This window comes from Chiloscyllium punctatum, chromosome 2 (genome assembly GCF_047496795.1).
Source record: "Chiloscyllium punctatum isolate Juve2018m chromosome 2, sChiPun1.3, whole genome shotgun sequence".
Lineage (NCBI taxonomy): Eukaryota > Metazoa > Chordata > Chondrichthyes > Orectolobiformes > Hemiscylliidae > Chiloscyllium > Chiloscyllium punctatum.
Genome location: NC_092740.1, coordinates 119,353,326 through 119,497,504, shown reverse-complemented (window position 1 = coordinate 119,497,504; position 144,179 = coordinate 119,353,326). Strand labels below are relative to the sequence as shown.

Below are 144,179 nucleotides of genomic sequence, written 5' to 3'. Positions count from 1 at the left end.
CAATGGGCTGAGAAGTGGCAGATGGAGTTTAATTCAGATAAATGCGAGGTGCTGCATTTTGGGAAAGCAAATCTTAGCAGGACTTATACACTTAATGGTAAGGTCTTACGGAGTGTTGCTGAACAAAGACACCTTGGAGTGCAGGTTCATAGCTCCTTGAAATTGGAGTTGCAGGTAGATAGGATAGTGAAGAAGGCGTTTGGTATGCTTTCTTTTATTGGTCAGAGTATTGAGTACAGGAGTTGGAAGGTCATGTTGCACCTGTACAGGACATTGGTTAGGCCACTGTTGGAATACTGCATGCAATTCTGGTCTCCTTCCTATCAGAAAGAAGTTGTGAAAATTGAAAAGGTTCAGAAAAGATTTACAAGGATGTTGCCAAGGTTGGAGGATTTGAGCTATAGGGAGAGGCTGAACAGGCTGGGGCTGTTTTCCCTGGAGCGTCGGAAGCTGAGGGGTGACGTTATAGAGGTTTACAAAATTATGAGGGGCATGGATAGAATAAATAGACAAAGTCTTTGCCATGGGGCAGGGAGTCCAGAACTAGAGGGCATAGGTTTAGGATGAGAGGGGAAAGATATAAAAGAGACTTAAGGGCAACTTTTTCAGGCAGAAGGTGGTACGTGTATGGAATGAGCTGCCAGAGGATGTGGTGGAGGCTGGTACAATTGCAACATATAAGAGGCATTTGGATAGGTATATGAATAGGAGGGATATGGACTGGATGCTGACAGGTGGGACTAGATTGGGTTGGGCTATCTGGTCGGCATGGACGGGTTGGACTGAAGGGTCTGTTTCCATGCTGTACATCTCTATGACTCTATGACTCTATCTGATTGCAGAATAGGAAGGCACATGGAACTGCAAAAGACAGGGATGGGGGGAGTATTGCCAGTCACCATAACCCAGCTTCAATGGGGTTTGCAGGGGAGGAAACAGATGGGAAACAATGGATCATTTTACTGGGTATGGTAATGTGTTATGACCAGTGCTGAGAAGAAATAATAGCTGTCAAATAAAATGATTGAATGGAAACACGGAAATCCCGAAAACCCAGGAGATCAATAGATATAGCAATACAAAAATGAAACATGAAAGGATAGGCACATGGGAGGTAATCATCACTAACAGGCAGAGCCCATGCATCCATCACAGAACCTTGAACTGGGTCAAATGTCGTCTTTGATCTCGACCTCAACTGCTCAACAAGGATGAAAACTGTCTGTCTGCACCCCTGACAGTAGATGGAATAAGGTAAAAACAATGACTGCAGATGCTGAAAACCAAATACTGGATTAGTGGAATATAAGTTTGTTTTGTTTTGTCTGCAGGAGCAGGATAGAAAATTTTTTGTAATGTGAGACCTTCAGGGGGCCATTGCATTCATCAGGCATCCTTCGTATAAGTGACACATCTGTCATCAAATTAGTCTGCGTGTGCAGCTCAATCAATGACAACAAATGCATGTTCCAAATCTTGGCCGAGAGCAATCATTACCATTCCATTGGTCATGACAGTTGGAGGTTGTAAGCTCTTCATAGACAGAAGTGATCACAAGGCAACTTAAAAATAAAAAGATAAATTCTCAAACACTTTCCAAAGGTCTAATTTCTGCCTTGAAGTTGCTATCCCCTCACACTGAATGATAAGTATGTGAGGATGTGGCTCTTATGTTTCATGTTGTTTTTCTTCAGAATGCAGGTAAGGAGCAATGATGAAGGAGACTTGGAACAGTTACAATTTCCAAATGTTGTTGTCCACATGGCCTGTGCTGCATATATCTGCATAAGGTGAAATAAGTCAGGAGTCCATGTGGAAGCATTATAATCTGGGAAGCCTCCATGCTGTGGTGCTCCATGTTATAATACATCACAACCTTTGTTCAACCTTCATATGGCATGATTGCTCAGAAGTGACATCACTGACAAGCTGTTCTATTTGTAATCTTTGCCATATAGGATCAGGAGAAAGTGAGGACTGCAAATGCTGGAGATCAGAGACAAAGAGTGTGATGCTGAAAACACTGGTCAGGAAGCATCCAAGGAGCAGGAGAATTGACATTTTGGGCATAAGCCCTTCATCAGGAATGAGGCTTGTGGGCCATGGGGGCTGAGAGATAAATGGGGGGTAGGGGTTATGGGGCTGGGGGAGAAGATATTTGGGAATGTGGTAGACAGATGAAGGTGGGGTGAAAGTGATAGGTCAGAGAGCAGGGTGGAGCGGATAGGTGGGAAGGAAGATGGACAGGTAGGACCATTCAAGAGGGCAGTGGCGGGTTGGAGGGTTGAGATAAGGGGGGGAGGAGGGATATTTAGGAAACTGGTGAAATCCACATTGATCTTGGATGGTTAGTGGGTCCCAAGGCCTAAGATGAGGCATTTTTCCTTCAGGCATCGTGTGGTTAGAGTTTGGCAATGGAGGAGGCCCAGGACCTGCATGTCCTTGGCAAAGTGGGAGGGGGAGTTCAAGCATTCAGCTACAGGGCGATGAGGTTGGTTAGTGCATGTGACCCAGAGATGTTCTCTGAAATGATTCACAAGTTGGCATCCTGTCTCCCCGATGTAGAGGAGACTACATCGTGTACAATGGACGCAGTATTTGACGTGTGTGGAAGTACAGGTAAATTTTTGATGAATATGGAAGGATCCTTTGGAGCCTTGGACAGAGTTGACGGGGGAGTTGTGGGCACAGGTTTTGCACTTCTTGCAATGGCAGAGGAAGGTGCAGGGAGTGGACGGTGGGTTGGGAGGGGTGTGGACCTAACAAGGGAGTCACAGAGGGAATGTTCTCTCCGAAATGCAGATAGGGGTGGGAAGGGAAATATATCTCTGGTGTTAGGGTCTGTTTGTAGGTGGTGGAAATGGCAGAGGATGATGCGGTGTATCCGGAGGTTGGTGGAGTGCAAGGTGAGGGCCAATGGGTTCTGTCCTTGTAGCAATTAGAGGGATGGGGTTCAAGGACGGATGAGCAAGAAGTGGCGGAAATGAGCTGGAGGGCATCGTCGACCACATGGGAGGGGAAATTGTGGTCTTTGAAGAAGGAGATCATCTGGGTTATTCCATGGTGGACTTGGTCCTCCTGGGAGCAGAATCTGTGGAGGCAGACGAATTGGGAATAAAGGATTGCATTTTTCCAGGAGGCACAGTGGGAGGAGGTGTAGTCCAGGTAGCTGTGGGACCATTGGGTTGGTAGTGGATGTCCATGTTGAATCTGTTGCCAGAAAAGGAGATGGAGAGATCCAGGAAGGGGACGGAGGTGTCTGAGATGGTCCAGGTGAACTTAAGGTTGGGGTGGAAGGTGTCTGTGAAGTTGATGATCTGTTCAACCTCCTCGTGGGAGCACGAGGTAGCGCCAATACAGTCATTGATGTAGTGGAGAAAAAAGATGGGGAATGGTGCTGGTGTAGCTGCGGAAGATGGACTATTCCACGTACCCGACAAAGAGGCAGGCATAGCTGGGGCCCATGCAGGTGCCCATGGCTCTGCCTTTGGTCTGGGGGAAGTGGGAAGATTGGAAGGAGAGGTTGTTGAGGGTGAGGACCAATTCAGCCAGTTCAATGAGAGTGTCAGTGGAAGGGTATTGGTTGAGTCGGCATGAGAGAAAGAAATGGAGGGCTTGGAGTCTTTCGTCATGGCGGATAGATGTGTAAGGCACTGGATATCCATGATGAAGATAAGACATTGGGCACTGGGAACCGAAAGTCATGGAGGAGGTGCAGGGCTTGGGTGGTGCGAGGAGTTCCTGGACTCAGGGGGGCAGGACTGTGTCAGGGTATGCAGAGATAAGTTCGGTGGGGCAGGAGCAGGCTGAGATAATGGGTCGACCGGGCAGTCAGGTTTGTGGATTTTTGGTAGGAGAATCAGGCAGTGCAGGGTTCCTGAACTATGAGGTCGGAAGCTGTGGATGGGAGCTCCCCAGAGGTGGTGAGGTTGTGGATGGCCTGGAAGATGATGGTTTGGTGACGAGAGGTGAGGTCGTGGTTGAGGGCAGAGTAGGAAGAGGTGTCCATGAGTTGGTGCCTGGCTTCAGCAGTATAGATGTTGGTATGCCAAACTACCACAACACTCCCCTTCTTTGCTAGTTTGATGATGATGTTGGGGTTGGAGTGGAGGGAGTGGAGGACTGTGCGATGGATCAGTACATCCATCCTTAAGGATCTAACAATAGCAGGTGCTATCATTGTTGTACCAGCCATGTACAAACATTGCAAGGGAAGATAGTAGTCCCAAAGGTGTCAGAAAGATCAGGAACAACAGCACACAGACTCCACAGAGAGAGACCATAGCACAAGGTCTCCTCGGAATGCAGAAGAAAATGTGGAGAGGTAGAATCTGCCATCATCATTGTCATATCCTCCAGATGACTGAAGGTCAGCAAAGGCACAGGCTGGTGATGTCCCAGGACACCGCAGCAGAACTGCGTCTTCTCCTGCAGCAGGGCTTTCACTCTGAAGGGGTCACTGGCCATCCCATTCCTACAGCCTTCAAGGTGACAGCAGCACTTAATTTCTATGTGACTGATTTGTCACATAGGATCCACGGAAGACCAGTGTGAGATCTCACAATCCTCAAACCTCAGAAGTATCAAGGATGTTACAATTGCAATTTGTGCAAAATCACACCATTCTATCTCTTTTTTCCATGACAAGGTCAGGGCTACAGCATGGTCAATGGTCAATACAGCATGAAATTCTCCAATATTGCTAACTTCTCCGAGGTGGTGGCTGCTATAGACTATACACGCGTCATCTTGAGAGCATCATCTTATAATGCACTGAATTAATTAAAAAGATTGTTCCATTTTATCAATGTCGAACCCCTTTATGGAACCTACTGACTGCGGCAGAACACAGATACAGTACAGCCCCTTCTTCCATCAGGACCATCATAGAACAAATGACAGACTCCACAGGATGAGTTTCAGTTGCTTGGATCACCATAGCAGGGCCCTGCAGAACACTCCAAATAGAATGTGTGCATAATTCTGGCACACAAACTTCTGCACAACTGAAGCAGGCAAAGAGACAATTGTATGTAGGCTGAGGTGCTGAGTGAATGACAGCACTCTTCCAATGAAAATGAGGACAGTGACTAGGACACCAACACTTTGAACAGGAGCCATGCATCGTAAGGCCCAGGAATCCATAGAGAAAGTAATTGCGATGCATTTTCAAGATGTATGAAACACATAAAAACAGAAATTGCTGAGGAACCTCAGCAGATCTGGCAACCCCTGTGCAGAAACAGCAGAGTGAACATTTCTTCTTCCCACCTAACTTGTAACATCTGGAAACTTGGATTACTATGTTTTCTAATAAAGCTTACTAATCTTTATAAGGTAAAAACAATGACTGCAGATGCTGAAAACCAAATACTGGATTAGTGGTGCTGGAAGAGCACAGCAGTTCAGGCAGCATCCAACGAGCAGCGAAATCAATGTTTCGGGCAAAAGCCCTTCATCAGGATTCCTGATGAAGGGCTTTTGCCCGAAACGTTGATTTCGCTGCTCGTTGGATGCTGCCTGAACTGCTGTGCTCTTCCAGCACCACTAATCCAGTATTTACTAATCTTTATAGTTGAGTCCACATTTCAGGCTGTAAGAGTAGGATTGTGAAATGAGCTCATGGATAGAATATTCTGAGTCTTGTGATGCAAGGCTTAATGATAGTAGAGGGAGGTGGGATGAGAGGGATTAATTTGGAGTCGGTGGAGCTGGGAAAATAGCAGGGAGCTGCATTAGCATAGCTTCCTGATACACTTACATCCACCAGAATTTTCCCACCAGTGAATAGAGACCTGAATTGTTTACCTACAGCTCTGAAGTGGGCTGGATTATTAATGACAAATACAGGAGCAACTATTTACGAGTCTTTCTCTGGGAAGATTGCACCATTAGATGTCCTCCTGGTAGGTGTAAACTTGGGAGCCTCAAGATCAAGATTGCAAATCCAGTGAAAAATTCATTGCATTACTCCATAAGACCCAGGGAATCAATGAACCAGGTTTCTCTAAATTGTATACAGTCATCTGAATATTCATGTTGTCCTCTTCTTCAATTATATAAATCTCTATAGCTTAACAGTATAAGTGTCAGATTTTTGTAAAGTGCACTTATATATTCATTTCTATTCAAGATTTAGTGCAGCATTGAGACATAGCTCCTGTTCCTTACAAGTGCATCACTGTCTGACAGTTTCAGACTACAGATAAGTATTGAATGGATGGTCATTCAGCTCATCCTAGACATCCTTCCCACAAGACTGTAAAATATAATGGGCACCCAATTGTTTCTTTAATGACTCCAGGCGTTTTGCTTCAAAGTAAAGCTTTCATTGATTAATCACTCATACAGAATGCTACTGGCTTTATTAGGCAACTACTTTTCAGAACTGAGCTGAGGAAGAGCAGTGGGCAGTTCTGATAGCTGAACCATTTTGTGTGCACTTTGGGGGATGTGATAAATTTCTTTATGATGGTTAAAAAAGGGCATGCTATACGAATGACATGGAATTTGTCATATTTGTTTGAAGCATGAAACACTTTATGAACAGTGTAACTATTGGCGTTACATAAAACCCCTCAGCACAATGTTTGAAGTTTGCCTCCACCCTTGTCCATTGTTAGAACATTGATTAATACTTGCACTAATTTCCCACCTGATCCATTTAAACAAAAATATATTAATTGTTGTATTCAAATTGTGCACAATAGGATTAAGTATAAGATTCCCTCATGGTGTCTCAAGGTTCTGCCCAGATACCAATGACATACAACAACCTGGGCATGATTCCACTTAATTTGCTACACCTTGATTAAAATACTGAGCAATAATGCTCATGGCACTTCTTGGTTAGAAATCCTGTGGACCAGTGTTGGTTTCAGGTGGTCAATGTTGACACACCATCTGGAGCAGTTGACCAATCTTTCCCAAACTGTCTGTAGCAGTGAGTTGTGAACCAAGTCTTTTCTTTATACTCATTCCCTACTGTGTTGGTGCCCAACAACGTAATGCCTGGTATCAGTCCACCTAATTGATTTAAGCCATCACCAGATGAATTTTCTCTGGATCCCTTCTTCAAGACCATGCTTGACTAAACATAGAAACCTATCTAAGATGTTGTCTCCAAATTTCCTTTCTCCTTTAATGTCAGAGTCAAGAGGACTTATTTAAAGGAACAATCAGCCGGCAATATTCTCACAACTCCAGCATATTCGTTAAAAGTTACTTTGCAGACTTAGTCAAAAATCTGTGCCTTGATTAATATTTTCCCATTTTGCTTTGATTCTCATGTCCTTTATGCGGTTCTTCAGTCAAGGCACTAATTTCTTCTTCCAGGCCCATTCCACCACAATGAAATAAATCTAGTACACAGAACCTCATCTCAACCAGTTTGCATTCTTTAAAGGAGAAGAAATAAAAATATGGGTGCATGATTTCAAGTGGTTAATACAAGAGTAAACAGTACCTTCACCAATGGACGGGGGAGTGGGGGGTGGGGGTGGAGCATGGTAGTGGTGGATATATGTGTTTGTCATAATTTCCATCATTTATATAATTAAATTTCTGTAGCTCACATTCAGTGATATCGTTTCCAGTTCTTTCATGGACCCAGCTTTTTAAAATTCATCTAGGAATCCTTTCTCAGTACTCACACTGACTAACTTACACCACTTCAACAAATTGAGTCATTGTAATTCTCTGTATTAACCGCATTAGGCAAGGATTATTGGTTTGAATCAGTATGGAGACCAACCATGATCTTATTGAATGATGACCAGATTCAAGGCACTGTGTGGCCTCCTCTTGTACATATGTACAAAAAGGAAATGGTTCTATCTGATCCTTCAGTGTGACAGGAACTAATTTTCAAAGACGTGGATTGTGGCAGAATGCAATAAACATCAACCTCGTACATTCAACAGTACATTTGTAAATACAAAATCTTAACTTTGAATGCATTTCTTGTAATTTATTTTTACCTTGTAATTCCTAAATCTACTTTTATAATAGAAACCATACTTGAACTTTTCAAACTGCAACATACACCATCTCTGGTCTTATAGTGCCACCAATGGCAAATGACATAATTACATACATAGACATGAAATTTGAAAGTAGAATGGAAAAATATAGGCAGATGAATGGTTGTAAAATAGGCAGTGAAACAAGGTTACATATTATATTTAATTATTCATGCTTTCCAATGCTATTTAAAGGACAAAATCCATTATGTGCATTAAATATTACATTTGATTTGTAGATTACATGCTTCATGTTTTGGCTTTTTGGTAATGTTCCATTTATTCTTCAGTTAAGCTCAAACTAGACCTCAAGGTGTTTGTTCAAACAGTAATTGTTAACAATACATACATGATAATATTTACATTTCTGTCTAGAGCTGCTCTAGTTCCAACCCTCTAGCAGAGTCCATATCAATGCTACTGAGGTCACAATTACATCATGGCATATTTCTGAGGTCCATGTGTATGTTAATTAAACCCTATGTCCACATTGAGGAACATCACTTTGAATAGATTGCATCATGGAGTGAAATGGGAATTAGATGAGAGCAATTTTCTTAAGGTGGGACTTTGGTTCAAGCAGGAGTTAATGATGAATTCAGGCAAATATTTCATGACCTACTGAGATATACATTCCTTCATAATTGATTATTGACACTTATATAGTGGAGTATGAATTGGTCGTTATTCCTTAACTGGGTATCAATTAATCTGCTTGACCCTTAATTGGCATTTTGTGTTAAATTCTAATGTCCACAATTTAGAAAGAATGTGAAGGCAAAAGGAAAGGTGCCGAAAAGATTTATGAGAATTGAGTTCAGAGTTTGAGGGGTGTTGGTTACATGAGGTGTCCTTCCAAGAGAAGAGAATGGTGAGAGGAGATTTGTTAGAGATCTTCCAAATCATGAGGGAATTGAAAAGAGTAGATAAGGAGAAACTGTATACATTGGCAGAAAAATCAAGATTGGATCTAGACTAAAAGCAGATAGGGGTTCCTCTCGAGAACAGACCAGGTTTCTTCACATGCTGGGATTCTTCTTAACTCATTACATGTGCAGGCACAGTTAAAAAATCAGATTTTGTGGCAAGAAGTTCTAAAACCTGTCAGGACCTTTGTGTCCGATTTAAAAGGCACCTGGACAGCACTTCACTTTTTTGTATCCTAGGAGCATTTTCAACCTCTGCTCATCGCCCGACCCACCCCAGAGATGTCAGAGATGGCAAAAAGTGGTGTTATACTTCAGTAATGCTTCCTGAGAGGTTCTCCCGAAAACTGTGCATGAGAGAAGAGAAGTCCTTTTACCCTAGGCGTGGCTACAGTAGGCCATCCCGATTGACAAAGTCAGGCCAGATAGAAGACGCAGAGCAATGTCCATGGGCAGTTGAAGAGAGCCTGACCCCAGTGCCACAAGAGCATAAATAATTGGTTGTGCTTTTCCAGGATGTGTACTACTGTCCAATCATTGCATCATTGTCCTATGATTATGAATTATCATTGTAAGGTTGCCATGCACAGGACATTCAGAAAGGAGTTAGGGTGCTGGGAATTGTGATCAAGTGGCTTATCTGCAATCAAAATCTGTCACTCCATTGCAGCTACCAGTGTAGCATGTTTGGCACACTGTGATACTGACTCTCACACATCTGCCAGAGTTCACACTTAAAAGCTTAAAATGAGCTACAACGCTCAGCTGATTGACCTTTCAGTACAATGAGGAGAACATACAACTCAGATAACAAAGGCTTCCATGTGAAAACAAAACAACCGCAAAGGATGGCCTTTTCAGTTGAGCTCATTTTTGAGTTCAGTCCCACTTTCCCGCCCCAGTTATGTTTGTTGGTGTCAGCCAGTGTGACTGCCTTTCTTGGCTTAATACTGCAAGTGTTTAACTGCAGCGATGCAACTTCCCATGAGCTGATCAACATGCAGAAGCTTCACCCCTAACACTGTATGCATTTGCTCAAAGTTATAGAGTCCTAGTGATGCACAGTATGGAAACAGACCCTTCGGTCCAACCCGTCCATGCCAACCAGATATCCCAACCCAATCTAGTCCCACCAGCCAGCACCCGGCCCATATCCCTCCAAACCCTTCCTATTCATATACCCATCCAAATGCCTTTTAAATGTTGCAATTGTACCAGCGTCCACCACTTCCTCTGGCAGCTCATTCCATACACGTACCACCCTCTGTATGAAAAAGTTGCCACTTAGGTCTCTTTTATATCTTTCCCCTCTCACCCTAAACCTATGCCTTCTAGTTCTGGACTGCCCCCCCATCCCAGGGAAAAACACTTTGTCTATTAATCTGATTCATGCCCCTCATAATTTTGTAAACCTCTATAATGTCTCCCCTCAGTCCCCGATGCTTCAGGGAAAACAGCCCCAGCCTGTTCAGCCCCACCCTATAGCTCAAATCCTCCAACCCTGGCAACATCCTTGTAAATCTTTCAAGTTTCACAACATCTTTCCAATAGGAAGGAGACCAGAATTGCATGCAGTATTCCAACAGTGGCCTAACCAATGTCCTGTACAAGTGCAACATGACCTCCCAACTCCTGTACTCAATACTCTGACCAATAAAGGAAACCATACCAAACACCTTCTGCACTATCCTATCGACCTGTGATTTCACTTTCAAGGAGCTATGAATCTGCACTCCAAGGTCTCTGTTTTCAGTAACACTCCCCAGGACCTTACCATTAACTGTATAAGTTCTGCTAAGATTTGCTTTCCCAAAATTCAGCACCTTGCATTTATCTGAATTAAACTCCATCTGCCACTTTTCAGCCCATTGGCCCATCTGATCAAAATCCTGTTGTAATCTGAGGTAACCTTCTTTACAGTCACCAATTTTGGTGTCATCTGCAAACTTACTAAATCTGAATCTTATGCTCACATTCAAATCATTTACATAAATGACGAAAAGTAGTGGACCCAGCATCAATCCTTATGGCATTCCAATGGTCGGAGGCCTCCAGTCTGAAAAACAACCCTCCATTACCACACTCTTTCTTCTGCCTTTGAGCCAGTTCTGTATCCAAATGGTGAGTTCTCCCTGTATCCATGAGATCTAACCTTGCTAATCAGTCTTCCATGAGGAAACTTGTCGAATGCCTTACTGAAGTCCAAATAGATCATGTCTACCATTCTGCCCTCATCAATTCTCCTTGTTATTTCTTCAAAAAACTCAATAAAGTTTGTGAATCGTGATTTCCCACACACAAAGCCATGTTGACTATCCCTAATCAGTCCTTGCCTTTCCAAATACATGTACATCCTGTCCCTCAGGATTCTGTCCAACAATTTACTCACCATTCACATCAGGCTCACTTGTCTATAGTTCCCTGGCTTGTCCTTACCACCCTTCTTAAACAGGGGCAACACGTTAGCCAGTCTCCAGTCTTCCGGCACCTACCCTGTGACTATCAATGATACAAATATCTCAGCAAGAGGCCCAATCACTTCTCTAGCTTCCCACAGAGTTTTAGGTACACTTGATCAGGTCCTGGGGATTTATCCAGTTTTATGTGTTTCCTCCTCTGTAATATGGACATTTTTCAAGATGTCACCATCTATTTCCCTACAATCTATATCTTCCACATCCTTTTCCACAGTAAATACTGGTGTAAAATACTCATTGAGTATCTCCCCATTTTCTGCAGCTCCACACAAAGGCTGCCTTGCTGATCTTTGAGGGGACCTATTCTCTCCCTAGTTAACCTTTTGTCCTTAAAGTATTTGTAAAAACCCTTTGGATTCTCCTTAATTCTACTTTCCAAAGCTTTCTCATGTCTCCTTTTTGCCCTCCTGATTTCCCTCTTAAGTATACACCTACTGCCTTCATACTCTTCGAAGATTCACTCGATCTATCCTGTCCATACCTGAGATATGCCTCCTTCTTTTTCTTAACCAAACACTCAATTTCTTTAGTCATCCAGCATTCCCTACCACCCACCAACTTTTCCTTTCACCCTAACAGGAATATACTTTCTCTGGATTCTCGTTATCTCATTTTTTAAGGCGTCCCATTTTCCAGCCGTCCCTTTACCTGCGAACATCTGCCCCCAATCAGCTTTTGAAAGTTCTTGCCTAATACTATCAAAATTGGCCTTTCTCCAATTTAGAAATTCAACTTTTAGATCTGGTCTATCCTTTTCCATCACTATTTCAAATCTAATAGAATTATGGTCACTGGCCCCAAAGTGCTCCCCCACTGACACCTCAGTCACCTGCCCTGCCTTATTTCCCAAGATTAGGTCATGTTCTGCACCTTCTCTAGTAGGTACATCCACATACTGAATCAGAAAGTTTCTTGTACACACTTAACAAATTCCTCTCCATCTAAACTCTTAACACTATGGCAGTTCCATTCTATGTTTGGAAAGTTAAAGTCCCCTACCATAACCACCCTATTATTCTTACAGATAGCTGAGATCTCCCTACAAGTTTGTTTTTCAATTTCCTGCTGACTATTAGGGGGTCTATAATACAATCCCAATAAGGTGATCATCCCTTTCTTATTTCTCAGTTCCACCCAAATAACTTCCCTGGATGTATTTCCAGGAATATCCTCCCGCAGTACAGCTGTAATGCTATCCCTTATCAAAAACGCCACTCCGCCTCCTCTCTTGCCTGCCTTTCTATCTTTCCAGTAGCATTTGTATCCTGGAACATTCAGCTGCCAGTCCTGTCCATCCCTGAGCCATGCTTCTGTAATTGCTATGATATCCCAGTCCGATGTTCCTAGCCATGCCCTGAGTTCATTGGCCTTCCCTGTTCGGCCCCTTGCATTGAAACAAATGCAGTTTAATTTATCAGCCCTACTCGTTCTATGCTTTGTCCCTGCCTCCCCTGACTATTGGACAGATGATGGAGCCAAATAACTGAAGAAGTTTGTGCTCACAGGATCTTGGAACAAGAATTCTATGCGACAGATAAATACCTCATGCATATGCTTGAGGAAGCAGGAAGTGGGAATCATGGACAACATGAGCTCAGAGAGGGCATAGAGGAAACAGGAGAAAAGTAGATAAAAATGAAAATGCAAGACTGGAGCAGGTGAATTCTTTTGGAAGGATTTGGCCCTGCAGACAAGGGGAAGGAAGAAAGTGAGGCAGCTGCTTGGATGGCCTCAATTTTTGTGGAAAGGAATCTGTGCAATTGTTGGAAATGAAGAAATGGGGATTGGGATTTTCAAATGATTTTCAATAAACAAATAGAGTTGGAGTTTTCTTTGAATTCCAGGAGGATGCCAGAATTGTGAGTATTCATGGAAGATGGTACCAGAATCTGGGGTGCTTTTTGTAGTCTATCCACATCTGACAGTGAATGTTTAAACCTGCTCTCTGTAACATCTATTCAAGTCTACTTTCCTTTGAGTTGAGAGTCATATTGGTAAATGGCTGATGTTTGAACTGATTGGGAGCCAAATGTCCTGAATTTCATGATGGCCAAAAGCACAAGAGTTGTAACTTTGAAAGTTTGGCAGTAAGTGAACTGTTCGGATGGCTTTTTTCATCCCTGTCCAGATAGAGGTCAGATTGGGGAGGAGTGGGAGTTGGTGCAGGAAGAATGTGGGAGGTGAGTGTTTGGACCAAATAAAAAGTGTTGGCCTTATCTGTGACCATTGCAATGCGTGGCTGGGTCATGAGAGATGGCAACATTCAGGGAGTGGTTGTGGATATGGGTTGGGGAATTTAAATGGTCAAAAAGATGTAAAATGGATAAAAGTGAAATAAGCTTAGATCAGAGAGAATATAATGTGTTGAGATGGAAGCTGACCACACCATGCATGTCTGAAGCATGTTTAGTGAACTATGAATTTATTTTAGCTTATCTCTTCCTTTTTAGTTACGATTGAGTGCTCTAATGTAATAATAACCAATAGCAAAGCTTTAGCCTAAAGCATAATCTAAAGTTCGTCTCTTAAATTTCCATGACTAAAAAATGCAAACTAAAAATTACTGTACAATCATTAGGTAAAATACAGAAACAAAGATTAAAAGTAGATATGGATAAAAGTAGATAATGAGCTAAAAGTAAAATCAGCCCTTTTTTATTGAAGGCCTATTACTTGTTTCTAGATTCTCTTTCTGATGATGAAGAGATTACACGCATGCAGTTAGAATTCAACAACGTCGAATCCCTTCTGTATTTAATAATAGGGGCCATGGAGTGAGGATGGTGGGCAGAATTGTTTGTACAGGTAGAGCCAGCTTTTTGAAAGTGTGACATTTTCTTGTTCCTCAGAGGTTCTGCAGTTATGGCATTTGTAGACAGCCTGGACTCTTTTCACAGAACCATAGTTAAATTCTGAAAGCCTTTCTCTCTTGAGCTAAGAACAGTCTCTCCGACTTTGTTTCACAGACCTTGCTGTACTCCTTTAAAAGGAAGTACCATTCAGTCTTATGCAAAATGAACATAATATGGCTGCTATGTTAACTTTTGATGCATTATGGTTCCATAAAACAATGTCAATTATGCTGGAATTCCCTTTGCCAATTCTTCTAGTCCCTGTTCATATTTTAGCCTCAAAATCTTTAAATTTGCAGACCTTTAAAAAGGGTTCATTATGTTATCCAAGGATTACTTGAATTATAAATGGCTCCCTTTATGTTGGATGTTGAGACAATATACAGCCGCTTGCCTTTTTTGGCTGTGGGAAATCAACACGTGACGCCTTGCAACTATTTTTAGGTACAGTGTCTATTTTCAGAAAGTCTGATTAGCCTTATTATGTAATATATACAATTGTAACTACACAGTCAAAACACTGATGCTGTGTTTTATGTTCCTGTCCAACTTTAACTTTTCGCAACCTTTCAGGATTACCCCTACCCTTCTTTTCTTCATTGATTTCACAGTTTATATCATTCCGAATTTGCCAGGCTGAATGACCTGTTTCCGTTCAACTAACAATAACAGCTCATATTTAAGAATGTACACATGTGCTTCACATAGACACAATCAGTTAAACATGTCTCGAGATGATCTTGTCATCAAGTGAGAATCAAATTCACAGAAATGCCCTCTTTTCAAAGAGGTTGCAAATATAAACTCCAAATGAAACAAAAAAAAGTATCAAATGGCAATGTTATTCTGGCTGGTAACAATGTGCTCAGTTGCTCTAGCCACAGAATGTATTCAGCCTACTGAAGGATACTGTATGCATGGTCTGCCTGTCTGCTGCCAATTCTATAGTATACAAGCCACTATTGCTTTAATTGAATAGTGAACGTTTTTGGAACTCTATTGCCCTCTGCTGGATATTTCATTGAGAGATATTTGGATCAGGCTGGCCTATTGTTTGTTGGATACATATTAAAATAGCTATGTGAGGGAGCCACAAGAAGGATGAGGAACTGTTTGTTTCCTTGAAAGGTTGAGGAAATGCCTTCAGTGAATGCAATGACAAAAAAAAAGTGAGCGAATGAATTTGTTGGACAAGTAAATTAAAATGGAAAGTTACAACAGGAGTTAAAAATTCTCCAATAGCTTCCAGTTTACATGTTTTCTTTTCCCCAAAGCTTTGGATATTTTATGTGTTAATAGTTGCAAAAAATGTGGACTGAAGAGCAAATAACATTGAGATTTTACATCTAGAAAGGGAGAGCAGTTAATCTCACCACAATCTTGGCTGAAAAATGATAACATATCTTGCCATTAATATTGTGGAGGAGAAATCATTGAAGTATTATGCACGGTCATCCTGTGCATAAAATGATACATTGGCTCTAAGTGACATTTGGACAATCTTATTAGTCCAACTGTGCTAGCTTTTAGGATCTAATCTGACTGGTGCTATCTTTAATCTCTGTCGGAATGGTGGCTGATTGCAGACTCAGTCAGCAAATTAACTATCATAGAAAACTGGAGAAAAATCAGAGTCTGAAAAGAAATAAAAAGGCTGTGACGGAGGGGATAGTGGGATGACAAAATGTTTCATGGTGCAAGACCACAATGAATGTTCATGAGAAAAGTAGTGAAGCAGAAAATCTGCAGAGGAAGGTAGGAATATCAGGATACTGAATAACTGGCATTCAAAAGCTAAGAAAAGGTAAATAAAAAGGGGAAAATAAATAAAGGAAAAGAAAACCAAGAGGTGATAGAGGTTACAATCTAAGTTTATTGAGCAAACTATTGAGTCCAAAAGACTGTGAAGGGCCTTATGTATCCCTTGTCTTTTATTTAGATGTTTGACATCACGGAATATAACAGCAGGAAAGATAAAACAACCACATGTAAACATCTGGAACAACAGTCAGTAGCTTCAACAATATAACTGTTTTACAGACTTCCTGCAATGATATATTTTGGAGAGATGTCTTTATCAACATAACAGTTCTGCAGACACATACAAAGATATAAGCTTCATTTGGAGGCTCACTGATGATGTTAACCTAGTATAGTGCCGAAACATCTGAAAATGAATCTTCCAGCTCTGTGAGCAAACCTACATCCAGAACCTCAACCTGTGTTACAAATCTTCTCAAAACTCAATAAGTTTGAACAATTTAATAGTCTCTTAATTGCCTTATAAAGGAAATTAGTCCCATCCATATACTGGAGCTGTGGGATCAGAGACTGTCAGAATTAGATAGCTTCCCACACCTAGAGATACAAAAGGCAGACTCAGAGAATCAGACACAGACACTCCAGTTATTGCTGATGAACAAACAGAGGATTTTTCGGCCCCTTGAAATTGTAATCTTTTTGATATGGGCAGTTGATGGCCCTCTGCCAATAGAATCTTTGTAACACAACAAACTATGGTGTGTCACCATCTTGGGATCCTGAGTCTCAGATTTTGTGAGAATCATGGTATATCAGCATAGAAGCACTATTTAAAAGGCTGCTTTGCAGGTAAATCCTCACATATTGAGATTTCATCTCTCAGTTTATGCCAATTCAACTAGCTAACAAAATCAAAATCAGTAGAAACATTTATTAAAAAGCATACAAAACAAACTGCAAGACCCTATAACCTGTTTCAGGTCAACACAGCATTTGTAGCTTTGCAACAGTGACTGATGACTTCCCAGAACTTTTATAAAAAAAATCTTCAACAGACTGGGGTTAGGTGTGGGCATTGCTAGCAAGGTCAGCCCTTATTGCCCATCCCCACTGGCCCTTGAGAAAGAAAATGGTGGTAAGCCACTTTCTTGCACCACTGCAGACAATTTACTGATTGACCAATGGTGTTGTTGGGATGGGAGTTCCAGGATTTCAGTCCTGGAGTGACGGTATGGTTTAAGTCAGAATGGCGAGTGGCTGTGAGGGGAAGCTACAGGTGGTGATGGTCCCCTGTATCTCATGCCATCTAGATGGGGAAAGTGGTGTTGAGGGAGGCTTGACCCATTGTTGCATCATCTTTTGTAGACACTATACCCCTGTGTGAGAGTAGTGGCACATGTTGGACGTAATATGCGTCTTTGAGGAACATGCGTGGTTAGTGCCCATGCAGCATGTCCTGAGGTGTTGGTACCCAGTGTCCTTTGGAGCAAGAGATGAGCTGAAATTGTCACAGACCTGCTCTGACTTCAAGAGTTCTTGATGTCTAGTTTTTTTTTAATGGCAGATGGTACAATAGAAAGCAACATATTAATGAGAGGAGTTGTGGAGTTAATAGAGTCAGAATGCAATAAGGGCTTTTAACCAGTAATTCACCACTGCTTCACATAAATCATGCCTCAATGCCCAGAATGTAATTAAAAGATACAGTGGGTAGTTAAAAGATTCAACGAGTTTTTCCCCAACTTCAAGATAAGCCTCGTTGGACTTTTCACATGATTCTGCTACGTTTCTCACCATAGCCCATGTTGTTTAGACCTCTATAAAATTCCATCCAAAGAGTCTATTTGCTTTCTAATTGACATGCATAGATGTTGTGCTTGGGACTGCACATTTCTGGTGACTAGTTGTGGGAATATGTTGGCTAGGTGTTTGGAGGCAAGAGATCATTGCTGGAATATCCAGAAACATTTTTAACTTGAATTGACAACCTCAGCCCAAGATAAGTATAGTGTACTGCCATTGCTGTCTGAACTTCTGAATTCACAAATCTCCCTTGTGGATAGTCAGTCATTCACCATGCTAAATTTTATTTAATTGTAGGGCAGTTCACTTCTTAAAAAGAAGTAAAATTATGTAAATGGAATCGACAATGGAAACTTTGTGGGTGCAGAAATGTCTACTATTCACAACATCATACAACAGCTCATTTGTTCCTTGTCAATGAGCTGTTGTTTTCATGCATGTATCATTTCTTTGATTGTGTTTGGTGCCAGTTAAGATGTCATTGCTGGACAATGGTATTTCAGCCAGTGCCCAGAGTTAAACACACTGCAGCTATAAGTGCATACAGTGCCTGCTTCAACACCAGCGAAGAACTTCATGATCCAACAACTTGCAAGATAAGGAAATCTCTCATAACCTCTCTCCTTGCTCTCTAGAGGAGTTGTGATGTATGCTTGCCATCAGATTAGCTTTATTACCTAGTGTCATAATCCTTTTATTAACCCTTTTAACATATGAAGTTACAATATGTATAACATGGTATTGAAAGAGCCAACACATGTTTGTTACAGCTCACTAATATTTTATTCAGAGATACTTCGCTGTTTGGGATAACATTAGGCTATTCAGTTTCAATGAATACCATGCTTCCAGCTGAGCAGCATGCTCCGAGCAACCCTGTTAAGATGGAGTCTGAGATTTTCATATCCTCAGGTTACATTCTATGATTCAGTGATGATATCATGAACATGCCTCTTAAATGTGCACTGATATATTAACTGAGAGACATAACACACGAATGCCAAAAAATATCACCCCTAAACTGCTTTAAATGGTTGTGTACATGCAAGTGTTACCATAGACTCATAGAGATTTACAGCATGGAAACTGACCCTTCGGTCCAACTCGTCCATGCTGACCAAATATCCTAAATTAATCTAGTCCCATTTGCTAGCATTTGGCCCATATTCCTCTAAACCTTTCCTATTCATGTACCCATCATGATGCCTTTTAAATAATGCAATTGTACCAGCCTCCACCACTTCCTCTGGCAGCTCATTCCATACACGTGCCACACTCTGTGTGAGAACATTGCCCCTTAGGTCCCTTTTAAATCTTTCCCCTCTCACCGTAAACCTATTGTGATGAAGCTGCTTCTTTAACATGGTTAAGTTGTCCTTTTTTTTTTCAGAGAGGTCATAAAAGACTCAGACTCCGAAAGATCTAAGTTGAAGGGTTTTAGGGCCAGTTTGCCCTCTAGTTCTGGACACCCCCATCCCAGGGAAAAGACTTTGTCTAGTTATCTTATCCATGCCCTTCATGATTTTATAAACCTCTATAAGGTCAACCCTTCAGGGCAAACCGCCCCAGCCTATTCAACCTCTTCCTATAGCTCAAACCCTCCAACCTTGGCAACATCCTTATTACACAAACAGATGAAACACAGTTTATAGGGTTAACAATTCAAATTTTAATGGAATATTTTGGAAGTTTGGGAACTTGTCCTGATCTGGTGATCATATGTCTCTCTGGAGAAGTATGTCTTTTATTCTCCTCGAAATTTGAAGGAGAATGACCAATGTTATGAAATCCATAGGCAATTGTTAATGAACAAGGTCATTCACACTTGTCTTCTGAACATATTGTTGTGCTGGGGATAGTCAGCACTGTGGTAGTTTTTTTTAAACAAAGTTATCTGTATGCTCCCACTGGTCACCTAATGTCTCCGCGCAACTTCACCATATTTTGCTCCTCAGGCCCAACTCCTGCATCAGTCATCACAGCTTCTATTAAATCCTTGATTGCAATCATCAGCTTTTATTTTCATATCTTTATTCATTATTTCATTCAGATGAAGTCCTTTTAAATATTTGGAGTGCAGTAACATCTTAGATGTGATAATTAATACCCAACATTTCAATTTATTTTAAGGATCCCTTATGAATGGTGCTTAAGCACAAATGTCTTAATTATCTAATCAAATAAACTTGACAGATTCCTCAGTTCTCCCTTTACCTGTATCACTTTTTTTTCATGGTTTTAAAACCAGTTTCTTCATAGAGTATGTGTCAGTGCCTCATCATTGAAACTTGCTCTTCAGATCAAAAAATTGAAAATTGAGAGCATCTGCACCCTCCCCACTTGATCCTAATGTTTGGGTGGTGGTCAAATCATCCAATCGCATTCTCTTAAAATTTCTTGACCAAGGTTACACAAGTCTCGAAGAGAAAGCTGTGAATTAATTTGCTCTATCTACACAAGCTTCCTTTGAAATATTCCATTGAGCTATTCCAAGGTGGTTTATTCACGTTCAAAGTTCATTTTCCTGTCACTATCTTGCTAAATTATTCTCACAATATTCTAAAAGGAAATCAAACATTTCTACTTAATCACAAACACTAACCATCTTTGTTAACTTTTTTTTTGCAATTGAGTATCTCAGGTTTCCTAAAGTAAAAGTAAATAGCTAAATTTCTTTGCACATTTCACTTCTCAAAATATTCCAGATTCACATAATATGTTCCCTATTGAACTTGTCACCTTTCTCAGACTACTAATGTGTATATTCATTCTTGTGGCTGACATATACTGCTTAAAGAACTATAACTAATGCAACACCTTTAGCTCAACCTCCTTTTGTCAATTCTTATTGGGGTGCAGTGATTTAACAAAGTTCTACACAAATGGTCCTACAATAACTAAATAATCCCACTGATCTGTTCACAGACCTTGACAGTTTTAATGTGTCTTTAGACTGCAGGAAATTTCCCTTTTACTTGGGCTGACTTTTAAATTCAGTTGCTCAAGGATATTCAGTAAAGCCCTATGTATTGCTTAATGGCTTCGAAGGCAATCAAAAGATTATTCATATATTAGATCACTTACTGCTTCATACGATTCATACGATTTTTCCAGCTGTGCTTGAAATAGTAAATTGCATAAAATGAGTTATCAATCCTATTTTCGGAAATGGTTATCAATTAACCCTATCTATTAACCCTATCTATACCCCTCATGATTTTACGTCACCTCTTAACCTCTTGTGAAAAACATCCTTGACTACCCTGCTGTTGTTTATAACTCAAACCTTGCAACATTTTGACAAATCAAAACCAAAGAAACCTTCTGATAATTTTTAAACTGACTTTTTAAATTTTCATAGGCCGTTCTTGGATTTTTCAATTTGTTTCCTATTGTCTCAAAACCCTTTCAGTATTTCCGAGATAACCTTCACAATAGAAGCATATATCTTGTACCTTTACATTTTCCATATTTTCTTTTTGACGTTTTTCAAAATGGAGTTCAATTAAATGTTTACCAAACTAGTTAATCCATGTTTTGAGAACAAACCAACAACAGCACTTTTATATATTTAGAATATTTCTTATCCCAAATTTTAAATTTAAATTAATTGTCTTCCAAAATGAAATTATCTCTTTGAGATAATGACTTGAGCTTGTACAACATAAAAACTTATTTTCCAGTTAAAATTGAAAAATATAGTTCATACCATTTCCAGAAATTTGAACAGATGTTTTGTGAACAATATCCTAATTTTTGTTGACTTCTTTCTAACTATAGGGTATGTTACCACCTTCTTGTACTATGGTGCAGTGGGCAGTTAATATTCATTATAAGGAGGGTGAATGTCTTCTCTCCATTTTTCAACGATTGTTACCTTATCCTCACTGACACTAGCTGCAGCCACTAACTTGCAATTTCATGATATATTAACTCTCTTCTGCATTATGGAAAGCTAAAATAATGATATTTTTATTCTCTTTTGCTTTTAGTTGTATCCCATTTCCTGGAACTACTAGTGTTACTAGTTATTATACAAGGACCATAGGGTTAATGACTCCAAATGTAGGGTGATTGTGGGTGGCATTTTACCATATTGGGTGGCTCCCCCACTCTGTGCTCAATATATTTGCTACAAGCTGTAGCCATCTGCCATTCCCTTCCCAAGCATTTATCTAACTAGTTGTAAATATTGATTAGTGACTATATTATTCAATTCTGCTCTCAGTCCTTGTGTTAACCCATCAACCAGCTTTTCTGCTCAGCATTTTCATAACTAATTTTGCTTGTCATTCTGTTATGAATATTGTGATGGAGCTCCCGGCTCAATTTTCAAAGTCATAATCTTTTCCTTTTTCTTTCCACCAAGCATTCTCCAGCCTGGCCATATGCAATTAATTCTCAAATCTTCACAGCTCTTATAGCTTGTATAAGAAATGTTCCCTTGCCTGTGCCTGCATAGCTTTCCAGAACTTTCCCCAGCCCCAGTAGAGTTACTCCAGTGTGGATATGGACTACTCTTGTTCCTCGCCTCACAACGGTTAGTGCTGTGCTAGTCTGAGCCAGTCCCAGTGCAGCTTGTCCCAAGCAGATTTCATTCCCTTAGACCCATTTTGGATTGTACAGTCTGTATTTTGCATAGCCCTCATGGGCTTCCCTTGGCACTTCCTGTCCCAAGTACTCCTTCAGATTCTTATAATACTCAACCAGATTGTTGCCAGCCTTACTGCAATAATTACTGGTGGTAAATAAAATATGCTCACCCTCTTTCTAGAGTCTTTCTGATGATCCAGTACAATACCCTACATATGATGCAAATTGCTGTAGTAGATTATTTTACAAAATATTTTCAGGAACCTCAAGGTACAATTCAATGATTGCTTATTGAGCCAAGGTTGGGAGAGTTCACTCCAGAAAGGATTCCAAGGTATCACTTTAACTCAATGAGGCTTTATCAGAAAGCTGAGTCGAGATTAGAATGGTGCTGGAAAAGCACAGCAGGTCAGGCAGCATCCAAGGAGCAGGAAAATCTACGTTTCAGGAATCTCTCCACTCTGCAGGCACTCTGCCTCTATTCCTGATGAAGGGCTTTTGCCCGAAACATCGATTTTCCTGCTCCTCGGATGCTGCCTGACCTGCTGTGCTTTTCCAGCACCACTTTAATCTAGACTCTGGTTTCCAGCATCTGCAGTCATTGTTTTTACCTTTATCAGAAAGTTGTATATTGTAAGAGATGAAGGCAGCACATCACTCGAATTACGAAAATGTTTATTTTTGACAAATACCTTTTTTCACATTCCAAATCTGGCAAGGCACCTGTTACCGTAGTCTCACCATTTCCTATCTTCCGAGATGCTATCCAACCTCTTCTCTGAGGCCTGTGCTTCCTTCCCATTCTTGATGAAATCTCATTGCTTTGTCTTTCTGGGCATGGCATGCGGTCCTCCCGTCACTCCGTTCCCAAATAAGATCTCAGGGGTAATGCTGGATTAACACATGGCACTGTTACAGAAACTCTGCTGAGTGCACTTACACAGTTCAACTAATTTTTCTTTGAACCTGATTACTCTATTGACTCAAATAAATGAGGATTAATTTTAAATGACTTCTATGATTATTGTTTATGAAGTTAATTAACTCTCTACCTCATTCTATTCGAGGCTGAAGCTTCATGTGGATTTACAGGTAAACTCATGTCATTCCCAAAATTCCTCCTAACATAGCACATTGTCCATTCGTGTTACATGAAAATTTAGTAAGGCAGTGCAAAAATCTTAGTTTGTTGCTCGAGACATGATGATTACTAATTTAATAGTGTGCAGTATATGTTCAGCTAGATCATTTAAGCCTGGATAATGGGATTATGATGTGATATGGGTCATTCCTGAGTTAGTACAAGTATCTTTAAATCGCTGCCAGTGAACTGTTGTCATACACCATCAGTTCTGAAACAGTGAACTGACTGAAAACAGCAGTCATTGTGTCAAAGATGGTTACCCTCATTGTGCTGCTAAGTTGTCAAGCAATGAAACGTTTAGAGAAATAATCTCTCACAACAATGTAATGTAACCAATACATTGTGAATAGGTCTGTTGCTAACCTTCACCCACTGAGTGCAATCAACATCATTTGGATGGAAAGGTCCCTCCCCTGCTGAAATTGGTACTTTTGATATAATGTACAAGTTGTTGAATATCCTGATTTATCCTGGTTAATATGAAGATTTAAGTCTAGTCACTGATGTGTTTGACACCTATATAATCCTTGGTTTTGCCGAGGCATGATATCCCAGAGTAATGTTTTCAGTGTCAGGAATTGCTTGCCCTTGAAAATGCCTCGTTGTGATATATCAAATTTATCTCTGTATAGTAATGATGAAAGAATCTTCTCAAGTATTTCTTTACTACCATCAGTCCATCCTTAATAATAGTCTTTGCATTTTTGGAGTTGCTCATCTTTGGCAGTTGCCGATTTTAACTGTTTATACTGGCTCAGGCCAAAGTATAACAGTTTAATCTTGTCAGAATCTTCAATTTCAACTAATTTCATTGCAACACATGTGGTCTCTTCCACACAGTGAATGCACTTTAAATCTCATGAATTATGACCAAGCAACAATATGTGCCTACTCATTATTATGCCTGCTGGATAACTGATCTCTATCAGATGGAAGATTTTGAGATATAAAATGTGAATCTGCCAATGCATAGAATTGTTGATCCATTATACATTGTGCGATGGTCTCTCTTAGATTGTAACCATGAAGTACCACTATCTTAGGTTCCTTTTATGAGTTGGAACAGCCTCTCCCTATTAAGTCTGCTCATGATTTTGAAAACCTCTATAAATCCTCCTCCAAGCCTTCTTCTCTCCATGGAAAACAGTCCTTTCTTTAATTCATCCTTGTAACTAAAGTTTCTCATTCCTGAAACCATTCTTGTAAATTTCTTCTGCACCATCTACAATGCATTCACATCTTTCCTATATGTGGTGTCCACAACAATACACAGTTTCAGCTGAGGTCTACTAAATATTTTCAAAAAATACAAGTTCACTTCCTTGATCTTCTACTTTATGCCCCTGTATGCTTAATTAACAGCCAACTGTCCTGCCACTTTCAATGGCCTGTGAACATATACTCTGCGATCCCTCTGCTCCCGTACCTCCATTAAAATTGTACCCCCTATTTTATAATGCCTTTCGATGTTCTTCCTCCCAAAGTGCATCACCTTACATTTCTCTGCATTGAACCTTATCTGCCATCTTTCCACACACTTCACCAACTTGTCAATATCCTTTTGGATTTTCATATTATCTTCCTTGCAGTTTACAAAGCTTCCAAGTTTCATGTCATCAATAAATTATGGAATTGTCGATTGCACATCAAAATCTGCATTATTAATATTTATCAAGTAAAACAGGTGTCTCAATACCAACCTCTGGCGAACTCTACTCTCAACTTCCTCTAACTCAGAAAATATCTATTGACCACTACTTTGTTTCCAATTATTCAGCTAATTTTGCACATATATTGCTACAGTCCCGTTTATACCCTGACCTATAATTTTCCTCACAAGCCTATTGAGTGGCGTGCCTTCTGGAAATCCATGTACATTACATCAACAACAGATCTCCCGTTGACCTTTTCCGCTACTTCGTTAAACGAATTCAGCAGTTATTTAGACATGATTTAGAAATTCATGCTGACTCTTCCTAATTAACCCACTTTTTTCTGAGTTACTGCTAATTCTATCTATAAATCCGTGTTAACTCTCCTTGACTGTCAAATAAGACTTTTACACATTCTGATCTGGAGTTTTGTAACTAAGACGGGTTCTGTGAACAGGGAAAATTCTTACCTTTGTGCACACAGCATGAGAAAAAGAGGCTGCAAAAGTGAGATCTTCATTGGCAGGGTCTGCGTCTGGGCCACAGTTGAGCCCAATAACCCAAGAAGGAAATTGAGGTCAGCAACAGAGGCTCTCAAGAGCGGTGGTGCACTATTTCAAAGATCGATCTTGATGCTGTGGGACTTTGCCCCAATTTAAGAAAAAAAGGCAAAAGCAATCTTCATCCCACATCTCTCAATCACCAAACATCCTACAGTCCCTTTTGTTGCCTACCTTTGCTGCAATGTCAGCTGCTCCTGGCTCATCTCTCGCCCATGGTCCTCCAAACTTAATTTAGTATTCTTAGCTGAGAGCCAGCATCCAATACTCCTTTGAAACTACTGAGCCCCTGCTTGGTTGTAACATCAATGGTTCTCTGAGCTCCACTATCAACTTCACAATGTTTACTTGCACCAAGTTAAAAGAGTTCAATTCCTTATAGTTTCTCCTACTGATACTTTAGATGATCTGGACGTTTGACAGTTTAATTGACTGGTAGTTAAAAAGAAGTTGTTTATCATAGTAGAAAGTAATGAATGATGATTTTCTTTTAGGCTTTTCATATTACGTAACTATTGTCACAGCAAGAAAGTTTGGCCAATGATCATGGAAAGGCCATGAGATGCTCCAGGGAGTGGAAGTGAAAATCCAGGCGCCTGAGAACATCCAATGTCAATAATTGAGTGAGTTCTGAAACTGTTGCCCAGCCATTACTCCCTCCTACCCACAACACTCATTGCTTACTGACCTCCTGATAATGGCAGAATTTATCATTCGGTTTACTGTATTTCTACAAGTTATATTCAGAATAAAAAATCTGATAAAAAATCTTCATGAAATAATTTTTTGGGCAAATGAAATCTACAATGGTAACCCTATAAGAGATAGATGAAAACTAATGGATGAGTTTGGCATATTTTATTGTAATTTGAGAATGCCTAAAAACAAGAAGCAGTTTGATTGTGTTTTGAAGTTAGAATTATAGAAAATCTTCCATAATTGGTGTTTTAATTGCCCATTACAATACTAGAACCAAATAAAAGCCAAGACATTAAAAGGTACGAGGCACATTCTGTTTTAAATATGATGAGGAGGCTCTCGAGAAGCAGAATGATTGGTGTATGATTTCAATGGCTCCTGGTTGCTATCATATTCATTTATATCTGCATGGGTGTACACATCTGCCATTTCCACTCATTTTATTTGCTTCTTAGTGATGTCAGTTTATTTAATTTCTCCAGAGTCTGACTGCCTCTATTGCTCTCTCCATTTATTTTCCTTCTTCTCTACATTGTTTAATCAAAATGTACACTCATCGAGTTGCCAGAATAATATTAATGAGAACAGCTTTGGTGTATTGAAAATGAAGGGATTATCGAATTTATTGGCTGGAGAGGTTAAACTGTTTCCTTTTGCAGGGGAGTAATGTGCGAAGGGACATAGCCTTAAAATTTGAATGAGGCCATTCATGAATGATGGTAGAAAATATTTATTTAAGCAAAGGAATGTGGCAGTATAATCTTAAATGTACCATCCCAAAATTTATTGAAGCTGTGCATCAAATGTAAATTTTAAAGCTGAAGCTAATAGGTTTTAGTTACGGGTAAGATTATATATGTTTTAGGGTATACTTACCCAAATCGCAGTATTAATGTGTTCACCTGAGACCTTAAAGAAAAAGAGAACAAGAGACAATCTAGTGTAGCAATGCAGGAAACATTACTGAGGTCATAAGCAATATCTACTCAAACAGGGCAGTGGCTTTAAGGGCATACTACAGCTCTTGATTTCTAACTCAGTTTAGGCTGCAGGTTAACACTCACTTTCTCAACATCTCTCCAATGCATAAAGGCACGGTTAGTCCCAATTAGAACATAGACCAGTACAGCACAGTACAGGCCCTTTGGCCCACAATGTTGTGACGAGCATTTATTTAAATCTAAGATTAAAATAAATCTTAGATTTACCTAACCCACACACACCTCAATTTACTGCTGTCCATGTGCTTGTCCAGAAGTCACTTAAATGTCCCTAATGTCTCTGAATCTACTACCACCGCTGGCAGTGCATTCCAGGCACCCATCACTCTCTGTAAAGAACTTATCTCTGACATCTCCCCTATAACTTCCTTCAATCACTTTAAAATTATGATCCCTCTTGACAGCCATTCCTTGCTTGGTGAAAACTCTCTGATTATCTACTCTATGCCTCTCATTATCTTGTACACCTCTATCAAATCACCTCTCTACCTTCTTCTCTCTAGTGTGAAAAGCCCTAGCTTACTCAATCTTTCTTCATAAGACAAACCCTCCAATCCAGGCAGCATCCTGGTAAATCTCCTCTGCACCCTCTCTAACACATGTACATCCTTCCTATAATAAGGTGATCAGAACTGGATAAGTTAAAATTTTCTCATGTGCGCAATGAGCACTAAAAGTTGTCGCTTATTAATTCTTTCCAAGCTACAACTCACAAAATGGTCAATTAAACAATTACATACTGGTCTAGTCTAGGCAAAGCATCATTAATTGGTTTAAGGGACACATGAACAATCATTAATTGGCTATTAAAGGTGATAGACATTGACTGGCATCATCTCCCAGTGTAGATCTCGACCCCTGGGAGGGGTCTCTCAGTTCCGTGATCGGTCAAATAATCAACAGGAATGCGGTCTGCTTCACCAAGTTTCACACTTTATTTTGACACCGGGCACAGATTTGTCCAGCAACACAGAGGTTAACAGCTTCTGTGTTCCTTGAAGAAACTGTGCGCTTTCACTTAGAACAAAGGCAATTTTTTTTATATGTTTCTTAACAAATAGTACAGCCTTAATTACAGAATAAATCCAATAAAATGTAATAAATGACATGATGATAATTTCTGGAGAACAAAGTTGTTTACTACACATTTATCTCTTCCCATCTGTATTCAAAGGTTAACTAAAATAGTTTGCAATGTCCTATCTAGCTTAGTTAATTCCATGCTGTGAAGGATCCCATGTTCTGCTATATCTCCAATTCAGTAAGCTCAGCAATGCAGGAATGCAGCCTGAAGCCATTTTGTTATGTTACGTTGTATTAAGAAGCCATTTGGTGGTTAATAAAAGCATGCATTAAATGGTTGCTCCTGACAACAGCATAAATCCAGATTTTAGATCCTTACCAGTATCCCCTGACTGATTGCTTAAGTAATCAATGATCAATGGGTCTATCTTCTTCATTAAGTTTTATATATAATACTTTACTAAGGTAAGGGCATAGTTTGAAAGATTTGCCTTTTTATTAGAGAAAACAAAAGGCATATGCATTTTGAACCAAATGATTGATATCCTTCAGCTTGTGATTCAATGCCACCTAATTTGGCCAAGTTTCAATTAAATCAGACACTTAGTTATTTCCATTTATTTTTGGTTTCTTTTTCTTTTGTCCATTTGTTTCATTCGATCTTTTGTATATTTTTCTCCCTGCGAGTCTTTTGTTCTAATTGCTTTTGTTGTTGAATGCTTAGAAACAGTTTGTTACCTTAAAGAAAAAAATTAATACAGAAGATACTATATATTAAGGACAAAAGGGTAACTATAAAGAGAATAGGACCCCTCAAAGGTCAGCAAGGCAACCTTTGTGTGGAGCCCCAGATAATGGGGGAGATAATAAATGAATATTTTGCATCAGTATTTACTGTGGAAAAGGATATGGAAGATATAGAGTGTAGGGAAATAAATGGTGACATCTTGCAAAATGGCCAGAGGAGGAAGTGCTGGATGTCTTGAAATGGTTAAAGGTGGATAAATCCCCAGGACCTGATCAGGTGTACCCGAGATCTCTGTGGGAAGCTAGAGAAGTGATTGCTGGGCCTCTTGCTGAGATATTTGTATCTTCAATAGTCACAGGTGAGGTGCCGGAAGACTGGAGGTTGGCAAACGTGGTGCCACTGTTTAAGAAGGGTGGTAAGGACAAGCCAGGGAACTATAGACCGGTGAGCCTGATCACGGTGGTGGGCAATATGTTGGAGTGAATCCTGAGGGACAGGATGTACATGTATTTGGAAAGGCAAGGACTGATTATGGATAGTCAACATGGCTTTGTGCGTGGGAAATCATGTCTCACAAACTTTATTGAGTTTTTTAAAGAAGTAACAAAGAAGATTGATGAGGGCAGAACAGTAGATGTGATCTGTATGGACTTCAGTAAGGCGTTTGACTAGGTTCCCCAAGGGAGACTGATTAGCAAGGTTAGATCTCATGGAATACAGGGAGAACTAGCCATTTGGATAGAGAACTGGCTCAAAGGTAGAAGACAGAGGGTGGTTGTGGAGGGTTGTTTTTCAGACTGGAGGCCTGTGACCAGTGGAGTGCCACAAGGATCGGTGCTGGGTCCTCTACTTTTTGTCATTTACATAAATGATTTGGATGCGAGCATAAGAGGTACAGTTAGTAAGTTTACAGATGACACCAAAATTGCAAGTGTGGTGGACAGTGAAGAGGGTTACCTCAGATTACAACAGGATCTGGACCAGATGGGCCAATGGGCTGAGAAGTGGCAGATGGAGTTTAATTCAGATAAATGCAAGGTGCTGAATTTTGGGAAAGCAAATCTTAGCAGGACTTATACACTTAATGGTAAGGTCCTTGGGAGTGTTGCTGAACAAAGAGACCTTGGAGTGCAGGTTCATAGCTTCTTGAAAGTGGAGTCGCAGGTAGATAGGATAATGAAGAAAGCATTTGGTATGCTTTCCTTTATTGGTCAGAGTACTGAGTACAGGAGTTGGGAGGTCATGTTGCGGCTGTACAGGACATTGGTTAGGCCACTGTTGGAATATTGCATGCAATTCCTGTCTCCTTCCTTTCGGAAACATGTTGTGAAACTTAAAAAGGTTCAGAAAAGATTTACAAGGATTTTGCCAGGGTTGGAGGATCTGAGCTACAGGGAGAGGCTGAACAGGCTGGGGCTGTTTTCCCTGGAGCATCGGAGGCTGAGGTGTGACCTTATAGAGGTTTACAAAATTATGAGGGACATGGATAGGATAAATAGACAAAGTCTTTTTCCTGGGGTCAGGGAGTCCAGAACTAGAGGGTATAGGTTTAGGGTGAGAGGGGAAAGACATAAAAGAGACCTAAGGGGCAGAGGGTGGTCCGTGTATGGAATGATCTGCCAGAGGATGTGGTGGAGGCTGGTACAATTGCAACATTTAAGAGACATTTGCATGGATTTATGATTAGGAAGGATTTGGAGGGATATGGACCGGGTGCTGGCAGGTGGGACTAGGTTGGGTTGGGATATCTGGTCAGCATGGACGGGTTGGACCGAAAGGTCTGCTTCCATGCTGTACATCTCTATGACTCTAATCTCCACAATAGTTTTAAAGCGTAACATATTCTACAATTAGTAATTTAAACACATTGTTCCAATGATAGCTCTAATTTCAAGTTTGATTCAGTCAATTGCTCCACTTCTAACACACCAATGCATGGGCACAACTGTGCATGATTTCCCTTGAGCTAGGGGCTTACCATTTCTGTGAATGACTGTTGTGGTGCAGTGGTAATAACCCTAATTCTGAGCAGGGAGGCCTAGGTTTTAATCCCAACTGCTCCAGATGTATGTAATAACATCTCTGAACATGTTGATTGGAAAATTTCTATACCATCTCTGTCTTTTTAAACTTACAAGTCTGGTTCTGAAAATAAGTTGATGTCTGAAAGCTATAAGTTTTAACACTAGTTTATTGTCTTTACCATTTTCACAATCCCATGGTGCATTTTGTTGTCAAATGAAGGTAAAGCAGAATTATGTATGTATTATGTATATATAAGTTAGCTCGCCGAGCCAGAAGGTTTGTTTTCAGATGTTTCATCACCATGACTAGGTAACCTGCCAGCTTAGCGAGCTAATTTACACACTTATCATCAACCTGAGCTATAAATCTTCTCAAAAATTGCTAAAATTACATGATGCCACAGTATGAAGATCTGCATTGGCTACACTTAAGCAGAATATAATGTAAATCAATGGATATAACCATATGATTATAACTAAATTAAATTAATCATAAAGTATTAGTTTCACTATTAATCCTACAGTTTCTAAGAGTTACAGTCACAATCTAATTGAATGACAGAAGAGATGAGGGAATAAATGTCTCCTGCTATTCCTGTGAAAGTAAGCATATCCATTGTGAATACATTTCTACTCCAAGGATTGATAATTAGAAATATTGTTTTTATGGAAGTAAAACTGAATGATACTCTGGGCATGATACAGAAGCATTTAAAATTCCAATTTAAGATCCACAGCATCCCATAAACAGAATCTGAAAATGGTATCAGGTAATTAACTGTCCTATTCACTGATACTGCAGCTGCCATCATCTTAGACACCCCAAAGCATTTTACATATAGCCAAGGGTATATTTCTATAAAGTGTGTAGATACATTTTTAATGTAGGAACTGAGACACCCAATTTGTTCACTACAAGGTCCTACAAACATTAATGTGGTAATGATCAAATAATTTGTATTTCTTAGATGTTGATTGAGGGAATAATATTGGCCAAGATACTCTGGAAGAAATTTCCTGTTCCTCTTTTAATAGTACTGTACAAGCAGATCCAATTATTTGTGAAGACAGAGCTTTCGTTTAATGAGTCCTGAGCACTCCTTTAGTCCTGGCACAAGAGTGTCAGCCTAGATTTTGTGCTCTTATCTCTGGGCTTATGAATTTTTCCTTGATTGTGTCCATCTTGGACAGGATCTTAATGTGGGTGGCTGAACCATTTGCCTGTTTTTGGAGGGAGACCACTTTTAACATTATGTTCACAGAATCCTAGTCATGAATTTAAGATTCACGGAGTTATCACCAAATAGACTTCACTCCTTTGCAATGGCGTGGAATGCTCTTACCAGCTCAACAAGACAATTTAGAAGATGGCCAGACTTTCTTTTCAACTTCTTTGGGATTGCCACCCCACCCCAAGTTTCTGCAATCCACCTGGTGTTGTTTTCCAAATTTCCAATTAAGAAACTGACCAATGATGGCGCAATAGGCTGTAGGGCCACTAACCTTCCAGGATAGTCCTATGTTAGTGTGAGCACCAATCATCCATTGTAACTGCAAAATCTGGACCATGCTTGAAACATGAACATTTATGTCACACTTTCTGACCCTGAACTAGAAGTGTATGAAAGCAAATGTTTGAGAGGCAGAAGGAGAGACAATAGCTGCATGAGGTCTTCCATGGCAGTGATAACAGGGATTACTGAAGAAGAGTGAGAACAGACTCACGTAAGCACTAGCACAGTTCAGTTAAGCTGAAGGTTTATGTGGTATATTGTCCATGAGCAAGATTATCCTCTCTCTTGAGGGAGAATGAAGTGAAAAGAATGGGACAAGTTAGCTCTGGAAAGAAACTTATTCTCTTCACATAATGTCACTAATTAAGTTCTAGACCTGAAAGTCCATGGCTACCCTCTCAAACCAGCACCAATTGAGGTGCTCAAGTAGTCAATTAGTGGATACTTAAAAAAGCTTCAACTCACTACTTCCCTATTACCTGCCTTCGTGGTGGGAAAAAAATGTGGCTAATTTACCAACTGAGAAACCAGGATGGTGCCAATCTGGGAGCAAAGAGCTAGTTCTGAAGATACCAATTAGGCCTTGCCTCCAATTTTACCCATCATTCACCCCATGATAGGAATGTTAAGAAGTTCTTGTCATCTTGTGTATGGATTCTTCCAAGGCATAGGCCTCAATTGATATCTTTAGCATCTAGAACATTGTGGGAATTTGGTTGGCTGGCAGATACTGGGGATGGCCTAAGAAAACAATATTGATGCCTGTGAATCACTGAACAACTCACACATTTGCCTGCCAGCTCTTAATGAGTTGATTGGTAGGCAATATTGTGAGCCTTCTCGTTAATGGGGTGGAATGTTACTGGCCACCTAACACACTTGCACTGATAATGAAAGAGAATGGGGATACTTTGCCCTATGTAGATGTGTCAAAAATGAAATGATACAAGTAAATTCAAATGACTTAAAGTGATTGATTAATGTGTGAGAGCATGTGACACTTATTGTTGCTTACAAAACAATAGCCAATGAATTTGAAAGCAATTTATTGCATCTGCTACTTTGGATTGTTACAGTTGAACAGTAATTTCCTTGTTTTTTCTGATAATAAATACAAAAATCATCAATGAAGAAGACAATAACATTCATCGACTGCTGTCTTTATAAGAATTATTGCTGTGTGAAAATTGTCCTCTCCATCATTTATCTGTGCCATACTTATCTGCACAATATTTCAGTCAAGCTGAAGCAATCAACAATCTAAACAAACCCCATTAACAGCCTAAGCATTATTTATTGAGAAACACATTTCTACAAATTTGCAAAATTATTTCAACTGCTAACATACTGCAGTGGAATATATTATATTCCATTCCAAAAGGCTTCAGTTTCCAGGCACTACTGAGCAAGAGACATTTCCATCACATCCAATTTTGCCTTCTCTCTTTCAAACTGCAGACTGAACTCCACCACATTATGATCGCTGCCTCCTAAGTATCCCCTGACTAAGATCTTTTATGAAGTCGGGCTCATTACATAGCACTCAGTCCAGAATAGTCTGCTCCCTTGTGGCCTCCATCACAAGCTGTTCCAAAAAGCCAACCTGTAAGCATTCCATGAATTCCTTTTCTTTGGATCCACCGGCAACATTATTCACCCAGTCCATTTGCATATTGAAGTCTCCAATGATCACCGGGACCTTGCCTTGCTGACATACCCTATCTATTTCCAAGACGTACCTGGTCCTGACCACTGCTGGGAGGTCTGTACATAACTCCCATTATGGTTTTTTTTGCCTTAGTGTTACCTCAGCTCCACCCACACAGACTCCACATCATCTGACCCTATGTCATTCAGTGCCATAGATTTACTTTCATTCTGAACTAACAAGGCAACACCGCCCCCTCTGCCCACTTCCCTGTCTTTTTGATAAATTGTAATTCCTAGATGCTTAACTGCCTGTCCTAAACCCCCTGCAACCACGTCTCTGTGACGCCTACCACATCATAATCATTTACAATGATCTCTGTTGTTAATTCATCGACTTTGCTATGAATACTACATGCATTCAGGTAAAGCACCTGAATGCTAATTTTCTTATCCTTATGATTTCCAACATCTCTAGTAATATGTCCTAAGTTATCTTTCCTTTTTGCTTCATTCCTCATCTGCCTTGAACTTAAACCCTGCACACATGCTAACCTGCTGCTTGTCTTTCTAATTGACTCCATACTCCCTTTTGCTTTCCCTTTCCCTTCCCCCCACTCACAAGTTTAAAGTCCGAGTGACCACTCTATTTGTCCTTTTCGCCAGAACACTGGATCCAAATCTGTTCAGGTGGAGACCGTCCCATCGGTACAGATCGCCCTGGTTCCAAAACTGATGCCAATGTCCCATGAAATGGAATCCCTCTTTCACACACCAATCTCTTAGCCGTGTGTTTACTTCCCTAATTTTCTTATCCCTATGCCAATTAGCATGTGGCTCGGGCAGTGATCCAGAGATTATGACCTTCTTCAATTTCCTTCCTAGTGTTTGATACTCCACAAATAGGTCCTCCTTCCTAGTCTTATCTGTGCTGTTTGTGCCAACGTGGACCACAACAACTGGATCTTCTCCCTCCCGCTCCAATATGCTTTCAAGCCGGTCGAAGGTGTCCTGCACCCTGACACTCTGGCACTGGGCAGGCAATACACCATGCGGGACTCCCGATCCGGCTCGCAAGGAATACTATCTGCCCCCCCAATTATTGAATCCCCTACAACAACTGCTTGTCTTTTTGTTCCCCTTCTTGAATGGCCTTCTGAACCATGGTGCCATGGTCAGCTGGCTCATCCTGCCTACAGCCCTTTTCCTCATCCATACAGGGAGCAAAAATCTCATATCTGTTGGACAAGGTCAAGGGCTGAGACTCCTCCACTCCTGAACTCAGACTGTAGGGTAGGGGGGCAAGTTATCCTAAATCATACCATATTTTAATTCTCCTACTGTATTTGTATAACATGATTTGTGCAGTTTTCATTGAAATATAGTCCCATTATCATCCCAGCTCATGGTGATTACTGAATTAGTCAGATCCTAGACTTTAATATGCATTAATGAATCTGGTTTTTTGGGGGGTTTTAACAAGGGATACTACACTAAAATACAAAGCCTTGTTATGCTGCAGATTTGGTTTTAATAATAAAACATAAATTTATAACACAAACACAAATGAAAATAAAATAGAATAAACATAAGAGGCATTTGAATGGGTATATGAATAGGAAAGGTTTGGAGGGATATGGGCCGGGTGCTGGCAGGTGGGACTAGATTGGGTTGGGATATCTGGTCGGCATGGACGGGTTGGACCGAAGGGTCTGTTTCCATGCTATACATCTCTATGACTCTATAATATTTATATATAAACCAAATGTAAAGATTTTGAAGCACAGGGTAAATTACAATCCCATTTACTCCCAAAAGGACTCCTTCAAGGTACGTAAACACCAGGGAGTAAAATTCCCTTTTCTGTCACACAAAGGATTTGACACAAATGTGGCTTCAATTCTCTGATATTGAGAATCTGATAGAATCTTCTCTGATTATTCATACAACTGAAATTATACTTTCTTACTCTTACTTAAATCCTTTAAGGTTTTAACCAATCATTTCTGGTCTGAAACTTTTAAAACTAAATTCCTTACGCTAAGGCAGCCTTCATTAAAATTTGATTTTGATGCAGTGATATTGAAGGAACAAAATCCTGCAACATCCCCCCTAAAAGCATTGTGGGTTTACCTACACCAAATGGACTGCCGTGGTTCAAGAGGTAGCTTAACATCACCTATCAAGGGCAACTAGGGGCAGGCAATAAATGTGGCACAGTGGCTCAGTAGTTAGCGCAGCTGCCTCACAGCACCAGGGACCTAGGTTTGATTCCAGCCTTGGGCAATTGTCTGTGTGGAGTTTGCACATTCTCCCCGTGTCGGCGTGGGTTTCCTCCAGGTGCTCCGGTTTCCTCTCACAGACCAAAAGATATGCAGGTTAGATGAATTGGCCATGCTAAATTGCCCATAACATTTAGGGATGTGGAGGTTAGGTGCATTAGTTAGGAGAAATGTAAAATAATAGTGCAGGGGAATGGGTCTGGGTGGGTTACTCTTCCGAAGGTCGGTGTGGACTTGTTGGGCATAATGGTCTGTTTTCACACTGTAGAGATTCTATGATTCTATGAAATGCAGGTCAGCTACCAATGCCTACAACCTGTGAGTGAATAAATAAACAATTATGTAACAGTTCCAAACAATATCCCTTCATCAGGACCAACTGTCTTCTGTAACTAGATTCAATCAAAACAAACCTGCAAAACCAAACGAAAGACTAACAGCTTTTCCTAACCTAAGGGTTTCTTCTGATCAAGAAGAAATACAATTTTGTATCTTTCTAAACTAATAGCTTAATGCATTACATTGTTTAGTTTGTTCACTCTAAACTCTCACAATGAAAGCAAAACTCCATTACAAATCAGGAAATCTCCCTCAAACACACTTTGTGAAATAAATCATCATGACTGCAGAAGAATTTACAAACTAATCAGTAAGCCCCTTGAGATGTACATACCAAAGCCTACAAGCAACCAGCTCAAAATCTAAAATAGATGATTTTAAAACATTGATAAATCATACAATGTACAGCTTCCTTCAAAGAAGAACGAAAATTTATCTTTAAGAGGCATTTTCATTACACATCAAAACATCTTAACACTATTCTTATGTTATGGTAACTGTAACAAAATACTGACATTAATCATGCAGTGAATTACAGAGTAATCATATTTTGCATAAGTCCATGGGCAGTATATCACTTGGTGTCCTCTTTTTAATAAAGTGTCAATTATAAAGTTTTCTTTTCCAGGCAAATGAACAATTTTCAAATTATATGGTTGAAGAATTAAGCTCTGCCAAAACAATTGCAATTTCTCGTCTGAAATATTTTCCAAAAAAACGTTCTAAAGATTGTGTTCTGTATAATTACCAGTCTCTTCTTTGTTGTTGTTTATGTATATTTCATAATAACACAGAACCATCAGAAGGTTCAATGAGTTGATGCTTACTTTCTTTGGCAAAATGTCAGTTTTGTTGAGTGTTTTGGAGGAATTTTCATTGTGTGATTTAGCAAGATCTCTTGCTATATCTTACCAAATTCACCCCATTACTCACCAACCCAATGGGTATAGTGTCCTTTACCCTCAATACTAAACTCATCTTAACATATGTCTCTTCACTGCTGGGATATCCAAGAATTGACCAACAGCCCTCACACTGGCATTACCTTTAAAAGGCTTTTGTGCGCATGGGAAACCTTTGATTGTCCTCAAATTTTCCCTGGATATGGCAGACAAGGGAAATTCAACACCCCACTGTGCAAACAGGGACCTGGATGCCATGCTGGATTGGTGGCATCATCTTCCCTAGGCCCAGGAATGGAGGCTGCAACACCAGACCTCATCATTGTGGTCTGAGGGTGCCACCCAGGTTAGTGCCATATCAGCTCTCTGGCAGAATCTACAGCAATATAGGAAGAAGGCCAATAACCTCTTCGTCTCTGCCAGCCTAAGTGCCACCACCTTCTCTCTGGTACTTCACACTTACTCTAACTCTGCATCTATAAGCAACTCCCTCCAAAGCTCATGCTCTATCGCTCTCAATATTGACTGTAACATCTTCATCTGCTCTTTCTCATTTACCCTAACCTCCAATACCATCAACACCACATGCCCTCTGTGCTGCCTATTCAGTCACTCAGAACACCTCACCACCTTGGGCCAGCATTAATCACTCTGCCACTCTCTTTCATCTCCCATTGTACCTGTCTCTCTCTCTCTCTCATTTCTGGAGGAAAACAGCACATGATAGAGTAGAAAGAGTATGAGAGGTTGGTCCTGACTTACTGTCTATATCCCCTGTTGCAGAATGAGGTAAGAAGCCCAGCGAGACCTATCTCATCATCGGGAACATTTTATGCATTTGCAGTGCAGTTTAGCAAGCTTGGAAGGGGGATTGTAGCTTGTTAAACAACTAATGCCATAACTCACCTCATAATATTCAGCTTCTTATCCCAAAAGCACTGGAGAAGCTAGCCATTGAGAATTATTGTTTAGATCAGAGTGGTGCTGGAAAAGCACAGCAGGTCAGGCAGCATTTGAGGAGCAGGAAAATCGATGTTTCAGGCAAAAGCCCTTCATCAGGAAACTATTGAGAATTATTGGTATGGAAGCCAGTACGGGTACCTGAACAGTACAGCTTGCTGCTTGCTACGCTAACCCCATGTGGAACACCAACATCTCAGGGCATAATCCATGGGCACAGGCCACATGTATCCACAACCACTGGCATCTGACATGTACATGTTACTAAAATATCTTATGTTTATCTCTGATCCATTTACAATTTGCTTTTGCACTTCAGTGTTGCACCTCACGCTGTGTTGGTAATAATTATTGCCATGCCACAGCAAGGATACCATGTTCCAGGACATACACCCCCAGTTCATGAACTGGACCAGGCTACTTTTCCGGCTTTTCACTTGTTGTCATGACAATCACTCACTTTGAGCTTACCTGGATGCTTTTGCCTGTTTGTGAGTTGCTAACAGTCTCTTTGTTTTGCCACTTTGCACAGATGCAAAACAAGAAGCTTGTCGTGGTTGTATATGCTCCCCAGTCAAGACAAGGGAAATGGCTTTTGCTCAAGAGTGTCAGCACAATACCAGTCTAGAGGTTCTGCATAGGCAGTTAACCACTTGGGACAGTCAGAATCATGATATCCACATAAGGGAGGAACTAAATGCCTGTCAGTAAACCACTTGTCTTAAGTATTTCTTCCCTATTTTGGACTGTTTTCCTCTTGAAATGACTGACAGGCAGAAATTAAGGGAGATTTTTGATGGCACATCTGTTACTCTTGGTACAGGTGGGAGGTACACTGAGCCAGCAAGTAAGCAGTGCAGAAGCAGTGCAAAGTTAATGGTATTGGACCTTGGACTAGGTGGCAGTGAGTGAGAGAAGAAGTTGCAGGCAATAATCAGAGTGGCAAAGCTTTTGCCTTGTTGGGAGGTGAATGCAGTTGCAGAGGTGGATTGAGTGTGAGGTAGCAGAGAGAAGATGGTGTCACTTAACCAGGTCAAGAAGAGAAGGTCAAGAACTTCTTCCTTCACTGTTGGGTATTCCTCCAGATGTCTTGTGACTTCCCTGACCCAGATGGCAGCATCCAATGGTATGGCAACTTCTGCCAGTCCTGGGAGGAGGAGACCCAGCTCTGTACCATCTTATCACCAGGACCTCCAAGTGCATCTCCATAAAGCAGGGCACAGATTTTCCTTTGTCTGCCATGTCTGAGGAAAATGCCAGGAACAGTCAAGGGTAGTTCTGGACTGACAGTGCTTGTCCAGATACACAATGGAATTTTGAAGATGGTAAGAGATGTTGGTCTTTTGCCACATAACTGCTGAACAGTGCAGATGGACTGCAATCAGATGAGAGAGCATTGAGGAGCAATATCACCTTCAACATAGTAGACAGTGCAGCACTGGGCAAAGCAAAACATGCAGAACTTGACTGAGACTCAGTTCCAATTGACAGTAATTATTGCTGTTCAAAGGACAAGCAATCCCTATCTGTATCCAGAAGCAAATGAAGCTTTTGTTTGTTTTTTCTTTGCTTTTGTTGCTAATAAAAGTGACGGCTTACAACTGTTTAAATGTTTTCATGTGCTGGTACCATGAGAAGATATTTTGCTTCGCTGGGCATATGGGGAAGAGTAGCACTCTCCTAGATAATATTCTAACATATCATGACACGGAAGATAAATAACTTGTGCAGCTTTGCATCTTGTATAACAATACATTTACAATATGCACTTGTATTTGCAATGAAGTGTTGAGCTGTGCCACCTATGTGCCCTAAGATTCATTTCTTTTTTGTTTACGCCTGATAACTTGCATGGTGAAAGGCAACTACTGGCTGGCAGTGTTCAACTGGGTACAAAGCTGGTTGAGCTTTGAAAAAGGCATGGCACCAGATACTCTGTGAAGATCCAGTAAGGCGTGTATTTCCACCTCTGATGAGAGGGAAGAAAGGATCAGTGGGGCACCATAGAAGCATGGTGGATAGATAATGAGCTGAGTTTCAGAAGAATAGTGTGAGAAATCCCACTAGGATTCATGGGGAGGAACCCTTCATGAAACTTACCAGAATTGATACTTAACTGATTCCTGGTCAAATTCAGCACATTGTGTGACACAAGAATCACAAGAATGTCATTGTAGAAGTGAATCTCATTGTGGTTGACCAAAAGGGTCAAGAAATATCTATCCTTCGTTACAGATGCATAAATGCTGATTACAGAGTTACTCAAGAAGGAAAGGATGGTGTCAGTGCTCTTGTTTTGAACCAGTTTCTGAGCACTTGTTCTGAAACAACTGTATGATTAAAAATATTGCAGGCTTTTGATTTGACTTTAGATCCTTGTGTTAATCACACTTTCAGAAAATTACAGTCTCAATGTACTTGCCACTTGCAAAATGTTTTCCATTCTTAGTTTGTAATACTAGAACAAATGCAAATATTGCAATAAAAGTAGACTTCCCAGTTACACCTATTGTTTCTGCCTGCTCCTGCCACATCTTCAAAGGTATATGACACTGCTGAGGCTGAATATAGCGTGTTTAGCAGAGTTGTGGGCCCCTTACCTAAAGAAGATATACTTGCCACAGAAGAAGTGCATTGGAAGTCCAGCAAACTGACACCTGGGATGGTGGGTCTGTCCTATGATGAGAGATTGAGGAAACAGGGCCTGTATTCTATACAGTTTAGAGAAATGAGAGGTGAGAGTGGATGCAGAATGGATCAGAAAACAGTTGCGAGGTCTACAACCAGGGGACACGGTCACACAATAAAAAGTAAGCTATTTAGGACTGAGATGAGGAAGAACATTTTCACTCAGAAGTAGTGAATCTTTGGAATGCAGAAGGTTGTGGAAGGTCAGTTGTTAAGTAAGTTCAAGACAGAGATAGATTTCTAGTTACTAATGACATCAAACGAAATACATTTCATAAATATATGACAAATGTCAACTTAGAGACATCACATAGACGAGGGTTGTTTTCCTTGGAACATAGAAGGATGCGGGGTGGGGGGGGGGGGGGGGTGTTGCGGGGGGGGGGGTGGTGACCTGATTTAGATGTACAAAAGCGTGTGAGGTTTGGATAGGATTGATAGTATTACACCTCACTGGGGTAGCACACTAGAAATCTGCTATTCCCAAAGATGTCGCATAAGTTGAAGATTTTAAAAAGTATACAGAATCCCCCAGTTTACCTGCCCTTTAGACCCAGATTGTTTAAATGCATGGATCAAGTTTCTGTACTGTTCAAGAATTACTGGTTCTTACAAGTGAATAGACTCTTGTTACAGGTAAACAATTGTGAACTGTCAGCATATAATTTTACCAGTTAAAACTATTCCCCTTATAAACTCCCCCTTTAACACACAGACAGGAAGGCAGAGACAGGAATATAACATAGTTGTTACCGACAGAGGGAAAAACGGAGAAAACAATTCAGTGATCTCAGTTCACTGGATCTGCTTCTTAATTTTCTCTCTCTGGATGCTTTCACATGTTTGCAGGAGGCATGGGATGACAGATTCATACTTAAAAAAGGTCTCTGACTTATTAATTAAAAGTCACAGCTTAAAACAACTGCTGAAGGAAGAAATAAACCAGTTTTCATCAGGATTAAAATGGATTTTACTGCAGAAATCAGGGAGAATTCCTGAGCTGGTGAAGATCTGAACGATTCACACAATCCACTCTCAAGCTGGACTCACACCAATCACATAGTTGTTGACAGGCAGAAGGCTTTTATCATCAATAACTAGTCACAGGTTCACAGACCAATCAGCTACTTGTTACTGACTGAACTCCATTTGTGCACATCATTCAGCTCCAGCTCATCTGCAAACTACACTTCAACTGAAACTGAAGCCAAACAAGAACCTTGAAGAGTATAAAGGAAGCATAAAAGAACTGAAACAAGAAAGTACAAGGGCTAGAAGAGGCCTTTTATACGTGCATTAGGAGCAAGAGGGTAGTTAGGGAGAGGGATAGTACACTCAAGCACAAAGGAGGAAAATTATTCATAGCTCAAGTAGAACTGAGTGAGGTCCTTAATGAGTACTTTGTATCACACCAAAGGGGAAGGATATGGATAATGGTCAGATGACATAGAAAGATATGTTGGTATTCTGGGGCATGTCAAGAAGGAAGAGGTGTTGGGTATCTTGAAAAATATTAAGATAGATAGGTTCCCAGGACCTGATAAGATCTATTCCATGATACTGAAGGAGGTAAGGCAGGAGAATGCTGGGACCTTGACAGAGTTCTTTGTGCCATCTTTAGATACAGGCCAGGTCTCAGGAAAGTAGAGATTGCTAAAATTGTTCCTTTGTTTAGCAATGGCAACAGGGATAATCCAGGAAATTATAGGCTATAAACTCTACATTGATAGGTAAATTATTAGTGAAGATTCTCTGAGACAGGATTTACTTATATTTGGAGAAGAATAAACTTATTATGGATAGTCAACATATTTTGCGCATGGGAGGTTTTATCTCACAAAATTGATAGAGTTATTTGAGGAATAAATAAAGATGATGGATGAGTGTAGAACAGTGGATGTTCTCTACATGGACATTATTAAAGCATTTGATAAGTTCCCTCATGGTAGGCTGGTCAGAAGGTTAAATCACATGGAATCTATGGTGAGTTAGCAAGTTGGATACAAAATTAGCTTAGTCATAGAAGACAGGGGTTAGTTGTGGATGGTTGTTTTCCAAACTGGAGGTCTGTGACCAGTGGGTTCTGCAAGGACCTCTGTTATTTTTAACACATTTAAATGATTTGTATGTGAATGTAGATGGTCTGATTAGTAACTTTGGAGATGATACAAAATTGGTGTAATTCTGGACAGTGACAAAGATTATCAAAAGATGCAGCAGGATATAGACCAGTTGGAAAGTTGACTGAAGAAATTGCAGATAGAGTTTGTTATCGACCAGACCAAATACCTTAAAAATATATAAAGAATTTAGCTTAGATCCTAACATTTTCTTATTTTAAAGGCAAGTGTCAGGCGTTCTGAATGCAATTCGATTGGTCAAACTACCAGATTTGAAGCAAAACACACTTTATTCAAACACTACAGTTAAAATACAACAAAAGAAGGAAGAAGTTGAAAGAATTAACTCCATTGAAAAACTACTAGAATAATAGAATATTTAACTACTAATAGGTAATTGTTCCAATAAAGTACCATCCTATAAACACACCCTGGGAAAATTCAGTAAAATAGATTATCTCACAGGTAATTCTCCAGTGCAGGAGGAAAAACAAAGCAAGAGAAAATTCTGAGAGAGACAGCAGCGGGGTGAGATGTACTGCAGCTTCCAAATCCAGCTTCAAATCCCCAGCAGCTGCTACTGAAAAAGTAAAACTAAAAATCTTGGTCCTGGGGAGCTTGACTCCACCCATTCAGGCTGCTTCTATTGTTCCACTTTAAAAAAAACCCAAAGCCTCATAAGTTGTTCACTTTATTGGATTCAAATTGACAACCCAGGACCTCTGTCTTAAGACCTCTCTTCACACAAAAACAGACAAAACCCATCCCTTGAAGCCATAACATCATCACGGAGTTTAATCTGGACAAGTGTTAGGTGATGCATTTTGGGAGGTCAAGTGCAAGCGGAAAATATGCAGTAAATGGCAGGACCTTTGACTGATGTAGTGAGGGATTCTGGGATGCGTAGCTCCCTAAGAGTGGCAACACAAGTACATAAGGTCGTAAAAACGGCATATGGCATGCTTGCCTTCATTAGTCAGAGCACTGAGCATTAAAGTTGGCAAATAATGTTGCAGGTGTATAAAACTTTAATTCGGCTACATTTGGAGTATTGTGTGCAATTCTGGTTGCCACACTACAGGAAGGATACGGAGGCTTTGGAGAGGGCAGAAAAGATTTTTACCAGGATGTAGCAAGGGTTGAAGTATATTAGCTACAAAAAGAATTGGACAATGAATTCTTGGATTGTTTTTGCTAGAGCATCAGAGGCTGAGGAGGCAACCTGACAGAAATATATAAAATTATGAGAGACATGGATAGTGTGGATAGTCAGACTCTTTACTCCAGAGTGGAAATGTCAAATACTAGGGGGCTTAGGTTTATGGTAAGAGGGGAAATGTTTAAATGAGATGTGTGAGGGAAGGTTTTTAGACAGAAGGTGGTAGGTGCCTGGAATGTGCTGCATGGGAAATGCTAGAAGCAAAAACAACAGTGGTGTTTGTAAGGCACTTAGACAGACACATGAACAGGCAGGTAACTAATGGAGACACACCATGTGCAGGCAGATGGGATTCGCTTAGAATGTCATAATGGTAACACGGACATAATTGGCCAAAGTCAAGATTAGAGTCGTGCTGAAAAAGCACAGCAGGTCAGGCAGCATCTGAGGAGCAGGAAAATCGATGTTTCATCAGGAATGATGAAGGGCTTTTGCTCAAAACATCGATTTTCTTGCTCCTCGGATGCTGCCTGACCTGCTGTGCTTTCTCAGCACCACTCTAATCTCGACTCTAATCTCCAGCATCTCCAGTACCCACTTCTGCATAGTGGGCCAAAGGGCCAGTTCCTGTTCTGTACAATTCTATGTTCTAACTATTGCTTGAACAATCAGCACTGTCAATGGTGCTTTAAATAAATCCACAGTTATCCTTCAGAAACCTTTATTTTTATAAACATTATTTTCTCATTTTAGAGCACATTCAAAATTACAGAAAAATAAGAAAAAAATCTTTGCAATAAGTATAAACTTTTCCCTTATTAGAGGAGTGAATAAGCAAGGAATATTGAATTAAGATAATGGTAGGATATTTAGAAGGGTCTTAAGGAGCGTTTGTTTCATCCAGATGGTGGTGGTTATCTGGAACGCACTGCCTGAAAGGGTGGTTAAGGTGGCAACCATAGTAACATTTAACAAGTATTTTAACACTATAGATTACAAGGCTAAGGGCCAAGTGTTGGGAAATTGGATTAGACTGATAGATGCTTGATGCCCAGGATGGATATGATGGGCCAAAGAGCCTCTTGATGCAGTACTCTATAACTCCATATTGAAGTAGCACAGGAATATGGTAGTGAGTTCACTACTGTGATGATCTAGAATGGTGGATGAGACTCGAGGGGCTGAATGGCTGACTCCTGCTCCTATGTTCATAATCCTCCCTTTCAGAAATAATGTTGACCAGTGTCAATAATATAAGACTGTTGATAGATTAAATCACTTGTCTAGTGTAGAGTAATCTGACCACAAGAGCAAGTTAGCTGCTATTTCATTCAGTTTAGATTGACTGATAAACCAAAAAACCTCAATAATTTCACCAAAGAATTTGTCAAAATGCATGACAACATTCGAACCGATTACACAATAGGAAACTTTAGATGTAAAAGGCAATTCACCCACCCACTCACACCACATTCTCTTCCTGCTGTAATTATCCTTCACCCTACTCTATGCCAAATAACTCTTCCTGAAATACATTTTTTTCTGCAGTTAAATGCATGTTGGAACTGCTACACCAGCATCAAGGAGCAACAATAAATAAAAATACAGCTTTTCTATTTAAACGGGACCACAATTAATTGAAACATAAATGATGAAACATCAAATGATTTATCTTCATGATCATGAATAGACGACTCTAGGACACATCACTGGCCCTGCCTAAATTAAATTTCTGAGTGAAATAGACCAGGGGGTGGATTTTTTTGTAAAGATAGACCGAACACACGATGTTTGTGAATGGACATTGTGTAACACAATGCAACCAAAGTGTGTGGTGGTTACACATGAAGTGCATTACAGATCAATTTACTTCAATACTGTACTTGAGTTTGCTTAACTTACAACACAAATTGTAGCTAAAAGCATTAGATTCAATATATATCGAGAAGCAAGACTACTGTGGTGAAGTAAGAAAAACAAAGTACTTGGGGAGCCAGAAATACTACAAATGCTCAGCAGGTCTAGCACTAACAATAATTTGAAAATTGACAGTCAGTGCTGGTTATAATGTGACACTAGGGGAGTCAGTGTTGCTTTGACTGTAACACGCTCTCTTTCTCTTCTAGGTTGTGGTAAGGGTGCGGTTGGGTGTCTCGTCTTAACGAGTTGGAGTATCTAGCTACGATTTATTAGATTTGGGATATTGGAATTGACGTTCGTTAGTGATGGGTTGTTGCGGTGGTGAAGGGGTGAGTGTGATACAATGTGATGAAACCCTGTCCAAGACTCAATACTTTGTTTTTGCTTCTTATGACTGGTTGAATAACTTTGTTTCTTTATTCTCATTCTGTCTCTCTCGGTGCGTGATCGACTTTTAAAATCGCATTTGAACTCTTTATTTCTCTAAATCCGCAGTGCAATGAACCTCCCATCCCTCCAAAAAAAATCAGTCTGCACAAAATCTATTTTCAAACAGTTTTCCTTGCACTTGTCAGCCATCTGCATCCGTGAGAGATTTTGTTTTGCAATTGGATTTAATTGCAGAGTGAGATTTAATGGTCTCACTTTATGCTATAATTAACCAGAAGTCTGAGCCCTTCACTTGCAATTTAGCAGATGTTGGTAATTCTATTTGTGTTTTACAGTGAAAGTGCTATCTTTGGATGAATTCAGATTAAATCCATTAAACTTATAACTTGTACAAACTATTGAAAATCAATTGTATCTTTAGCGATATATACTTAATGACTGTCAGATGATTGATGGAGGATGGTTCAGAACAAATATATTTTTCAAGTGAGCGAATGGTTTTGGTAAGAACTGATTTGCATAGCCTGTTTCAGTAAAACAAAGGAGTGTTTCATTTTGTTTTTGTGAACTAAGGGTGAATGATGGCCATTGTCTTGAAGAAAACGAATTATTGAAAGCAACAAGGCAGTAGGACTCGTGTTTTTTTTTGTTAACTGTTTAGACACTGAAGTTTTAAGAAACTTTTGTACTAATGTTTATGGGTGCAGGCAATGATTTATGCAGGGCCCAGGAACTTTTGAATTATGAGGAGTCAGAAAATTGTGATCATTGGTATGATTAGCAGTCCCACAGGCATTGTAGTTTACCTTTCCATTTCAGTGTGAGGCTTTTGTATTTGATAGAAAAATGGAAGTGGGTTGTGGAGTGGGTGCTCTGATATATTCTGCACTTGTAGTTTTGTCGTTCTGAGAGCTTTGATGCAAATTGCAGGATCATTTGGAATTTTGATACACAGTTGAACTTATTGGATACTATTTCTGTAAAGGTGGTGACTTCTTAAAATATCAGTGGCTCAGATAATGTTTGTCATTCACCAGTCAGGCTTTGAGTACCCATTTTTTTATTCATTTATGGTCTATGGACATTGTTGCCATTTATTGTCCATAACTAAATGCTGTAGAGGATATGATGTTGAAATGACACAATTGAGTGGATTACAAGTGGATCTGGGTCAGCTACATTGCTGTGGGCCTGCTGTTGCTTATTTGGGTGTGACCAGGTAAAGGTGGCAGATTTGCTTCCTGAGAGGATATTAGTGAAGATGGGTTTCCAAGGCAATCGAGTATTGTAATGGCTTTATTTTCTAGATTTGTTCAATTAATTATATATGCTTTTCCAAACTGGGACTTGAGAAATTGACCCTGGTCTCTAGATTCCCTGGCAGCTTTCTATCTTGTAAAACTGATTGTATGTGCATAGGCAGTCAATTCTGTGTGGCTCAGAGCCCCGCTTAGTACATCAGTGTTTGCCACTGATGTTATAGAGGAATGAGATCAGCTTAGGAGGTAAAGGATTCACTATCCTTTGTTTTCTCTGGGCCCTCTTCTTGGCCATTGAGCTGTGCATTTCATTTAAGCTTGCATCTTTCAATGATCTTCCAAACAGTCACCCTCCAGATATCACGACTCTCTGTCATCTTCACTTACATCTGTGGAGGGAAGGATGCTTAGGAGAGTGTGACTTAATGGCCAGCTCACAGTACAGATGTCTGTCAAATGAACATGGCCAAATTCGTACAGATACTGTTGTTTTAGTGATTAACAAACACTGATAGAATTAGATGCTTCATGACCTCTGAGTTAATGGTCATGTCCTTCTAAGAAATGCTGAGGATATGTCTGAGGTGCTGAAAGTGGAAACAATTCAGAAGTAATGAAGAAGATTGTTGAGGGCAGAGTGGTGGACATGATCTATATGGACTTCAGTAAGGTGTTTGACAAGATTCCTCATGGTAGACTGGTTAACAAGGCTGGATCACATGGAATACAGGGATAACTAATATATTTTGAACATCGCCAGCATGTTTGACATACTGAGCAATGCAGAGAGTTGTTTGAGTTTGGATGAGAGACTTCTTCCTGAGTGAGCAGCTGAAACACAGAGCTGCTCTCGGTATTGAATTGTCTCGATAGCCATCAGTTCCAAACTGGCAAGTCCTGTAGCAGAGGACAAGTGAATGCATCACTCAAGGTCTTGTGAAGTTGCTTTGAGTTACAATACTTTAAAATGTCAAATCCGAATATTGCTTTTACTGAGTTGACTGTGCTGTGCTGTAGATGTGTGGAATTACTTCTGGGTGGGAAATCCAAAATATGGTTTGGAGTATTTGATTGGATTTTGAAATTTTCTCGTGTGGTTTATGGTCCAGTTGAGGTGCTTCAGTGAGTGTGCAGCATTTTACATACTGTGTTATCTCTCCTATTTTGGTGACTTTCTGAAATTGCCTCCATTTGTTTTCTTCTCTTTTGAGATCTCCATGTTGGTGACTTGCCCCTTCCAGCTATGTGCTGTCAAACTGAAATAACTGTATAGAGGCCAATATCCCATGACCAAGTCACCCTTTATTTACTTGTGCGTAGTACACTGGCTCTGGCCAGCCAGTTTGGAGTGAGTTCCTTGAACTAAATGTCCCTGATCATATTTATCAGCCAAGACTTTCCTGATTGGCCTAGGTTTACAACCTGGGTAGTCAACAAGATCCATCTGGTTCCAATCACTACACAAACTTATATATACATATTTTAACTTAGCAGTGACTAACCTAAACTCTCCAAATAGCTTTAAATCTCAATGATATGTTTAGAGGCTTAAGTACAATATAAATGATAGTATTGAGCAGTTGGGCCAAACAGTCTTTGTTTGGTTTTTGCAGGCTGTGGAGTTTGAAGCTGCAGATCAGTGTGATTTGGACAAGCTAAGTGAGTAAATACATGGCAGATGAATAATAATGTGGATAAATGTGAAATGCAAAAACAGGAAGGCATATTTTTATCTGAATGGTGATTGGATTAGGGAAGCGAAGGTGCAATGAGACCTGGCTGCCATTGTGTACCAATTACTGAAAGTAAGCAGGCGGGTACAACAGATGGTGAAGAAGTCAAGTGGTATAATGGTCTTCATAGCGAGGTGAATCGAGTACATGAACAGAGTGTCTTGCTGCAATTGTACAGGGCTGTGGCGATACCATGCCTAAGGATTATAGAGTCAAGGAGTCATTTGGCAAGGTAACAGACCCTTTGGTCCAACTCGCCCAGCATTCCAATCTGACCTAGTCCCATTTGCCAGCATTTGACCCATTTCCTTCTAAACCCTTCCGATTCATATACCCATCCAGCTGCCTTTTAAATATTTTAATCGTACCCACATCCACACTTTCCTCTAACATTGTGTGCAGTTTTGTTCTCCTTATCTGAGAAAGGATGTTTGGCTATGGAGGGAGTACAATAAAGGTTTACCGGATTCCTGGGATAGCCATGATTCTTGTCTTTTCTTTATTAGATACCAAATGAGGATGGTGTTGATTACTCAGGCAGCAAGAGTTTCATCCAAAGCGGGAATTGAAAACTCGGATGTGAATACTAAAATTGATGTGTTGCTTAACCAGATATTGTTGTAGATGCGTAATCATTGGTGTTGATGGGTGAAGGGAGTTATTGAGAGTTCAGAAAGAGGCTTTAGTGCTTTAAATGAGCTCAAGTATAAGAGTTCAAACTAAATCTTTCAAAACTGCAGTGTGCCCTCTTGCTCATATAAAGCAACATGGGAGTTCCCATTTGTGTAGTTTGTCATCATTTTATGAACTTCCCATTTCTGCCTCTTAATAGCTGTCTTTTGAGCTGTAGAGCTGAAGCTTCTTTAATTTTGATAGCTTTATAATTGGTCACAGAGTCTCAGAGATGTCCAGCTTGGAAACAGACCCTTCGGTCCAACTCATCCATGCTGACTAGATATCCCAAATTAACCTAGTCCCATTCATCAGCACTTGGCCCATATCCCTCTAAACCCTTCCTATGCATATACCCATCCAGATGTCTTTTTAATGTTGTAATTGTACCAGCCTCCACCACTTCCTTTGGCAGCTCATTCCATACACATGCCACCCTTTGCATGAAAAGGTTGCTCCTTAAGTCCCTTTTAAATTTTTCCCGTATCACCTCCAGTCTCATTTGTCTTTCCTATTCTCTTAAGCTTTTATTTCCACTGCCTGTGGTACCTCACCCACTCTGTCTTAATTTATTAATCACCTTAGAAAGACTTGTATTCATATAGCAAAGTGCTTTATGGCCCTTGATATAATTTGAAGTGCAATTACAGTTCTATTAAATATTGCACATTATTCAGATTTCAGCACACCTAAACGAAGTAAATTTGGGGTGGAGCTGACTGTGTCACACACATGATATGAATTTATTGGAGGCTTCTGATCTTTGAAATGTGCAATTTTATTCAAACATTCCATTGCTGTGTTTTGTGGTTGACAGTGTAATGTCTAAAATACTCTATGCATCATACATTATCCTGTGACTGAGACCACACCCATTTTTTAATGTAAACCAGTAAGAGTCATATTTTGATTCCCATGCTACAGCAACTTTAATCAATCTTCAATAAAAATTAGCATTTAATAAATTAGCTTGTGAGCTGCAGCTGACAGAATGTTATTAGGTCATTTCACTGTCGTATAAATTGTATCCTTCGTCTCATACTTGGTGTACACACTTTTGATGAGAAAAGTAACCAAAATTAAGTTTGAGTTTCAGAAGCAGTATTCAGTACAGGATTTATGGCTTAACGTTGTGGCTCATACTGAAATATCAAGGCTTTGATGGGTTTAGGAATATAAATTATTTTTAGTTAGTGTTAACATGTACTGAGCCTTTTGTTGCTTTTACTTTCCAAGATTACTGTTAAAGCTTGAAGGGATGAGCTGCTTACTTTTTGGTTCCAGTGCAAAGGGTTATCAGGGATCGTGCTTTTAGCTGTCAAGGAACTACTTACTTATAGTTGAGGGTTTGGCTGTTGAGTACCAGAATGTGTCCGTACACTAGTATGCTTTCACACTGCATGTCAGGGAGATGGACAAAAATCCTCTGCCTTGCCCAGAAACTTTATTCGAAGGCTGTGACAGACTTGGTTTCCATGTGTAGAGATGTCGAGAGGCAGTGAAAGATGCCATTGCAGAAACTGTGTACTGACATGAAGAGATTTATACACCTAACTCGCCATTTTGCTTTTTCTTTCGGGGTGAGGGATGGTGCCATACTTGTCATGTCACTGGGCTCCTAATCCAGAGGCCTAGACTAGTGCTCTAGAGTCAGAGGTTCAAGTCCCACCATGACAGCTGGTGAAGTTTAAATTGAATTATCGAAAAGAAAAGAATGAAACCATAAACTGAATTCAAATGCTTGTTTCAGTAACGGTCACCCTAAAACGGACATGAGGTGTCGGAAAAATCCATCTTGCACATCAGTGTCCTTTAGAGAAGGAAACCTGTTGTCTTTATCTAGTCTAACCTACCTATCACTCAAGAGTGTGGTTAACACAAGGGGAGTTCAGGATAAGCAGCAAATGCTGGCCTTGTCAATTGTGTCCATATTCCATCAACAAATGTGAAAAAACTGGTGAGCAGTGTAGGTTGAAAATGAGAAGTAACCCAGTATAGAAAAGCAGGAAACCAACTGACTTTCTTTACCCACACCTGCATCAGGTCAAACTTTTCAAACACATTTGAGTTAGGAGGGAAGAAAAGGATTTTCCTTAATATAGCTTTTGCTTAAGGAACGTAGCTTATTATTTTTTTTGCAGTACAGACACACACACTGGTCTCAGCTCTCAGAGTGAGCAGAACCTCTGACACTCTCTTGTTTATTTTATTTCCCTTTTTTAAATTTATTTTTTTAAAACCCCCCCACACTACCACCCAACTGCAGTAGTGTTTATTTTTTACCGAGCACCCATGTGTGCGTGCAGGTGTGAGACACAGTGAAAGACACAAGGTGCAAGAATCTTTATTCAGTTTCCACCACCAGGAAGAAAGGAAACACCCGAGTGGCCAGTGACAAGCAGTGCCCTTCACATCAAAGGGCAATGCTGTGTGATCAAACAGTGAAGGGGAGGGTGGGGATTAAATCAAAATAGAGTTGGACGGGGAAATAATGCACTCCACTCCCTGCGGCGCCCACCTCTCCCTGAAAAACTCCAGGGTGTCGGGGGATACCGCGTGCTCCTTTTCCAGAGACACCCGGGCTGTAACGTAACCGCGGAAGAGGGGCAGGCAGTCGGCCCTAACGACCCTCTCCATGGCCCACCGGCTGGACCTGTTTATGGCCAGGCCCAGGAGCAGACCCACGAGGAGGTCTTCAGACCTGCCCTCCCTTCTCCATACCAGGTGCCCGAATGTCAGGAGCGTGGGACTGCAGTGCAACCAAAAGCAAAGGAGAAGGTTAGGAACGTAGCTTATTCACAGTACAGCTTGATCTACTGTACAATTTGGAGGAGTTTGAGTATGTAGTCCTTGAAAGAATTTCAAATAAATTGACCATTCACAGATCCTTTTTATCAGTGATGTGGGTATGTGGTGGGATTGGAAGAGTTTGCTCAGTACACAAGGCAATAAAAGTAGCATTTCTCATTGATAAGGCCAATAGAAAGGTACTGGGATATTGTGTGTTCCTGAATAGAAGTTTGGATGCAATGGTAGAATGCTACATGCAGTTTTATGCCCTGCACTACAGGAAGGAACAGATTAAATAGGACACAGTAATATAAAGACAGATTTTGAAAAAAATGCTTTCTTTTTATAAGAATTGAAGGAAGTTATTCATAATTTGAGGACTAAATGTTATGAAGGTGTGGGCAGAGTGGATGCAGATAGAATGTCTTCAATATTTGAGGGTGTGGAATAAAGGACCATAGCAAACAAAAGGGTAATACTTATTATGCATGAAAGTTCTTTTTATGTACTCTGTGGAAGTTTCAATGATGTCAGAGAGCACTAGGAATGGGATGGGTTGAATTATGGTTTGCCAAGTATTAAGAGCAGCACTTCCTTTTTGTAAAGGTTTTAGAATAGACAGAGAAAACCGTTTCCGAACCTTCTGTTGTGAGGCTGTAGCTGTTACTGAAGTTAGTGATTGAACCAGAGGTCATTATTCACTTAACAATAGATTAGGTAGATTAAAAAGAGGAATTAGGGCTATGAGAATAGTTTGGGAACATGGGTTTCGGATTACTGTTCATTGTGGAGAACTTATAGTCAAAAAAGGTTTGGCAAGGCAATCTGTTTTGTTTTGCAATTTGCTTCAATTGTATAGACAGTATGCAGTAAAACTTTTAAAAATGTCAAGATTGGAAAGAGTTAGTATTCACATTCAGTATTTGCATCTTTAAAACTGGGAGATCAAGTTACCAAAGTTTTTAAAACCAGCACAGAGTATAGGGAAGTTGCATGTGATAGGGAGAAGCATCACCATGGCAACAACAGTAAAGATTCTGTCAGTCTGGGAAAGATTAGTATGTTTCCTAAATTAAACTAGCAACACGACTTTGAGTAGACCACCAATGTAATCAAAGTAAAGTCGCTTTTTTTGTTTGAGTGATACACTTAAACAGGAACTAAATCATAAAACAGAGCTGAAAAATAATAAATAACAGTATACTGAATATCCAGTTAACTCTCAAGTCCCTGTGGCTCTTTGTGGGCTGTGGAGGCCCTTGGGTAAACTGAAAGTTACCATGTGCTGTTTCTGTTGTTATTCTTTCATGGGATATGGGCACTGCTAGCAAGGCCAGCATTTACCGGCTCCTTGACTTGTCCGACCTGCCTATCTTCTTTTCCACCTATCCACTCCACCCTCTCCTCCTTGACCTATCACCTTCATCTCCTCCCCCACTCACCCATTGTACTCTATGCTACTCTCTCCCCACCCCCACCCTCCTCTAGCTTATCTCTCCATGCTTCAGGCTCACTGCCTTTATTCCCGATGAAGGGCTTTTGCCCGAAACGTTGATTTCGCTGCTCGTTGGATGCTGCCTGAACTGCTGTGCTCTTCCAGCACCACTAATCCAGCATTTGTTGCCTATCCATAATTTTCCTTGAACTAAATGGCTTGCGAAGTAATTTTAGAGGACAGTTAAAAGTCAACTATATTGCTACAGGTGTGGTGTCACGTGTATGTCTAACTGCCATTCCATCATGGTCTGTTGAGTTTGGACTGAAAACAGAAAATGCTGGAAATTACAGGCAGCATCCCATGGAGAGACATCAAGTTAACGTTTTGAGTCCAGATGACTCCTCATCAGAGCTGATCTGACTTTGCTCCTTCAATGAGTTTGATTTGGGTTACTGTCATTTGGGGGTTAGTGCTCCAGAATCACGCTTTTTGGAATCTATAAATTTCTTCACAAAGCCTTGCCCCATTGTTTATTCATCAGTTACCACTTGATGGGATAGAAATGCACTTTGTAGCTTCTTCAAAGAGTATCTTTTCAGTCATTACTGGTGAAAAGGCTAACACACTCCATTGGATTATCCACATTGTAATGGCTTTTAAACAAAATTGGGTCTTTTCATCAAAAACATGGCTGATCTGATAATGCTCATCTCCACATTCGTGCCTTTTCTCCAAAACATTTAGTTCCCTTCTTGTTTAAAACTCTATCTATAATCAGCCTTGAATATACTCAAAAATCCAGCCCTGAGAGCTGTCTCTGGTAAAGAATTCCACCAATTTACAGTCTTCCTGAGAGAAAAATATTCCGCCTCATCTCTGTATTAAATGTGTGACTTCTTATTATGAAAAAATAACCTTTCTGCATCTACCATATAAAATCCCTTAGGAATCTCGTATGTTTCATTTCCATGATTGAATGCTGTATGAAATGTACTGCAAGTAATGAAAATACCCAGTGAAGATAACAAAGCACATAAGAGTCATAGCCATAGAGTCATGGAAACAGACAGTTTGGTCCAATCAGGGCTCATATCCTTCCCAACCTTTTCTATTCATGAACTTATCCAATTAACTTTTAAATATTGTAATTGTACCTGCATCCACCACTTTTTCTGGCAGTTTATTCCACAAACTAACCATTCTCTGTGGAAAAGTTGCCCCTCCTGTCCTTTTTAAATCTTTCTCCTTTCACTGTAAAAATATGCCTCCTTGTTTTGAACTCCCCCACTTCAGGGAAAAGCCCCTTACTTTTCACCTTACCTACGCTCCTCATGATTTTATAAACCTTGATAAGGTTGCCCCTAAGTTAATTTTGGGAAAGAATGAAGGCCAAAGGATTAACTTGGACATTGAGAAATGAAGGAATTAGCAATGTTGAACAATGTTTTTCGGAGCTGGGATGGTTAATTCCCATGTTTTTGTGTTGAAAACAGTAATGTGATACCTGCTAAGTCAGAATGAATGGTACAGACAAAAATAAAAGCCCTGCAAGTAACTGGGTTTCAATGAAAGTATACATATGTAATGAAAACCTTTAATGGGGAATTCAGGATTAGGAAATCCCTAGATGAGATTTCTTAGTTCTCAGTGAATCTGCTGTAGGATAAGTGCATACATATATCACTTACTTGCATTATTCATTTATAAAATCTGTGTCAAGTCAAATTGACTTCTAGATTTTGAGGCTGTGTAAATGGATTGCTCCAGATATTATGCAGGATCAAAGGTGTTTTGTTTTTGGGAAAGGGTACCCTTACCCTTTTTGTTTTATTGATGGGATAGCGATGTAGGTAGGAGGTGGCTGTGATTGGTCAGTGGGAAGGGTGGATCAGATGTGTGGGAAGGAAGATGAACAGATAGGGTCAGGTTAAGGGAGTAGGGTGGAGAAGGAGAGCTGGGCCCAGGATGTGTTAGGGGGCTTGTGGAGATGTTTGGAAGCTGAAAGTACTAAAGGGAAATCATATTTAGGATACTGTCCAGCTTTACTGTCGGAAGCTTGTGAAAGGCACTTACAGTTAGCCAGAGTAACTCATCAACATGGAGTTGGTGAGAACTGCAGATGCTGGAGAGTCAGAGTGGATAAAGAGTTGAGCTGGATAAAGCCCAGTAGGTCAAGCAGTATTAGAGGTGAATGGGAATCAGTGTTTCGGGTCAAAAACTTTCATCAGGACTGGGGGACAGGAAGGGGATGTAAAGAAATGGCGGGGGGGGGGGGGGGGGGGGGGCTCGGGCTGGGGAAAAGGTAGTTGGGATAGCGATGTAGGTAGGAGGTGGCTGTGATTGGTCAGTGGGAAGGGTGGATCAGATGTGTGGGAAGGAAGATGAACAGATAGGGTCAGGTTAAGGGAGTAGGGTGGAGAAGGAGAGCTGGGCCCAGGATGTGTTAGGGGGCTTGTGGAGATGTTTGGAAGCTGATGAATTCTATGTTAAGGCCATATGGTTGTAACCTCCCGAGGCAGAAGATAAGGTATTCTTCCTCCAGTTTGTGTGTAGACTTGTGTTGATGGTGGAGGTGGGCCAGGATGGATATGTGGTTGGGGGAGTGGGAGGTGGTGTTGAAATGGAAGGCAACCAGAAGGCAAGGATAGAGTCCCCCCTGGTCCTCTCACACCACTAATCTCCAAGACCAAGTCCTCCGCCACCTGCAGTCTGACCCCACCACTAAAATGATATTTCCCTCCTCAACCCGACCCGCTTTTCATGGGGATTGTTTCCTCGATAGTCCACACTCCCCAACAACCCCTTCTCCACACCTGGAATCTTCCCCTGCAGCCAAGAAGGTGCAAAATCTGCCTCCACACATCATCCCTCACTTTGGTCCAAGGCCCCAAAGAATCACTCCAACTTGCGTTGCCTCAAACCTGATTTGTTGTATCTGTTACTCCCGATGTGATCTCCTCTACTTCGGAGAGACCAAGCTCAAACTCAAGAACCAGTTCACGGAACATCTATGGTCCATATGCTCCAATCAACCTCACCTTCTGGTTCCCAGCCAATCCAACTCCCCCAACGACATGTCCATCCTGGGCCACCTCCACCTTCCTCACAAGCAGTGTGCAAACTGGAGAAAGAACCCCTTATCTTCTGCCTCGGGAGCTTACAACCAGACAGCATTAACATAGAATTCCCCAGCCCCCCCCCCCCCCCCCCGTCTCTACCCCACTCCCTTAACCTGACCCTACATGTTCCTCTTCTTTCCCAACTCCCTGCTCCATTCTTCCCACTGACCAATCACAGACATCTCCTACCTGCATCCACCTATCGCCATCCCATCTACTTTTTCCCCAGCTCCACCCTCCTATTTATTTCACTGTCTCCTATCCCTCCTCCAGCCCTGGTGAAAGGTTCCGACCTGAAATGTCGACTCCCCTTCCCCCTCTGATGCTGCTTGACCTGCTGTGCATTTCCTGGCTCATCCTTATAACAGGGATAAGAGTTATTTTTGTGAATTTGCTGAAGTCCAGTAGACAAGCTGCTTAACCCTACCCCTGTGGATGTTTTAAAATGTATCATTTTTAAAATTTTATTTCAAGAGGCTGAGTAAAGATTGGAAATGTTTGAAACACCATTGAGAGTTTGAGAGAACTTTCAGAGCACTACAGAAAGGTTTTAAAACCTTTCAGTATATTTCAAAATTGGCTTTATAGTCAAAGCTAGTGTATAAAGTTACTGATTGTTAACTATTCAGGTTTGTTCTGTAAGATTATGAATGTCATTAATATTGGAAGCCTGTGTTGTGGTGATGCATTTCAGTAAACTCCCATCTGAACTATCTTGCTGCTCATAATTCCTACCAACTGGGCAGCAGTAAGTCTGTTGTTGCAACTAAGCTCAGCTCCCTTCAGAGGATAATCTAATAACATTTAATCACCTCATATAGTAAGCTTGGAGAAATCTTGCTCAGTAATGAGAACTACAAGTATGACAACATGTTTACTGCACCTTTTTAAATAACCAGGTGAAGCACAGCGACGGTTTAGATACTTATCAAAGCTGAATTTCTTTGTAACTGCTGTTTTGAAAATTTTATTCACAAGATCTGGGCTTTTCTGGTTGGGCCAGCATTTATCACTTAATCCTAATTTTCTTTGACAAGGTGATAGAACGAATATACGAACCAGGAATAGGCTATTCAGTCCCGCCGGCCCACTCTCCCATTTAAACGGTCATGGCTGATCTCATCTCAGCCTCCACTCCACTTTCCTGTTTGTTTCCATAACCCTTCAAGCCCATTGCTAATTAAAAATCTGTCTGTCTGCTCCTTTAAAAGTACTGAATGTCCCGTATCCACCACACTTTGGGGTGATGAACTCCACAGATTCGTGAGTTTTGGAAGAAGTGATTTTTCCTCATCTCTGTTTTAAATCTGCAACCCCATATCCTAAAACTATGACCTCTTATTCTAGACTGCCCCACATGAGGAAACATCCTCTCTGTGTCTACTTTAGCATTGGATATACCTCAATTAGACATTCTCCCATTCTTTTAAATTTCAGAGAGTATAGACTGCTCAATATCTCTTCATAAGAGAAACCCTCATCTCAAGAATTAATCCAGCGAACTGCTGCTGAATTGCCTCGTACTCAATTCAGGGGGCCAAAACTCTACATAATACTGGAGGTGTGATTGCACTAATGTCTTGTACAGTTGCAGCAATACTTCCCTAATTTGATGCTCTATTCCTTTCGCAATAAATACCAAAAATCCCTATTGCCTGCAGTACCTACATACTAGTTTTCCGTGATTCATGCATGAGGACATCCAGATGCTTCTGCACCAAAGCTCTCTGAAGTTTCTCTCCACTTAAATAAGTTATGTTTCGAGTCCACTGTACAAAATATATTGCCTCACATTTAGGAGATAGTGAGGACTGCAGTTACTTGGAGGGTCTGAATCGATAAACTGCGGTGCTGGAAAAAGCATAGCAGGTCAGGCAGCATCCGAGGAGCAGGAGAGTCGACATTTTGGACTGGACCTATCGTCAAGACTGATGAAGGTTCCTGACTGAAATGTTGTCTCTCCTGCTTCGCGGATACTGCCTGACCTGCTGTGCTTTTTCCAACTTCAGATTTATCTATGTTAAACTCTATTTGCCAAATTTTGGTCCATTCATTTAAATTTTTTTCTTCTTTATTGTAACTTACTTTTCCATCTATGTTTTCATTGTTTGCAAATTTGGCTACTTGCTATGGCAGACAGGTAGATAAAGTGAATAAGGCATATGGAATACTTGCGTTTGTTAGGTGAGGCATTGAATACAAGTTTAGGGGCATCATGATGGATCTGTAAAAGACGTTAGGCCACATCTAGAGTACAATGTGCAGTTCTGCTTGTCACAACATAGGAAGATTTCACTAGAGAAGGTGCAGAGGAGATTCACCAGGATATTGGCTGCGCTTGACCATTTGAAGAGAGACTAGGTAGTCTGGTATTGCTTTTTTTTAAGAGCAGTGGACTGGGAAACTGTTTTTGTTACAGGACCATTGAAGGGTACGTAAGAAGGACCATTGAAGGGTACGTAAGAAGAAACTCTTCCCTTTTTGGTGGTCAGTAACTAATGGGCATAAAGTGTTGGGGGTTAGAGAAGACTTAAGGAAGGACATTTCACCCAGAGGGTGGTAGGTTACTGGAACTCACTGTCTGAAAGGTTGTAGAGATAGGAACCATTGCAATGCTTCAGAAATATATAAATGATCACTTCAAGTGCAATGCGTCACAAGACTGAGCCAAATGCTGGAAAGTAGGATTAGAATAGATGCTTGATGACCAGTTTGGGTATGATGGGCCAAAGAGCATTTTTCCATGCTGTAAAGCTCTATGGTTCTGTGATTCCAATTGAAAAGATCCTTATTGGAAGATGCCTAAAAACTGAGTCAAATGGCCACTTGATAGACATTAATTATCTGTTGGTAAATATAAAGACACGTATACTACTATTCATGACCATCAGACATTTCAATGCACTTCCCAGCCACCAAAATATTGCTGAAGTTTAGACACTGTTGTGTGAAACATAGCAGCCAATTTGCACAAAGGAAACTCTCAAGTAACAATGTGATAACTACCAGATAGCCTGTTTTTGCTATGTTAATGGAAAGATTATTATTGGAGATGTCTACCCTACCCTTTGAAATAGTGCAATGGTATCTTTCAAGTCCACTTCAGAGAAGAGACAGGTTTAACATAACATTGAAAGGATGGTAGTGCAGCACTCCCTCAATAAAGCCATCTTGGAGCCAGAGGAACATCTGGCTGTTGTCATAAAAGGGAGAGATGACTGAAGGTTGTTTAACCGAGGGTGAACACTACTTGGGCAAAGGGCAATATTGAGAAGAAGGGGCCTTTATGGTTACCTCAGCTGGTATGGGAATTGACAATGTGCTGTTGGTGTCACTTTGCATTATAAACCAGATGTTTATAATGAGCTAAGTGATCCCATCTCCCTCCAATACAGCATTTGAGAGTCAGCCTTGATTTTGATGGTCATTTGTCAGAATGTAACTTGAACCTTATGACTTGATACTAATACAGCTTAAATTGATGATGCATTTCTTTAGTTCCTACCTTATTTGAAAAGTGGTTTTCTTCCTGGAAGCATTGTATTGTAATTTATACTCCGAGTGACTTGTTTACAGGATCTTCAATTTGTCAGACACTGATTTACTTCAAAATAGTAACAGCAGTCTTGGGTCTTCAATCACTTGAGTGAAGTATCAAAGAATGGAAGAAGGGAAAAATGATTGGAAAAAAAAATCCTATTTCTTCTGATTAATCCCTAACCTGGCAACCTTAGAAAGCTATAGCAAAGATGATGATAACTTGCTGCATAGCCCAAGTTCCCAATAGATTTTCTATACTCTTCCCCCTTTACGTTTCCTGACTTACCTCCAACCACTAAGTACATCATCTTGATCTTTAGTTCTCCTCATTCCAATGTGCTCTGCCATAGTGGGTACCTTTTATAGATGCAAACTCCTGATTGTTAAAGCATGAGCTAAATATACTCATTGTCAGCATTTAGCTTAACATAGGAACAGGAGTAAGCCATTCAGCCCATTCACCCTGCCCTACTAAGGCTGATCATCTTCCTGAATCCACTTTTCTCCACTATCTCCATATCCCTTAATATTATTAGTTGCCAGAAATCTATCAATTTCAGTCTTGAACCTGCTCAATGACTGAGGTTCCATGATCCTCTGGGGTAGAGATTGGCAAAGATTAACCACCCTCTCAGTGAAGAAAATCTTTCTCATCTCAGTTTTAAATGGTTTATATTGTGAGATAATGAACATTGACTCATTCTGTGTGGGAAACATCTCACTTATACCCTGTGTAAGAATTTTGTAATTTGCAATGAGTTCAGTCCTCATTGTTTAAAACTCTAGGGAACACAGACCCTTTCTAACTCCTCAAAAAATATGGGAGCACATGAATAAACTAATTATCAAGATTGTTCAGAGCAAAGTTCTTGTCTTTGCTGCACAACAAGTTTGAACTGGAATATGCAACATGTTGACACCCTGTATTGACTAGGAGCATGTTGATTTATTCCACTGGCTCCACGGCGGTGCTGTCTTTGGAAATAGGTGGCGGAAGGTAGCACTTAATGGTTCAGCTCAGCAGCAACTGGTGCAATATTGCAGCTTGTATCTAATACCAGTTAAGTTCATGAAGTACTTCTACCTCTGAGTCAGGGCATGTGAGTTTAAGTTACATGTCAGAGCCACCTAGGTTGGAACTCCACTGTAGTACTGACAGCTGCTCTGTTCCTCAAAGAACAAATGAGTTGGCCCCTTGCCATTTCTCTGGGTTCAAGAGACTGTACCATAGAATCTTTGTTCAGGGTGTTCTTGTGTTTTGGCCGACATGCTAAAAAGAGAGACTAATTGTCCATTTATAATTTGTGTGGTCTTACTGTGTACATGGAATGACTTACAAGCAGTGGCTGCTATTAGGTTGTAATTGATTTAGAGGGATTACATAGAATTAATGAGCCTGTACTGGTTATGTATAAGTATCCTCGTATCTTTTATTCATTTCAACCTATCAGCATAAGTTTGTTCCATCTCATTGTATTGACCGAACCTACTTTTATATAGAGTTATAGTGATGTACAGCATGGAAACAGACCCTTCGGTCCAACCCGTCCATGCCAGCCAGATATCCCAACCCAATCTAGTCCCACCTGCCAGCACCCGGCCCATATCCCTCCAAACCCTTCCTATTCATATACCCAACCAAATGCCTCTTAAATGTTGCAATTGTACCAGCCTCCACCACATTCTCTGGCAGCTCATTCCATACATGTACCACCCTCTGCGTGAAAACGTTGCCCCTTAAGTCTCTTTTATATCTTTCCCCTCTCACCCTAAACCTATGCCCTCTAGTTCTGGACTCCCCAACCCCAGGAAAAAGATTTTGTCTATTTATCCTATCCATGCCCCTCATAATTTTGTAAACATATACATCTATGCATTATCTGTGTTTGTTTCAGATTTCCATGTTCCCCAGTATTTTTGTTTTTATTTGAGGAAACATATTGTTTTAAATTAATGTCCATCCTATTTTGGTGACCTGTAACCTGGAAAAATAAGATGTACTTGTCTGTCTTTGCTCTGGTCTAGAATTGCAGAAATTCAGTACTCCTTTTTATCAAACGAGCACTGGTATATTTCCTATGGTTTGCAGTGGGATAGTGGTTTTGCCACCAAAGAGACAAACAAGAGGCATTAAATCTCTCCATGTGGGAGAATTTAAATTTTATTTAGTGAATCTAAAATTTGAAAATAAAACTAACATTAATGTTTGTGAAGCTGCTAGAGTGTTATAAAAAGAAATAAAATTGGTGCACTAATATATGTTAGTGAGGATGGCAGATTTCCTTTCCTATGTTCCCTGTAAATTGTGAAGATGTACAGCAACTTATAAGTTCCCACTGCCTTCAATTTGGTGTCTAGGCTGGACATAAGTAGGTCCTTAGTCCCAAATCATCCAGGCCAGAAAGGAATATCAGCAGTGTGGTTCACTATGAACTGCCCTCTAAAATGGACCAGCAGGCTACTCATTCAAGAAGGCAATCTCCTATTCTGTGATTGAGGTATCTTTCCAAACACACAGGTTTAACACATACATTTTTCAGACCTTGAATTTTGTCCTCTGTTTTGTTTCTGCTGCCGTCTACCACCTAACCACCTACCTCCTCCATGTGTCTGCTTTCCTCGGTCTTGCTTTCAGTGTGCTGGGCTACATGCTAGCATTAACTTCTCTGAACTCTATTGGTAATTTAGCATGGTCAATCCACCTAATTTGCAGATCATTGGACTGATGGAGGAAACTGGAATGCTCGGTAGACACCCACACAGACACTGGGAGATTGCGCATACTCCACACAGACAGTCATCCGAGGTTGGAATCAAACTTGGTCTCTGACGCTGTGAGGCAGCAGTGCTGACCACTGAGCATATAATTATGTGTATTTGTTTAAATATGATTGCATAATATAGTCATATGTCCTAACTTGGAATGTGAATTGTGAATATAATTCAGCAAAGAGAGGGGCGAGTAACTATGTAATCTTTTGATTGGAAGTTATTACCTCTAGGCACAGTCGATTGGAAGCTTGTTTTCAGTGAAAATGGCATAAAACCTCTGTTGAGACAATAACAATTTAAGCTGTTTACCACTTTTGGATATGTACATCTTCCAAGCATGTATCAATAAAAATGTAACAAAGAAACCTGAGAGCAGTGTCAACTAAGAGGAAATAAAAGGTTTCGCTCATCATTTCTGTCATAAAGATGATTTGTACCTCATGAATGGTGGACACATTTTAATAAGTCAGGAGATGAATTACTAGCTGCAGAATTCCTGTCATCTGCTGTTCTCACCATTTGGTCAAATTCAGTTTCTCGTCAGTTGAAACCACAGGATGTTGATATTGGATGTTTCAATGGTGCTAATATTGATGAATGTCAGTGAGAGACTGAGATTATCTTATGTTGGAGATGAACATTACTTGATGCTTGTTTAGTGTAAATGTAACTTAGCATTTATTAGTCTCAGTCTTAATGTAGTTCAGGTGCATTCAGACATAGACTACTTCTAGTCTAGGAGTCACAGTTGGTGCTGAACCTTATACAATCATCAGTGACATTCCCACTTCTTAGGTTATGATGGAAGGAAGGTTGCTGATGAGGATTTGGCCTTTGACAATATCCTGAAGAACTCCTGCAGTATTATTGTGTGCCTAAGATAATTGGCATCCATCAACCCAACCATCTTCTTTCTGTGTGTCATAGATCAGGCCAGACCGCCTCAAAACATTTCAAGAAAGTAGTCTTGACCCTAACTTTGCAAGTTGTGTTAAGCAGGTGTATTGTGGATATTCCAGGAAAGCTGCAGTAATTTATAAGATTACTGAATGAACGACAAACAAAAGAGAACAAAATACAGAATTACTTAACCTATCTGAAAACCAGACAGATTATACCAACTTAATAATGCTGTTTCAAATACTTGCAACAGTCCTCGTACATCCCTTGGCACAAAAGGTAAAATCAAACACAGAGTCTAATAGGAGAGAAGTCAGAGAGAGGGTCAACATGGACTATCTTCTCTTGGGTCCAGCAGCTTCCAGCTGACTGCTTTCAGGGAATAGCCGGACTGCCGAAACCCAAATCAAACCAGAGAAAAGCTGAGCTGAAGAACAGGCCACACCCCTTTCGTTGTACAAGTGCTTTTGTCTGAGGCAGTTTCTGTTAGCTATCATCAAATTGGCCCTACAACCTTTCAACTTTAGACTTTTTGGAATCTGTCTTTTATGACCTTCCTGAAAAAAAACAAGGATAGCATAACCTTGTTAAAGGAGCAGCATGGTCACGTGCTAGGTTTGACCTCAACCAGTAGAGAATTCCATAACCCCTCTCCTCAATTTCTACTCAGGCTTTTGATGTTGCACTCGATCAAATATTGCCTTGATGTCAAGAATGATTGATTGATTGTTTTTGTTCCTCATCTTGAGTTTTGTTCCTTTATCAATGTTATCAAATTGGCTTAGAATAATTTGCGTACTTTTCAATTCTATTTCTGATAAAAGTTCCTTTGATCTGAAGGTAATTGTAATGAGGTCAGGAGGTGGGTGAATAACAGGCATTTGAACAATGTTAACTATGTTTCTGTCACCACAAATGCTGTCAGACATGCTGAGTTTCTCCAGCACCTCTTATTTCATTTCAGGAGATGGTGGGCCTGGTGAGACCCATACTGAATGCCATTGAGCAGGTTGTTGTTAGATAAGTGATTCTTGATAATACTATCAGTGATACCTTTCATCATTTTGATCACTGAGAGTAGACTGGGCAATAATTGGCTGCCTTACCTCTGTCCTGCCTTTGCTTGTGGGAACTGCATTTTTCCACATTGCTGGATAGACATTGGTGTTGTAATTGGCCTACAGCAGGTAGGTCACAGGTGTGGCTCATTTTGAAATCTTAATGTTTTGCACTGATGTACGAGGTATGTCCATCATTGATAGTAAGGATATTTGTGTAGCTTGTTCCTCCTATTAGTTGTTTAGTAGCCCTCCACCACTATTGACTGGATGTATCAGGACTGCAGACCCTAGATCTGATTTGTGGATATGGGCTCCAAGCCCTGACCTTAGCATCCTGAGTGGTTATTGACATGGCACACCCATAAGACACGGCTACTCAGTAATGTGTTAATGTTGTTTCCCATGAGTCCTCACAGTCATTGCAGATTTCACATCACCTCCAGAATTTATTTTCAGAACTGGTACCTAAGAAAAATTACCAACTGAAGTATTTTTGCATTTTGAATAATCACAACTTTGAACTTGATCGACTGGTTTATTACATCATTGTGTTAGAAGAGAACTTTCCCATTTCAGTTCAGCTGTTAATTTGTTTTCTCTTCAGGACTCTACGAGAGAATGGAAGCCAATCGAGCAACGCAGCTGCACAGATGTCCTGTGGCTGTTGATACTTATTCTATTCTGCATTGGCATGGTGAGTTCAGCTTCATTTTTGCTGAAAGAATTCATTGATCTAAGTTGTTACTTTATTGGCTCTGATATTATGGCTAGCAACAATAGAATGATGCTTGGTATGTTCAGAGATTACACAAAAAAATACACAGCGCAGAAAAAGACTACTTGTTCCAGTCAGCCCATGATACTGTTTGTGCTCCATTCAACTCCACCTCTTTCTTTCCTAATCTTAAACTGTATCACTGTAACCCTTGTCTCCCAGCTTCTTCATATGCTCCTCCAGCTTCTCCTTTCATTTTAACCACTCCCTGAGGCAGCAGTTTTTAAATTCTCACTACTTTCTGCTTTGTTGTTTTCTCCCCTGGTGTTTATCTTATGTTGATAGCTTATAGTTACACTCTTCCTTCCCAGAAAAAAAAGTCGTCTGTCTGTATCCCCTCTAGAAAAATCTTACATTTTGTTCAGGGTTTTTTTTATTAGGTCACCCCTCTGTCGTCATTTCTCAAGGGAAAATTATCCCAGCCTGGTTAATGTTTCTTGATGTGTTTACTCATGCATCCCTGCACCCCCTCCAGTTCCTCTGTAACTATTTTACAAATATGGCAAATTGAACTGTGTGCAGTACTCTCCAATGTAATCTGGTAAATTGGCTTTGAATAATTTACCTACTCTTCAATTCTATTTCTGATAAAAGTTGCTTTGATCTGAAGGTAACGCCCTCTCTTATTTCCATGCCCTTGAAAAGTCTTGGGTGATAATTTGAATCAGTTAGCTATTATGAGCTTCTCTTCTATCTCTTACTGTATCCATTTGGCACAGATTTTACTTCACAGTCCATTTAGCAATTCTTATGGTAGAACATTGAAAGAAATCCCTGTAAAGCTGCCGTGGATAATGCTTGCTCAACTCATTTAGCACTAAACCCACACAATGTAGAAAAGCTGAAAAACTCGAGGCTGGAGAGATGCTGGGTTCTCAGTTCATGCAGCAATCAGTTAAACAACAACCCATCCCTAGGCAGTAGAACTTGCCACTTGCACGTATGCACATCCTGTGCTTCAACTGTGATCCTTTTATTTCAGTCAGTTTGAAAAATAGCTTGGCTGACATTAATGTGCTTCAAAGAACTTAAATGAACCACTTCCCAAGGTGCCTTGGGCTATGCTACATGATGTCTCATATGGCTTTATCCAAAATCATAGACCTTAATCCCTAGTGTTAGATAAATTTCTGAATGCATCTACTTTTATGATCTACTGTAATATTGTTCCAATTTCAATATGGAAACATGCTGATAAAGACTTGTGTTTGAGCAGAAGGACAAATTATATTTATTTTTCCAAGCCGGAGCTTGTATTTCTAGCCAATTTCCCTCAGCAGTGGTAATCGTCCTGCCTTCAGAAGTAGAATGACTTACATTAATGGCTAATGTATGGAGACTTGACTGGAGGGAACCAGACCAACTATGTAGTATCACCTGAGGAAAATTACGAGTCTGCTGTCAGAGTCTCTGCAGCCTGTCAAACTGCTGATTTGACTGAAACGTATGTGTGAATTTAGTTTAGGGGTTAGAGCATGTTTGCTCCTAATTTAACTCCCTGCAGCATCCCATTTTTAACCAATGCATTGCCTTCCAAGCTTGCCAACTGTTCGTAGTCTGAGATGTTGCAGTTTGTCAGGGTTGCAACAATTGTGTTGTCTTCCCCACTTATGTATGAAGCTCTCCCCTCCGCCCCCACCCCACTTATTCAGTTCTTTTCATGTTCCTTGTTCTAAACGCAGACTTGCTGCTGTGGTACTTACTTCCATAGGTCCTTACAGTTCTCAAATGTGACTTAAATAGACCTTTCACTTTTTTAAGCTTAGACAACAGATTTCTGCAGATGGTTTGGAAGAGTGGAAGGAGACCGTAAGCAGAACCTAATGCTGTCCTCTCCTAATATTCATAAGTACACATTACCCACACACCGTGCTGTTATCATCTTAGTTGATATCAGCTAATTCACCTTGGGCATTGAGCCAGGGATTTTGCTGGTATTCTGGACAACATTTCTGTTCTAAATGAAGTGCAAGAGTATTTTATTCAAATAAATAATACTGAAAGATTTCAAGAAGCCGAATACTAGTGTGCTGTGTCACATAGCTGTGAACCTAATTTTAACCATGGTGTCTGAACCTGAAAGTTGTACATCTATTTATTTAGTTGTCCTACTTCAGAAAATGAGTTGCCAAAGAATAATTTCAGAGATGACCTTCACTTAATTTTGCATTCATTAACAATCTCAAACATTTACAAGTGTAAATTTCCTAACAGCACAGTTTGACTAAGGTCTCTTTATTTGTGGAATAAATGTAACCCTAAATATATGCCCTCCATAATGAAAGCCATTTGCACAACAATTAACATGATTAGTCAACAGTAACATTTACTCATCCAGCACTGCACCGGCCACTGACTAGAGTCTCCTATTTACCTCCAAGACAAACATCAGCTGGCCGTTGTGTGGTTCAATTACATGCATATCAATGTGGCAACCTTTTCTCATCTAATTTTCTAATTTCTGAGAGCTGCATCATAACAGACCCATAATATAATTTGGAGCAGAGAATCAGGTGCTGTTAGCTTGATTAGCTGAAATGATTAGTGGCATCCTGAGACCAAACACGTTGTGGTTTTGCATTATAACGCTAGCGGCTTAATGGTGTTTACACTCACTCGCTGCCTTTTAGAATATTACATGGTACTCTTTGTTTGGCATTTTTGATCTATTTGCACCACACATTTCTGAGGTGTGCTGGAGAACACAAATGTTGCTGTAATTGACAAATGGGTGCAATAAACTGCTCGAGTTAGGCATTGGCAATGTTAAAATTATACTTTCCCCACCCTTTTCTACTGTTGTGTAAACTCTATATATATTTTTTCATTTAAAACAGCTTTCATTACAATGTTATAATGAAGGTATGATAATAAGCTTGTGAAATACTCTGTTTAGGTTGTTATTTGTGGCTTTGCAATAGCTTCTGGAGCAGCCCAGAGGTTGATATTTGGATATGATAGTTTTGGAAACATCTGTGGCCAAAAGAATGCCAAAGTAGAAGGAGAAGAATGGAGTGGTCTTGATCACACAAAAAATAAGTAAGTAAATAATATTAGTGTCACAGAATGATGTGCATTGTTACATTACAGATTTTGTCCAATTCTGGGATGTATCTTTCCTTTAACTTCATCTATACTTCTCGCTGTCTCAGGAAGGCACCAATATAATCAAAGACCCTTCCCCTCCCATTTATAACCTCTCCCAACCTCTTCCATTGGACACAAGATGCAAAGGCTTAAACACAAGTTCCAACAGATTCAAAACCGGCTTCTTGCCCATTGTTATTAGACCTCTGAATGGACCACTCAAGTTTTGAATTTAATGTTGATCTCGCACTTTGTGCACGTTCTCTTCAGCTGTAATGTTGTCTTCCTCACTCTGTTCTGTTACATTAAAGGGCATCTGGATGGGTATATGACTAGGAAGGGTTTAGAAGGATATGGGTCAAATGCTGCATGGAGCAGTTGGTCTGACTCCATGTTGTACACCTCTAATCCCCTTTTCTGCAAACCCAAACAAGGTGAAGTGCTTAGAGGTTCAGATTTATTTTGTGGCAGGGTGGATTGTGGCTGGATGAAATGGAGATCCATTCCTGTATCTGACCCTGGAATAGTGCCAGAGGCAGCCTTGGGGCTTCTGGGTGCAGTGGCAGGCTGTTTCAAAGTTTTCCAGAACTTTTGCAAAATTGGAGGAAAAGAATAAAACAAAGAACAACTTTCCTGATCTTCCCATCCTTCACCCACTGCCTAAGCTCCATCCCTTAAAAGCCCTATGTCCTCTTAATGTAAATACATGCATCCACAAACCGTCAACCACCCTTTCTGGTGGACAGACCTCTGAACTCATTATTAAAGAAAGTTTTTCAATGTCCAATGATTAATTCACCATTCTTTATATAAAAAAGACACATTTATTGATTAAACAATTAATCAGTGCATTTAATTTCTTTGAACCAGGTATAAAACGTGCCTTTGTAATTATAGATCCATTTAAAATACTTTATAAGCAATTCAGTGGCCGTGCAAATTCTGAACTTACAATTGCCCCATTGTGATAATGAAAGGTTATGAACTGAACAAATGACTGAAGGCACTGATTGGATCAACATTCTCTTTAAGCAGTGCGGCCATGCAGCCACACTGAAGTTCCACGCACATTCAGCGTACCAACTCATTGACCTTGAGTTTCAGAGGTCGATTGTGACATCAAGGAATCCTAGCAAAACTGGAGTTGATTGGACACAGGGATCAAGCCACTTACCTAACTTATCCAGTGATAGCAACAGCTAGGATTACAACACTATTCAATATTCGTTGATGAGAAATGTGTTGAAGCAAGAAAGGTGAAAGTTTGCATTTTGAACTTTAATATATGTTTCTGTTCTTTTCCTCTCTCAGGTATGTTTTTTTCTTGGAACCCTGTAACTTGGATGTTGTAAATTTCAAAATCAAATCCATGGCTCTATGTGTAGCTAAATGTCCAGATATGGAGCTCCGCACACTTGAGGATGTTAAAAGATTTGCAATTGAAAATGGTAAGGCCAAAACATTGGTGATGGAAAGAAGATTTGGAATTTATTCACACTGTAACTCTTGCTCAGAAGAGTTCACATAACCTTTAGAAATAACAAGGGCTCCTGACCAGTCCTTAACTACCTCTTCATTCAAGTTAGAAATGTTTCAACTTATGGCTTTTCCCGTCTCTTATTTCAGAGTATGATTTTCAATCAAGATATTTTAGAATTACCTATCTCAATTATTAGCCTCATATGCAGGACCTTTTATTTTCTCAAGTTTTCTGAAAGTCTACATATATACAATAAAAATAAGCGTGTCATTCTTGGCATCTGTTTTACTGGGAACGAATGGCCCTTCCCAAACTGTTACTGAATGGCATCAATATTCTAACAGCAATACACCATCAAACAGTTGGTGATATTTATGCAAGCGTATCCAAAATCAAATGAACTTTCTTTCTGTCAAACGAACTAAAGTTCATCCACTCTACAGATTGAAATGCCATCCCCTCACCAGTGAATCCTGTAACCATTTTCCCATCACACTGTATTTGAAAAATGAGCACTTATTTAGTCAAGGGGAATTGCAAAGCAACAGGCTAAAGTCATTAAAAGTGTTCAGAATTGTGCTTGTTAAGTCATTCTTATCCATAATTAGCATCAGATTCCTTACATGATTGCACTCTGAAGACACTTGACAACAAACGTGATCAATTATGTTATTTCTTCAGGAAATTTACTGAACTCTAAATTTTACTGATGATCTGTAGGCATATTTAACAGTAGGTGCCAACTACTAGAACTCAAAACAACTAACTGAATTAAAAACTCAAGATATAAGAATGACCAAACTCTAATAAGCAGTTAAACTTTGAACTTTGTTAACCTATAGATGATAGTGATCCATACATTATTTTGCTTGTCCTTTCAATAATTTTCCGTAGTTTAATATTTTCTTTGTAAGAATGCACTGAAGAACTTACTTCAGTTTGGCCCTTTGCTGTGGTGGTAATTGATTTTTCAATAAATATGTTCAATAGCAACACTTTAAATACTTTTTTTACAGCTTTCATACTTTTAATGAGAATACATTTTACTTGTGATACTAAGCCTTTAAAAGTGATAATGCTTGCACTCCATATTAGGTGCACCATCAGCCACATTGTTGTGGGATTCCTACAATTCTGCATTTTCTGAACACTGTGGAAAATTTCTCAGCTATATCCTGTCCACAATATCAGGACCTAGGTCATAGAGATGTACAGCATGGAAACAGACCCGTAATCAGGTGAAATAATAATATCCTGACTGTCTACTCTTTGTCAGTGAAGCGATGGCAGGAATCATTGACAGTTCCATCAAATGGCACTTGTAGAGGGATAACTTACTTACTGACCCTCAGTTTGGGTTCCATCAGGGCCAGTTGGCTCTTGACTTCATAACAGCCTGAATCCAAACATGATGAAAGAGCTGGATCCCAAAGGTATGGTGACATTAAGGCAGAGTTTGAATCAGTATGGTATCCAGGAGTCCTTACAAAAGTAGAGTCATTAGGAATAAGGGGAAAAATTCTCTACTGGTCGGAGTCATACTTAGTACAGAGGAAGAAGATTGTGGTGTTTGGGGGTCATTCATTTTAGTCCCTGGTCATCTACTGTGTTAGGGCAGTCTCCTAAATCTAAACATCTTCATCTGCTTCGTCAGTAACTATTCCTCCATCATAAGGTCAGAAGTGGAATATACTTTGTGCAATGCTCAGCATGATCATAACTGTTTAGGTGTTGAATCTGTTTTTATCCATGTTTTAAAAAAAACCTGGACAATATCTGGCTTTGGGCTGATAAATGACAAGTCACGTTCACATCACACAAATGCTAAACAATGACATCCAATCAATTCCACATGAAATTCACTTGCATTACCATTGCTGACTCCCTTATTACTAATGTCCTGAGGGTTACCATTGACCAGAAACTGAACAGGATCAATTGCAATGTATTTGCAAGAAAAGGTCAGAAGCAAGGAGTTCTGCAGCAAGTAACTTCTCTGCTATCTCCCTGAAATGTATCCGCCATCTACAGGGTATAAGTCAGGAGTATGACGGACTATTCTACATGTGGTTGAGTAGGTGCTAATCCACATTCCTGATGAAGGGCTTAAGCCCGAAATGTCAATTCCTGCTCCTCAGATACTGCCTGACCTGCTGTGCTTTTCCAGCACCACAGTCTTGTCCCGAGGTGCTAATCGAGCTATCCAGGATGCAACAGTCTGCTTGATTGGCACACTAGTCAGCACCTTCAATATTCACTCTTTTTACTTCTGATGCATCTTTTTACTTCTGATGCACAGTAGCAGCAATGTGTACCATCTACAAGATGTACTGCAGTAACACACCCAGGTTCTTTGACAATACCTTCCAAGGTTGTGACCATGACAAATGAGAAGAGCAAGGGAAGAGGTGTGAGGTCACTCCCATTTGCAAAATCCCTCCAACTCACAGATCATACTGACTTGGAACTATATTGCCAATCCTTCACTCTCACTCAGTGAAAATCCTGAAGCTCCTTCTCAACAACACTGTTAGTGACCCTGCTCCCAAGGATGACAATGATTATAACAAAGCTACTTACCAACACTTCCAGAGCAATTAGGGATGGGCAATAAATGCTGGCACTATCAGCAATGTCCGCATCCCGGAATTTTTGGAAATAAAAAAAATGATTTTCTAGCTACCCTAACTTACTTTAAATACTGATTGTCTTTAATAAATTATGCTTTTCAGCTGCTTGCTTTACATTTTTATTAAAACTATTGGAAAATAAGGATATGCTAGGCTGTGCATTGTTCCTCTGTCTCTAGATCTTTGATGGAATTTTAATTTTGCTTACGTAATGTTTTGAAGTTGCTATCTTTCAAGCAATGAAAACTGATTCTTCTGCTGCTGATCTGCCAGATACGTGTATCCTAATGAGATAACATTTTTAATATTGATTTGCCAGATCTGCAGCATAGAAGCAAGTCCACAAATGTGATTTTTTAATTCAGTATTTTTTGTTGCAGGGTCTAGGCTGTGTGCATATGAGCTGGAGCCACCAAAATATACATCAGGAAGATCGAGTTTATGCCCTAAACTTCCTGTTAAATCAAGGTAGGAAAATTCAGGGAGAATCCTTATCAGAAATCCCCAGTCATAATATCCATTGAACTTAAAAAAAAAGACTTTTTTTGTCAAACTGCTTTCTGTGTTTTGGGTAAAGTGGGAAGCTGATCAGAAGTTCTGATCAATGTATTTATATTCTGAATTTTGTGATTGTATATCCAATAGAGTTAAAACTTGAGGTATTCTTAATTCAAATCTACTTATGTTTATGTTTTGGAATGTAAAGTATTTCTGTATTTTCTAAATTAATGGTTAAAGTATCTGTTTCCTTCCTGGATATGTTTTCATTACTGCAAGGTCACATCTTTCAATGAGACTATGACTGTTACTGGTAATTGCAAAATTTTTCTCTGTTCTGAAAAACTGTTACATGTTACAAAATATAGACACATGAAAATGGTAAGTTCAAAGCACTGTACCTGTGTTTTGGATACAAACCTTGTGTCTGAGCATCTTACACAATTTGGCTTTGTAACACATGTGCTCTTTAAATGGGAAGTGCCTTTCCTGTTATTGGTAAGGAAGAAAATATTCTCTATAAGGTCTGTGCCTAAAGCTGGTTGCAGCCTCTTTTGCCTATACATTGTTTTACTCTCTCTCCCTGTCTGGTCCTTTGCCAAAAGTCTGGTGTGAAATTGCTGAAAAGTTGTTAAGCCCCATCTCTCATTTTCCTCTCTCCAATCCGGCATTTAATCATAATTTCTTTTTGATCTCAAAAAGCTCATCACTCTTCTTTCAAATCTGATATAGATCTCAACCACAACCACTATTCAGCATTACCACCACCCCCATCCCTGGCTGGGCCTGGCTGCTTTGTTCCAAATCCTAATGAAACAATTTTACTCTGTGTTGTTCATGTATTAGATACTTCTGTCTCTGGATTCTAGTATTGATTGTGGTCTTGATGATATCTCTTGATGCTGAGGTGTGCCCCTTGTGAACCTTTCCTCTGATTAATCCTTTGATGTGTTATTTCTCCGTGTTTTGGGAATTGACTTGTTTATTCAATCCCCCAAGTGAGCTTTGTATTTGTAACGAGATTTATCAAAACCAGTAACACCCAAGTTTGAATGTTGTCATTGCCATTGAAGCCAAGTTTTATTTTATCCATGGTATTCAATATGTTTCATCTTCTGTATTTCTGGAACCATGTGCTAAATATCTTGCTAATCCACTTATTACATATTTGACAAGACCAGGCCCATTAGTGTTTTAAGGTCTTCGAACAAAGCTGTTTTCACTGCTGTGTGTTTCCCCTCAAATTGCATGTCAGCGTTACAGAGTCTCAGAGATTTACAGCATGGAAACAGACACTTTGGTTCAACTTGTCTATGCTGACCAGATATCCTAGTCCCATTTGCCAGCATTTTGCCCATATCCATCTAACCCTTCCATTCATCCAGATGCCTTTTAAATGCTGTAATTGTACCAGCTACCGCCACTTCCTCTTGCAGCACATTCCATACACGCACCATCCTTTGTACAAAAACGTTATCCCTCCAGTCCCTTTTGAATCTTTCCCCTCTCACCTTAAATCTATGCTCTCTAGTTCTGGACTCCCCCACCCCAGGGAAAAGACCTAGGTTATTTACCCTATCCATGCCCCTCATGATGTTATAAACCTTAGCCTCTGATGCTTCAAGGAGAGTAGCCCCAATCTGCTCAGCCTCTCCATCTGGCTCAAACTCTCCAACCCTGGAAACATTCTTGTAAATCTTTTCTGAACCCTTTCAAGTTTCGCAATATCTTTCTTATCGCAGGGAGACCAGAATTGAATGTAGTATTCTTAAAGTGGCCTAACCAATGTCCTTTACAGCCACAACATGACCTCCCAGTGTTGTTAATAATTCATTTTTTCTCTATCAATTTTAGTTCAAGAATTGCCTAGAAGTTCCTTTATCTGCTCACTCTGTTTATTCTCCAGATCAATGACATCATACCCCTGTGACAATGTGGACTATAATTTGTTGTCCCCGAAACCAATTCTGATAAATTGCACTTGGTGACAATAAACTGTTGCCATAGCGAGACTGACATTCCTGTGAACTGAGCCATGCCCTGTTCTGTGTGTTGTAACTACAGTAACGTCCTGAAGGACCAACAAATGCTGTTTGATTGTGGTATATGTCTCAGAGCCTGAGGGTTGTCCACTGGATTCTTGTGGCTACTCTGTAAGATGATGAATACAACACAATCAGGGTTAAGCTTTGGGGCTTAATCTTATAGTAGGATTTATTTTCACATGTATGTATTACGTAGGAAAGCATCATAGGGAGGGAAGACTGGTTGGTATAATGCATGACTTGTCCATTTCATGAGATGTTTTATAACAAAAACAAGTTATCAGAAATATTATTTTTAGTATCTCTGAGTTCAGTGAATGCCAAATGGAATCCCTCAATTGTTTCATGTCGTACAGACAATGTGAAGCATGGAACCTGGGGACCATGAACAGTTTCTCCTCTGTATCTCATAACTTGAGTCATACAGTTTGACAATGAAAGGATATTAACAAGGGATTATCCACTTATGGCAGAGGGGAGGAAGAAAAACAAAGTGCTAGAGACACTCAACATGTTGGGAATCATCTGTGGAGACAGAGTTGAAGTTTTGATTTCAGCATGAATCTTTAGAATCTCCTTCAGAGTGAAGGAGATTTTTTTTTTTCTTTCTCAAATATGTTTTAAATCTTTGGAACTTCCTTAAAAGACCTTAGAAGCAGAGTCAATGAGTCTTACAGTTGAACCTTTAACCTAACCAGTCCACGCCGAGCCTAATCTTAAATAAAATTAGTCCCACTGCCTGCTCTTGGTCCATATCCCTCCAAACCTTTCATATTCATGTACTTACCCAAGTACCTTTTAAGTGTAACTGTGTTTCCATCCCACCACTTCTTCAAGAAGTTCATTCCACACACGAGCCACCCTTTGTGTAAATAATTTGCCCTTCATGTCTTTTTTAAAACTCTTTCCTCTCACCTTAAAAATATGCCCCGTAGTCTTGAAATCCCCTATCCTAGGGAAAAGACACCTACCATTAACACTATCTATACCTATCATGATTTTATAAGCCTGTCCTTGAATAGTTTAAAATAGGGGTAGATAACTTTTGAAGAATCTACCAGTGGTGGACAGGAGTGTGAAGTAATTAGATCAGTTTTCATCTTACTGAATGGCGGAGCAGGTTTGAGGAGCTAAGTGGCTTACTTCTGCAACAAAACCAAAATTAAACCTGAATCTTGTCTGGATCTTGAAGACCCATTATGCTATCACAGTTACAGAATTATTATTATTATACAGAAAGAGACCATTTGGCCCATTGTGTCTGCAATAGCTTCCGAAATTGGACTAACAACTTCATGTCATTTTCCTGCCCTTGCCCTATATCCCAGCACACTGTTTCTATTTAAATAATTATCCAATGCCAATTTGATTTCTTCAGTCGAACATCTTCCATTAAATGTGCAGGCAATACATTCTTCATCTGAACCATGTGCTGTTTGAAAGTATCTTCTTATCTCCCAATTACTTCTTATGTAAAATACTTCAAAGTTTGCTCTCAGGTTCTTGATTCTTTTGCAGACAGAAGTGGTTTCTCCATGCCTACTCTGTCCAACCCTGCATTATTTTGAGAACTTTAATGAAGTCACCCTTGGCCTTCTGCTTTCCAAGGAAAATTAGTCCAACCTCTCCAATCTGTCCTCCTAACTGAAGTGTCTCATACCTGGAACCATTCTGAAAGATCATCTGTACTCTGTGCAATGCATTCACATCCTTCTTAAATTGTGAAATTCTGAACTGTACTTCGTACTCCAACTGAGGTCTAACCAGCATCTAACACAAGTTCATCATAACTTTCCTGCTCTTGATAATTAATGAAGTCGAGGATACTGATGCAGTTTCTAAAAAAAAGTCTATAATGATTACTTATGTACATTTACATCAGAGTCCTCTGCTTCTGCACACACCTTTTTAGAATGATACCCTTTATTTTGTACAGTCTCTCCATGTTCTTTGTATCAAAATGTGTATCACCGCCCCGTCTGTATATCAAACTTCATCTACTATCTACCTGCACACTCCCATCAACTTGTCATTTTGTTTTGACATTCTACACTGTACTCTCCAGACTTTACAGTTCTCTTGAATTTTGGGTCATGTGCAAGCTTTGAAATGATTTTCTGGCCACAAAGCTGGGCACTTAGGATCAGGAAAGCAAAGATCCCAATACTAACCCCCAGGGAGCTCCAGTATAATGTTCCTTCGGCTCAAAAGTAACCATTAATGGTTTATGCCCTTGGATGCTGCTTGACCTGCTTTGCTTTTCCAGCACGCACACACACTCAACTCTGATCTCCAGCATCTGCAGTCCTCAATTTCTCCTGGTTGATATTAACCATTACTGGTTTTCATATCGCTTAGTCAATTTTGTATCCTCTTGCTGCTGTCCCTTTTATTCCATGAGCTATAATGTTTTTTCACAAGTCTGAGTGATAATATTGAATGTCTTTTTGCAAGTCCATGTGTACCAGGTCAACAGCTTTACCTCCCCAACACTTATTTTGGTATCTCTTCAAAAGCTCTGGCAACTTAGTCAAACATGAATGTTCCTTGACAAATCCACATTGGCTGTCCCTAATTAACGCACATGTATCCATGGAATAGTGTGCAACCAACTCCAGCCTGTTGCCAGCTGGCTCTGACATGAATGTTCTGAAGAAACTTTCACCCAGCTATTGTACTTTACACAGTGAAAATGAGAGGATTGCAATGTTGTCCCATCAAAGAGAAATAAGCATGCAAGAAAGAAGGAGCCATTCTGAACTCTCGGTTTGGTGCTTAAATATCCATATGTGTTTGCATTTTAAAGTGTTCTATTGTCCATTCAGAATTGTTAGGAAAAACATTTAATTCAGCAAGAATCTGTAAAAGTTATAAGTTATAAAAGTTATAAACATGCTCAGTCCCTTTTGAAGTTGCATGCATAGGTACTGTTGGCTTATACTGTGCAGTTTCTTTCCAAGTAATTGTAATGGTAAAGCACTACCACCCATGTAGGAAAATTTGAGTCAAAGCACTGCACAATAGCAGTTGCTTTCAACTCCAGGTAGAGGGGAACAATACAGAAAATAAAGGTCCTGAAAGGTCCAGCTGAAATATATGGGCAGAGTTTCAGTACCAGTCTCTTTGAACTGCTTTGGTTGGAATTGAATTCTATGAAATATCTGCAATTGTTTACTCAGTCACTGTGAACTAATGGGGAACTGAATACATATATAGAAGTTGTGCATAAAATTTATCAATAGATACCATTTTCATGGCCTTTATACTGAGTTTTATGAGATGTTAAGTTGTAAGCAATTTTATTTTGTTCCCTTGCAGTGAAAGCTGGGTCTATAAAGTAAAAGCTCTGTTTTGATTTTGTTAATTTTGATTTCTTATTAATAATGAGTAGGACTTGTTGCTACTCCTAAATGTTTGATACTTATGAAGACCTAGTATTCTAAATGTATATGTGCCTCTCACAGTCGTCGCTCATCCCCATTGTTGATATTAATTTGACATTCCATTTTTTCTGTGTTTTTGTTTTACACTAGTAAACCTATACCATTCTTCCATCGTTGTGCCCCAGATGTAGATGTCTGCTATGTCAACTTTATTAAGGCCCTGACCACCTTCGTCAGTGACAATAGTGTCTTGCAGAGAGTGGTTACTGGAGTAATGACCAGCAAAGAAATTATAGTGGGACTTTGCTTTTTATCTCTAGGTAATACATCTTGAATACATTTTTCTTTTTTAAAAAGAAACAATTTTGAACCAAGCATTGCATTATCAAATAATAAAATTTAACTTAGAATGCTTTTATTACATTGTCACCCATGTAATATATACCACAATTTATTTTGCATTGTATTTTTCTAATAGATGTTAACTTAACATAAAAAAGGTGACACACTGTTATTTTTAATGAACAACTAATGGCATTATACAAATGTATTCTCTAATTCAGAAGCCACCAATATGATTATTGTGTTGCCTCTGGAACTTTAAAGTGCAAAAGTGGACTCAGCAAATAATCCACATTCTGTAGAAATACAAAGTAGTAAGTTGAGCTCTGTCAGATAAGTAGGTGGGGTGTAGGGTGGTTTAGCATGCTGATAAAATGTTATTGAACTGGGCAAAAAGAATCAAAACTAGAGTTCATTGCTTTGAGGCTACATTTCTCTTGTAAAAGTACCATTAAGGAAAAGTGTTGTTGATGGTGATTTGTTTATTTGAGAAAGTAGTAGAAAAATAACAGAAATGGAGCTTTTTCTTGTTGGAAAGAAACGCATTCACTTTGTAGGTTCCATTTTTACAATGTCCTACAGCATTTCACAGCCAATTAAATATCTCTCAAGTATGATTATTATTGTTATATAAGAGACACAGTCTCCAATTTCTTCATAGCCAGGTTGCACAGGTTGACCATGACCAGTTAATTTGTGGAATCAGTTAAAATATAAATGTTCACTAGGCTATCCAGAAGGACTACCTGTTCCTCGGATTCTATTCAGATTTTTAACAATCCTTTAAATCTTTTTGTTTTTAAATAGAATATTTCAGAGTATAATATGACTGGTTAAAATTAAAACATATTGACGTGTACATCTGCAGCTAATAGGTTAATTGAAGTCAAAGAAATGTATAGTGTCAATATTTTGTGTTACTGAAGATAAAAATGGGCACAATAGTCTTGGAGTGGTTATAGTGTTGGAGGTAAGCCTTCTACTGTCCCTTTGGTGTAGCCTTCTCTATTGCAGTAAATTATGTCAGTGCCTCAAGAATGTGAGGTCTTCAAGCAGCCCTCTAATCTTACCTCTACCTTCCAGCTTGTTCAGAATGTGGCACAGAGAGGAATCTGGAATTAGTCACCTCTGGTGCCTTCTTTTCCAGTCTAGTGCTCAATTCTTTAATCTATTCTTAAAACTTCTAAAAATGCACTGCTAGCTACCATATTTGGGCATAACTGTCACTCTTTTCCAGCAATTTTCTTCTTCTCCACCCTTGGATGGACAAACAGGCAGAGGGGAATAATATCTGCAGCAATTGCAGGAAGGAATACCTGGCGAGAACACTTTGGCCCTCTTGGATTGTCCCTTGCTCCATGCTTCTGCACTAATGTTCTCGATTACTCTCCTTTTGAATGATGTCACTGTTCAATACCTCCTCATCCATCAGCAACTTTTGAATTGTTCTGTAACTTGCTGATTCTCAGATGTCCAATCACTCCCTCCCATTTCTCCAGTGACCATATTCTGGACAGTGTGTTACTGAAATGTTTCATTTTCATTGAAGTAGGGTATGATCACCCACACTCTGTATGGCATTAAAGCACAGGCATTGTCTGCTTCAAAGACATTTTGCAATTAATGTCAGGAAAAATAAAACTACCATGCTTCCCAGGATCCAGATTGTCAGTAATAGCCCACATTATATGCATATTACAAGATTCCTTGCATTTATGTTTATTTTCTGTTTAACTTCTAAAAACGTGGATAACGTTAACTTGAGTTTGCACCATCACAAACTCAACTTTTCATTATTATCTTCTCTTAACAATCAAGCTTAAACTAAATGCCATGTTCCTCTGACCTCTTAGCACATTTCTATAATTAATTAGCCTCAAACAAGCTCACATTTGAATTTTAGAGTAAACAACTTAAAATACTTTCCAATTTTAGTGGCTAAAGGTTAAAGTAAGTTTTTAAAATTAATTTAGATGCTCTTCAGTTATATATGTTTTATATCTGTATATTTCAATGCTTGTATCTAGTTGCTGTCATTATGGGTTAATGCTGCATGCCTTTGACTTTGAGCACCTTTCTAACCTCTTGTCGTTTCTGGATCTGAGAATATAGAGAGAGAGAAGCTAATATGTTATAGTGTTATATAAGAGACACAGTATCTGTTTTGCTGCCTGGGAGGGATTTTGTAGGTTTCAGAAGGACTAGTTTAACCCTGAATCTGGGATTATTGGAACATAAGAATTTGAAGCAGGAGTAAGCCACTTAGCCTTTGGTGTTTGATCCAACATTCATAAGATCATGGCTGATCTGGTTGTGGTCTCACCTCCACGTCCCTGTTTTCCCACCATAATCATAGACTCGTTGGTCTTCAAAATCCATCCAACTCAGCTTTGAAAACATTTAAAGACTAAACTTTCAGTAATTTCTGGGAAAGTGAATTGCACAGAATCTTGAGAGGAAAAAAAGCTACTTTATCTTAAAAGAGAAATCTCTGATTTTTAAACTGTCTGCTACTCCTATAGGCTCTAAATTTATTTTTGATATCAATGAGCCAGCATCATCTAACTTCAGTATAATTTGACCTCCTCAAACTTTTAAATGCAGATCTTCATCAAAGTAGAACCTTCTGTGAACATGTGGTCTGTAAGTGAAAGGAAGCTTATATTCTGGAATGTCTGTGAATTTAGTCCAATCTCTGTTCTTTGCAATTGCAACAGCTGCAACATCCAGGCAAAATAAGAGAAAAAGTGCTGGAACGAAGCAACACAGTGAAAAGGGAAAGACTGAGGAAGGGGTGGAAATTGAATTGAACTAAATTGAATTGAATTTATTGTCACATGTACCGAGGCACAGTGAAAAGCTCTGTCTTGCGAGCAATACAGACAGATCATATAGTTAAGTAGCATAGATAGTAAATGATAGGTAAACAGCGGCAAAAACAAAAACACAGGAACAGGCGAATGTTAAGAGTTTGAGAGTCCATTCTGTATTCTAACAACAGTAGGGCAGAAAGTGTGACAAAACCGGCTGGTGCGTGTGTTCAGGCTTCTGTACCTTCTCCCCAATGGTAGAGGTTGTAGAAAAGCATTACCAGGGTGGGATGGATCTTAAGAATGCTGGCGACCTTTCCTCGACAGTGGGCCTGGTAGATGGATTCTATAGATGGGAGGTTGGCCTTTGTGATTGTCTGGGCTGAGTTCACCACTCTCTATAACCCCGTCTCCGATCTTGAATGATACAGTTACCATGCCAAGTAGTGACACATCCAGACAGAATGCTCTCGATGGTGTACCTATAAAAGTTGGCAAGGGTATTTGCCATCATGCCAAATTTTCTCAGCTGCCTGAGGAAGAAGTGATGTTGTTGGGCCTTTGTAACCAGTGCGTCCACACAAAGAGTTAAAGAAAGCTTGTTGTAGATGACCACTCCCAGGTGCTTGACAATCTCTACTCCTTCCACCTCTGTGCTGTTAATTTGCAGGGGAGCATGAGTAACATCTCACCGAAAGTCAATCATGAGGAAGAGGGAAATACTTAGGAAGGGAGAGTGTGGAAACAGTAGAAGAGTAACAGAGAATAACAAGTGAGAGCGGGTACAGTCTCATCATGATTCCCATCTAGATTTCAGTATTGTTTGATGAATAGATCTTATCTGAATGAGACCTGCGCTCTGAAATGATGAATAAATAGTCATTTCCAACTTGCTTTCAAAGATCAAGAGATTTTGCCTCTGAAGTGTATTGTTTGTACAGCCTCACAAATTGCCAAAGTTTTCCTCCCAATCCTCTTGCAGTGTTCCTCTGTCTGAGGAGAGTTGAGTTTTGATGCAAAGGTAAATGTGGTTCTCAATGGGAGGTTAGTGATCCAACAAAGGGTATATCTACCAGGAGGCAGCAGGACATGAGATTTTCTTGCTTCTTTCTGGCCCTGTTTAGAGCCCAGTTTCCCAGAGGAGGAAGTCCAGTGTGCTAGTAGTCTGCTGTGTCATTCAGTTGGATCTGAAGCTCTACTTCTGAAAAAGATGGTGAATGCAACATTTACAATCTCACCTTGTCTGTCACTTGAAATTCCTTGCAAGTTCAATCCTATATAGTACTTGTGCCCTAATTATTTATTTGTGTCTTGACAGTTTTATCGATGTTGTTAATGGTTATAATTCGATACATCTCTCGAGTGCTTGTTTGGATCCTTGCAATTCTCACCATCCTGGGTTCAATTGGTAAGTTGATTGATTGCAAGTGATAAGAATGTTTTAAAACTGAGCTTATTAATTCTTGTTTTTTTTTTAAAGATCCATTTGTATCTATTTCTAATTTTCCATTCCAAGAGAGAATATTTATTTGATCCAGATATAGTGCTTTTCAGTTTCTGCTAGTTATGGAATGAGCTTAGATTCCAAAAAAGAAAAAAGAATCAAGATTTTTCATGTAAAAAAATTCTGCTTCTTATCATATGTAAAGATGTGGTCTTTCCATAGTACTACAGCAATTCCAATCAAAGTCATAAATTACACCTCTAGTGACTGGGGCCCTGGTATATCATGCATTTTTGTAATTTTAACTTCACTGGACTTCCTTCAATCCCTGTCTCCCTGGCTTAGCTCAATGGATCCAATTGAAGACCAATCAATTCCAGCAATCACTTCTCTTCTTGCACCCATACGATAACCTATGGAGATGTCCAAAGGTTCGTTTTTGAGTCCCTTCTTTTGTACACAACCATATGTTGTCCTTCAGTCATGTGATGTATCTTCTAATATTGTCACCGAAAGCCATCAGCTGTGCCTCACCCCCAACCCGCCCAAGCTCTCTCAATCCATCCTCAACTTAACATGGGATGAACATTACACATTTGCTGGGGAGCACGAAATACGGTTCTCCAATTGTCAAACTGCCCTCAACAACCTGCCCTTATTGAGCTGCAGTTTCCTTGCGTCAAACAAGAGAAAAGCAAAATCCATTGTCATCCAGTCCCCACTGTGTACTCTGCTGTCAATTCTGTCCCTTTCAGTAGGCAATCTTCCTGGTTCTAAAAAATCTGTTGCTGGAAAAGCGTAGCAGGTCAGGCAGCATCCAAGGAGCAGGAGAATCGACGTTTCGGGCATAAGCCTTTCTTCAGGAATGAAGAAGGACTTATGCCTGAAACGTCGATTCTCCTGCTCCTTGGATGCTGCCTGACCTGCTGCGCCTTTCCAGCAACACATTTTTCAGCTCTGATCTCCAGCATCTGCAGTCCTCACTTTCTCCTAATCTTCCTGGTTCTGCCAGATTACTCACAGTCTGAACTTGTGCTAAGCTTCTAACAGTTCTCCATCAGAAAGTAATCACATCACCTGCCCCTGTACCTGTTTAAACCATTTCTATTGCTGACAATCTTACTGATAGTGTCACTTTCAGACTTAACCATGCCAATGCTTTTTCGGTTATCCTCCCCTATACTATCCCCTTTAAACTAGAATATATACAAAAGTCATACTGTATCATAGCTGACACCAAATTCCATTCACTGGATGCCTACTGACCTACCTTAGCTCCCAGTCCAGCAATACCTCAAATTTGTAATTCTTTTCTTCATTTCCAAATCCCTCATTACCATGCACTCTCCTGTCTTTGATCTCCTCGAGCCCTAAACCCCTCTAGACATCAACTTCAGTTGTAAGCTTTGTTTTCTCTTTATTGTCAAACTTTGTTGTCTGCCTAACTGTTTCTCCCATCTCTCCATACACAGGTGGTACTGCTGTTCTTTGGTGGTTGTATGCTGATCAGAAGAAGGCAGCCAAAGCAAAATCAGTTGAAGATGAGAATGTGGCAGAAGACAATAGCAAGGCTCTTCTGATATATGCCATTATTGCAACAGTAGTTACAGTAAGTACTCCATCCATAATGTACTCTAAGTTAATCATTACTAATTTAAGTGTGGAAAAACTGGAAAGGTGCCTAATGCTGTTCATATCAATCGGTAAAGATTAAACAAATGAAGCTGTTTACTCAAGATAGAGAAGATTCAGGGGTGATCTGACTAAGTTCTTGAAGATATCGGAAAAGGTTCCGTACAGTAGACATTCAAGATTATGTTTCCACTTGCAGGAAAGGCTGTAACAAGGGACCACAAATATAGTCACTAATTAATTCAGAAGAGAATTCAGGTGAAAAAACAGAGATTGCTGGAGATACTCAGTTGGTCTGGCAGCATCTGCAAAGAGAATGTAGAGTCAACGTTTCAGGTCCAGTGACCCTTCCTCGGAACTGGATTTCCATTTTTTACAGCACCAACAATACTTGGTTTATGGTTTGATGAATTCACAAGATTTTTTTCTTTGAACTTGTTGGAGAACTCACATTGTATAATTGAACTGATTAGCACTGACTCATCCAAGCAGAATCTGTAAAAGTATAATGGAAGAATAAACAGAGGGATACGTTGACCGAGATAATGAGCAGAGGAGTGTGAAAAGTGGCCACCAACATGGATCTGTTGGGCTGAATGGCCTGATTCAGTTCACACTTAGTAAATGACTGTCTTGGTGTGTGGTTACAGTGATATCATTTATCATACTCTCAGGTTCATGTTGATGTACTTGAGGTGTGGGTGGAGGAAAATTGCTAGGGGCTTGGGTCGCCTTGCTTTAAAAATAATCAAGAATGTATTTTCCATTTGCATTACCATTTTAAACTCTGATACAAAGAAGAGTGCTCTGAAGCATTTACCTGATAGCTTAACTTTTGAAGATTACACCTCTTGTCTTGAATGTTGCCAAATTGCTTTCGGGAAGTAATTTTCATAATTTCAATGTTATGTGATTCAGAATCTGTTTTCAACTTGTTGCAATTTGAAATAACCTGTCTATTGTTCTTGAGCCCTCTCAAAAATAAACCACATGATGTAGGAGTGGAAGTAGGCCATTCAGCCCATTGAGTCTGCTCTGCCATTCAACGAGATAATTGCTGATCTGATAATTCTCAACTCCACTTCCTGTTTTTTTTCCCTGTAACCCATGATTCCACACTGATTAAAGATCTGTTATTCTCAGCCTTGAATATACTTAATGACTGAACCGCAACAGCCCTCTGCAGTAAAGAATTTCATAGATTCAGACCCAATGAGAGAAGAAATTCTTTCTAATCACTGTTTTAAAAGTGCAAACCATGACAGGGACTTAGTGCTTAGCACTGCAGCCTCACAGCACCAGGGAACCAGGTTTGATTCTACTCTTGGGCAACTGTCTGTGTGGAGTTTGCACATTCTATCCATGTCTGTGTGAGTTTCCACTGGATGCCGTGGTTTCCTCCCACAATCCAAAGATGTGCAGGTTAAGTGATTTGACCATTGTTTTAAAAAAAAAGTCCATGTGGGGTTCTGGGTATTAGCTGGGATGCTCTTCAGAGAGAGTTCTTTTGTAGAATGGCCTCTACCTGCACTATAGAGATTCTATTATTCTGAGATTATGCCCTTTGGTTTTACGCTCTCCCATAAGAAAAAAAAACATCTTTCTGCATCTACCCTGTCAAGTCCCCTTGGAATCTAGTATGTTACAATAAGGTTGCCTCACCTCCTTCTATATTCTAATGAATACAGACTCACACTACTCAATCTCTGCTCATAAGAAAGTCACTCCATACCTGGTTTCAGCTTAGTGCCCCTGGATTACCTCCAATGCCAATATATCTTTCTTTAGAAAAGAGGCCCAAAAATTTTCACAGTATTCCAGCTGCGGTCTGACTAGTATCTTGTACAAGGTAAAAACAATGACTGCAGATGCTGGAAACCAGATTCTGGATTCGTGGTGCTGGAAGAGCACAGCAGTTCAGGCAGCATCCAAGGAGCTTCGAAATCGATGTTTCGGGCAAAAGCCCTTCATCAGGAATAAAGGCAGTGAGCCTGAAACGTGGAGAGATAAGCTAGAGGAGGGTGGTGTGGGGAGAAAGTAGCATAGAGTACAATGGGTGAGTAGGGGAGGGGATGAAGGTGATAGGTCAGGGAGGAGAAGTTGGAGTGGATAGGTGGAAAAGGAGATAGGCAGGTCCGACAAGTCCGGACAAGTCAATGGGGACAGTGCTGAGCTGCAAGTTTAGAACTAGGGTGAGGTGGGGGAAGGGGAAATGAGGAAGCTGTTGAAGTCCACATTGATGCCCTGGGGTTAAAGTGTTCCAAGGCGGAAGATGAGACGTTCTTCCTCCAGGCATCTGGTGGTGAGGGAGCGGCGGTGAAGGAGGCCCAGGACCTCCATGTCCTCGGCAGAGTGGGAGGGGGAGTTGAAATGTTGGGCCACGGGGCGGTGTGGTTGATTGGTGCAGGTGTCCCAGAGATGTTCCCTAAAGCGCTCTGCTAGGAGGCGCCCAGTCTCCCCAATGTAGAGGAGACCGCATCGGGAGCAACGGATACAATAAATGATATTAGTGGATGTGCAAGTAAAACTTTGATGGATGTGGAAGGCTCCTTTAGGGTCTTGGATAGAGGTGAGGGAGGAGATGTGAACGCAGGTTTTACAGTTCCTGCGGTGGCAGGGGAAAGTGCCAGGATGGGAGGGTGGGTTGTAGGGGGGCGTGGACCTGACCAGGTAGTCACGGAGGGAACGGTCTTTGCGGAAGGCGGAAAGGGGTGGGGAGGGAAATATATCCCTGGTGGTGGGGTCTGTTTGGAGGTGGCGGAAATGTCGGCGGATGATGCAGTTCATGCAAAGGTTGGTAGGGTGGAAGGTGAGCACCAGGGGTGTTCTGTCCTTGTTACGGTTGGAGGGGTGGGGTCTGAGGGCGGAGGTGCGGGATGTAGACAAGATGCGTTGGAGGGCATCTTTAACCATGTGGGAGGGGAAATTGCGGTCTCTAAAAAAGGAGGCCATCTGGTGTGTTCTGTGGTGGAACTGGTCCTCCTGGGAGCAGATCCGGCGGAGGCGGAGGCGGAGGAATTGGGAATATGGGATGGCATTTTTGCAAGAGGTAGGGTGGGACGAGGTGTAATCCAGGTAGCTGTGGGAGTTGATGGGTTTGTAAAAAATGTCAGTGTCAAATCGGTCATCATTAATGGAGATGGAGAGGTCCAGGAAGGTACAGTTTTATTAAAAGTGCCCCTATGTCTATACTCTATGTCCTTTGGTAGAGAGGCCAACATTCCATTTGCCTAAATACCTCTGTTCTATCTTCCTACGGTTTTCCTTATTGTAATAGCCACATAAAATCTGGACTGTAAAATAAATAGTAACAATGGATGAATATTGTCTTTTAGCATTCATTGGACAACTGTCGAATGTATTAATTGCAGAATACATTAATTTTCATATGCATGTTAATTTTATGACCTGTTTCTACATTCATGTTGCTGTGGGTGTCACAGGAAAACTAATTTGAAATTGGTTAAAAATCACATGACACCAGGTTATAGTCCAACAGGCTTATTTGGAAGCACTAACTTTCGAACTGCTGCTTCTTCATCAGGTGGTTGTCTTGTAGGACTATAAGACACAGAATTTATAACAGAACATTACAATGTCATGCAAGTAAAATGATACATTTAACAAGCCTGAATTGTCAAGTCTTTCATCTTTTAGAACGGGTTACAGGTTTCAGTTCATTAATGTGTAAATCCCAGAACATCTTTTAAGTCAATTTTCTCAAGATTAGTTAAAGTTTTATATTTTTAAAAAAAGGTGACATCTCAGCTCAGACAATACGTTAAAGGTGTAGGTCAGAGTCTGTATCCCAATCTTGAGTCAGACTGGTTCTATTTCCAAAGTGGAATTTACAAAATATTACATGGATTGACTGTCTGCATTAACTGCCTACTAGTTGAGCATTTTTTGAGCAAAATAGAATGTATCTGTAAATATAATTCTATAAATATAAATTCACCCTGTAGACTTATATTTGTGTGTGCATGCAGGAGAGAGGGAGTGATTGTGTGAGTGTGTGTGCAAGCTTGTTAAAGTGTGTGATGGGGCACAAGCCTGCATGAATGTGAGTATGGAAAAGTGTATGCGAGAGAGTGATTAGATTAGATTACTTACAGTGTGGAAACAGGCCCTCCGGCCCAACAAGTCCACACCAACCCACCGAAGTGCACCCACCCATACCCATTCCCCTACATTTACCCCTGCATCTAACACTACAGGCAATTTAGCATGGCCAATTCACCTAACCTGCACATTTTTGTACTGTGGGAGGAAACCGGAGCACCCGGAGGAAACCCACGCAGACACGGGGAGAATGTGCAAACTCCACACAGTCAGTCGCCTGAGGTGGGAATTGAACCCGGGTCTCTGGCGCTGTGAGGCAGAAGTGCTAACCACTGTGCCACCGTGCCGCCCATGGTGTATAGTGTAGTGGGGTCACCTGTAGTGTGACACAAACCCAAGGTCCCCATTGAAGCCATCCTCATGGGTTCTGAACTTGACTATCAGCCTCTGCTCGGCCACTTTGCATTGTTGCCTGTCCTGACATCAGCCTTGGAGGATGGTCACCTGAAGGATTAATTTCCAAATATTAACATAATCCAGAAACAATCAGAAAGGTGTGAAATTAGCAGTGGGATCAATCTTGCTGGTAACTGCCATATGAGGCAGATGTGGCAAACAAGGCCAGATTTGGAGTCATGACTCATGCAGGATTGTATTGGTTTTTGCAGAGAGTGGGAAGCTGTGATGAAGTTGCAGTTGAGGGCATGAATATGTTAGGGACTTGTAGGGGAAGGGAAGTCATTGAAATTTGTCAAGGCCAGGTTTACGTGTTAGCAGGACTTACTGTAGGAGCGTTATGGGTGGTGCTGTTCTGAAGCAGCCATTCTTTATGAAGGGTGACACCTGGATACCATCAAGGCTACTATTGCTGTTATCATGTCTGGAGATAAATGTATGGGGGTCAAGTATTTTGTCAGCTATATTAATGAAATGTGAAGAAGTGACAGCAGATGATCTTGGAAATGATTGGGGTGGTGTTTGAAGCTTAGCTTAATGAGGAGCCTGTGGGAGTGAAGTCATACGCAGTCAGATTTATCCCAAAGAAACTGCCAGATGGAGATGTGCTGACTTTACATATTGCTTTCTGTCCCACTAGACATGACCAGCTAGGAAAGTATTGAACGTGGGATCAGTTGAGAGAGACCGCATTGAGAGGACCTCCTCAAAAGCAGATTCTGCATCAGTGAAGCTGCTAACCTTCATTTGTAATCCTTGGGGTGTAGGTTCCTGGTTTGTGACTATTTTTGTCAACTTTTGCTGGGCAATTGGGCAATCCCATCCCTGCTTTTCCTCAGCTATGCAGTTGAGATTTTATATCCGTACATTCCATTTGCCGTTGAAGGTACCCCTCCAGAAAAATCAGCTCAACTTGTTATGACTTTTGAGAAGAAGTTAACCAATATTGCAAATTAATATTTAGCACTTTTGGGAAATAATGTATTGAAATGAAGGTCCTACTGCTGCTGCAGCTTCTAGTAATGTATCCAAAGTAACAAACAGTTGTGTGCTGGAAGCAATATAATGTGTGATTATTTCATTTTTGCAGGTCATTTTACTGTTACTAATGCTAATAATGAGGAAGCGAGTCGCTCTTACAATTGCCTTATTCCATGTGGCAGGAAAAGTGTTTGTTCACATTCCACTTCTAGTCTTTCAGCCACTCTGGACTTTCCTGGCATTGGCATTATTCTGGGTCTATTGGGTTACGGTCCTACTTTTATTGGGCACTGCAGGTATGACTATACATTTGCAGAACTTTTTGTCTGTCTTTAGCTTGCATTGACAAATCTTAACCAGAAAAATGCTTTTTGGAAAGGATTTTATTCCAGCGTTTAATGGAAATATTCTGAGAAATTTTGTGCAGGTTACTGAAAAGCCTGGAGTATCCTTTTGTTCTTTCATATGTTTACAAGTTCTTAGAAATAGTCACATTGCCCTTTCATCAGAAAGGGATGGATCACCTTAAAGACAAACTGAGGAAGGCTAGACAGAATATATGGAGATCCTGCATAAAGGGATTATGAAATTTCAACAATGATTCCAGAGTGAAATATTGATTTTGCCGTCCCACAAGTTTCAATCTACACATGTAGTTTACAGCATACAAAAATAATGTGTGTGCTGTTGTTGGATGTGAATTTATGCTGATAGTTTTTCAAGCATAGTTCGAGAGTAATGCTGGACTTTCTTCTGCATCCCTATGTTGCTAGGCAACCAGTAGCACAGAGGCCCCCATGGTCTTTTCAAAATGTGGTTTTCCCAGTAGTTAAGACCGATACAGCCCATCTCTTATACTTGCCTTTGATAGGTAGGTGGCTCACAGCCCACGTGAGCATCGACTTAATTCCTTAACAAAATTCTGTTTAATCCAAACAATGTCCAACAACTCATTATCTTCCAGTGTTTTGCATATGAATATGTATTCTCAATGATAGTTCTGTATTTTGTTAGTTGTAATGGACGACAAAGTGTTCAATGCTCACCAGAAAAGCATAAATGCACATCTTAGTTTCGTTCACATAACCTATTCAACTTGATAATCATTTAAGTCATCAAGCATTTTTACTTTTTATTTAAGTAGGCATATCTTTAATATGGACCATCTCCTTTATTTTGTCCCTTTCTGTAGGATCTCCTGAGAAAAACTCTCAAGGCTACATAGAATTTAAAGTGTCTGGTCCTTTACAGTATACATGGATTTATCATCTAGTTGGTCTAATCTGGATCAGTGAGTTCATACTGGCCTGTCAACAGATGACCGTGGCTGGAGCTGTAGTGACCTATTATTTTACACGGTAAGATATTTTTGGGGAAGTGAGTCATTTATCATTACATTTAACCACTTGGAGGTTTAGAGGAGAAAGGGTTCATTATGTTGTCAATACCCCAGATGTAAGTTTGTTTTCTTTTCCAGAAACTGACATTTGGGTTTCAACATTTACCTTCTTGAAAAAGTGGGGCTTAGAAAGCACCTTTTGGGATCCAAGGATCTGCCAAAGTGCTTTACAGGCAATGAGGTACATTTGAAATGTATTCATTGCTGTAATGTACTAGCCAATTTGTACACAAATTCCATCCAACAGCATAGCCCTTAACTGTCCTCTCTATTGAAACATAGGACTTCACAGCAATATTAGCTAAGTTGACTCTTTTGAATGTTTCCACTGTTTATTTACCACCATCCACTTTTAGTTTATTTAACAAAGCAACCTTTAGCCAGTTTTTCTCTCATATCTTTGTACTTGGCTTTAAACGTGAAATTTTTGTTTGTGTTTGAAAGATATCAATTTAAAACTTCAATATTTCAATAAATATAAAGGTATCCAAGCGTCTCAGGTTCATTTGGAATTTAGAAACTGATCATTTCGTGCAGCTGATTTATGTCCATCTTTGTGCTCTGCATAGACCTCCTCCCACCCTACTTTACCTTGTCCTTTTATATCTTCCTATTCCTTACCCCCTCATATACATACCTAGCTTTCTCAGCTGTGCTGTTGACCTCAATATGACCTCACCTCACTTATATGACAGCATCTTTGCCATTGCAGCTTGTCATTGGTAAAAAAGCTTCTCCTGAATTCTTTAAAGGATTATTTCATGAGTGCCTTGCATTTATGGCCCAAAGTTTTGGACTGGGTGCCAAAACCCAATCAACCTGGGTAACCCATGCCATAACTGTAAAGGCTGTTGGTCATCCCACAATCTTTCTCTCATATGGAGAGCCCCAAGTTGTTCATTCTTTCTTGAGAGTTAGAACTACAAATTCTGATATAATTCCTGTAATCTCTATGCTCCCTTTGTTCTGATATTACCCTGGTAAATTCTTCGTTCCTCACGGTTTATTGCTCAGCAGTGGTGTGGTAAAGTCGTGGCGCACTGGTGATGTCACTGGACTAGTACTCCAGAACCTCGGGCTAATGGTCTGAGAATGTGGGTTCAAATCATGGTGGATGGTGATGTTTGAATTCAAACAACAAAATCTGAAATAAAAACCATCCTAATGGTGACCAGGTAAGCATTGTCGATTGTCATAAAAACTCTGGTTCGCCACTTAGGAGAGATGTATTACTGTCCTTACCTTGACTTGTGTGACTCCAGGCACACAACAATATGGTTGACTCTTAACTGCCCTCTGGGCATTTAGGATGGTGCAATAAATACTAGCCCAGCTAGTCATGCCCCATCTCAACAAGTTCTCGAGTCATTAACTGACTTGTATAGTCATGGAATTGATTTAATTGTTCCAGAAGAATTAGTTAATTATCATGGACTTCAATGTTTTACTGTATAATTTGCTGTAATATATAGCATTAAACACAATAGAAACTAGGAAAAACCCATTTGGCTTCAAGGCTGCTCAACCATTCAATATAATTAAGGCAAGTCTTCTATCTCTATGTTATATTTCTGCTTTCTCCCAAGCTCCTTTATGCCTTTAGTATCTGAAAAATCTACCACTCTCTTGAATATACTTAGTGACTTGGCTTCCACAGCTTCTGTGGTAGTAACTTATACAAGTTGAATGTTTTATGAATGAATAACAGGTCGCTTAATCCAGAGCTAAATTTGGGTTAGGTACTTAATTGGAACGTGAACTTTACTGCCTTTCTGATTTTCACACTGAAATGTACAGCTTCACATTTCCTCACACACTCAACTTGTCTAGATTGCCTTGAAACATCCTTGCATCCTCCTTGTAATTCTGAATCCTGCTTAATTTTGTGTCATTAGCAAACATGGAAATATTGTAATTGGTTCCTTTATCCAAATCATTTATTTATATTGTGAATAGCTGGGGCCCAAGCACTGATTTCTGTAGTATCCTACTGGTTACTGCCTAGAAAATGATCTATTTAGTTCTACACTCTTTCTGCTCTGTCAAGCAATTCTCAATCCATGCCGATATATTATCCCCTTTAAAAGTACTTTAATTTTTCCCATTTGCCTCTTATGTGGGACTTTATCAAAAACCTTCTTGAAATCTAAATGCACGACCATTGACTAGTTCTCTCTTATCCCATTCATCACATCCTCAAAAACACTAGAAGCTTAGTTGAGCTTGATTTCCCTTTCATAAATACATGATGACTTTGCCTAATTCAGTTAATGCTTTCCAAGTGTGCTGCTCTCACTTTTTTTTAATTGACTTCAGCATTTTCCCCACCCCTGATGCTAAGTGAAATCGTCTGTACTTAAATCGATGTGGGTAAATTTATTTTGCTCTGTCAAATTGCAATTTTCTCATTGATATTGCGTTTCCCAGTCTCCAAGGCTATAATATTGTATGGCCGAACCTTGGGGATGTAGCTAATAACAGTTACTTGAATGCTTAGTGGCTATAAACTACGCAACCTAGTTCAATTCAGGATTTAAATGATCTATTAACAGCAATTTCACCGACATCCATTCAATTTTAAAATTGATTATTAGTACAATGGCAGTGAGTACATTTTGTATTCTTACCATCGCTTTGTGGTAGTATTAATATCAATTCAGAAAAAGCTAAACACAGTCTGCCACGCAGAGTTCTTGCTTACAAATACTAAATGAGGATTAGTATTTGCTCATGGAGCTTTGTTAGTAATGAAATTTTTTACTGAAAAACTTAATCTTTTTTCCAGATTTCTTGCAATCTGCCCTGTCATTTATTAATAATTAAATCTATCTAACAAGTACTTTTGATTTTTTCTGACCCGTTGAATGACCTCAAATTGTGAACAGTCATTTGCAACTCGATAAGCTGGTCAAACAAAGAATATGCATGTTGTTTGTTTGTGTTTTACTCTCACAGGATTAATTATATAGTAATGTGTAATGTATATACAATAAAGCAGAATATAATCTCATTCCTCCTTTACTTAGACAAGTCAAAACATTAATTATTAAAAAAAGCCTCAATCCTACAAAGCTATTTAAAAACCATTCATTATCTTAATGAATTCAGACATTTTCAGAGCAACATCATTTAAATTGAAGTCCATTTGCTATTCATAGTTTTAACATTCATCTGTCCTGCCATCTTATCGTATATTGAGGTTGTCACAAAGTTGTATGGCACAGAAACAGAACCTTTGGTCCAACTTCTCCATCCCAAGCAGAATTACTTAATTAATCTAGTCCCAGTTGTCAGAATTTGGTCCATATCCCTCTAAACTATTGCTATTCATAGACCCATCCAGATGCATTTTAAATGATGTTATCGTACCAGTCTCCACCACTTCATCTGGCAGCTCATTCTATACGTGCACAACCCTCTGTGTGGAAAGGTTGCCCATTAGGTGCCTTTTAAATCTTTCTCCTCTCATCTTAAACCAATGCTGTCGTGTTTTGGACTCCCCCACTGTGGGGAAAACACCTTGTCTATTCACCCTATACATACTCCTCATGACTTTGTAAACTACACAACCTAATTTATAAATTTCTACAAAGTGGCCCCTTAGCTTCTGACACTCCAGGGAAAATAACCCCAGACTATTCAGCCTCTCCTTTTTAGCTCAAACCCTGGCAATATCCTTGTGAATCTTTTATGAACCTGTTCATTTCACAACATCCTTCCTGCAGCAGGGAGACCAGAATTGCATGCATTATTCCAAAAGTGGCCCAACCAATCTCCTGTACAGCTGCAACATGACCTCCCAATTCCTATACTCAATGCTCTGACCAATAAAGGCAAGCTTACTAAATGCCTTATTCACTATCCTATTTACCTGCGACTTCACTTTCAAGGAATGATAAAGTTGCACTCCACGGTCTCTTTGTTCAGCAACACTCCTCAACCCTAACCATTAGGTGTATAAGTCCTGCCCTGATTTACCTTTCCAAAATGCATCACCTCAAATTTATCTAAATTAAATTCTATCTGCCATTCCTTGGCGCATTGGCCCTTTTGATCGAAATTCCATTGTACTCAGAGGTAACCTCTTTCGCTGTTTATTCCACCACCAATTTTGGTGTCATCTGTAAATGTGCTAGCCATACCTCCTATATGCACATGTAAATGATGAAAAGCAATGGTCACAAGCCTTCTGTCTGAAAAACAATCCCGCACCACTACCCTCTGTCTTCTATCTTTGAGCTAGATCTGTATCCAAATAGCTAGTTCTCTATGTACCATATAATCTAACCTTGCTACATGAGGATGCTTGTCAAACACCTTACTCAAGTCCTTATAGATCATATCCATCACTCTGCCCTCTTTGTTACTTCTTCAAAAAACATAATCAAGTTTGTGCATGGGAAATTGTATTCACTAAGCCATGTTGACTATCCCTAATCAGTCCTTGCCTATCCCAATACATGTAAATCCTGTCCCTCAGGATTTTCTCCAACAACTTGCCAAACACCGATGTCAGGCTCACTGGTCTACAGTTCTATAGCTTTTCCTTACCATTTTTCTTAAATAATGGCACCAGTTTGGCCCACCTCCAGTCTTCCAGCACCTCACCTGTGACTATCGATGATCCAAATACCTCAGCAATCATTTCCCTAGCTTCCCACAAAGTTGGAAGGTACACCTGATCTGGTCCTGGAGATTTATCCACCTTTCATGCATTTTAAGAATCCAGCACCACCACCTCCGTAACATTGACATTTTTCAAGATGTCACTATTTATTTCCCCAAGTTCTCCATCTTTCTTATCCTTCTGCACAGTAAACACTCTTGCAAAAGACTTTAGTTTTGTGACTTTTGTTGCAATTACTGTGGGCTCATTCAGTAGGCATATGCATGATCTTAATGTATGAGATGACCTCTTGGAAACTAAGCACAGGTAAATCTGGAATGACTCAAATCGCAAAACTAAGTTATACAAAATATGTTGTTATAAAAGTGTTGTACTATGGTTTACAAACATTCTGTCCCAGTTCTGTGGCTTTTAAGATAAATAGTTTTTTAGTTATTCAAGAGACTCCTCTATTCCTTGGCTGTGAAGTTATGTCAACTATTTTATAGTTTGCACATAAACTGCAAATTGCTTTGATCATCGTGCTGATAATCAAATACAATCCATTTAACAGTTTTTCTGAAAGGGAAGGTACAATCAAAATTCCCCAGTTAGAGTTTTGTCTTGACTTAGCTATGCAACATATTGTTCTGTAAAACACCTGAATGAATGTTTATCTCTCATGTTTTAAGTTTAAAAATTTGCAGCAGGCATTTTGTAATAAAGTAATTCCCATGTTGTACAATTCTGCATTTCGGTGTGGCATTTTGACTTTTGTCACACTGAAGTATAGTGGTATATTGTCAATATTTTGCATCCTTGGCATTAATGATAGTCAAGTTGAAGAGACAATGCAATAAAATGCACACAAAGTCTGATCCATAAGTTTGCATTTCAGGTTCACCTTTATGTGTGATTGACTTTATGGCCTGAAGGCTGTATTCCAGGCAGCAAAGGAGGTTTCTCAATCCATTGAATTTAGTTTTGAAAATTCAGTGCACTGATTTTCTGCCATTGCTCCTGCAGTATGTCGAAACAAGACTACATATTACCTTTTGTGTGGTTTGCATTTTTGGCTTGGAAAGAGAGATCTTCAACAGATCATAGTGCTTTCAGACTCTTTTCCTACAGCCAAGTTGTTAAGCCAGTCTTGGTATCAGCCATTTATGTAGAATCAGAGCTGCTTGCTAGATCTTTTTCTGGAATTTATTTATATGTAAGCTCAAGTTTTAAACCTTCTGGTACAGTTTTACTTTTATGCACCATTGCTTTGACCTTGTGATGGGGATGCGTTATTCTAGCAGAAAGTGAGGACTGCAGATGCTGGAGATTAGAGTCGAGAGTGTGGTGCTGAAAAAGCGCAGCAGGACAGGCAGCATCTGAAGAGCAGGCAAATCGACATTTCGGGCATAAACCCTTCATCAGGAATGATTGCTTGTGGGTCAGGGGGCTGAGAGATCAATGGGAGGCAGGGTAGGGTTGGGGGGAAGGTAGATGGGTTATTCTAGATTAGAGTGGTGCTGGAAATGCATAGCAGGTCAGGCTGCATCCAAGGATCAGGAAAATCGACGTTCGGGCAGGAGCTCTTTATCAGAAATTCCTGACAAAGGGCTCTTGCCCGAAACATCTATTTTCCTGCTCCTCAGATGTTGCCAGACCTGCTGTGCTTTTCCAGCACCACTCTAATCTTGACTGTAATCTCCAGCATCTGCAGTCCTCATTTTTGCCTAGCTGGGTTGTTCTCGTCATTCTAACTTCTGGTGCGTTTAATTGTTGAATTCGAATGATATGATAAAATGCACCAATACATTGACTGAAAAGTAATATGTTTATGATATTGGTAACATGCTTCTAATTAATGATAGTTCACTGTTCACTTGTGATATATGAAGTGACCTACGATTCTGTACCCTGACATATGTTTAGTTTCAAAACAACCAGGATTGGTTTCAGCAAGTGTATTTGAACCATTGTCATAACTCCCTGCTCACACATTGGCATGCACATGATAAGGTATGAGTGTGCTTGTGATATACTGTGTATAAATTGACTTTGAATACAAAACACTGTATGTAGTCTCATTTTTCTGAGGTAGTCATTTTGAGCTGCCATTGCATATAATCATTAACCAGAATGATGGCTGTTGTAGTTTGCCATTGGCTGGTTAAGATTTCATCTGTGCTTAAGATCCTTTCCACATGAATGAAAGATTTTCATTTATATAGGGCCTTTCATAACCCCAGAACATTCCAAACTCTTTACAGCCAATCAAATACTTTTGAAGAACATTCACTGTTACTACGTAGGAAATACAGCAGCTAATTTGCATGCAGCAAACTCTGGAAACAAAACATGTGATGACCAGCCAAGCTCTTTGTTTTTTGAAGTGTTGATTGGGGGATCATTTCTGGCTAGGATGGTTGCTTGGTAATTAGTCAGCAGTGTTTTCTAAAAATTACATTTATCAAATGCCTACACTAGTCTACTGCATTACTGACATCTCATTAGGACACTAGCTGCACCACTGTTGAGCTATGTACACTGAATGCAGACTTGATCTCTCTTATATGTTTTCACACTTTCCCTGAATGTAATCACTGCTCTCTTGGTATCCAGTGTGTGATTGGAATCTGCTTGGCAACTGCGCAAGCAGTTACCACAGAACCTCCCATCTGACCTCATCTCATATAGAAATGATATTAAACCCAATAGTACCAGGATTTTCATCAGGAAGTAGCTCCAAGCTAATGCATTATCCTTGTGCAAATCTGCTGACAGTGACTGGATTGCCTTGATGCAAAACTTGATTGCATAGCTAAGTTACAGCATTTAAAAGACATTTGGACAAGTACACAGATAGGAAATGTTGAGTGGGATATGGGCCAAGCACAGGCAAATGGGACGAGTTCAGTTTAGGAAGCTTGGACGAGTTGGGCTGAAGGGCCTGTTTCCATGATGTATGACTCTATGACACTATGATGGCATTCTTTCAAATGTAAGTTGCACTATGTTCTTAAAAATCAGTATTGAAACATATTTAAGGAGCTGCTACAAACCATGTAAAATCATACCTCTCAATCATAGCCACCCAACAAGCATATTCTGAGTTTTCCAAACTTATTTAACAATTTTATATTGGCAGTGCAGTTCAAGTGACTTCAGTCAAGTGATTTAAAGCCTTGAATGTTGGTTAAGAAACATCGGTGAAAACTCTGACCCATTTGGCCATGTGCTGTTCTGTAATAATGTTTGAAATATAATGGCTGTCCACCTAAATGATCAGACAAATTCCAATTGTTATCTCTGTCCCCTTTTATGTAGGGACAAGAGTAATTTGCCAGCAACTCCAATTCTTTCATCTATATGTCGACTGATTAAATACCATCTAGGAACAGTAGCCAAAGGCTCCTTCATCATCACTTTAGTAAAGATTCCACGACTGATCCTCATGTATATACATAACCAACTTAAAGGCAAGGTAAATGTTGTTTCCAGAATGTGTAAACCTTTAATTTCAGTAGTATATTGGCGTGACTGTTCATGTTTGAAACCTACATTTCTACCGACAGAAGATTTTTTTAATGGCTTAATTTTTCTTTGTCCAGGAAAACGCTGTCGCAAAATGCATGTTGAAAGCTTGCATGTGCTGCCTCTGGTGTTTGGAGAAGTGTCTGTTGTATCTGAACAGGGTAAGTGGTCATTCAATTTACAGTTTTGGATTTTGCAGTCAGTTAAATTTGCAAACATAAACTGATTTTAATAGTATGTTACTCTGCACAACAGGTAGCTCTTATCTGAAATTTAATTGGGAACAAACTACAAATTTGAGTAGATGAATATCCATTATTGTTTTCTGCCCTGTGTCATTATTTGGAGTAGCCTGCCACTAGTCTCCAGTAGGATTTAGTACACTTTAACAGCCTTTGCAGCCTAGAGGATATGCTACAACTGGTTTACTTTAGATGACTTCAGTTCCTCTTGATTTAAAAGACTTCGCAACTCACATCATGAGCCCAACATAAAAACCTGTTCTAATTTACTTCTATCAACTTGCTTGTTAAATTAATTTAGAGCTAATTTATTTTTCTTTACAGTTGAAATATTTCCTTTATCTGCCTGAAACTACTAAATTGGCTTCACATCTTTGAATTAGTTTAGTTTAGGAAATTGAGTTAACTTTATTTTTTTTCCTCCTCACGAGCTGCCATGGATCCCAGAGAAGCAGCCATGATGTGGTTAAGATTTATATGAGGACTACTATTCATCTCTAGGTCTTGAGAAGCAGCTGTTGCTAGCCATTCACCCTATCACGTTGCCCAGCTGAATACTTTGACTCCATCATTTATTGTTCAACCGATTTGCTCTGGCTTGTGCTTGAGAAGCCGTTGTCTCCTTTCCTGATACTGCAATTACACCGTTGTCCTCTGGCCCTTTGTGGAACTGCATTCCTTGTTGTGCACTCCCATTCTGTTCTGTATACATTTCCCAATATTTTTGTAGCCTATTTACCTAATTGGTTATTTCAGTCCTTTGATTTTCTTGATGACCTATTTTAATTTGTTTTTATTCTTTCGAGGGAATTGCTGTCTTAGCCGCATTCTTTGTCTATTTCTAATTGCCCGAATGAAGGTCGTGGTGAACTGACTACTTGAACCACTACAGCCTTTAATCATGCTAATTTTGCAAATTATTTTATGTTTTTCATTTTTTTACTAGCTCCCTGCTTCTGTTGAAACCCATAATCGAATTCCTTTGCCAAGGACATTGCAGTTTGATTAATGAGCTAAGTTTGTTTTTTTTTCATCTCTGTTCTCATTTATTCACACACTGTTGCTGCCTTTTGCCTTGCTCCTGCTATGAGATAATGTCTGCTCCACTCCCTTGCTAATTTATTCTCTGACTCCCAATTCTGTCCCCTGTGGCCTATCCAATGAACCAGGCACCTGCTGTCTTTGAGCTGTGTAACCTTGCTCCCTTGCCTCTGCTTTGGCACATCCATCTACACCAAATATTTTGCTTGATGCTGCTGATAATCCTTCAGTTGGTGCAATGCTTTTCTTTACCCCTAAAAGTACAAAGGCCACTAACCCAAGACCACATGGCATGTGATGTGTTTTGTTTGCAGCTTTGTAAAGATGAAACTATAATAAAGAAAAGGTGAAAAAGAAAAAGATTTCTCTTTTGCAGTATTTCTGTCAGGCAATAGAAGGGAAAATTAATAAAGTACATCAAGGGCAATAAAATAATTTTCGATGGGCAATTTACTTGTAAGAATAGTCAGTGGAATATTAGAGCTGCTGATAGGAGAAAATGTTGAACCATTGGTGGAGGCTGAAGGCTAAAGTACATTCTTTCCAGCCACTTTCATATAAATGCTGAATTTTTGTGGACTTGGTCATTCTAATGTCATCACTGATGATGCAATGGAACGTTTTCAAATTGGCAGTGGAATGATTGCTCTGCTGGAGGATTCTATTGTGGAAAGATTGAAAACTCCTTCTCTGGAACATTTTAATTACCTTTTTAAATGTGTTCTATTTGTTTTGCAGAATGCATATGTAGCGACAGCCATAAACAGCACCAGCTTCTGCACGTCCGCCAGAGATGCCTTGCTGATCTTGGTGGAGAATGCTTTGAAAGTGGCTGCTATAAACACAGTTGGCGATTTTGTGCTGTTTCTAGGAAAGGTTTGTATTTTAGGTGTGATCATTACCACTTCATGATGCCTAATTTCTTAAAGCAATTAGCCACCACCTCAGGTGATTTCGGATAAGTGCTGGGATAAAAAAGGTAAAAACAATGACTGCAGATGCTGGAAACCAGATTCTGGATTAGTGGTGTTGGAACTGCTGTGCTCTTCCAGCACCACTAATCCAGTATGTGCTGGGATAGCCAGCAATGCCTGTGCCCCATTACTAAATAATAAAAATCTTGTTCTCTCGTGACTGCAACATCTACAGTTTTAAACATGACCCTGCTTTATTAAAATCTTACAAGCCTCAGAAGATTTATTTTCATAATAGCAAATTTTATTCTGTAACCGTGTAAGCCGAAATCTCAATTAAATCATAATTTAGGGCATGCAGTGGTGTCGTGGCAATGTCCCTGGACCAATAATCCAGACCCTAGGCTGATGTTTTGAAGACATGGTTTCATGTTCCATGTGACAGATGGTGAAATTTAAATTCAGTTTTTTAAAAAAAACTGCAATTAAAAGCTAGCCTAACAGTGACCATGTAATAACTGTTGATGTATCATAAAAAATGATCTGGTTCACTAATGCCCTTTAGAGAAGGAAAAGAGTTATCCATGTACGGTCTGACCTGTATGTGAATCCAGGGCCACATCGATGTGGTTGACTCTTAACTACCCTTTTAGGCAATCATGGAAGGGCAATAAATGCTTGCCGAGCTTGTAATGCCCACATCCTCTGAACAAATAAAAAATGTTCCTTAAAGCATTGAAAATAAGCTGAGGGCTGAAGCTCATAGTGTAGGATCTCACTGAAAATGGCAAGTGTAACTGTAAAGTGAGATAACTCAGGTTGTGATTATGCAACAGCAAGTTTGAGTCTTAAACGAAATCTATAAATTGTAGAGAAGAAAAGAGCGTTGTCGAAGGTAAGGAGTTTTGACGCCCAAATCAAAGTGAATTATAGTGTGGATATAAAGAGTAGATCATTAGAATGTGGAGGGTTCTGGTTGTAATACAGGGCATAAAGTGTAGGAATGCAATTTTGTTAATTCCTTGTCAGCTGATTTTGTACCATTGTCCTATGAAGAGACTTCCTGTAAATTTGCATTTTCTGGGTGACATTTACATTTTGTAGCAGAGCTGTTGGGTGCAGCCTTATGAGTAAGCTTATAAGTAGTTGATAGACTTCCAGACAGGAAGTACTCTGCAGACATTGGAAAATCAATTAAGTAGGAATTAAATTACGTAAGTACACATTAGTCAAGTTAAAAATAACAGCCTCTGAAAGAGTTGCCATACTTAATGCATGTATTGCTGGCAAGTTTTGAAACAAGTGAACGAATATATTTACTGTGAAAATGCAGATTATAGTTGGAACGTATTGCTACATTTCAGGGACCCAAACTAATTTAAATTGTATGGTGATTTTATATTTATTGACCATTTTATGCACACGGGACTGGGGTTAATAGTATGGTATGGATTGAGAATTGGTTGACAAACCAAAAACAGAATACCACTGTAAACCCATTGACTCCCACAGTTACCTGGACTGTACATCCTCGCACCCTGTTTCCAGTAAATGATCCATTCCATCCTCTGAGATGTCCACCTTCTTCCTCAACCAAGGATTCCCGAGCACCGTTGTTGACAGGGCCCTCAACCGGGTGCGACCCATCTCCTGCACTTCCACCCTCACCCCTTCTCTTCCCTCAACAGCAATAGGTTTCCCCTTGTCTTTACCTACCATCCAACCAGCAGCCACATCCAGAAGATCATCAGCTATCCTTTCTGCCACCTCTACTAGACGCCACCACTAGACGCATATTCCCCTCCCCTCCCTTGTCTGCCTTCCGCAGGGACCATTCCCTCCGGGACACCCTGGTCCAATACACCCCGATGGCACCTTCCCCTGCATCTACCAAAGGTGTAACACCTGCCCATTAACCTCCTCTTTCTTCAGTATCTATGGGCCTAAACATATCTTCCAGGTGAAGGAGCACTTTACCTGCACTTTACACAACCTAGTTGGCTGCATTTGCTGCTCACAATGTGGTCTCCTCTACATTGGGGAAATGAAGCGTAAACTGGGTGACTACTTTGCAGAATATCTATATTCTGCCTGTAAAAAGACCCTGAACTTCCAGTTGCCTGCCCCTTTAATACACCACCCTGTTCCCTGGCCAACATCTCTGTCTCAGGCTTGCTGCAGTGCTCCAGCAAAGCTCAGCACAAGCTGGAAGAACAGCATCTCATTTTCCATTTCGGGACCCTGCAGCCCTTAGACTCAATATTGAGTTCATTAATTTTAGGGCCTGAATTTCCTCATGTCCTAGCCCCCTACCACATACACCAGGCCTGTTATCTGCATATAAAGCGACATTTTCCTAGCTACCATCAGTTCTGAGGAAGGGTCACCAGACCTGAAATGTTAACTTTGATTTCTCTTCACAGATATTGCCAGACCTGCTGAGCTTCTCCAGAAACTTTGTTTTTTATTGTCAACAAATGGATCTTTTATGTGATGACAGGCATTAATTAGTCAGGTACCTTTATGATCAGTGCTTGGGCCCCAGCTATTCACAATAAATGTAAGTGACTTGGAGGAGGAAACCAAATGCAATATTTTCAAGTCTACTAATGATAATGCATAATCCAAACCACTTTTTTTATGAGGAGGATGCAAGGAGGCGTTAGAGCAATCTAGAGAAGTGAATGTGTGTGTCGAGGCATGTCAGGTGCAGTCTCGTGGATAAATGTGCAGTTATACACTTTGGTGTGAAAATCAAAAAGGCAGTGTGTTATGTAAATGGTGGTATATTGGGAAATGTGGATGTACAATGGAAAGTAAACAGACAGGTGCAGCAAGCAGTTAGGGAGGCAAACAGTATATTGACCTTAATTGCAAGTGAATTTAAGTTCTGAAGTTAGGCTGCCTTTCTGCAGCTATACAGGGCCTTGGTAAGACCGAATCTGGATTGCTGTATGCAGCTTTGCTCCCCCTGTCTAAGAGATGATAAACTTGCCATAGAGGGAGTGCAGTGAAAATTTACTCGGCGGATATTTGGAATGGTAGGACTGTCAAATGAAGAGAGATTGGTTCAACTGGGTCTGTATTCACTAGAGTTTGGAAGAAAGACCGGGGACTTGATTGAAATGTAAAAAAACTCCACTAGGGATGGACAGTCTAGATATAAGAAAGATGTTTTCCCTGGCTGGGGAGTCTAGAACCAGGGGTCACAGTGTTAAGATATGGTGTAGACCATTTAGGTTTAGAGATGAGGAAGCATTTCTCTCGGGAGGTTGGCGGCCTGCTACAGACATTGTGGAGGCTGGATCGCTGAGCATATTGAAGAAAAAGAGAAACTTTCAGATATTGAAGGTTTCAAGGGGTGTAGAGAAAAATAGGGAATGTGACATTGAGATAGGAGATCAGCCATGATCACGTTGAATGGCAGAACAGTCTCAAAGGGCTGAATGTCCTACTCCTGCTCCTAGTTTCTGTGGAGTTATGATAGTCTGCTTTATTCATCTCTCTCCACCTAGGAAAGTGATACAAAATGTCTGCGTCTGTTTGTGGTATCATGGCCTATGGAGTAAATTTATCCTTCTGTTCAGGTTTTCCTTCCTTGGATTTGATGACTTCACCATGGTTTGCACAATACAGCAGTTAAGGAAATGAGTTATGGTCAGGCAACATTGAGGATTACATTTTGCATGCTGATTGGGAGCAGAGCATTTCAGTGCTCACACGTTGCTGGTTGACTTGGTTTGATGTTTTTCTGAAAGGTCAGATGAGAAGATTAATGGACATTACTTTGCATTGTGATGCATATGACAGTCATTTAGAATGTTAATGGAAAAAGGGCTAAATGTACTTGAAAGAAGAAAAGACAATAATGTTGTAACAAATACAGAAACTGCTGGAGAAACTCAGCAAGTCCAGCAGCAACTGTGGATCGGAAACAGAGTTAACATTTTGAGCCCAGTGATCGTTCTTCAGAACGTGAAGACTATAACTATTTGAAAAGAAAATTCACTCTCATGAATGCTAATGTGGAATATTTTCTAAAAGGGTATACAGAAGATAATTTTTAGTCTTCTCATTGTTGCGAACATTAATATTGAAAATCACCTTTATCCATTTTGCTCCCTATCATCTCAAAATAGGCGTCGTTCTCTTGGGAATTGTGGGGCTTAATTGGCAGCACATTACCTCAGTGAGACATAACAGCTACCATCTTCTTGCAATCTTACTCTTTGTACTGCTTCATAATATGGGGTCTTGAGTTTATAGCGCTGTTACCAGAGAAATAATGCAACTTTCTTGCGTTTACTATGTTTACCAGAAATTATTGAGGATCTTAATTTTTGTAAAAAATGTATTCATTTGTGGGATGTGGGCGTCGTTGGTGCCAGCATTTTATACCCAACCTGAGTTGCCCTTGAGAAAGTGGTGGGGAACTGTCTGCTTGAACTGCTGCAGTCCACCTGTTGTGGGTTGACCCACAACACTATTAAGGAGGGAATACAACTATGTCAGACTTGACGGGTCTGTAAGACAACTCTCCCAATTTTGGCATTAGCCCCCAGCTGTTAGTGAGGAGGACTTTGCAGGGTCAACAGGGCTGTTTCTGCCGTTGTCTTTCAAGTGCCTAGGCCAATGCCAGGTGATCTGTCCAGTTTCGTTTCTTTAAGACCTTGTATGGATTGTTACAACTGAACAGTTTGCTAGCTAGGCCATTTCAAAAGGCAATTGAAAGTCAGCCATATTACTTTAGGTCTGGAGTCTCACGTAGGCCACACCAGGTGACGATGGCAGATATCTTTCCCTGGTTCCAGAGGCCTATGAATGAACCAGATGGGTTTTTCCAACAATTGGCAATGTTTTTGTGGTCATCAGTAGACTCTTAATTCCAGTTTTTTTTTACTGAGTTCAAATTCCACCACCTGCCAGAGTAATAGCTGAGTTTCTGGGTTAATAATTGAACCATCGTACCACTCGGTCATCGCCACACCCAACTGAAGGATGATGAGGTAACATAGGCATCAGTAGAGGATTTGGTAACTTTAACTTCACTCAGATACAACATAAAATGAGATTTAACAATCTTTTTAAAATCGTAAGCAGAACCTCAATTCTCCATTAGCATTTTTGAAATGGGCATTAATTTTGTAATTATCTCTAAAGAGCCACTTAATTTGATACATGATATCTGTGGCTGATTATTTGCACTTAAAAAAAATGTTTTGTCACTCTTGCGGCTATTTTATTGGGCAACTTGTGCCCCATCTATAGATTTATGTGTTTTGCAAAAGAATTTTGGAGATTTTATTTGCCTTAACTGTGGGTCAACAACTGTTCATATGCAACTACTTCCACATTATGGAGCATGCAGCAAAAAAGAAAAGTTGTTTTCAAGTCATTCATTGGGTATGGAAATTTCTGACTGGATCACTAATTATTGCCCATCCTGAATTACCCCACAGAAGGTGGCGGTGAATTGCCTGCTTGAACTTCTGTAGTTCATTGTGGGTCTGTGGGAGGAGTGGGGATGTGTAGTAGGGTAGGGAGCCCAACGTTCTGTCAGGCAGAGAATTTCAACAGTTCAACCCAGCATTGGTAAACAAACAGCAAGATAATTTCCAATCAGAATAGTGTGTGACTAGGAGGGGAACTTGCAGACATTGATGTTCTCATGTGTGTGCTGCTGTTGTCCTTTGGGTGATAGAGGTCACTGGTTTGGAAGGTGCAGTCTGAGGAGCCTTGGTGAGTTGTTGCAGTTAGCCTTATAGATGGCACACACTGCTGCCAGTGTTCATCAGTCTATAGGGAATGAATGTAGAATGCGACAGCAGGAGGGTTACCAATGAAATGGATTGCTTTGTCTTGGATGATTTTGAGCTTCCTGAGTGTTATTTGAGCTGCTGTCATGCAGGCAAGTGGGGAATATTCCACCATACTCCTGATTTGTGCCTTGTAGATCATGCAGAGGATTTGAAGAGAAAAGAGGTGAGTTACTCACTGCAGAGTTTTCAGCCTCTGCCCTGCTTTTCTATATGGTTAAAGCAGTTCTGATTTGGTCAGTGGTAGCTCCCAGGATTTTGATGGTGGGGGTGGTAATGTCTGTGAATGTCAAGAGTGACAGTTAGATTCTGTCTTGTTGGATCTCATAGTCTTCTGGCACATTTGTGCTGAGAAAGTAGTTGTCAGTTATCGAAACTTTATAAAATGTGTGTATTCTTTATGCACTTTCTTCTGATCTCATTAAATAACCTATCATGCTTTTTCTTTCACCTTTCAGGTGCTTATAGTGTTAATCACAGGGTTTATTGGGATTGTGCTGCTCAATCACCAACGTGATTACACTGTGTGGGTGCTACCACTTATCATTATTTGCCTATTTGCCTTCTTTGTGTCACACTGCTTCTTGTCCACGTATGAGATGGTGGTGGATGTTCTTTTCCTCTGCTTTGCTGTTGACTCCAAACAAAATGATGGGACTCCTGGACGCGAGTATTACATGGATAAAAGTTTAATGGTAAGTAACAGAGAATCCTTTAGAATTTAAAGGAAATAATTTACCAATGGGTTAATTTGGCAGTAAGCTGGGAAAATTTATTGGTGGGTTTAGATCAGGCTCTTGCTGTTTGGTGGCATATCATGGGCAAGTGCCTGTAATGTGCCAACCAGAATGTAGATCTTGGTATATCATAGAGTCATAGAGATGTACAGCATGGAAACAGACCCTTCGGTCCAACCTGTCCATGCCGACCAGATATCCCAACCCATTCTAGTCCCACCTGCCAGCACCCGGCCCATATCCCATCAAACCCCTCCTATTCATAGATCCATCCAAATGCCTCTTAAATGTTGCAATTGTACCAGCCTCCACCACATCCTCTGGCAGCTCATTCCATACACGGACCACCCTCTGCGTGAAAATGTTGCCCCTTGGGTCTCTATTATATCTCTCCCCTCTCACCCTAAATCTATGCCCTCTAGTTCTGGACTCCCCGACCCCAGGGAAAAGACTTTGTCTATTTATCCTATCCATGCCCCTCATAATTTTGTAAACCTCTATAAGGTCACCCCTCAGCCTCCAACGCTCCAGGGAAAACAGCTCCAGCCTGTTCAGCCTCTCCCTATAGCTCAAATCCTCCAACCCTGGCAACATCCTTGTAAATCTCTTCTGAACCCTTTCAACTTTCACAACATGTTTCTGAGAGGAAGGAGACCAGAATTGCATGCAATATTCCAGCAGTGGCCTAACCAATATCCTGTACAGCAGCAACATGACCTCCCAACTCCTGTACTCAATACTCTGACCAATAAAGGAAAACATACCAAATGCCCTCTTCACTATCCTATCTACCTACGACTCTACTTTCAAGGAGCTATGAACCTGAACTCCAAGGTTTCTTTGTTCAGCAACACTCCCTAGGACCTTACCATTAAGTGTATAAGTCCTGCTAAGATTTGCTTTCCCAAAATTCAGCACTTCGCATTTATCTGAATTAAACTCCACCTGCCACTTCTCAACCCATTGGCCCATCTGGTCCAGATCCTGTTGTAATCTGAGGTAACACTCTTTGCTGTCCACTACACCTCCAATTTTGGTGTCATCTGCAAACTTATGAACTGTACCTCTTATGCTCACATCCAAATCATTTATGTAAATAACAAAAAGTAGAGGACCCAGCACCGATCCTTGTGGCACTCCACTGGTTACAGGCCTCCAGTCTGAAAAACAACCCTCCACCACCTCCCTCTGTCTTCTACCTTTGAGCCAGTTCAGTATCCAAATGGCTAGTTTTCCCTGTGTTCCATGAGATCTAACCTTGCTAATCAGTCTCCCATTGGGAACCTTGTTGAACGCCTTACTGAAGTCCATATAAATCACATCTACTGCTCTGCCCTCATCAATCTTCTTTGTTACTTCTTCAAAAAACTCAATAAAGTTTGTGAGACATGATTTCCCACGCACAAAGCCATGTTGACTATCCATAATCAGTCCTTGCCTTTCCAAATACATGTACATCTTGTCCCTCAGGATTCCCTCCAACAACTTGCCAACCGCTGAGGTCATGCTCACCGGTCTATAGTTCCCTGGCTTGTCTTTACCGCCCTTCTTATACTGTAGCACCACGTTTGCCAACCTCCAGTCTTCCGGCACTTCACCTGTGACTATCGATGATACAAATATCTCAGCAAGAGGCCCAGCAATCACTTCTCTAGCTTCCCACCGAGTTCTCGGGTACACCTAATCAGGTCCTGGGGATTTATCCACATTTAACCGTTTCAAGACATCCAGCACTTCCTCCTCTGTAATCTGGCCATTTTGCAAGATGTCACCATCTATTTCCCTACACCCATCTTCCATATCCTTTTCCACAGTAAATACTGATGCAAAATATTCATTTAGTATCTCCCCCATTATCTGGGGCTCCACACAAAGTCTGCCGTGCTGATCTTTGAGGGGCCCTATTCTCTCCCTAGTTACCCTTTTGTCCTTAATATATTAGTAAAAACCCTTTGGATTCTCCTTAATTCTATTTGCCAAAGCTATCTCATGTCACCATTTTGCCCTCCTGATTTCCCAACTTTCTTTATACTCTTCTAAGGATTCACTTGATCTATCCTGTCTATACCTGACATATGCTTCCTTCTTTTTCCTAACCAAACCCTCAATTTCTTTAGTCATCCAGCATTCCCTCTACCTACCAGCCTTCCCTTTCACCCTGACAGGAATATACTTTCTCTGGATTCTCGTTATCTCATTTCTGAAGGCTTCCCATTTTCCAGCCGTCCCTTTACCTGCGAACATCTGACTCCAATCAGCTTTTGAAAGTTCTTGCCTATTACCATCAAAATTGGCCTTTCTCCAAATTAGAACTTCAACTTTTAGATCTGGTCTATCCTTTTCCATCACTATTTTAAAACGAATAGAATTATGGTCGCTGGCCACAAAGTGCTCCCCCACTGACACCTCAGTCACCTGCCCTGCCTTATTTCCCAAGAGTAGGTCAAGTTTTGCACCTTCTCTAGTAGGTACATCCATATACTGAATCAGAAAATTGAATTGTACGCACCTTAAGAAATTCCTCTCCATCTAAACCTTTAACACTCTGGTAGTCCCAGTTGATGTCTGGAAAGTTAAAATCCCCTACCATAACTATCCTATTATTCTTACAGATAGCTGAGATCTCCTTACAAGTTTGTATCTCAATCTCCCTCTGACTATTTGGGGGTCTATAATACAATCCCAATAAAGTGATCATCCCTTTCTTATTTCTCAGTTCCACCCAAATAACTTCCCTGGATGTATTTCCAGGAATATCCTCCCTCAGCACAGCTGTAATGCTATCCCTTATCAAAAATGCCACTCCCCCTCCTCTCTTGCCTCTCTTTCTATCCTTCCTGTAGCATTTGTATCCTGGAACATTAAGCTGCCAGTCCTGCCCATCCCTGAGCCATGTTTCTGTAATTGCTATGATATCCCAGTCCCATGTTCCTAACCATGCCCTGAGTTAATCTGCCTTCCCTGTTAGCCCCCTTGCAATGAAATAAATGCAGTTTAATTTATTAGTCCTACCTTGCCCCTGCCTGCCCTGACTGTTTGACTCACTTCTGTTCTCAACTGTACCCGTCACAGATCGATCTCTTTCCTCACTATCTCCCTGGTCCCAGCCCCCACACCTTTAGTAGTTTAAATCCTCCAGCAGTTCTAGCAAACTTCCCTGTCAGTATATTAGTCCCCTTCCAATTTAGGTGCAATCCGTTCTTCTTGTACAGGTCACTTCTACCCCAAAAGAGATTCTAATGATCCAAAAATGTGAATCCTTCTCCCATACACCAGCTCCTCAGCCATGCATTCATCTGCTCTATCCTCCTATTCCTGCCCTCACTAGCTCGTAGCACTGGGAGTAATCCAGATATTACTACCCTTGAGGACCTCCTTTTTAAAATTCTACCTTACTCTCTGTAATCTCTCGTCGGAGTCTCAACCTTTTCCCTTCCTATGTCGTTGGTTCCAATGTGGACAATGACCTCCTGCTGGCCGCTCTCCCCCGTGAGAGCATTCTGCACCCTCTCTGAGACATCCTTGATCCTGGCACCAGGGAAACAGCACACCATTCTGCTTTTTCTCTGGCCACAGAAATGTCTGTCTGTACCTCGGACTACAGAATCCCCTAACACAATTGATCTCTTGGAAGCCGACGTACTCCTCATTGGATTAGAGCCAGTCTCAGTACCAAAAACTTGGCTGTTCGTGCTACGTTCCCCTGAGAATCCCTCACATTTTCCAAAACAGCATACCTGTTTGAAATGGGTATATCTACAAAAGACCCCTGCCCTAGGTGCCTATCTCTCTTACCCTTCCTGGAGTTAACCCATCTATGTGACTGTATCTGAGACTTTTCCCCCTTCCTATAACTGCCATCCATCACATACTGTTGCTGTTGCAAATTCCTCATCGCTTCTATCTGTCTCTCCAACTGATCCACTCGATCTGATAAGATTCGCATCAAACAGCATTTATGGCAGATATAATCCGCAGTAATCCTTAAACTCTCTTTAAACTCCCACATCTGACAAGAAGTACATATCACTGCAAAGGCCATTTTTGTTCCTTCACAACCCAGAAAATAACGCCGTCTTATTCCTCTACAAAACACTGCACCAGGTTAAATTAAGAGCTATGGCTTATATTTTAAGTTTAATCAAGAGACTTCTCTCCAAAAATAAATAATCAAGAAAGAACCCACTGTACTCACTATACAGCATGTCCAAGGGGTGTGTAGTTACATCTTTGATTTCTTAGTACTACTAATCTGCACCTCCCCCACCACTATCCTTGGTAATGGAAGTTGACCACTATTGTACAAACTTCAAGTGCCAAGTTTTACTGATTCTAAGCAATATCTTTGACTTCATTGCAATCTCTTGTTCCTTTTTCAGGAATTCATGGATGACAGCAGGAAAGCGATGCGTTCAGGTGGGCGTGGGGCAGAGATGAAATCAATGGTAGGTGCCAGTGAAGAGTCGGCCATCCTCCAGGAATTTCACTGTTACTATCTGTCTCTTTCTGTCTTTGTAGACTGGTCTCACTCTGGTGAAGTCTTTGCTTTGTGTATCACTCAAGATGTCCTGCTGTTTCTGTTTCTTTATTTGCCAATCAACTGGATAGGAGAATTACTTTGCTTGTTTCGTGCTCAGTCTGTAGTAGCAGTTAGCAGAAACTGTGGACCATAGCAGTTAGACTTTTGGAAATGTGCATATCCTACACAGTCTCTGATTATGACACACAGTAAGGAAGTGAAGACTTTTTTTTAAACCAAATATGTAAATTGATTCTTGTGACATACATTGTCTTCACTGTTAATAGCCTTCCCTGCACAAATTGTTAATTCCAACATCATATGCTGACCCAATATTAGTTTCTGTGATCAGCTAGAGAGAGACTTTTTCAAAGAGGCATACTCCCACTATCAGCTGTACCTCCCTGGCATGTTTTTGCCGTGCAGCATGGCATCCGGTAGCCCTATCAAGACCTAACAAAAGTTAAACAAGTAGGTGATTCTAGATGCATCAGTGCTGAGTGTGGGTTGAACCTTATTCATGCAGACTGACAAATGCTACACTTTGTAAGGAGTTCACTGCTGGTAATATATTTCCTAGTTTCAATTGGCACAAGTGTTCTTTGTCACTTAATATAGATTTATTCAGGTTCAATTATCTCCAGGATACACCAAAACACAGCATGTCATGCTTGCAAGCAGGATGTTTTGTGATCTGGTTTGGTTTCATTTTGTAAGCTTTTGTTAGATATAACACTGTGTGTAGGTAATTGCAAATTTTCAAAAGTCTGGAATGACAACGCAAGATCATATTGTCGTCTTTGGACAAAGTTGTTACCTTCAAATGATGACACTTTAAAATCTCTCTATGGACGTTCATCATCACTAAACAGTTACAATGGAATTGTCGACTTATTCTGGAACTGTGCAATAACTGAGCTACATTTCCTTTGCTTGTTTCAGCTAGCTTTCACCTTTTTACAGTATTGTTTTTGTGTTGCAAGTGAAGCAGCAAATTTGTTTCCATCCTCCCTTGACATTTTTTTCTTTAACATTTCAGCTTTTATATTGCATGTTACTGTGTTGTGTATAATGTTTTGTGTACAGATTTATACTCTTATGCAAGTATCCCTGTCTTGCTGGCTTGTTTTAAAATACATCTGCAGACAAAAGCAACTTGCTTGAGCATTTGATAAATTATTTCTTGAAGAAAGGACAACTTTCATATATAAAGTATCTTCCAAATTATTTGTACCATCCAAATGCCTTACAGCCAATGAAGTAATTTTGAATTTTGATCACTGTTCTATGGGAAACGTGTCAGGCAGTTTGTGTCTGACCAGAAACAGGAATGTAGAAGTGGCCAGTTTTAGTGATATTTGTTAATGAATACATTTTAGCTGGAATTCATATGCTTTTCAAAATAGTGTCAAGTCTACCCGAGAGAATAGATGGGGACTGGGTTTAACTTCTTTCCCAATGGATTGTGACTTTCACAGTGTAGCACTCCCTCAACACTGCACTAAAGCACAAGCCTATATTTTAGTCATAGAGTCCTAGAAATGTATAGCATGAAAACAGGCCCTTTGGTCCAACTCATCCATACTGACCAGATATCCTAAACTAATGTATTCCCATTTTCCAACACTTGGCCCTTATCCATCTAAACCCTTCCTGTACATATACCCTCCAGATGCCTTTTAACTGTTGTAATTGTACCAGCCTCCACCACTTCCTCTGGCAACTCATTCCATACATGCACCGCCATCTACATGAAAAAGTTTCCCCTTAGGTTTTTTAGGTTTTAAACTTTTCCCCTCTCACCCTAAACCTATGCCCTCTAGTTCTGGACTCCCCCCACAGGATTGACCACACAACATTACAACTCTGAAGCAGAGTTCTAGCAACTACAGCATGATGGTCTAAATCTCTATAGTTACTCATACTGCCTATTGTTCTCCATCTAACACTCTTGATCTCAGCCTGTCCAATAACGTACTGCTGGTATTGGAGTGCTCAGTTCCCAACATCCGTGAAATGTTGAAATATCCTTATCATTGGCAAATTGATGCAGGAACATCAACATTGACGTAGATCAATGTGGGTTACACTTTTACAGTAAAGTGAAGTCTCTGCCTGATCAGTAGTGTTCAGTGATTTCCTTTAGGCAGGTAGTTCCTTCAGGTAATTCTCAATGAATGGTTGTGAAGCAATTGCAGAAGACTAATCAATAAATTTAAAGCTTGCCAATCAAACAAAGTGACAATCTACTCCATTTGAGGGGCAACTGAATGGCTGGTGAGACATAGGATATCACTTATCAAATTTGTAATTTAAATATTGGCAGATCTGAGTCCTTCAGTGACTGAAATGTTTCGCTTCCATTTTGAGGAGAATAGTTTGTATGGTTTGTCTTTACACGTGAGAAACATTGTAGAGGAAAAGCTGTAAAGTGGTGATGGAAGTCATTATATAAATGCAAGTTCCCCTTCTTCAGCATATTCTAAAAACAATAAGGATTAGGATTGTATATTTGTTTTTGCATTGTTTCAAAGGGTCAAACTCTACAGGCTTCATTATCTTATTTCTAATAAAAACAAGCAAATCATAATTTATGCAAATAATTGATCTGACTGTTCAAGTGAATAAAATGCTGGCATATAGCTAAAGGTAATCTAGGAGAAAGTGAGGACTGCAGATGCTAGAGATCAGAGTCGAGAGTGTGGTGCTGAAAAACCACAGCAGGAGAATAAACATTTTTGGGCATAAGCCCTTCATCCTGCTGAAGGGCTAATGCCTGAAATGTTGATTCTTCTGCTCCTCAGATGCTGCCTGACCTGCTGTGCTTTTCCAGCACCATACTCTTGACAGCTAAATGTAAGCCACATGTATAATTTAAAATAAACGTCCCATCATCTTTGAGAACCGAAACAAAAATATATTGATATCCAAATTACCTGGAGTGGCTTGCAAAAATGCTTTAAAACTTTGTGAAGTCTATAATTGAAGTAAGATGCACTTAAGATTTTAATTTATGATTAAATAAGCCAAAAATAAAAGGGATACTTGAACTTCAAGCAGAAACAAATATTAATAATTTAGTTCATGTGGTCTGAGATTGCACTGTACTACTGTTTGTTTCTTCTAGACCTCTGGAGATGACAACGCTTGATTTATGGCAAATCGCTGGAAAATAGCGGGTAAAACAATACAGGGCTTTACAAATTGCATTTTTGTGTGAATCCCTAATAACCTCTAAGGGGAAGGGGAGTACAACAGATCACAAATGTGCTTTTTTTTTAAGAAAAATAATTTAAAACTTGCTTGTAAGATTTTTATTTTATTTCTAACAGAAATATTGCCAATTTGCATAAATATGAAACCTGTTGAAAGCAGGTTTGGTTTTAGTTGCCTGGCCTAAAAATAATCATGTAACTAGATAATGCTCAACTATCCAATCTCTTATGGATGAATCTTTTGTAACACTATAGACACGATATATTATGCTTTGTAGATATTATAAACATGTGCTTGTATTCTTTATATCTATTTCTTGCAGAATATTTTGTAAAACAGCAGTGCAGCAGTACTGATTATTATGAATGGCATAATGACATTGTAAATAGTCTCTCTTACGGCTGTGCAGCTTTTCTGTCCTGTTGCTACATTCCTAATGGAATTACTGTACTAAAAAGCTCAGGATAAAAATGTCATCCTTTTCAGGAACTTGTCAGGCAAGCTAATAGAACTGTAGAATCGTTTAAAGTGGGCAGGTGACTTAATGCAAAACTAGAGTCAAAGTAGCATGTGCATAAACTTCACTTGAATGGGGTGAAATGTGGCAATCATTTTCCAATGTGCAACTTTTAAAAACCACCGCATGTTTCCCTAACTAGGGTTCCTCCAGCGTGTACGGATAACTAGCGGGCTCTGGAAGTTCATTATTTAGCCTCAGTCGCATGAGCTGGCCTGAGAAGATTTGCTCCCATTCCCTCCGAATCAGAGAAGTGAAAGTTGCTCAGGGTTTTGATGCATGGTTGTCATCAGGATTTCCCTAAGAAATGCATTACAGGGATGCTGACTAGGGTTAGAGCTGTTGTGATGCATCTTGCCACAGTAACTGTGCACTGATGCTCATAAGTTCCCATATAAACAACCTGTTTTAGCTGGGTGTAGTGCAGGAGATTGTCTGCCTGCGGAATGCTGGGGAAGAAGAAAATTGGTAGATCAAACTGAAGAGGAGTTTTAATTATAAGGTTTAGGGCCATCTTCATTGGAGAAATTTTTTTTTCGCTATTTTTAAGTAGATTTTACACATTGTGACACAGGGAAAGGTCACATGTGGTTATTGGGTTTAGGGCAAGTTAGTTGGCCATGTTGGTTGTGGAGTGATGACCATGCTCACCAACATAGATGAACTGGCCAACCAATAAGTGGATGTTGACATTAGATGGCATTTATGTTCTCGCATTCTATGAAGTATTTTGCTATTTGGAGTCATGCAGTAAAATATTCCTAAAGGTTTGACAAACCCTACTATCCCTAAGTTCAACTATGTAGAACTTCCAGGTCTTTGTGTTTCTCTTGCACTGTCAGAGTTACTTTTTCTGTAAATAAGGCTTTGAGACTGGCAATGGAGCTAACCAGGAATTAAATCTGGTTTAATTTGTTAAATCTGAGCATCAGTGTTGAACAGACTCAGTCCCCTTTTCCTTGAGCTTTGAGTGAGGAAAGTGGTCTCTTTGCTACACAATTGATAGGAGGTAGATATCTTTGATGGCTTTCTTTAGATTCCGATTAGATTCCTTACTATGTGGAAACAAGCCCTTCAGCCCTACCAGTCCACACCAACCTTCTGACTAATGCACAAAACACTACAGGCAATTTAACATGACCAATTCACCTGACCTGCACATCTTTGGACTGTGGGAGGAAACCGGAGCATCCGGAGAAAACCCACGCAGACACGGGGAGAATGTGCAAACTCCACACAGACAGTTGCCCAAGGCTGGATTTGAACCTGGGACGCTGGTGCTGTGAGGCAGCAGTGCTAACCACTGAGCCACCATGTTGCCATGTCACCCATTTTGGGCAATGGGACCATGTGGGTCTGTAGATTTTGTCCTCTGGTTTTAATTCCAGCCATTTCATAACTGTTGGTTCATTCCTGATTGTTTTTCTCCATCTTGCTGTGCTGAGTGTCTGATGTTACTTCTGCCAGCAGTGCCAGTTTTACTGAAGCCTTAGAGAGTCAAGTTATGTGGTGTGGTTGCTATTATGGATGAATTATGAGCTAGGTGAATTTAAAGGCAAATTAGTTTGTCTTGCTAATTCCTCCTAATTTTAGTTAATGATTCAAATCTGAAAATTGGCTCCTGGTAAATGAAATAAAATATAAAGTGAACTATAAGTATCCATGTACAAATGTAGGCATTAGAAAACCAACAATTATTACTTTCAAATGTAATAAGGTTTTGATTAGTTGTTGATTTCACTGTTCATAAGCCAAGAATGGAGAATTAGACCCCTTTGAGCCTACTCTGCATTCAATATAATTATGGTGGATTCATAATGATCTCAGCTTCACTTTTCTGGCTGCCTTCCATAATCCTTGACTTTTATGTCAATCACAAATCCATCTAACTTTGCCTTAAATAAATTTGCTGAAAGAAAATTATCTGCTTTATTAAGAGGAGAACTCCACACTGTGGCACCTGATTCAAATCTCTGCCATAAGAGAAACATCATCATGTTAACCTCTCTGAGAAGTCCCTTTAGGATCTTGAAAATTTCAGTATGATCTTCTTAAGGTCTCTTGTTCATCTTAACTCCAGTAGGTATATATTAAATGTGTCCAACCTTTTATTAGAAGATAATCCCTTCATCCCAAGAATGAGAGAAGTGAACCAGCTGAGCGTCTTTTAGTATAATTATTATCTTTTTTGCAAAAAAAGCCAAAACTGTACATAGGAAAACCAAATCTGGTGTACTAAGAGCCTCTGTAACAAAAGACAATGGGGTAAAATTTGAACAACACGTTTGTGGAGACAGGTGTGTACAGTATTTCTTGGGCCATGACACAATCAGAATTTTTTCAATTTTGTAACTTTCGGGTTTTAAAGGACCAAAACTGAGTTTCATTACAAGTTTCCGATTGGAAGCTTTGTTCTAAAAAATAAAAGTTGCACAGTGGAGAATCCCAGTTTACATTAGTGAGTTGTCATTTCAAATAAATACACCAGTAGAAAGGCCAAGTTTAGATGAGAACTAACCTGCAGCTACAGCCAATGAAGTATTTTATACTCTTCTTAGTTACCCAGTCCACCTTTGCTATCTTTTGCCATTTTAAATACAGTAATTTGCCATGTAACGGTAAGTCTTCTATGTGTAAAACCATCTAGAACATGCTATTGAACCAAATAGTTGGAAATTACTCAGGGTGAAAGATATGTTCAGTGTCCCAATGGCAGATTCTGTCAACAGAATTCACGTGTTATATACAAATTGTTTTTCTCATTGGCTGGAAAAGTGTCTTGTATAATGAAACATTTACTTGCCCTCCACTTGGAGCTTTAACATCATGCAGTTCAATTCATGTATCACTTTATAAAGTTTGTATATTAATTTTTTAATAAAAGCAGTTTGTATCATTGGCTGAGCTCAATGACTCTTCATTGTGTGCAAACCATTATATATAATTTTAACAGCACGATTTCTTTTTCTCTGTGCAAAAGTCTTGTATTCTTTTCAACAGTTAATGATTGTAGTGAGGTACTGGACATGTAAATGCATGGAAATCAATACCTAGTGTTTTAAAAGGATGACAAATTGAATCCAGGCAATTATAAACCTTGTAACTGGAGCAAAGTAATTTAGAATATTTAGTACTGATATAGGATTGCTCAGCCACTTGACTTTTGAGATGAGCTTTATGAATGCAGTGGAATGCATCTTCTCTTTCAGTATTCTAGTGTAAGTTAATAGTTGATAGGGTCTGACAACTGGCAAAATGACATTGAAGGATGCATACTTAAAACAGACGGAATTGTTGTATAAAATAGTTTGCATTCATGTGGAATTTAATATTCTATATTTATCTTCTTTAATGGATCTGTTAACGCCTCAGTCAATAGTTTTATAGTTTATTTTCCCCAAACCTATCCATTTTTTGATGCTATCCCAAATGGTTTTTGTTTATTTATTTGAGTTTTGTCAAGATTTTGTTGACTTGTTCTGAAGGGAGAAAATCTTGATTGACTGTACACTTATGATCTATTATTCCCACCTTGGTTTACTCACAACCTTTAACTCCAGTCTAACATTTGGAAGGCAGCTAATGTTAACTAACCTTTGGCAATTAACCTGTTCGAGCTGAGGATCTAGCAGCAATTAATTTATAATGCTCTGTGTTCAAACAACTGAGGAATGGCTTCATCGTTCAATTTAGCTTGGCCCCCTGTGATAAGTAGCCACCAAGAAATGAAAGTCTTTAAATTTTATGTATTGTGATCCTTTGTCATTTTGGGGATTGAATATTTTTTATTATTTGTTCAAGGGAGTGTGAGCATCACTGGCTAGGCCATCATTTATTGCACATACCTAATTGCCCTGGAGTGGAGTGGGTGAACAGTTAAGATGTTTCTCACCCATGCAGTCAACTTCATTTAACATTGTTTCATCCACGCCCATAATTCACAAATCCTAAACAATTTGAATTGTTCCCTCAATAAAAAAAAATCTAACTTTGCTTTTGGAATAAAACACTTATCCTTTGCATCCATTTGCTAATCAAACTTCATGCACAGTTCATTTTAATGATCACATTACTCCCCACGTTTTGAAGTTGTCATGATTCACATTTGCATGCAGCAAGAAATGATAATTTATTGTTTCAAAAGCATGCAGTGAGATGAAACATCATTATAGGCCTTGGAACAGTCTGAGGTAATGCTGCTTTACTCACAGTAGTCTCTAATCAGATTTAATGGAGCACTTGGCAGACGTATTTAAATGCATGCACAAAACATTTCCCACTGGCTTCAACAGCTGGTGACGTCAGGTAGGAGCGATTTGAAGGAAATTTAATCTCTGTACTAATACTCAGTAATTAACAGGCAGTGCATTTGATTGTTAGAGATCTTGAATTTCAAATTTAGTGATCTTAAACTTTTGTCACTTTATTATAATTGCTGCTGGTATAAATTTCATGTTTGAAGGCTTTTTTTTCATGCTTCACTGAGGAGGTCAGCATTATCTTTCCAGAATGATTGCAGCTACTATTCTACACAGCCCCATAATAGTCTGGTTCAAGTGAAAGGTTTTGAAACTCTGTGGGTGAAAAATTGTCCCACATGGTGCCTCTGTTTCTCTGCCATGTATCATCATCACCACCTATTTCCTGCATAGTCCACATGATGCTCTGGCAGACCATAACACTATAAAGACCATTGGCATTACTCTTCACAGCCCAAATGATGCCAAGTGTGGTCAATACATGCTGACAGAATATGCATTTAAAAACTCCTGAAGCAACAAGCAGTCTGAAGTGGAGTGAGTGGACAATTCAGATGTTTCTAACTTATGCTGTCAACCCTGACCCTGAATCTTTGAAAGGACTACTCAGTTTTCAGGCAAGCTGTCGTTAAAAAAAACACCATTATAAGACCATAGTAAGAGAAACAAATCAAACATTTCAGGCCTGAAAAGTTTTATCAGGTATTTCTGACCAGTTTTGACTAAAGCAGTTTTTGTAGAAGCACTGCAGTAAGTTGATGGAGATGTTTTTGAGATATTTGCAGCACATAGTAAGGGCAGAAGGTCAAGTGCCTAACACTAGAATGGGAGTATCTCATACAATATCATTTAGTCTATGACATGAGCAAGACATTGGAGACACCAAATCCAACCCAGATGCTGCATGTGGGAAGTTCTGCATGGAGGGAGGAAAAGTGTTTTCTGTAAAGTCCTACCCAGAAATGTTGTTTTGGGAGTACCTCTGTGACTTGGTCGTGAGCCAGAAACCGTGCTTGAAGAGGCTACATGTCACTAAGGAAAGTGACATGGAGTTGTGCTCCCTCCTTCGCACCATGTTGATGCTTGAAATCGAAGGATGGACAGCCCTCGGTGTAGCATTATCATTCTATACCAGGAGATCCTTCCTGGGGAAGCAGGTGAAATCAGAAACTGCTTGCCTTTTGCTATTATTAAAGATGCCTCAAAGAGCTCACAAAGGTGCTGTGTGGAGGACATTCTTGTCAAGGTCAAGAGCAACAGGAAGAAGGGATATGCTAGTTTTTTTAAGAGCCTGCATTCCGATGGATCAGGGTTATGTTGATTCCATACGCACGGCACTGTGGGGCCCCACACACTCAGAAAGCAATGACAGGAACCCCAATGTGAAATTGTGCATGACCACAGTAAAGTCAGAAAGTTCATCTTGGTGGTTGTTCATCATCCTGGTAGCATAAAATGCTGCACTGAGTCTACACCAGTTCACACACCTTCAGGCCTCCAATATCCACCAGCGAATGGCTGATCAGAGATGAGGACTACCCCATCTGGATATGGCCGATGACACCCTTCTGCCACACCAATTCAGGGGGACCTTGGGAACCATAGAACTGCTCACAACACTGGAGTAAGCCAATATCTCTTCAAATAGTACTTCCTCTGCCTAGGTTGATTGTTTGGCAAGGAGTAGTGGGTACCTTCTTAATATGCTCCAGAAAGTTTGTGTCTGTGGTAAATTGCTGCATTTTGCACATCCTACCTTCCCTGAGAGCCTTTAAGTCCTTTTTGTGATCTGGGACCCACCTTGAGATGGAAGATGAAGATTTCATATCCACCCCATTCACCTGAATGGAGCAAGAAGGACCACGTTGTGAGATTTCACTTGAATCTGCATATGGATGTATGAAATACAAGTAGAAGTACACCATTCCCCCTCAAGTGTGTTCCACCATTCAGTAAGATCATGAATGATCTATTTGTGTTTCAATTTCCATATTTCCATCTACTCCCAATAACCATTGATTCCCCTGACTAATTAAAATCAATCTCTATCTTAAAATGTTCAATGAACCCACATCCACCACCTTCTGAGGCAGAGTTCCAAAGTAGCACCATGTCTGAGAGGAAAATGATTCTCATCACTGTCCTAAAAGGATGACTCCTATTTGTAAAACAGTGCCCCCAAGTCTGGACTCCCCCACAAGGAAAAACACCCTTTCCACATCCTGTGTTTTGAGACCATTCCAATTCATATATGAAATACAGTGGACACAATCTCAGTCTGTCATACCTATCCTCATTGATACCCAGAATGAGTGTGTTGTCTAATCTGGTAAACTTCCTTTGGATTGCTTCACAAGGATGATTTCTTAAATAAGGAGACTAAAATTGCATATAGTATTAGAAATGTATTAGCATCAATGTCCTGTGTAACTGAAGCATAATATACTCACACACATATTCATTTCCTGTCATAATCAAGGCAACCCTAGTGTTATTCTTTATTATGTGCTGAATCTGTATATTAACTTTTTGTAACCTATGCACAAAAACACAGAGATCTGTCTGCACCTTGGACTTCCACAGTTATTTTTCAAGTGGAAGCCCCATTTACACAGAATCTTTGTTTTCTGCCAGCTAACCTTTTATCCCTACACTACCTGTTTCTTTACTTGAAATTAGTGTTATTGTCATTCATTGAAGGATGAAGCTGCTCTGATTCCAATACACTCTCGCTTGTTATTGATATCTTCAAGAAGCATAGTTAATGCAATGAATCAGCACTGTGCTTACCAATATTTGTTCCCAGCTCAGTAGGATTTCTAGATTATTCCATGCTGCTTTTTCTTGATTGTCAACAACTTACTGTGCACAGTTTCAAACTGCCGCATTACTTTTGCCCATGTTTCACTGAAACCTCACATTTTCAAGGCTACAAGTGCCTATAGTTTTACTGTCTGTACATAAAAAGAGGCTTGCACTTATATAACATCTTTTATAAACATCCCAAAGTGCTTTACAAGTAATGAAACACTTATTTTTTTAAAAAAGTGGCTATTATTGTACAAAACCCAGAAGCACATTTACACTCAGTCAGAAGCATATCAACAATGTGGTAATAAACAGGTCCATTTTAGGTAAGGAGATTGAGAAGTAAGTATGATCAGTATGCATGATCTTCAAGTATGCATTACAAAATGTTAAGATAACTTCATTACTGAAATTCTGTATGCAATTTTAACTTCCACCTATTCTATTGCATTCAACACATCTACAACATGGAAGGCTAGGAAGTGCAAAATGCAGCAAATCACCACAGGGGCAACCCTTCTGGACTGTATGGAGAAGATGCCCACCATTCCTTGCCAAACAATCAGTCTAGGCTACAACATGCCTACAGAATGACTTAAATGGAATGGGGCTTTCTACCCCTCAGTATGGATCCACCATTTCTCAACCTAGAATTCATATCAGAGTCCCAATTGCAAATTCCCCAGCCAACATGAATCAACAAGCACCTGCGGAAAAATCATTTACTCAGCAACTTTAACCAGCAAAATGTCAATTATAGAAAAGGAAACTTCACCTTACTGCATTTACTTAGTCATCATTTTACTAGTGTCCTTGTCCTTATGTTCCTACGCAATGCTCCACTACAATTTTAGCGTGGCTGCTAACTTTCACTGGGAGGGACTGGAAATGTACTTCCAGGACACCCTTGAGCAATCTCTGGGCTCTGTTTCAAATTTCACCTCATCGTGAGAGGCAACAGCAGTGATGGGAGCATGAACGCTGTCAACCTGGGATGATAACTGGTTCATGCTTCATGGTGACACTGATGCTGCTATGGGGGAAAAGCCTCAGCAATCCTAATGATCTGCTGAAGTGTGGAATGCTCTAAAAAACAGCTTCTGCCCTTGTATAGGGATCCATAGTTGTACCAATCTGAGGCTTGGTGAAATCATGTTATCTCTCCACTTGTGTCAACAATACCTCAAATGCCCTGTGACTGAGTTGAAGAACATAATCCCATGGTTGAGACACCTATCAGCCTGAACCTTTGCAATAATAAGACAAGGGGTAACCGATTTAAAATATAGATGAGGAGAAATTTTTCTCTCAAAGGCTTGTGAATCTGCAGAATTCATTTCCAAGAGTGTGATGGATGCTGGGACATTAAGTAAATTTAAGGAGGAGATAGATTTTTAATTACTAATGAGTTGAAGGGTCATGAAGAGCAGGCAGGAAAGTGGAGTTGAGGCTGGGATGAGCTCAGCCGTGGTCGTACTAAATGTCAGAGCAGGCTCGAGGGCTGAAGTAGCTACTCCTGCTCCTAGTTCTTATCTTCTGATGGTTATCCAGCAGCCTTCCCTCCCTCAATACAGGTTCCATTTCATAAGGAATTTTTTTTTTTTAACCAAAGAAGGAGGTGTGGACCATATAGTTTGCTTAGAAAGCTGTCCAGCTTATGTGGTGCGTGAAGCTGCTGGCAGTATTACAGAAATACAGCATAGGATCCACTGAGGTCATGCTGGAAATTTTAAAAATGAGATAGGGGCATCAAAACAATGTATTCCCAACCTCTTTTGGACTTACTGTGTATACCAGTCTTTGTATTCATATATTGAGGGAGATCAATTTCAAACCCTGTACAAACCAGATCACACTTGGATTTAAAAATGCCTAGAAATGGCACGAGAGCCTAAAATAATGCTTCCTTTAAATCACCATCATTAAATAGAGCTGTTCTGTGTGTGTGCGAGAGGCTGGAAAGTATTGCTGTCTCTCCTGTACTGTAGCATAACCAATGCATTTGTAAATGCCATCCATTATACAGGGTTGCTGTTCCTTTCTATTCATTACTTTTAAAATTGAAATGCTACTACCCGTTTCTTTATTTGAAATTAGTGTTATTGTCATTCATTGAAGGATGAAGCTGCTCTGATTCCAATACACTCTTGCTTGTTATTGATATCTTCAAGAAGCATAGTTAATGCAATGAATCAGCACTGTGCTTACTAATATTTGTTCCCAGCTCAGTAGGATTTCTAGATTATTCCATGCTGCTTTTTCTTGATTGTCAACAACTTACTGTGCACAGTTTCAAACTGCCACATTTAATTTTGCCTGTGTTTCACTGAAACCTCACATTTTCAAGGCTACAAGTGCCTATAGTTTTACTGCCTGTACATAAAAAGAGACTTGCACTTATATAACATCTTATAAACTCAAGACATCTCAACATGCTTTATAACTAATGATAAACTTCTTAAAAAAATGGTGGCTGTTGTATTGTATAAAACCCAGAAGCAAATTTACACTCAGTCAGATCCATATCAACAATGGGGTAATAAACAGGTCCATTTTAGGTAAGGTAATTGAGAAATAAGTATAATCAGTATGCATGATCTTCAAGTATGCATTACAAAATTTTAAGATAACTTCATTACTGAAATTCTATGTAATTTTAACTCCCATCTATTCTATTTCATTTAACACATTGCACGTATGAAACAATTAACCAGATGTGCCTTAGATCCATCATAAAGATTCTCTACCAGTTTTTTCCATTGGGAAGTAGGAACTCAGATACTCAATTTCTTCATAGTACTATATGGACTCACTGGTTTCTAAATTTGCTTTTCTTTGCCAAGTGTCATTGATTACTCATTAAATCATTAAAATTGCCAGCTTTCTGTCAGCACCAGAATTCCATTGTTAGGTCCCCTGCTCTGGGGTAAGCTGCCCCAAATCTCCACTTGAATCGAAAACCGAGGGGTTGGATTGGCTCCCATTTTTCCAATGCACTTTCCAATTTTGTGCATCCAGCAGGTTTTCTATTTCATCCCAGCAGTAAAGGACAGGATAAAAGGATAGAAGAGCATAAAGTTGCCAAATTCTTTGGAGGCAATTAGAGATTTTTAAAGAAATCATACATCTTGTGGATCAATATTACCTTATCTTTTTTTGATTTTCCAAAGTGGCTGGTCAATAAAGCTAAGCTAATTAAGGCTGTAAGGTTACGATGCACAATTGAATTTACCAATTTTTTAAACCCCTTATTTGGAGATTAAGTCTTCTGGACATAGTCACCTTTCATTCTCAGCTCAAATGATTACAGGCCTGAGGTACTCGCTGTCTCCTTATGAGACTGTCCCTCCATACTGGTATCAGCCTAGTGAACCTTCTCTGGATGAGCTCCAATGCCAGTATACCTTTCCTTAGATAATGGACCTAAAATTGTTATCAGTATTCCAGCTCCACTCTGCGTAGTGCCTTGTAAAGTTTTAGCAAAATCTTCTCAGTTTTGCACTCCATTCCCTTTGAAATAAATACCAACATTCCATTTGCCCTCCCTATTATCCACTGAACTTGTTTGTGAGCTTTTTGTAATTCATGGATAGGAATTTCCAAATCTCTCTGATCTGTAGCTTTCTGCAGTCTTTCTCTATTTAAGTAATATTTATCCCTTCAATACTTCCTGCCTCCCTTTTACCACAATATACTCCATCTGCCAAGTTTTTGCCTCCCTCAGCAGATTCTTTGTATTATCCTCACCACTTGCCTTCCCCTCTATTTTTGAATCATCTACAAACTTGGCTGTAGCACATTGCCTCATCCATATTATTATTATATATTGTCAATAAACCAGCCCCAGCACTGGTCCCTGTGCCACACCACTAGTTAGTTTTCCAACCTGCAAATGCCCCCTTTATCATTACTCTCTGTCTTTTATTAGTTGGCCAATCCTCTTTCCATGCGAACACAATACCTAAAATACATTGGATTCTTATCATGTAAACAAGCCTAATGTGTGGTGGCTTATCAAAAGATTTCTCAAAATCCAAATATCTTGCATTCACTGCTTCCCTTTTATCCTGCTTGCTACCTATTCAAAGAATTCTAGTAAATTTTTCAGGCATGATTTCTCCTCTGTGAAGCCATGCTGACACTGCCTGATCATGTTATGTATATCAAAATGCTCTGCTATTACATCCCTTAGAATAAGACTCTAATATCTTTCCAACAGTAGAGGTTAAGCTAATTGGCCTACAGTTACCGGTTTTTGACTTCTTCCTTTTTCTAAGTAAAGATGTTACATTGGCAGGTTTACGATTCTCTGGGATTTTTCCATAATCTAAAGTTCTTGGAAGATGACTGTCAGTGCATTCACTATCTCTGTAGCTACCTTCTTTAAGTCGAAAGATGTATTCCACCAAGTCCAGGGGATTTACCAGTCTTCAGCCCTATTTTGTTCCGAGTACTTTTTTTTGTGGTAGTTATTGTGTTATTTCCTCTCTTCCTTTGCCTCTTCTGTGTTTAGTAATTTTGGAATGCTGTTAGTGCCTTCTATTGTGAAAACCAACAGCAAATATTTATTCAACTCCTCTGCCATTTCTTGGTTCTCTATTGTTATTTACCCAGCCTCGTGATGTAAGAGGACATTCTTGGGGATTGCTATATTTTGGATCTGTAACTTTTAAATTTAGACTAAATGAGATTAGTCAGGTGAATGTCTTTTTTTATTTGTTCAATTGAAGTGGGTGTTGCTGTCCAGTCCAGCATTTATTGCCGTGTCTAATTGCCCTTGTAAAGATGGTGATGCTCTTCCTTCTTCAATCGCTGCAGTTCTTGTAGTGAGGAGATGCGCACTGTGCTTTTCAGAAGGGAGTTTCAAGATTTTGAATCTGTGATAGTGAAGGACTGATGGCAATATTCCAAGTCGGGATGGAACATGACTTACACGTCAAAAGAGAACTTAGATGGTTCTGCTGAGAAGTAGGTGCATGGAGGACAACTTGAGGACATTGGCAACAGGTTCTGAATCTGCCATGCGTAGGTCCTGAGTCTCTCAAAGTCCAAGAAAAGTTTTATAGGACTAAATAGTTGCACTGTGAACTGTCCATTTACTTCATAATTAAACGGGAGTGCAGGTTTAAAAAGAAGGTAATCAGCATTTTTGCCAAGGTACGAGTAATCAGACAAATGGATTTTTGAGATTAGTTTACAAGCTTTCTTCCAAATCAATAAATATCACAGACAGCAGTTCGGTGTGGTCAACAGGGATAAAAGACTGAGGCTTTGTGAGTTACCACAACTGAATGAATGAATAAGGCAGGCAGATCCAGCTAAACAAACTTAATTGAACGAATGCATCCTGCATCTATTTAAAGAGCAGAGGAGGCTCATTCTTTTGTGGCCAGAGGAGAATAAGAATTATTAGAACAGGATTTATTGTTGGTGATGGATTTGAGAAACCTTTTTTAAAGCTTAGGAGAGTATTTGCAGTCATTGAAAATTACTGTCAGTAAGATAGGGTTTCGGTATTCGATTGGAAGCTGGGAGAAATCGTGGACTGTTTATATAAGGATTGTAAAGTATAATGTGTGATAAATATATAGCAGAAATGTTCCTCTCTGTAGTTTAATGTATAAGTTGCCTGTGTTAAGAAAATAGAATCACAGAATTATTGTTAGTGCAGAAGAAGGCTATTTGACCCAACTTGGCTGCACCAGCTCTCTGAGCATGTTGACTGAGTGTCAATCTCCTGCATCTTCCCCACAACTCCCTGAGTTGATTGTACTTAAGTGATCATCCAATAGTCTCCCCTATGCCTCAATTGAACCTGTCGGGAATGGAGAAGAAAGGGCTGGGAATGTGAAGGAAAGGATCTGAATGGGATGGCCCCATCCTCTCTCTCATGGCCCTTTTTCCATCACCTTGCTCCTCTGTCCGGTTCCTCTCTCCGCCAACTCTCTTCCCCAACCTCCCTCCTGAACCATCCCTCCCTCACGCCCATCTCACTCCCACCCCTGACTATCCCTCTCTCTCTTTCCCAGCTGGATTCCGACAATCCCCCAGTTTACAATCATGTCTGTTAAATGCACATGTACACTGGTGTCTGCAGATACGGCTGTGTGAAAAGGATTTTCCTCACCTTGCATTTCCTTCTTTTGCAAAACGCTTTCAAAAATGTTAGGGGAGAGGGGGTCAATAAATGTGAAGAGCACAGCATGTCAGTCACCAACCGAGGAGTAAGGAAAGTCAATATTTCTGGCTAAAACCCGTCATCAGGACTGGTAGGGGGCAGGGAGCCCAGAAACACATATATTCTTTTCAGCGGTAATGCTTACTTTTCCCCAGCACCCACGGTATGTGCATTGCAGGTGAAGGACACTCAGGAAAAAAAACAGTGCAGAAAATTTTATTCATATTGCATTACCAGGAAGAAAAACCCGAATGGCCAGTGAAAAGCTGTATCTTCTCAACAAAGGGCAATACTCAAGTGATCAAAAAGTGAAGGGGACAACAGGGGACGACAAGTCAAAATAGGACTAAGTGGGAAATAAAACACCCCCCCCCCCCCGCCCCCCAACTCCTTGGTGCCCAGCTCTCCATGAAAACCTCAAGGGTGTTGGTAGACACCACATGCTCCTTCTCTAGGTCCGGATGTAACCATGGAATAGGGGCAGGCAATCAGCCATAACGACTACCTCCAGAGCCCAGATACATGTAGAGGGAAGGGAGGGTGGGGCCAGGGCATGCACAGGTGGGATGGTGATAGGTGGATGCAGATCGGGGGTTATTGAGATTGGTCAGTGGGAAGGATGGAGTGGATAGGTGAGTAGAAAGATGGACAGGTCAGTGAGGTGAGGAGGAGGGGTGGGGCTAGATATGGAATAAGGTTCCTCTGGTGTTCAGTAAATTTATTTTTTTAGTCACTTGTTACAGTAAACATGTAAAACCACAAAGTCGTCTTATTCTCTTAGCTGTCAACTATAAGTTCAAATCTCTTTTTAAATGTTAGGGGATACTGTGGAGATTATAACAATGCTTTGAGGCTGACGGGACTATCTTTAACCTATTGGAATTCCCTGATAGCCCAAGTGAGAAACAAACTGCCAAGCATCGTTCTACTAGTTGATTTAGATTTGGAGCCATGTTTGGGTTTTAATGTGGCATATGAGAAACTAAATCGATACCTCCCAAGTTTATGAATTTCAGTGCAAGTTATCTGAAGGACAGTGGTTAAAAAGGGTCATGAAATAGCTTTAGCAAGCAGAATTAAGGAGAATCCCAAAGTATTTTATTCTTATATTAGATACAAGCGGGTAACTAAAGAAAGGATTGGTCCACGAAAGAATAGTGAAGAAAGGTTGTGTGTCGAATCTGAGAGGATGGCTGTCATTCTGAATGGTTAATTTGCATCAGTGTTCACTGAGGAGAGGAACATGATGAATGTTGCAATTAGAGATAGATGTTTGATTAGTCTGGATCACGTTGACATAAGTAGGGAAGATGTGTTGGGTAGGCTAGAGGTTATTAAGGTGGACAAATCCCCAGGACTGGATGGGATCTATCCCAGGTTGCTGAGGGAGGTGAGAGAGGAAATAGCTGGGGCCCTGACAGATATCTTTGTGACATCCTTAAATACAGGTGAGGTGCCGGAGGACTGGAGGGTTGCTCATGTTGTCCCCCTGTACAAGAAGGGAGGCAGTGATATTCTGGGTAACTACAGACCAGTGAGTCTGATGTTAGTGGTGGGAAAGTTGCTGGAAAAGGTACTGAGGGATAGGATCTATTTATATTTAGAAAAGAATGGGCTTATCAATGATAGCAACATGGTTTTGTGTGGGGGAGATCGTGCCTTACCAACTTAATAGAGTTCTTTGAGGAAGTGACCAAGTTGATAGATGAAGGAAGAGCTGTAGATGTCATATGCATGGACTTTAGCATGGCGTTTGATAAGGTTCCCCAAGAGACACTAATGGAGAAAATGAAGGTAGGTGGATAAAGAACTGGTTGAGCAACAGGAGACAGAGAGTAGTAGTTGAAAGGAGTTTCTCAAAATGGAGAAAGGTGACCAGTGTTCTCCAGGGGTCAGTGCTGGGGCCACTGTTGTTTGTGATATATATAAGTGATCTGGAAGATGGCACTGTTAGTATGATCAGCAAGTTTGTAGATGATACGAAGATTGGTGGAGTAGCAAAAAGCATAAGGGACTGTCAAAGAATACAGGAGAATGTAGATAGACTGGAGAGTTGAGCGGAGAAGTGGCAGATGGAGTTCAACCCAGGCAAATGTGAGGTGATGCATTTAGGCAAGACTAATTCTAGAATGAATTTTACAGTGAACGAAAGAGCCTTGGGAAAAGCTGATGTGCAGAGAGATCTGGGAGTGCAGGTCCATTGTACCCTGAAGGTTGCTGCACAGCTGGTTAGAGCGGTCAAGAAGGCATATGGTATGCTGGCTTTCATTGGACAGGGTATTGAGTATAAGAGCTGGCAGGTCATGTTAAAATTGTATAAGGCATTGGTTTGGCCGCATTTAGAATACTGTGTACAGTTCTGGTCACCACATTACCAAAAGGATGTGGACGCTTTGGAGAGGGTGCAGAGAAGGTTTATGAAGATGTTGCCTGGTATGGAAGGTGCTTGCTATGAAGAGAGGTTGAGTAGGTTAGGTTTGTTTTTATTACAAAAAAGAAGATTGAGTGGGGTCCTGATTGAGGTTTACAAAATCATGAAAGGTTTAGAGAGGGTAGATAGAGATAAGTTTTTTCCAAGGGTGAAGGATTCAATAACGAGAGGTCTTGCTTTCAATGTGAGAGGTGAAAAGTTTAAAGGGATACACGCGGTAAGTACTTTACACAGAGGGTGGTGGGTGTCTGGAACGTGTTGCCAGCAGTGGTGGTAGAGGCAGGCACAGTAGATTCATTTAAGATGCATCTGGACAGATGCATGAGTAGGTGGGGAGCAGAGGGATACAGATACTTAGGAATTGGGTGATAGGTTTAGATCGTAGATTTGGATCGGCTCAGGCTTGGAGGGCTGACGGGCCTGTTCCTGGGCTGTAATTTTTCTTTGTTCTTTGAAATTGTACTTGAGTCCCCAGTGCTTACCACTGGCCACCATGCTGCCCTTATGGGTGTCACAACAAATGGTCACCATTAGATTATCTTTAAATTGTATTCAAACATTACCGTCGGCCAATGGTGGGGTTTGAATCCATGTCCTCTAAAAATTACCCTCGGGGCTTGGGTTACAAGTCTAGTGACATTACCTCATTTTTCTAAATCGCCCAAAACACATACTGTATACCACAATGAACTGAATGGTTCTTGCTGTGTTATATCATTCTATGGCTTCAGAGGATGATTCTAACAGTATTTAGAACCCATAACAATTTATATTTCTTTTCTACCACTCAAATGAAATATAAGATTGTAGTTTTGATTTGATTTGTCAAACTGAAATATCTTTTCAATCAAGAGAATTAGACATAACATTCCTGCTCTTGAAGCGTAAGATTGTGGTAGCGAGTATTAAGTATGAGGAAACAAATATATAAGATAGGTTAGTAGTTCAGTACAGTGGTAAGGGAGTATTGCATTGCCAGAAATGTATTTCACTTAGAATATTAAACAGAAGGTGCAAGGGTGAAAATACTCCATGGTAATGTTCAAAGAAGTGCAAAGAGTTCTCTTGAAGTCCTATCTAAAATCCCTGTTTTAGCTACAGTTTAATAAAAGGGAAATAGCATGTTGTGATAGAATTTTACTTTGCAAAACATGTGGCTTCCCAGCTGTGCCCAAGTAACCAACTGAGTGTCCAAAGTATTAGGTTGGTTTTCAAATAATTTGAGGTATCCTTAGAGTTATTATGGACGAGACCAGATACCCTCAAATATTTTTAAAGAAGGTAGCCTAGAGTCTCACTTCTGGTAATTTTTAAAGGAAAATGTGAAGTCTCTGTTCCAAATGCAATGCGACTGGTCAAACTACTTGTTAAGCAAAAGACAATTTATTTAAACACTGTAGTTAAAATATAAACAAAGAAAGAGGAATGTAGCATTACTTAACTCTATTGGAAACTTAACAGAAAATGGATACAGTAACTATTACTAGTTAACTGTTCCAATATAGTAACATCCCATGGCAAAAACAGAAACTACAGGCATAGATTAAAAATCAAGCAGTTCTCCAATCCCAGAGAAAAACACATCAAGGGAACATTCAGAGAGAGTAGCAGCCAAGGAACATTCACTGAAGCTTCCAACTCAGGCTGTTTGAAACAAAACAAGGCCACACAAGCTGTTTACTCAAGTGGTCTTAATTAACCAGCTTGGCATCTCTCATTCAATATCTGAAAATAATCTCTTAAAGCTACAGCATCAGCGGAGGGTGTTCTGACATATACTGTCAAGAGACAAGTTTGTCCTGTCTTCTCATTTGTGTTCCAGACCAATGCTTTATTCAGTGCAGGTTAAAAGATAAACTGTAATCTGGTTGTTGTTTGGACTTGGATAAATATGAGAACTGATGAACTTGTTGTGTGTGCTAACAGAATGACTGATCCTCTCCAATGACCTATTTGCTGTTCTGTGTGATCTCACTGTGAGCAAATTGGCTGTCACATTTCCCAGCGTAACAACTGATCCAATTCCCACAAGCATTTCATTGCATTTGGACATCCGATTTCTTCTAATTCCTATGATGACTTGTTCTAGAAATATTATATAGAGAAAATGTCCTCAACCCAAATAGAACTCTGGTCAAACCACAATTGGGATACTATGCACTACCCTAGTTAGCATGTTACAGAAAAGGGTGTAGAGTAACTGGAGAGGATGCAAAAATGCTGGTACCAAAATTGAGATATCATCGCAAAAGAATGACCAACGGGGGCACTACTCTCTGCAAAAACAAATACTGAAGCATGGTTTCAATTATGAAAGAGTTTGATAGAGCAGTTTTCATGTGTGAGTAATTCAATTAATGGTACAATAAATGCAAGATAACCATTAATATATACAACAAATAATTCAGGGTGAATAGTATAGATGTGTTGAAGATGAAGACAAAACCATGAGGGAGAAGGGAATAGAAGATCTCATTGATAGAGTGAGAGGAGACTCCTGCGGAGTATAAACACTGGTATTGATCAGTTGGGCTGAATGGCCTGTTTTGGCACTGTAAATTCTCTATAATTTTGTAGTGTGTTATTTGAAGTCATACAAAATCACAGCAATTTTCATTTGCAGGCTGCAGATTAAATTGAACACAGTGTAGTGGCAATCTTGCTCCTTGCATTATGCAGTGGACCGCTTGTTATATGAGAATCAAATTGTGTCGGTTCACTAGTTTGTTTCCAAGAATCGTGAAACTATCTCTGAAACCTGAAGTGATTTTTATGAGGCGAAGTGCATCTTCTGGATTGACAGTCAAAATCTGGTCCAATAACCTATGGGTTAATTGAAAATGCTAAAAATCAAGGGACACATTATCTTAAAAAGACAAAATACAATTTACTGAAAAATGACAGACAGATCTGGCAAACAAATTGACATGTTTCCAAAAGAAATGTGGAGAGTTCCCATTCTGACGTGTCTGTTCAGTTGAAGTCTCTTTATTAGTGCAGCTGAGTGATACAAATACATCTGCTCCTGCTTCACAGTAAGATCTCAATAGATTATCGTGTAATAAGGTCAACTTAATTTGCAGATGGAAATAAAACTTTGCATAACACTGTCACAGATGCCCTGAATCAGACCAAACTTTTTTGAACACTTTATTACACGTGACCATTTATTGTTGGTGATGTAATTACTTTATGAATCAAAATTAAACCTGAAGATGCATTTTCCGCACTGTTAACTGCAAGTTGGAGGTGACCACAACATTGTGACAGCTGGACTGAAAGTAATTCACTCTGAAATCCTGTAAGTACAATTCCACATGGCTTCACTTGGAGGTCGCCACTGATGATGTTACCTAGCCAGGTCTGGATATCAAACCTACAGCTCAGCGAGCAAACCTACACCCTAAATTCCACATAGCTCCAAAATGTTCATACTCTAGTTTTCTTCTGTCGGGTTTGTTATACTGGAGAGGATTATATGGTTGCTAAAGCCTACTTCACTGAAAGATATCATTAGTTCACTTACGGATCTTCAATGGATGGAAGAAAGAGTTTGCATTTATAACTAAATCATGATCTCAGAACATCCAAAAACAATTTACACTCAATTAAGTACTTTTGCACATAGAGACAGTTGTTAAGAAATGTGGGGGCCAATTTGCTTGCAGTGAAATCCCACAGAGCAGCATAAATGTGATGATCAGAAAGGGAGGTGATGGCATAGTGGTAATGTCACTGAACTAGACTCCTGAGCTAATGTTCTAGGGACATGGGTTTGAATCCATCATAACAGATGGTGCAATTTGAATTCAATACAAATCTGGAATGAAAAAGCTGGCCTAATGTTAAACAGTGTCAAATCTCATAACAGCACAGGCAGTTCACTAATGTTCTTTACAGAAGAAGATCTGCTGATCTGGCCAAAATGTGAATCCACCCCACAGCAATGTAGTTACGTCTTAATGGGCCATTGGGCAATCAGGGTTTGCCAATGTCACCCACATCTCATGGATGAAAAAAATCTGCTTCAGTGATAATGCTTGATGAGTAAATATTATCAGAGAGAACTCTTCAAATTTTGTTTAAAATACTGCCTTGGGTCTTTAATGTCCACCCCAAAAAACAGCCACATCCCATCACAGGGCTCTTATAATAGGGAGACAAGCAGGAGACTTATCCTTACACCCGAAATGTTGACTTCTCCAACTTCCGATGCTGTCTGGCTTGCTGTGTTCTCCCAGCCTACTGCTTGTCTACCTTGGATTCCAACATCTGCAGTTTTTTTTGTCTCAGACATAAAGGATGGCAGACAATGTCTGCAGCTAACCTATTGCCTGTCAGGTTTAGTCCTGCAGGCTGTTGCTCAACGAAAATTGGGAGTTAGGGTGGGAGGGTAGAAGAGTGCTTCATTCCCACAGCCTTCCAATGTCAATTGGAGGCCTCCTCGCACACTCTTGTCTGATCACATCCATGTCCAATATTCTCCAAAAACTAGAGTATGAACATTTTGGAGACATGTGGAATTGTACTTACAGGATTTCAGAGTGAATTACTTTCAGTCCAGCTGTCACAATGTTGTGGTCACCCCCACCTTGCAGTTAACAGTAGTTTTAATTTTGATTCATAAAGTAATTACATCACCAACAATAAATGGTCACGTGTAATAAAGTGTTCAATGCACCAGACCCTATCTCTTTGGCCCTGGCAAGATTCTCCTCACCAACCTAAATGTCTAAATATGTTGGTCAAACCACATGTTTCTGCAAAGTTCTATTTGTGTTCAGTTAACACGTAGAAAGTTTGAGAGGTCATCTGAAAAATGACCCTACCAATAGTGTGGTACTCCTTCAGCACAGCACTAATTTCAGTGAGGACAGAGTACTACATTGTATTTACTGCTACTGCTTATAAGGGTTAAATATACAATATCCTTCCTCCATTTAGAAATAATCTATTGTATTGTGAAAAAGAAGGTGCCTAATCTAGCAATATCATTTGACTATGTAAATAGCACTTCATCTTCAGTAATTGAGAGGCTTCAGATATATGAACTTTATAGCCTCAATAGTATGATGCCATTTGGTTCCAAATTAGAAATTGGTGCAGGTATCCATTTACATCAGTGAAAGAGTGTAACTGAAATCTAATATGACCCTGTTCAGTAACTCAAAGATACAAGAGGTATTGATTGAGAAAGTGCAAATTGAGACTCCTTGCTCAAAGTTGGTTTGGCCATTAAATAGTGCTGTTTGGATAAGCACCAGCTCACATCCTTGCCATCTAGAGAGGGTTTTGCAGAGTTATCTCAATGGTAGGAATTGGAAAAAGTAGGGAGATGTGCTACAGTGGGAAAAATGTTTGGGGGCATCTATATTATGTGGGCTGAATTTAATTCATCACCTATAGGTGTGAAGACAGATAGTGAATACATAAATTAGGGATCTCTACCATCAGTTGCCATTCCCACCCCCTCTGCTGTGCCTTCAGGCCAAATTAAGCACCTTAAATGGACAACTGATGCCTCATCCCACTGCCACTGGGAGTCAAAAGAAGTTTGTCCCCAACTTATAGCCTACCATGTTTAATCTTGTGGAATTTTTTGGTCAATGAATATGGAGGAGAGTTGGTGTGTCTCCTTCTGTCTATGTTCATTGGAGGCTTTGAATTTTTTGCCTCCCTACATCCAACCTCATCTTCGTCCTGTCCAACTTGCTCAAATTCCCCAGCTCACCAGACTCTGTTAGCCTGGCATCAGCAACAATCCACTCACACCTGTATATCTGGGTTCATCACTGACCCCTGACCCCTGGTCTACCCACAATAGCAGCGGCAATCGCCATTCCTATTGGCCCTGCTGATTCAGCACAGATGGCAGTCTATGATGGGATGGTAGCTCTACAAGGTGGAATGCCCTCCTGGATGTGGACAGAAGTCCCGCCTCATGTTAATTAAACTGCCATTCTCGAAAAGTTTCAGTAGACCGTGCTGGCTAAGCTGGGGGAAGCTTACTCTAAAGATTATGTTAGTGTGCAGGGAGCCCACCCTCATTGTCCCTTTGCTACCTTCAGATTTTGACTATTACCATGCTCACATGCTGCCATCCTGCCTTCCACCCATAAACTTTAGCTTTTCCAAAAGTCTGTTGCCCTCCAGCCTAACATTCATGAAATTCTAATAAATCTGTCACCCCTGTGGCTGATCTACATTGGCCCCTGATCTAACTATGTTTCAATTTTTAAATTCTCATCATTGACAAGTTGCCCCATACCACAATTCTCTCCATTTGCGTAACTTGCCCCAACCCATCTGAGATATCTGTATTCCTCCAAATCTAACCCCTTCTCTCTTTCCTCCCAAGCTCTCCTTCACCATGGCACTCCTTAAACCTACCTCTTTCACAGAGTTTTATGTTACTGCAATAGTGGTTAGAATTTTAAATGTACTGTCTGATAGGATGAGGAAACCAGATTCAACAGTAGTCTTCAAAAGGGAAGCAGAGTAATAAAGGAGAGAAACACAAAATGTAAGAATATGGGAAAATAATCTGAGATAGCTAAATTGTGCTTTGTCAGAGCCAGCACAGTCAATGAGCTGAAGAGTCAACCTTTGTGCTCTCTTATTTTACGATTTTATGATTTTGCCATTTTACTCAATAGTCCCAACATCTCTTTATTAGCTTGATGTCAAATTTATGTTTGATATTACACTTTTTTGAAGTACCTTGGAACATTTTACCATGATTAGGCTGCAATATTATTGCAACTGAGTTTTGTAAGTGCCACAGTCATGCGTACCATCACCAGCCCGAAACTTTAATCAGGTCTTCTTCAAACATTATCGGTGAACCCCTGTTTATGCAATTGCTATGCAACTAGTTGATTTATTTTCTTTTTGCAAGAATGACAGCAGTCGTGATATTTTCTCTGACGGAATGGATTTATTCAAATATTATTGCTGTGCATGTACATGTAAGCAAAATCCACCAGAGGGCAGCAGTGGTTCAATTCAGTTTTCCAATTTTATAAAATGTCCTGCATCAATGTCACCATCAGAAAGTTCCATAATAACAACACAAAATCTCCTGGAGGTTATGTGAGAAGGCAGAAGAGAAATGTTTGGAGGATTTTTGGGCAAGACTAGGGTACAAGAGTAATTGGATTGCTTTTACTAAGAGGCAAATAATGTATGATAACACCAAATGACCACCTTCTGTGATATAATTATAATTCCTTGGGAGATTAGTTTTCAGTGCATTGCAACACCCCACATGACTCCTTCAAACATTTTACCTCCAATTTGCTGCCTGCTGCCCACTGTCCAATAAAGTCTCCCATTTGTCCTGTTAGCTCGATTCTTATGTCTGATTGATGAAGGTAAGATGCAGAATTACAGGGAGGGAAGACACTGAATGGAATCACACCACCTCGCTCTTCACTGAGGTAAGGGTTTGTGGTGAGGATCACAGCTTGCACATCATTGTACAAAGGTGACAAGTTTCTGAGGATCTTCCATGAAACAAAAGCTTAACAGATGCCAGAGAAGATTATGGGCACCAGTTAGGGCTGCTCCTGGCACTTTCCTTGAATTTGTCAAGACAGTGAAGATCGTGTCATAGCAGATACTCCCAGGAGGACAGCGGAAATGCTTTTGGAATGACCTCAGCAAGGTTCTATCCCTGAGACGCAATCATGTCAACAAAGTCCAAGAGATAAGCACATAGTCACAGCTTGATGATAGAGCACATGGTAAACTTGATGTACTCTATGACGCCATCAGAAAAACTGAAGCCTTTACCTCTATCCAAGTGATATATCCCAAAAGGAATGGACAACATGCTCTAATTGAACTGGTGTTGGAGCAAACATCATTCCTCTTTATAATTTAGATGCTCTCAGGAAACTGGTACAGTCTACACATTTGACATTATCTATCATAAATACCAATCCAGCTCCTTAGAAGGGACACCCAAAATCTTTTACATAGTTGAAACAGAGGACTACTTGTAACGGTTGAACAGTATATAGTTCTCATGATCCCATTAGTGTCAAATCCATCAATTGTAACAGATTCAAGTCTACAACTTCAATCTCATCATTTTAGTGACAGCCAAGTATAATGAATTCAACAAGCTACAGCATATGATGGACTGATAAAGCTTGAAAAGATCACCATCATTTCAGATGGATAGTTCTCCACATGGGTCCCTGAGCTCAAACATGCATTCTGGTCATTCAGACACAATAGAGTCATAGAGATGTACAGCATGGAAACAGACCCTTCGGTCCAACCTGTCCATGCCAACCAGATATCCCAACCCAATCTAGTCCCACCTGCCAGCACCCGGCCTATAGCCCTCCAAACCCTTCCTATTCATATACCATTCCAATTGCCTCTTAAATGTTGCAATTGTACCAGCCTCACCACTTCCTCTGGCAGCTCATTCCATACACATATTACCCTCTGCGTGAAAAGGTTGCCCCTTAGGTCTCTTTTATACCTTTCCCCTCTCACTCTAAACCTATGCCCTCTAGTTCTGGACTCCCTGACCCCAGGAAAAAGACTTTGCCTATTTACCCTATCCATGCCCTTCATAATTTTGTAAACCTCTATAAGGTCACCCCTCAGCCTTTGACGCTCCAGGGAAAACAGCCCCAGCCTGTTCACCCTCTCCCTGTAGCTCAGATCCTCCAACCCTGGCAACATCCTTGTATATCTTTTCTGAACCCTTTCAAGTTTCACAACATCTTTCCGATAGGAAGGAGACCAGAATTGCACGCAATATTCCAACAGTGGCCCAACTAATGTCCTGTACAGCCGCAACATGATCTCCCAACTCCTGTACTCAATATTCTGACCAATAAAGGAAAGCATACCAAATGCCTTCTTCATTATCCTATCGACCTGTGACTCCACTTTCAAGGAGCTATGAACCTGTACTTCAAGGTCTCTTTGATCAGCAACACTCCTAGGACTTTACCATTAAGTGTATAAGTCCTGCTAAGATTTGCTTTCCCAAAATGCAGCACCACGCAATTAAACTCCATCTACCACTTCTCAGCCCATTGGCCCATCTGGTCAAGATCCCATTGAAATCTGAGCTAACCCTCCTCGCTGTCCACTACACCTCCAATTTTGGTGTCATCTGCAAACTTGCTAACTGTATCTCTTAAGCTCGCATCCAAATCATTTATGTAAATGACGAAAAGCTAGAACTCTCCATGGATGCAGTCTTCAAAGGCAGACAAGTCATAATTCGGCAATGTCATCATCAAGGCGAGCTAGATCGTATACATATGGGTCACATGACATAGAAGAAATAACAGATTTGCATGTGAATCCGTCTATCAGCCCCAGCTTCACTAAGGACATCAATCAATTAATCAAGTTGCATGAAACATGTTGATCCAACCACCTTAACGATCAAGATAACCTCTGTTCAAACAACATCCCTTCCAGGCAATGGTGCAAGATTGTAACTGATATTTTTCCATGTCGAAGGACACTGTTATGTTCTGGTGACTGACTACTTTCCCAGATTCGCTTTGGTTTGACAAATCAAAGACTTACCATTAGTGCAAAAGTTGTTAATGCATTAATCGCCAAATTTGGATGGTTCACTCTACCACAACATTTTGTGTTCCACAGCAGTCTGCAGTATATTTGAGTACCCTTCCAAGACCTATGCAAGAAATAGGGGGCAAAAATGAAAATATTACATCTTCTCCTCACAAACCTCAGTTGAACAGTCTCATGGAGTGCACCATTCATATTATAAAACATATAATCATTAATTGTAAAATGATTTGCCAAGATTTTCACATAACTCTGCTAAACCTGCATATTACTCTCCAAGA

At 40.0% G+C, this 144,179-nt stretch overlaps 1 protein-coding gene across 1 annotated transcript; it reads left to right on the top strand.

Moving 5' to 3' along the window:
• The first annotated feature begins 46,993 nt into the window (after positions 1–46,993).
• Positions 46,994–121,545, top strand: LOC140488058 (choline transporter-like protein 1). Its single transcript, XM_072587722.1, has 16 exons — positions 46,994–47,144; positions 67,094–67,183; positions 70,161–70,303; positions 71,663–71,799; positions 74,842–74,929; positions 80,538–80,707; positions 84,858–84,947; positions 86,456–86,592; positions 92,224–92,410; positions 93,307–93,472; positions 101,441–101,597; positions 101,725–101,808; positions 103,669–103,806; positions 110,119–110,355; positions 114,777–114,842; positions 118,044–121,545. Exons 1-16 carry the CDS (start codon positions 47,121–47,123, stop codon positions 118,065–118,067), a joined length of 1,938 nt encoding a protein of 645 aa, XP_072443823.1. The 5' UTR covers positions 46,994–47,120; the 3' UTR covers positions 118,068–121,545.
• Positions 121,546–144,179: the final 22,634 nt, after the last annotated feature.

Coding starts and splice junctions, on each gene's coding strand:
- LOC140488058 (XM_072587722.1), top strand. CDS start 47,121: ATGGGTTGTTGCGGTGGTGAAGGG. Junction 80,708..84,857: donor ACTTTGCTTTTTATCTCTAG/GTAATACATCTT, acceptor GTGTCTTGACAG/TTTTATCGATGTTGTTAATG. Junction 92,411..93,306: donor ACTTTTATTGGGCACTGCAG/GTATGACTATAC, acceptor CCCTTTCTGTAG/GATCTCCTGAGAAAAACTCT.